Genomic DNA, 101,995 nt, shown 5'->3' with positions numbered 1-101,995 from the left:
AACTTTAATCTACCTGTATTCTTATATCTAAGATTTTTTTTTCTTTTTTGGTGGGGGGAGGTAATTAGGTTTATTTATGTATTTATTTTAATGGAGGTACTGGGGATTGAACCCGGGTCCTCGTGTGTGCCAAGTGCGCACTCTACCACTGAGCTATACCCTCCCCAAGATTTTTTAAAGCAGTAAAGAGTTGCTTTTTAAAACCAATCTAACACTCTTTTTTAATACGGGTATTTAGTCCGCTTATATTTAAAATAGGTACTTAAATATTTGTGTGTCAAAGATATCATAGTATTTGTTTTCTGTTTCTCCCATATGTTCTATGTTCCTTTTCTTTCTCTTTTTTAAAAACCTTTTTTGGATTGTTTTTATTATTCTGTATTCCACTATATTCACTTCTTTTGCATATATAATTAAAACTGTTTCTCCATGATTACCATGGTGATTACAGTATGTATCATTGACTTGTTAAAGTTCAATATAAATTAATTCTTTCACCATTTCCTGAACAATGCAAGCATCTTAAAATATCTTCATTTCTCTGTTCCCACACTGTGTGCCATTTTTGTGGTGTGTTTTAATTCTACATGTTTGAAACTCCACAAGACATTACTGCTTTATACAGTCATTGTCCACTTACTTTTACCCATGTATTTACCCTTTCCATTGTTCTTTATTTCTTCCTGCATATCCATACTTCCTTTTGGGTTTATTTTCATTCTGTTTTAAAAATTCCCTTTAGTATTTCTATTAGTGTGGGCCTGTGGATGAATAATTTTTTTCAGGTTTTGATCAGGTCAGAAAATGTATGTATTTTTCTTTCATTTTTGAAAGATATTTTCATTGGGTATAGAATTTTAGGTTAACTGTTATTTTCTTTCAGCATTTAAAGATGCCTTTCTATCATCTTCTGGATTTTATAATTTATGTTGGTGAGTCAGTTGTTAGTCTTAATGTTGTTCCTTTGGAAGTAATATGGCTTTTTTCTAATTGCTTTTTTCTTTGTTTTTGGTTTTCAGCAGTTTTATGATGAGGTGCTTAGGTGTGGTTTTCTTTGTGTTTATCTTCCTCGGGATTAAGTATATGTCTTTCATCAGTTTCAGAAAATTTTCAACTACTGTCTTCAAATATTGCTTTTTCCCTATCCTCTCTCTTCTGTCTATCTAGGACTCTAATTTCTTGTATTTAGGCTTTTTCACCATGTCCCAGATGTCTATAACTCTCTTACCTATATTTTTCATTCTTTTCTCTCTATGTACTTCAGTATGGATAGTTTATACTGACCTGTCTCCCAACTCTTTAATCCTAGAGTGAGCTGTGTCTAATCTGATGTTAGGTCCATCTATTGTGTTAAATTCATGACTGTATTTTTCAGTCCTAGGACTGCAATTGCATTCCTTTTTTAGAATACCCAAGTTTGGTGATTACCTAACATTCCACCACAGTCCCAATGCAAAATCTGGCTGTTTTACACAGATCACCCCATGCTGTTACAGAAACCAAAAACTTTTCTCATTTTTGTTTAAGCCAGTTTAATTGGGTTTCCAGTTAAATGCAACTGAAAACTCTTATTGTTGAGATAGCTCCCTTGATGATGTCACAATGGTTGCAGCAACTCCAGATGTCAAGTGCAGACATGATTTATAGAGAGTAAGTGGGATATAGACTGTCATGCATCTCTTTCTACTAGGAGAATCCCCAGTCAGAAGGCCAGGTTGTATCTCACGTCCGTGCCTAAGCTAACCCTGACACATGGAATGGGATCAAAATGATTATCCATAACAATCTTTACTCATCCCTGAACTTGATGAGATCTTCTCTGAGCAAAAGACTGCAGTAGGTGAACATCCAAACAAATTTAGGGCTCTCTAAGCAATTAAAAATATGAGAGGACCAAAGTATTGAGTAGACAATCAATGCTGTTTACTTCACTAACAGATATATTTATTTTCTGTAAAAGGATGTCTCTGTGTGTGTGTGTGTGTGTGTGTATGCATAGAAAATATCAGGGAAGGTATGTTTCAATCTGCTAACATGGTTTAAATTTTAAAATGGAACTTTATGGGGTGGAATGAATGGGTATTTTCACTTTTTACTTATTATATTTTTATTAGTTTATGTTACTTTGGTCATTTAAATTTAAAAGGGCTGCTTCAGTCTTAAAATGGACTGCTCAGAAATGGAACTAGGATTAAAAAAGCAGTCAGAGGGGTGGGGCGGTATAGCTCAGTGGTAGAGTGCATGCTTAGCATACAAGAGGTCTTGGGTTCAAACCCCAGTACCTCCATTAAAAGAAAAAAACAGTTAAAAAAAGTCAGAGAAGTACATGTTGGTGGATCCCGCTCCCAGACCTGGCCCCTGCTGCAGGCACTCAGGTGCCAGTGGCAGGTTTCTCCTCACTGGGGATTTGGAGGCATAAGGCTACTAGAGCCTGATGTCATCAAATATTTAAACCATACGACTCCCTTCTCTATTTCACATCCTAAATTGGCTTCCTGTGCACATTTTCCTACAGGGGAAGAATTTGCTAGACAGGGCAACGTGAGCATTCTGGTCCCTTTGGCAGTTCCTTTTCTCATTGTATATTAATACATTGGTTCTTTTGCTCAGATAGCAAGCTAGGAGCTGAGTTAGTACCATCTACTTCCCAACCCTCCAATATATAGGCTCTCTCTTAGTGCTGTTCAAGTCAAGTTTATGAGCATGGACCATGATGAATTCACCAAGGTAAATGTCACCTCTGAGGCCACTTGGCAGCTGGCCAGCCAGCCTGCCCTGATGACACTCTTGTCTCTTCAAGCACATTTCCTCCAGGGTCCTGTGCTTTCTAGCCATATTCATCTCAAAGAGCTGTCTCTTTCTTTATCCTTCATTCTGTCTTTTCCTCTATGACTGTCTAATTCTCTGTCTCTCTCCTCCCACCTCACCACCTAACCTTCCTTTATCTTTTCCTTTCTTCTGTTTTTCACCTTAATTAACCATGGTGTTGAATAATAAAATATATTAGAAATACGTGCCAAGCCCTGTGCTGGGCCATACATATAAATTATATTCTGACCCCACAATAACTCTGAAAGTGTTTTTATCCTTAATTTACAGGGTGGAAGGGTGCGGGAGTAGAGGCTCATAAAGGCTAAGCAGTTGTGTTTGATAATGTAAAGGTTTTGCTTCTTAATTTTCTAAGTCAATAAATTAAATGTTTGATATTTCCTTTATTTTAGAAAATAAAATTTGAACATGATTTTTGCCTGTGAGTCGATTGTCCTAGGAAAAAAAATAACCCTAGGTATGTTTATTTCTTTCTTAAGCTGGAGAATGAAAGACAGAATGGAAGAGGAAAGAGACAAATTGGAGATGTTTCTTAAAGCAGCAGGGCTCCCCACTGCTTTCTGTATCCTTCCTGTCCTTTTCCCTGAGAGCAGGGCTTTGCTCTGATTTCTCTGGCGCAATCTTAGTCTTCTTCATGGAGGTGATGGCTTTCTCTGTGCAGCCAGGACAAACTTACTTTCTGCATCTGTGCAAAAGGAGGAGGTCAAATTTTCAGCCCCTAGATTTGTAGCTTTCAAAAATTGGGGGATGGAAGTTGCAGTAAAGTTGAATCTGCTCCCTGGAAGTCCACTTCTCTTTATTTGGATGTTGGATTAAACTGCTCAGCTCCAACAGGTATTTGTCCATCGTCCTGGAGGTAGTGAGACAGAAGTAGAGAGAAACATTTCTGCCATCATTACTTCATATGGAGTTGGAGAGGAGAAGAGAAAATTGGAATTTCTGGATGGGTTCCAGGCTCCTTCACTCTTACTCCAGGGAGTAAGGCTGCTGTTTGTCTCCTGGAAACTCGAATAGTTGGATCTTGGTTATAGGCTGGAGAGGTGGGCTGAGAGGCCTGAGTGCAGCAGCAGAGAAGTCCCAGGTCCAGTTGAAAATGGAGGGTCTGGAACCTGGTATGTTCAGCAACACAGACAGAGAAGAGTGATAGTGGTATTCCAGCTCAGTTAATTAAGCACCATGGCCAGAATCCCCTGAGCCCCAACCCCTGAGTTTGCTAATCCAGGGAGGGATCTAACCTGGCCTCTGGTTGACTGGCCCCTAGCACTTAAAGTTTGCAATAAACCACGGTGAAGTTTCCATCTAAAGCCCTCCTGAATTTCTTCACTGAGGTGTCTATTCCACTGCCTCTTGGTGAGAGTGGCGTCGACCTTGGAGCAACTCTTATTAAGATCTGAATGATTTGCATATATCCATACACACCGGGGCTTCTCCGCTCTGATTTTATTATAAGTGAATTGTTCAGAGGAAGAAAGAGAAGGCTTATTTCTCTCCTTCTTTTCCTGTTTTTCCCCTCTTTCTGAGGACCTCAATCTGGTGATTGCCCTAAGGTGCCTGCAGGTGTGTGTGGTGGGAGAAGGCGGGAATGAGACTCCTAACAGCCAGGGGTTTGTTGGGGCCTCCTATGTGGTTTTCCCCAGACAATTTCCCGCATCTGTTTGGCTTCTGAACGATCCTTGTGTGGATCATAGGGCGTCTGCGTTTTGTTTTCGCACATAGATCAGAACCTCTGGGCTAAAGTCTCTGGAGCTCAGGCAGGGGCTTTAGAGACTGCAAAGGGGATGGGACTCCGTTTTGAAGAGAGGGATGAAGAGTGGTTGAGTGAGGACTCATTGTGAAATGAAAGGAGTCCTGGGTCTCTAAGCAGCTTCTAAAAATACCATCTCCCAGCGCTGGGGGGAGGGGAAGGGGAAAATCGAGCGTGAGGAGAATACAGATGCGAAGGAGGTGGGGGTGTAAGAGCCCTTCTTCAGGTACGTCTCATTTCAGAGGCCCCGCCTGCATCCACAGGCCGGCAGGATGCCACACCTCCTTCTGCTTCCTCAGAGCTTCCGCCTCCTGCAGTCTCTGAGCCTCAGCCCCTCCTGATGACCTTTCTTTATATGGGCAAAGTAGCCCAGTTCCTCACAGCCACTCTGTCTACTGCTGCTGTCCAGCAAGTGTGTCTGTGAACTAGCAAGTATGCATGTACACATAACACACACACACACACACACACACACACACACACACACACACAGAAATGACACATGAAAGCGCTTGTAAATGGCAGTGTTCATGATGCCAGGAAATTTAATTCTGTTTGGTGCTCACGGAAGTATAGACTATGGCAGGGACAGGGTGATTCACCCAGGTATCCTCAGCACAGGGCATGGCACCCAGTAAGTGCTGGCTGAAAGGGTGTGGTGTACATATACACAAAATGCACAGATATTCCTGCCACGCAGGATTCCCACTCACTCTCAAGGCTTCTCCAGCTACTGTAGCCTCCAAAGGACAGAGGTTGGGTTCCCCAAGAAAAAGCTCTAAAAAGCCATAGGGTGGGTGGAGCTTTCTCCGCTCAAGTTCAGCCCAGATGGTGGCGCTCAATAGCCGCCTCCCTCCTCCTGGAGGGCCCCAGCCCTTCCCACCAACAACGCCTTAAACCCTCAGCAAGCACATAAATGACCTTCACTAGATAGAGGTCGTGTCCCACGTTTCCTTGAGGCTTCTTCAGCGTTGGGTGAACTCTGCGAGGTGCTCCTCCTCTCTCGCTGTCCACTGCGCTCCTCACCAGTCCCCTGGTGTGGGCAGAGAGGGGGGTATTTATAAAGGGAGGAACTCCAGGCTCTGAGCCCGCTGGGGAAAGGGGTGCCTGTAGAGAGCGCTGCCTGTCCTGGTAGCAGGAGCAAGGACCTAAGGAACCAATCATTCATGCAAAATCTATCACCGCCCATCCTGACGTCCACATGATTTCCCAGCCTCAGAAGAGCTGCTAGTAGGTGGGAGTCTGTCTTCCACTTTACTCTTCTTTCTCGAATAGCTCTCGGAGTCGGGCTTGGCCCCTTTCGCCAGCCGCTGTGTGTGTGTGTGTGTGTGTGTGTGTGTGTGTGTGTGTGTGTGTGTGTGTGTGTGAAGAGGGCGGGGAGAAAAGGGGGCGGGATCGAGCCACGAGACACCAGGAGCCGCAGACACAGGGAGAAGCCAAGGCCTGGGAGACAGAGGGGCTCCCTAGAGCTTGGGGTCAGGACACCAGGATTCAAAACCGTCCTGCAAGTCCTGGGAACGAGGGGTCTTCCACGTTATCTCAGAGGCTGCAGGTGTCGCTGCCTCCCCGAGGTTCGCTCCTCCTTAAGCCACGCCCACATTGTCTACTTCTCGGGAACAAGAGGCTAAGGTACAGTGCTCTGGGCCACCAACGCCAACTCATCCCCCTCCCCATGAGCCCCGTCAGCACTCAGCGCTGCCCCACCCCCACGGTTTGGAGATTGGCGGGACCCCTTCCTTCCCCCCTCCAATTCTCTGTTCCGCCTCTGGCCTATGAAACTCCACCCCTGGCAAAGATTGGTGGGCTTCTCGCGGCGGTGCCTAGTGATTGGTCCTCATGGATGATGGTCACCGGCGAGATCCCGCCCCTAGCCGGCGCTGGGGTCTGGGGGCACTGCTCAGCGGTGCTGGGGCTGGCGCGGCTTGAGCCGCCGCCACACTGACAGGTCGGTCTGCGGACCATGGAGACCAGAGCCGGCCCACATCCGCTGCGCCAGTTTGTCTGCCTGATGCCGCTCTGTCTCGCCTTGCTTTTGGGACCAGGGAGGCCCGGGACTGCCGAGGAAGGTGAGACTGGTGGTTGTTCTTGGAGCCTGGGATGCCAAAACATAGGAGGCTGGAGAAGTGGGGTGCTGGGGGAAGGAGTGTATGGAGAGACTAGAATCTATATTGGGGTTTGAAGCAAGCGGGCAGCGAGAAGCAAAGAACTGGAGAGACAGAGAAAAAAGGTGGCTAAGCAGTGAAAAAGAGAGGAACATTGAGGAACTCGGGGACTGGAGACCTGGGATGCTAGGGAAGAAAGAGACCAGAAACCGTGGGAGCCAGAGGCGGCCGTTCAGAGGCTGGTGAGACGGACAGGCTGAGCGATTGGAGGTGGGAGGTGTGGGGGCAGGGAGATGCGGAGGTGAGATCGGAGCATGGGGAGGCAGAATGGAGCCCGAACAGCCGGTGGCTAGGGGATCACTGCGTGGCAAACAGGAGGTAGAGCGCTGGTGGGGCGGCTGGAGGCGGAGGACGGAGGGTGGGTTCTGTGTCCCGGAGCTGCCCGACGTGCTGACCAGGGAGCTGTCCGCAGTGCTGAATTTGAAGCGTAAGACTAACGAGCGCAAACCGCGTTGCCGGGTTTCGGGCTGTCAGCTGTACCAGAGCCCGTGTCTTGCCTCTGACTCTGAATTTGGGGGAGCTGTACACTCAGTTGAATCCAGAGGCGTAATATCCAGGTGCAGATTCCGGAAGAACTGGAATCTGAGGCGTTGGCTGAGGGATTGGTCAGGGCGCTGGATCTCTGATGCTTTCCAATATGCAATTCTGATGTGCTGTCAGTTAAACAGAAATCGGGAAGCTGTCAGCGGTCCTGCCCACTGTCGCTGATGCCTCTTGGGCCAACCCTCTTAAATGTTCTCACCTTGGAGTCCCACCTCCTTTCTTAATCTCCAGATGAGTAATCTTCCGAGATTTGGGGATGGCCTGGACTCTGAGCTGCTGCGGTGCTGTCCAGACCAGTGCTTCTCTGGAACTGATACTAAGAGCAGAATTCAGACTGCTGGTCAGATGCCTCCTGGGGGAAGAAAGTGACTCCAAGCCTCTCTTGTGTAGGAGGGGTCGTGGTTTCACATATTAAAGGAGCCCTGACAGTCTTTCAAAGGCAGTGGAGGTGACAGCGCCTGACCAAGGCGCTGGCTGAGGAGATGAGAGATTTTCACTTCTCTTGCTGCTGGCAGGGTCTCTCCACTTCGTTTTCCCTGGAGGCCCTGAGAGTCAAACTAATAAGGTTCAAGTTTCCTCCATCCCTGGTGACCCAAGACCTCAGAAGAACCCCTAGAGTATAAGTGAATTCAGGGGTGTATATAGGAATCCTTTTTCTCCCTCTTCTTGACATTCAGTTATAATTTATAGACCCTGGGAAGGTGAGGGGATCACTGACATCCCCCTCCCATTTTTAGAACCAGTCTTAGAGTACTTGTCATGGATTCTGAGTCAGGCTGAATAATGGCTCCCCAAATATTTCCACATCCTAATCCCCAGAACCTGTGAATGTTATCATAAATAGCAATAGGCTTTGCAAATGTGGTTAAGGATCTTGAGATGGAGAGATTACCCTAGATTATATGGGTGGGCCCAATTGTAATCACAACTATCCTCATAAGAGGGACACAGGAGGAGTTAGAGATGGAGGAGAAGGCAATGAGATGACAGAAGCAGAGATTGGAATGGTGTGATTTGAAAATGGAGGAAGCAGCCACAAGCCAAGGAATCCAGGTGGCTACTAGAAGCTGAAGAAGGCAAGGAAATGGATTTTCCCCTTTTAGCCTCCAGAAGGGACCAGTCCTGCCAACACCCTGACTTTAGACCAGTGAAACTGATTTTCAACTTCTGGCCTCCAGAATTGTAAGATAATAATTTGTTTTGTTTTGTTTTAAGCCATTAAGTCTGCAGTAATTTGTTAGAGAAGCTACAGGAAACTAATATAGGCTCCCTCTTAATCATTGTGATTACTTGTCTTTAGACTAGAGCGCCTCACACCCTTTGTGAGGAAGTGTGGTGTGGGGAAATGTTGTCCGTGTCCTTCGCCACATTCTTCATTTTCCCTGTTAGCAAATATGAAGTGAACTCACCAAGGATCTCACCCTCTTGAACTTCTAGCTCTCTGGCATTTCTGTTCTCCCCTCTCTCTAGTCATCCTCCTGGATTCCAAAGCCTCCCAGGCTGAGCTGGGCTGGACTGCACTGCCAAGTAATGGGGTAAGTGTAAGCCTTTCCCTCCCTGTCCCTAGGACACTCTGGTGGTCCAGGACTCAGAACCTTTAGCTCCTCGTGGTTACATCAGATCAAAATGCTCCTCGGAGCATGTGGTCTCCACCAGCCCTGGCTTCAGGCCAGAGTGGCCTATTAGAAAACATTGAGTCTTCGGTCAGGAAAAAAAAAAAAAAAAAAAAAGCAAAAAGATAAGTGAGAAGAGAGCTAGCTGTGTCTAGGAACAGAAATATGGCATCTGGATGGAGCCAATGCTGGACAGGGCCTTGAACTCTGTAGATCCTCCAAGCAGTGTTGTTGATGGGTGGATTGACAGAACAAGAAAGACTGGGAATACAAAAAGAGGCTTGGAAACTTGAGGTAGTGGTGGGGAGATGTGATGGTGTAAGAGCAGCTTGGTGTCGAGGAAAGGCACTGCGTGTCAGGAGACCCCATTCCTAGCTCTCCACCTCTACCTCCACTAGCTCTCCAGCTCTGCTACTAACTCGACGTATGTATACACTCAAGTTACCTCTCTCTGGAGCCTCAGTTTCCCCATCAATTGTCGCCAACATTTCTCCCATCTCTGTGTCTTGTAATTTCAGGGGTGGATATGGGGAAGGAGGGGAGAAGAGAATGCAGAATGAAGGGGAAGGGGAGGGGGTTCAGCCCGAGTCACCGCCAGGACTTGACCTCTTGGGGGCGACTTGGCTCTGAGCTGCCTAAATCTTTGTTCTACACCCCAGTGGGAGGAGATTAGCGGCGTGGACGAACACGACCGTCCCATCCGCACATACCAGGTGTGCAACGTGTTGGAGCCCAACCAGGACAACTGGTTGCAGACTGGCTGGATCAGCCGTGGCCGAGGGCAGCGCATATTCGTGGAGCTGCAGTTCACACTGCGCGACTGTAGCAGCATCCCCGGAGCCGCGGGCACCTGCAAGGAGACTTTCAATGTCTACTACCTGGAAACCGAAGCCGATCTGGGCCGCGGGCGTCCCCTCACAGCGGGCAACAGGCCCCGCAAGATTGACACTATCGCGGCAGACGAGAGCTTCACTCAGGGGGACTTGGGCGAACGCAAGATGAAGCTGAACACAGAGGTGCGGGAGATTGGTCCGCTCAGCCGGCGGGGTTTCCACCTGGCCTTCCAGGACGTGGGCGCATGCGTGGCGCTGGTCTCCGTGCGCGTCTACTACAAGCAGTGCCGCGCCACGGTGCGGGGCCTGGCGGCGTTCCCAGCCACCGCAGCCGAGAGCGCCTTCTCCACGCTGGTGGAGGTGACCGGAACGTGCGTGGCGCACTCAGAAGGGGAGCCCGGCAGCCCCCCGCGCATGCACTGCGGCGCCGATGGCGAGTGGCTGGTGCCCGTGGGCCGCTGCAGCTGCAGTGCGGGATTCCAGGAACGTGGTGACATCTGTGAAGGTATCCAGCGCTCTGGGGGGTGTGGTGTGGGAGTGTAGCACTCAGATGGCAGTTGGGAGAGAGTGTGCACTAGATGAAAGAGGCAGGGTGGGGAGTGGGGAAGCCGTAGGCTATGGATCCCAGAGTTGTGACTTTCTGTGGCGCTTCCAGTTACCGCAGCCAGGACCAGTGAGTGAAGTTAAGGGAGGTGCATTGACTCCATATAAGAAGCATCAGGGACCTATATTTCAGGCACCACGACAAGCACCTCACACAGGTCTTCTCACTTATTCAGAGCAATAAAGTCATCATTATCCCTATTTCGCAGATGAGGAAACAAGCTCAGAGAGATTAACCCCTCACCTGCAGTTAGGAAATGGAGAACCAGGATTTGAATCCAAATTTGCCCAACTCTCAAGTTCTTTCCACTACACCATCCTGCCTCCCTTATGCATAAGGAAGAACACTACAGTAGTCCAACTCGTCGAGCAAGGGGCTAGTGGGATTGGGTACATTATAGAGAGTGAGCTCCCTGTCACTGACAACATGCAAGTCAACAACATGAGCTGGAGAGGGCAAGAGATTGGGAGGCTGCACTAGATGACTGCTAAGATCCCACCCACTTCTCTGAACTAGAGTCACTGTGCGCCCTGGGGGGATCCTCCATGTTGCGGTTCTGTTGGGCTCTTTGGTCTGTAGGGGCCCCAGGATCAGACCTCCTCTTCTCTCCCCTATTTGTGGCTTTCAGAATTGAGGGTAAGAATGGGGGATGGATGTGTGCACTTAATGGAGAAAGATCAAGTGATACTTTTTCTAAACCAGGCCCTTTTCTGGGTGCCAGGGCAACAGAAATGAATCAGGCACAATCTCAACTCTTGAGAAACTAACAGCCTAGATGGAAAGATGTAAAAATTTAAAAATCACGACAGGGTGATATACGGTCTAATAGAGGGATTAATACAGTGGTGGGAAGACAGGGCAGGGGGTGGTGACTAAACTTGCTCTCATTTCTTTGTTCAGTTATCCATTCAATATGAATTGAGAACACACCATCTGCATTTATTGAGGGTTTACTATATGTATGTAGATGAATTTCACCATCTCTTCCCTGGGGGAACTTGTGGTTCAGTAAGGGACTTGGAGACATGAACTTTCCTGAGCTCTCCAGGTAAGGTTGCGATCTACCTCTGTGCTCTCCAAACCTCTATTTCTGTTCTCACTCCATGGTATGAGCAGTGACCTACTTATGTGTGTTTCCACCACTGGACTAGGAACTTCTTGAGCTCAGGCAATGGGTTGTATTAGTCTCAGCAGCTCCAATGTCCATAACAGGACATATGGTAGGTGCCCAATGGAAATGTATTGTGTGAATGAGCAGTCATCATATGGTGTGATATGTATCAATAGAAAGCTGAGGGATCCTGGAGACTGGAGAACCCAATTCTAAGGGTGGAGAGAGATGGTGAGAAGCCCTTTCTTCCAGGCAGCTGAGAGCATTCTGGGTTGAGAGATTGTGTGCAGAAGCACAGAGGCAGGAGAGAACGTAGCATGGTTGGGGCTTGGTAAGTCAGCATGGCCGGAGCAGGGGGCATTTGGGGGTGTGAGGGGTGATGGGGCTGGAGAGGGGCAGGGGCAAATCATGAAGGGCTGAGGGGTGATGGGGCTGGAGAGGGGTAGGAGCAAATCATGAAGGGCCTTGAACACTGGGATAAAGAGCTTAGACTTTAGACTTTAGATCATTAGGGAGGATTTGAAGCAGAGAGGTGACATATTCAGATTTCTATTTTCAAAAGATAACTCGAGCTACAATTACAAAGAAAGGATTGGAGAAGGAAAGAATAGAGACCAGAAGACGAGGAAAGAAGATGATCCAATAGTTCAGGAGAAAGAGCACAAGGTCTGAACTAAGGCAGTAGCAGAGATCATTGAGAGATGAGGATGGGTGTGATAACGAGAAAGCATCCACAGCACTTGGTGACCATGTGATCCCAGAGGAGAAAGGAGTCTTTTTGACTTACATGCATCTGGAGGACTGAATGGATAGAGTAATTCACTGGGGTAGAGAATGCAGATCATGGATGGACCTATGAAATTGATGGTTTCCATGGTGCCTTGAAGTAGAGGTAGCTAGAACATGGGTTGGGAGCTCAGCAACAGAGAGAGATGCTACTTGAAGTCGCGGGTGTGGTGGGGACAGACCAGGGAGAATGTATGGGGCCAAGAAGCAAGAGGGCCAATGATGACGTCTCACAGAAGAGTAACACATAAGGGGAAGTGGGAGAAACGGAGCCCATGAAAGACTGCAAGGCAGTGATCAGAGGCTAGAGGAGAGTGTGATTTCATGGTAGTCAAAGGCAATGAGATGTCTAGGGGGGAATGGCCTGCAGGGTTGGTGAGCAGTCAGGTAAGGTGTGGATTGGCCAGTGTCTGCCTGGTGAAAGCAGTCTCAGCTGAATGATGGAGAGAGTGACCTGCTGCAGTGGGTAGGATGAAGGAAGCCAGAACTAGAGCCAGGGAAGGTACACCCTCTCTGGAGTCTCGGTTTGAAAGGGGAGGAGAGGGTGGCATGTCTTGGGGAGGACATTGGGTGGAAAGAGGTTTTCTACTGTAGGTGGGAGCCTTGTTTACATGATGAAGGCAGGAGCCAGTGGGGTACCAAATGGGGCGCCGGGAGCGTGGGAGTGGCTGGCCTCAAGGAGAAGTATTTTATTACCGATGTGGGTCAGAATTGCTGACGCATGCTGCTAACAAAAAGCAGGCCATGTTTTGTCAGTTTTATTGGTTTTGCAGACAGTGCCCTACTGCCCGCACCCTAAATGGACTGCTTTTAAAGCTCCACTCCCTGTACTGTCAGTGGGAAGTGCTGGTAGACAAGAAGCAGGGTAAGAATCAGGAGGTGAGATGCCCGAATGAAGGTAGTCTGGGAGGAGGTGAAGGGTGAGATCCAGAGGGAAGGAGGGGCTGATCTTCAACTGGAGTGGGGCTCACCCCTCTTGCAAATCTGGAAGGAAGGAAGGAGAGGGAAGATGGGTGTGGATGGAGGAGTTTGTGGGTTTGAGAACCAGGCATTGAGAGAATAACCACCTGATGGCCTCCCCTCTCCCTGTGAGGTAGGAGGAAGGCATCTGTACCAGTGGACAGTGGGATGCTGGTCTGTCTTATTCACTGCTGTCACTCCGGAGTCCAGAACAGCAGCTGGCTCATAGTAGACGCTAAAAAAAAATGTGGAATGAATGGATCAGGGGCTGGAGGAAGGGGTTTGGATACACTCTGGGCAACGAGAGAGACAGACACACAGTTAGGAATCCAATCCCACTTCTGACTTAGGCTGAGACCAGACAAAGGCCATTTGTAACGGCATCAACTTTGCCTCTGAGAGGAGGGAACTGGAGAGGATGCCAGGGAAAGCTTCTCAAGGGAGGTATTATTTTGAACTGAGGTTTTGAAAAACATAGGAGTTTGCCAGGAGAGAAGGGAGAAGACCCCGAAGTGCAGAAAGAAGAGTTCAGTGTGACATGGCAGGGTGGGAACAGGGGGTTGGCATTGTGGAGCTGTTGGAGAGTTTTAAAAAGGGAAGTGAAATGGTCAGATTTGTATTTAGAAAGTGAAGGCCTTCCACATGCCTTCTGTGCTAAATACAGAGATCTCTCTAAAGGCAGATGACCCGGACTTTTGTTCCTCCTCTCCCAGCCACTAGAGCAATTACTGAAAGACTTGGGGTTCCCCTTGGTGGGAAATCAGGGTGTATGACCCGTGTCTTCAAATCTCTGTAGGACTGCCCTGGAGCAGAGGGACCCAAGCAGACATACTATGGCTCCACAGGGCACACTGAGACCCTGTCATGGTGGCATGAGGTGGGTGCCACGCAGGGAGGCTGATCTGGGCTCAACAGAACTTTCTAACTGCCAGCAGCAGAGGCAGCCCCAGCAGAAGGTGGCTCCCCATTACCAAGTATCTGAGCAAAGACAGTGGCTACTGCTAGGAAAGCTGCCTGAGGGCCACTGGGAGTTGAACTAGACAAACCCTGCAATTGTGACTCTGACCTTGAGGAAAAGAGGGAGGGGCCAGAAGTCAGGAGTCACTTCCTGAGTCCTCCCCTCAGTACAACCCTCTTCTAAACAGAGTCTCTTAATGTAGAAGTAACCAGTGTCTAATGGGGCTGCCCATCCCTGGGACCCCAGATGCCCACATGCACATGGAGAAAGGGAGCCTCCAGCGTTCTTTCCCCTCTGCTGTGAGACTCGGCAAACAGAGGTGGGCAGGTCATGCTTCACATTTGACTGAGGGTTTCTTGAGGCCAGAGAGATGCTGGAAGTGGTAGAGGTAACACTGGAACCCAGGTCTCTTGAGTTCCAGCATGGGCTACTGTTGCTCGGGAGGCCATGATGTTAGTGAGTTCCACGCTTTGTTCTGAAGGCAGAGATTTCCAAAGGTTCCTGGGCTTCCGAGGCCCTGCCTAAAGCTGCCGTAAGCCCAGGATGCTAGGTGAGATGGACCCTCCCAAGCTTAAGCCTTCCAGATAATGGGAACCCTCAGTTCCCTTGCCCTCTTCTCCTGGACAGCCTGAAAGTTCTTCCCAAGGGCTAATCTACACCCCTTCTGCTGTACTATGTCTTCCTGGGACTGGAGAGCAGCCAGCCTTCCACAACCAGCTACACTAGAGAAGAGGGATAAAGAAGTCCTGGCAGGGGCAGGGAGCAAGGTGAGGACCACCCCAGCTCTGAGACGAGGGCTAGGAGCCATTTGCCTCCGTCCCGGGCCCAGCTGGTGAGAAATTTTTTAAAGTGGGTGTTTAGCTGTTTCCACTTCAGGCCTGAGATGGAGGAATAGTAATTACTCCCATTATTGTGTAAATGTTGTCTGTGCTGTAAGCGGTTTGCCTGTTTTATCTCAATCCCCCAACCACCTTTTGGAGGTAGGTGTTCTCTACAAACCTCAGAGAGGTCGACCAACTTGCCCAAAGCCACACAGCAGATAAGGGGTACAAAACAGCTGCAAACCCAGGTTGTTTAGATACAAAAGCCTGTGCTCTTAACAAATGAGTTTTGGGGGAAGGGAAGTGAGAGTAGTGAAGTAACTGATGATGTGTCAAGGGTAGAACCTAGAACTTTCTCTCTCCACCTGGCTGGCTCTTCTCTCAAATTGGAACCAAATGTGTCAGCTGAGGATTTATGATGCATTAACCCCAAATAGTGGTGGTGGGAGGGTGAGCTCTGACAACAGTGTCTGTGTCAGAGTGTTTGTAACTGGGAGTGGGAGGGTGTCTGTCCTGGGTAACCGGGGAACACCTCTTGGAGGCACCTCTTTTCTGCTCTCACACCAAGACTGGAAAGCTTGGCATTTTTTTTCTTCTGGTGGGCGTCAGGGCAGTATGGTGTGGGCTCTGAAACCAGTTTGCTTGTGTTGGACTCCCACTATTTACTAGCTGTGGGACTTGGGGCAAGTTACTTAACCTCTCTGAGCCTTAGTTTCCTCATTTGAAAAATGAGGCTAATGTACGTACCTCACAGGTGGTTGTGAGCATTTAATGAATTACTAAGAGTGAAATACTCGTGTTCACACATTAGGGGCTTAGTAAGGGTTAGGTGATACTGGGTTGTTCAGTGCTGGAGTAGCTGAGTGGTCCCCCCACTCCATTCCCCATCAGAATTCGAGGATATAAGCCCCCTAATGAGGCAGTCAGGACAGTGGGGGAGCAAGAAGCTGTGGAGGAGCCCCCTCCTCACGCAGTTCCTCCCCGCAGCCTGTCCCCCAGGGTTTTACAAGGTGTCCCCGCGGCGGCCCCTCTGCTCGCCCTGCCCCGAGCACAGCCGGGCCCTGGAAAACGCTTCCACGTTCTGCGTGTGCCAAGACAACTACGCGCGCTCACCCACCGACCCGCCCTCGGCGTCCTGCACCCGTGAGTCCCCCTCCTGAATGCCTTCCAGAGGTGGGGCAGGGAGAGGGCGGTTCAAAAAGGCGTGGTCGAGGCGTCGGTGAGGGCAGGGAGCACCAAGGCGCATGTGGGGCCAGCGACCTGGTTGGTAGGGTGGAGGGAGGGGAGCCTGCTGGGGAGGGATGGGGGCCGGGGCCTAGGGTTGGAAGAACAGGACCACAGAGAGAGGGATGAGGTTAGGCTTCTTGGGGGATCGTAGAGTGGACCTCCCCCACCGTTCCCGCCCTGGCCTCTCCGGACTCTCCAGGCAGGAGGGGGCCTTACAGCCCGCTCGGTCCCCAGATCCTCATCCTCGCCCCCCCACTAACGTCCTCCCACCCTCTCACTGACCGCGCCCCACTCCCACATCCCGCTCCTCACTGGCCCAGTCCCGCCTCGCTGACCCCACGCCCCCCACCCCGCGCCTCCTTCCCGCAGCCGCCTACTGACGGCGGCCGCCCCTGTGTCCCCAGGGCCGCCTTCGGCGCCGCGGGACCTGCAGTACAGCCTGAGCCGCTCGCCGCTGGCGCTGCGGCTGCGCTGGCTGCCGCCGGCGGACTCGGGCGGCCGCTCGGACGTCACCTACTCGCTGCTGTGCCTGCGCTGCGGCCGCGAGGGCCCGGCGGGCGCCTGCGAGCCGTGCGGGCCGCGCGTGGCCTTCTTGCCGCGCCAGGCGGGGCTGCGGGAGCGCGCCGCCACGCTGCTGCACCTGCGGCCCGGCGCCCGCTACACCGTGCGCGTAGCGGCCCTCAACGGCGTGTCGGGCCCGGCGGCCGCCGCGGGAGCCACCTACGCGCAGGTCACCGTCTCCACCGGGCCCGGGGGTAAGGCCGCCCCGCGTGCTTCCCCATCCCGCGCACCGCGAGCATCCCCACAGCCCGCAGCCACTCCAGATAAACCTCGGTCCCGGGTTTCAGATCAGCGCTGGGCACAAAAACCTCCCACCGAGGGGGCCACGGGGGAGGGATTGAGGATGCAGGTGGCTCTGTGCCCCTGGGCCAGAGAGGTTATGAGTGTTCAGCGAGTCTGCGGAGCCAGTGCGTGCTTTTCCTTCTCCTGACCTCGCTGGAAGGCTTTGCCCCACATCCACCGCCGCAGTTGCCTTGCTACTCATTTCCCCAAAAAAGAGGTGGAAAGTCTCTCGATCTTTTGCCCTCCCTTTTCAAAAATTTCAATAGGAAGCAGAATCATTCCTCCTCTCCTGTCTTAGAAAGAGGGACCTGGTGTGTCCCCTTGCCTCTGTCTCTCGGCCTCTGCAAGGGTTTTGCTGCACGAGTCATCTCTTTCCCGGTCCTGGAAAAGGGCGAGGTAGCCGGAAGGGTCAGACTGCAGGGGCGATAGAATTCACTGGTCAATACACGACAGTCATGTTTTGGAGTCTGGAACTGAGATGAATAAATGAAGACCTACAATCTTTTTATACTATGCCTTCCTCATTCTTAACATTTATTTTGATTTGTCTCTCACTCAGCTGGGGTACATCATCAAGTAGTCCTTCAAGTATCCTTTGCAAGAAAGATCAGTGAGTGGTGTGGTTTCTGAGTCTTTTCGTATCTGAGAACATATGATTGGTTTGTGACTCTGCTTCCCTGTCTTCTGGCAGTTGTATTGCAGAGAAGTCTGAGGCCAGGGTCATTTTCTTTCTTTTGTAAGCAACTTGGGTATAAATGTGAGCACGCGTGGGATGTTTGTATAATTCTTTACCATACTGGTGAAAATAAAATTTAACCAATATTGATCTCTTTTTATTGAGTTTGGCTAGAATATAGTAAAACTTTTGATCTACATACCTTTTTTTCTGTTTTCCTGGGAAAAATTTTTTTTTAGTTATTGCTTGGACTAGAACTTCTGAAAGCTCCAATCTCTCTCTTAAGAATCTCTAAGCCTTAGGTTGTACATCCATTTTCTGATTCTTAAATCTTGTCACTTCCTTTGTCATTTTCGGCTCTTAATCCATTTCCTCTGCCTCTGGGGAGAGGTTTTCCAGTTTGTCTGGTTTTCTGGAACAACAGTTTTGTTCTTTGTTTTACTCTCTCTATTGTGATTTAACATTTGCCATTGCGTTTACATTTTACAAAATTCAGTACAGAGAAAGAAAAAGCATCCATAATCCTATTAACCAGAGGTACACAACTAATATCTTGGAGTACATCCTTCCAGATTTTTTTTCTCTCTGTATCCATATCTAGAACTATCTATTATAAAGTCCCTTTTGCATGATACACGTAATACAAGTTTTTATCTGGTACTTTCTATTAACAATCTTGGTATAGATGGATTTATAAGGACATATTCTTTGTTTCTATTTCATTAATAAAAATACTAAGCTGCCACTGATTGAGTGCTGCTCTGTGTTGGGCACTGTGCAATGTGAATTTTTTTTATATTAATTTGCTTAAACAGAATGATAATCATCTTTCAAATGATGAAACTGAGAGGCCAAGTGAATTTTCCAAAGTTAGCCAGCTAGTGGTGGAGACCCATCTTTGAACTCAGGTCTGTCTACCACCAAAGCCCTGTGCTTTTAGCCTCTTGACCGTATATTACTTTCACTTTTTACTAGAACTTAAAAAAAAATCAGCAATGGATGTTAATTTTACAAAATGCTTCTTAAGCATCTTTCAAGATGACCACATGGTTTTTTTCTCCTTTGACCTGTCAGTATGGTGAATTCTATTAACGGGTTTTTCAATGTAAGCTCTTTTTGCATTTCTAGATTATACACTACGATATGAGGGTATTATTCTTTTAACATTTGCTGAATTAATTTGCTTATATTTTGATTTTTTTTCCGTCTACATTTATAAGAGATTAGTGTTTTTTTTTTTTTAATTATTGTGTTCTTTGTCAAGTTTTAACATTTTGGTAATGCTGGCTTTGAAAAAGTCATTGGAAATAATCTCTTCTTTTTCTCTGCTCTGGAACAGTTTAAATAGCATAATTATCATTCTTTGAAGGCATGCAAAACTGCCTGGGAAACGTTCTGGGCCCTGTTCCTTCTTCTGGGCTCTGTTTGATGATATTCTCTATCTTTTCCATAACTTCTTAAAAAAAAAACAAAACAGATTCATCTTGGCTTGGATCATCTGTCCAAACCACAGTCAACTTTTTTTAAATTTATTTTTAAGTTTTTTATTGACGTATAGTTGACTTACAGTGTTGTGTTTTTCAGGTGTAGCAAAGTGATTCAGATATGCATACATATATGTGTGTGTGTGTATATATATATATATATATATATATATATATATATATATATATATTCTTTTTCAGAGTATTTTCATTATAGGATATTATAAGATATTGAATATAGGTCCCTGTGCTATACAGTAGGTCCTTGTTTTTTGTTTGTTTTATATAGAGTAGTTTGTATATGTTAATCCCAAACTCCTAGTTTATCCCTCCCTACTTTTCCCCTTTGGTAGCCACAGTTTGTTTTGTATGGCTGTAAATCTACTTCTGGTTTGTAAATAAGTTTACTTGTATCATTTTTTTAAAGATTCCATATATAAATGATATCACATGATATTTGTCTTTGTTTGACTTTCTTCCCATAATATGATAATCTCTAGGTCCATCCATGTTGCTGCAAATGGCATTATTTCATTCTTTTTTATGGCTGTGTAGTATTATATATATTAATATATATATATTTATATATATATATAATTAATATAATATTTAGTATTATATATATAAAGTATATATATATATCAACTTCTTTACCCATTCCTCTGTTGATGGACATTCAGGTTGCTTCCATGTCTTGTCTGTTGTAAATAGTGCTGCTACGAATGTTGGGGCACATGTATCTTTTTGAATCAGAGTTTTCTCTGGATAAATGCCCAAGAGTGGCATTGCTAGATCATACATTAACTCTACTTTTAGTTTTTTAAGGAACCTCAATACTGTTCTCCATAGTGGCTGCACCAGTTTACATTCCCACCAACAGTGAAGGAGGGGTCCCTTTTCTCTACACCCTCTCCGGCATTTATTATTTATAGACTTTTTAATGATGGCCGTTCTGACTGGTGTGAGGTGTTACTTCATTGTAGTTTTGATTTGCATTTCTCTAATAATTAGCAATATTGAGCATCTTTTCATGTGCCTATTGGCCATCGGTATGTCTTCTTTGGAGAAATGTCTTCTATTTAAGTCTTCTGCCTATTCCTTTTTCTCTTGAGTATTCTTGCCAGAAGTTTATTTTATTGGTTATGACAAATAATCAGCTCTTGAATTTATCAATTTCACTGCTCTATACTTTTGTCACTTATTTTATGGTTTTTATCTTTATTAATACCATCCTCCTGCTTTCCTGAAGTCTTTTTCTAGGTGAGTTCAGTGCTTAGTTTTTATATTATAGTTTTAATATTTTAAGCCTATAAGTTTTCCTCTCAGTGTAGCTTTGGTCACATCCAGTATGTTTTTTTTTTAAATTTTATTTATTTATGTATTTATTATTGTATTACTTTTTTTTATTTTAGGGGGAAAGTAACTAGGTTTATTTTTTCAGAGGAGATACTGGGGATTGAACCCAGGACCTCGTGCATGCTAAGCATGCACTCTACCACTTGAGCTATACCCTCCCCCCTCCAGTATGTTTTTATATATAATATATCACATTGTTAGTACTGTCTTTTTTTGTAGATATAATTCACATACCATAAAATTTCACGTATCTTTTAAAGTGTACAATTCAGTTGTTTTCCCTTTGCAACTATCGCTAACTATCTTGTTCCAGAACATTTTCATCACCCCCCAAAGAAACCCATTAACAGTCACTCTCCATTCCTCCTACCACCCTCCGGCCCCAAAAACCCACTAATCTACTTTCTGCCTCTATGGATTTGCCAATTCTGGGCATTTTATATACATGGAATTATACAATATGTAGACTTCTGTGTCTGGCTTTTTTCACTTAGCATAATGTTTTCAAGGTTTGTCAATGTTTAGCATGTATCAGTATGCCATTCCTTTTTATGGCTAATATTCTAGTGTATGAATATATCACAGTTTTGTTTATTTATTCAGTTTATAGACTTTGGGCAGTTTCTACTTTTTGGCTATTATGAATAATGCTGCTATTTACATTCATGTACAAGTTTTTGTGGAAACATAGGTTTTTCAGTTCTCTTGGCTATATACTTAGGAGTGGAATTGCTAGATCACATGGTGTTATAGACAGACTTGTCTCCCCTAAATTCATATGTTGAAGCCCTAACCCCTGGTGTGATTGTATTTGGAGATAAGGCCATTAAGGAAATAATTAAGGTTAATGAGATCATAAGGGAGGGGCCCTAATCTCAAGGACTGTTGTCCTTACCAGAAGAGGAAGAGACATCAGAGCTCCTTTGCTCTCTCTGTGAAAACACAGAGGAAAGGCCAGGTGAGGACACAGCAAGAAGGTGGCTGTCTGCAAGTCAGGAAGAGAGCCCTCACTAGAATACAAATATAAATCTGCAAGCATCATCTGGTATTTCTAGCCTCTAGAGCTGTGAGGAAATAAATTTTTGTTGTTTAAGCCACCCTATCTGTAGTCTCTTGTTATGGCAGCCTGAGCTGACCAATACATATGGAAACTTTTTATCTTTTTGAGGAGCTGCTTAACTTTTTGAGGAATTGTCAAACTGTCTTCCAAAGCAGCTATACCTTTTTACATTCCCACCAGCAATGTACAAGAGTTCCAGTTTCTCCACATCCTCACCAACACTTGTTATTGTTTGTCTTGCTGATTTCAGCCATTCTAGTGGCTGTGAAGTGGTAGCTCATTGCAGTTTCAATTTGCATTCCCCTAATGACATCTTTTCATGTGCTGGGTTTTCTTTTTGTCATTGAGTTATAAGAGGGTTTTTTCCCCCTAACATATATATTCTGGATACTAGACCTTTCCTAGGAGTGCTGTATAACAAAGCACAAAGAATTGGGTGGCTTAAAACGAAAGAAATTTATTGTCTCACACTCTGGAATCTAGAAATTTGAAATCAAGATGTCAGCAGGGTCGTGCTCTCTCTGACTGCTCTAGGGGAGAATCCTTCCTTCCTTCTAGCTTCTGGTGTTTGCTGGCAGTCCTTGGCCTTTCTTGGCTTGTAGGCACATCACCCCAATCACATGGCCCTCTTTATCCTGTGTGTCTTCACATCATCTTCCTTCTATGAGTGTCTATCTCTCTGTCTAAATTTCTCTCTTCTCATAAGGACACCAGTCTCACTGGATTAGGGCCCACACAAATGACCTCATGTTAACGTGATTACCTCTGTGAAGACCCTATTTCCAAATAAAGTTATATTCTAGAGGTACTAGGACACACAGTTCAACATATAACAACCATTATGATACATGATTTGCAAATATTTTCTCCTACTTTGTGGGTTGTCACTCACTTTTTCTCCAGTTGAGATATAATTACATTTAACATAATATTAATTTCAGATATACAACATAATGATTTGATATTTGTATATGTTGTAAAATGATCACCACAATAAGCCTAGAACATCCATAACCCACATTGTTACAAATTTATTTCCTTGTGATGAGAAATTTAAAGATCTACTTTTAGCAATTTTCAAATATATAGTGTAGTATTGGTAACTCTAGTCACCATGCTGCACATTACATCCCTAGGACTTATTTATTTTATAACAGAAAGTTTGTACCTTTTGACCACCTTCACCCATTCTGCCTGCCCCTCACCCTCCACCTCTGTCAGCCACCCGTCTTTCACTTTCCTGAGTGGTATCCTTTGAAACTCAAAAGTTTTAAATTTTGATTAAGTCCACTTAAATTTTTTCTTTGGTTGCTTGTGCTTTTGGTTTCATATTTAAGAACCCACTGCCTCAGTCAAGGTCATGAAAATGTAGACGTATGTTTTCTTCTAGTATAGTTTTGACTAAGATTATTTTAGAGAATGTGTTTTAATTTCTGGTTGACTTGCTTTCATTTTGTCATCTTTTTGTTTCGCATTTTACTGCTTCATGTTTAGAGAAAAAAGGTTGGTACAATTTTTTGCTTTTTAAAGTAACAATTGAGGTTTTCTTTGTGGGCTAAGATACAGTAAACATTTTACGATTCCATGGCTGCTTTGAAGCGATATGTATTATTTTTGAACTGGGATGTTTTCTTTCTCTTTCTCTCTCCATATATAGCGTGGGGGGGTAGGTAATTGGGTATATATATATATATATATACATATATATATATATGTATATATATATATATATATATATATAGTATGACAGAGGTTTTATATATATATATATACATTTTTTTTAAAATTTTTTTTAATGGAGGCATTGGGATTGAACCGGGACCTGGTGCATGCTAAGCATGCTCTCTTCCACTGAGCTATACCCTATCCCCACCATTTCCTTCTTACTGTCTACTTGATGTTCCAAAGACTAAGCAGTTTAAACTTCCCATTCTGCTTGTGATTTTGTTAAGCTCCTTATACTTATAATGAATTTTCTTTTCAATTTTGCTAATGTGCATTTAGTTTCCCTACAAGCCTTTCTCACCTTCTTCACTTTAATCTCATCCCATTCTGTTTCTTTTTCTTCTCCATCTGTTTTCTCTTCGTGGCCTTCTGTTTCTACTTCAGGAAGCTGTGTTTTCTTTCATCTTCTTGAAGATGCCAGACAGCCTCCTCACTTGTTCTTCTAACTGTCGTACTAAATGACTCTTAAAGATCTGCTCCTCCTGAGTCTTCAGAATAATAATTTTTTTGCTTATTCAGAAATATTTTTTCATATGCCCCATTTTTGGTGTTTCTGTTTACTTGTTCTTGAACATAGAAACAGCTGATGCTTGCAGAAACAAAAAACCAAAAAACCAAGATATATGAATTGTCCTTCGGATTGGTTTGTAAGGCTTTTAGCTGCAAGTAACAATACATCTTAATCCAAATGACATGCAACTGGCATGATCTCATAGCTTACCTAAGAAGAGTAGAATTAGAGCTTTGTTAATTAAGCAGCTCAACAGTGTTCTTGAGGACCCAAGTTCTTTCTGCCTCTACACTCTGTCATCCTTATAACAGGCTGGTTCCCTTAAGGTGGCAGGTTGGATGCAGCAGTTCCAGACATCACATCCTAACCATGCAGGGCAGAAAAAGAACTGTTTCTTCCTTGCAGATGTCTCTTTAAGAGCAAGAAATCTTTCCCAGAATCCTTCCTTCCCTTAGGTGGTTTCTCATTAAGTTGGGCAGAACAGGATTATAAACCCAACCCTAGCCCAATTATTGGTAAAGGGAGTGAGTGCACGCAGGTGTTTTAGAACCATCAGAATTAACCTGAGTCACCTGGGGGTGGGGAGACCCTGAATCAAAAACTGGGCTCAGTCAGCAGGGAAGGGGACATGGCTGTTGAATAGATTTCCAATAGTGTCTTCTGTAGTCTTGGTACCACTTGGGTGCTGGCTGAACCTTCTACCTCTATATCCTAGCCATCTGATAGCTTTCAACAAATGCTTTTAAAAATGACATTTCTAGCTCTTTCCTTTCCCTGCCCTCTATCTGCATGTACAAGGGATTGTGCCACTTCCTAGGATGTTTCATCACTCTTCTCCCTTTGGTACCTACACCTTGTCCGGGATCTGCCATCTCCAAGTGCATTTAGGCTGAAGAGGCTCTCTCTGGGAACAGGGAAGAACACTTTTCCTCCAAGACAACTAAGCGATAGCATGATGCCTGTGAGTTGTCCCGTTGACAAAGACTTAGCTTTTTTTTTTTTTTTTTTTAAAGAGTCAGACAGTGGGAGGAATGATAAAGGATCTTTCAAGTTATTTCTAGGATGGGAGGCCATGTCACTCTGTGGGCAGCATAGCCTGGGGGGTTACTACAGTTGCATTTTTCAGTCTATTTCCATTGGTTTTATCACAGGTGGAAATATGCAACTCTGCTCCCCCTCCCTCCAATCTGGCAATCAGCCATCAAGACTAGTTTATGGTGATGTTCTGTGTTTTCAACTCTTTCTGTATCTTTAGGTATTAGAATTTGGGAGAGACTGGAGGTGAGGGCTGCTAGATGGTTACCATTTAAAACTGGAAGCCGCATTCACGCACTTTTCAAAGAGCAAGCCATAGAAGCCCTTGTCTCCACTTCCTTGGCCCATTGCCACCTGCTGCCGACTTCCCCTCAATCCCCTGAAGTCACCAGGAGCCTCCACATTGTTAAAGCCAGTGGGCACTTTGAACCATCATCTTCCCCTGTCTCTTCTCAGCATATGACACTGCCCGCCAGCAGCTCCCCTTACAGATTAACTTGTATTTGAGTGCTTGCTCTGTGAAGGGTATTGTGCTAAGCTCTTCATACGTATATGAATTTATGTATACGTATATGAATTTACTTCATCAAATTCTCACCGCAAGCCTAATGAGGTCGTTATTGTTTGCAACCTACACACGAGGAAGCTGAGGCTCTTGCTTGAGGACTAGAGGTTAATAATGGAAAGAATCGGGAGAGAACTTTCCTAAATGTTCTCTTCCCTGGGCTTCTGTGGCCTGGTTTGCTCCTGGTTTTCTTCCTACCTCTCTGGCTCCTCCTTTCCAAGCTCCTCTCCCTTTGCCTGCCTCTTAAATTTGGTTGTTTTGGGGGCTGATTTCCTGAAAGCGTTTCCTTCTCTCTTTCTGTGACTTCTCCTGGGCAGTTTCTTCAGGTCACCTTCCACTGGCTCTGGGATCTCCATCTCCCTCCCAGATACCTTCTGTGAGCCTCAGAACCACTTATCCGGCTGCCTTTCCAGCATCTTCTCTTGGGAACCCCTCTGCTCAACACACCTAAATTGAAGCCATGATCTTTCCTCCCAATAACCTGATGGTACCTGCCTTAGTTCCAGCATTATTGCATCTTTTTATGTTTGTTTGTTTGCTACTGTCCTCCCAACATTATCTGGACTAGACTAGTGGTTCTCAAAATAGTCTGCACATTGGAATCACTGAGAAGCTTTTAAAAAAAAAGATACTAATGCCTGAGTCCCACCCCATAGAGATTATGATTTAATTGACTTGGGTTGTGTGATCTGGACATCAATTTTTTTTATTGTGGTAAAAAACATATAACATAAAATTTACCATATTAACCATTTTTATGTGTATAGTGCACTAGTGTTAGCTATAGGCATGTTATTGTGCAAAACACCTCTAGAACTTTTGCATCTTGCAACATTCAAACTCTATGAACATTAAACAATTCCTCTTTCCCCCGCCCCCAGCCCCGGCAGCCAATATTCTACTAAGAGTTTGATGACTTTAGGTATCTAATATAAGTGGAGTCGTGTAGTATCTGTCTTTTTGTGACTGACTTATTTTACTTAGCATAATGTCCTCAAAGTTGATGTTGTAGCATGTGATGAGATTTCCTTTTTTTAGGCTGAATAATTTCCCATTGTATATCGAGACCATGTTTTCTCTCTTTTTTCAGCTTTATTGAGATGTAATTGACATATAACATTGTATAAGTTTAAGTTGTACAAGGTGATGATTGGGTGCATGTGTATATTGTGAAATGATTACCATGGTGAGGGTAGTTAACACATCCATCACGTCATGTAGTTATGTTTCATGCTTGTGTGGTGAGAATGCTGAAGATCTCTCTTAGCAACTTTCAAGTGTACCATACTATACATTAGATCCCCAGAACTTACTCATTTTACAGTTGGAAGTTTGTATTTTGGGCCAACATCTCCCCATTCCCCCATCTCCTAGCTCTTGGCAAAAACCAGTCTACTCTCTGTTTCTATGAGTTTGGCTTTCTTAGTTTCTACATAAAAGTGAGGTCATACAGTATTTGACTTTCCATGTCTTGTTTCACTTAGCATAATGCCCTCAGAGTTCATCTGTATTTTTGCTAATGGCAGGATTTCTTTCTTTTTTTAATGGCTTCATGACATATCATTAAATATATACATATAATAATTTTCTTGTCTTAATCCATTCATCCGTCAACAGACATTTGGTTTGTTTCTACATCTTGGGTATTGTGAATAATGTTGCAGTGAACATGGGAGTGCAGAAATCTCTTCAAAATTGTGATTTCATTTCCTTGAGATACAGACTCAGAAGTGGGATTTTTAGATTACATGGTAGTTGTATTTTCATTTTTTAAAACAACCTTCATAGTGTTTTTCACGGTGGTTGCACTAATTTACATTCCCACCAACAGTCCACAGGGTTCCAATTTCTTCACAGCCTTGCCAACACTTGTTGTTTTCTATTCTGTTTTGTTTTTGATAGTGGCCATCCTAACAGATATGAGGTGCTATCTCCTTGTTTTGATTTGCATTTCTCTAATGGTTAGTGCTATTGAGCATCTTTTCATGTGCTTATTGGCTATTTGCATATCTTTTTTAGAGAACTACCTATTCAAGTCCTCTGCCCATTTTTTGGAGGGGAGGTAATTAGTTTTTTTTTAAATTTATTTATCTTTTAATGGAGGTACTGGGGAATAAACCCAGGACCTTGCGCATGCTAGGCACGCACTCTACCACTGAGCTATACCTTCCCCCAACTCTGCCCATTTTTAAATTGGGTTATTTGATGATGTTGTTGTTGTTGAAATGTAGTTTTTTTTTTTAATATGCATTTCCATGTTTATTGTAGTTTGCAGTAGTCAAGATACAGAAACAACGTAAGTGTTCATCAATGGATGAGCAGATTAAAAAATATATATATATATACACATACACATACATACAATGGAATACTACTCAGTCTTATGAATTGTAGTTCTTTTTATATATTCTGGACATTAACCTCTTATCAGATATGTGGTTAGCAAATATTCCTCCCATTCCATAGGTTGCTTTTTCACTTTGCTGATTGTTTCCTTTACTGTGCAGGGAAGTTTGGTTTGGAGCCATTTTTCTATTTTTGCTTTTGTTGCCTGTGCTTTTGTCATCCTATCTGAGAAATCATTGCTAAATCCAATATCATGAAGTTTTCCTCTCTATTTTATTCTAGGAGTTTTATAGTTTCAGGTCTTACATTTAGGTCTGTAACTCATTTTGGGTAAATTTTTGTGTGTGGTGTAAGGTAAGGGCCCCACTTCATTCTTTTGCATGTGGTCATTCAATTTTTCCAGCGCCATTTATTGAAGAGACTTTCCTTTTCCCATTGTGTGGGCTTGGGCACCTTTGTGGAGAAGCATTTAATCACATATGTAAGGGTTTAGTTCTGGGCTCTCTGTTCCATTCTATTGGTCTATATTTCTGTCTTTATGCCAGTATTATCACACTGTTTTGTTTACCATAGCTTTGTAACATTTTGAAGTTAAAAAATAAGAGACTTCCAGATTTGTTTTTCTTTTTCAAGCTCATTTGGATTATTCACTGTCTTTTTAGAGTCCATATGAATTTTAGAATATTTTTTTCTATTTCTGCAAAAAATGCTACTGCGATTTTGATAGGAATTGCATTGAATTTATAGGTCACTTTGGGTAGTATGGACATTTTAACAATATGAAGTCTAAACTCCATAAACACAGATGTCTTTCAATTTATTCGTGTCTCCTTTCTTTCCAGCAGTGTTTTGTAGTTTTCGTGTGCAAGTCTTTTGCTTTTTTAAATTTATTTTTTGGTTAATTTTTTAATTTTTTATTTTTGATGCTAAATATTTTATTCTTTGTGATGCTATTGTAAATGAGATTGTTTTTCTTAATTTCCATTTCAGACTGTTCATTGCTAGCATGTAGAAAGGCAGCTGATTTTTACATTCAATTTTGTATCCTGCAACTTTGCTCTATTCATTTATTAGTTGTAACAATGTTTTTTCGTGGAATCTTCAGGGCTTTCTACGTGTAAGATTATGTCATCTGTGGACAGAGATCATTTTTACTTCCTCCTTTCCCATCTGGATGCCTTTTATTTCTTTTTCCTGCCTAACTGCTCTGGCTAGGACTTCCAGTACTATGTTGAACAGAAGTGGCAAGAGGAGGCATCCTTGCCTAGTTCCTAATCTTCAAGGGAAAGCTTTCAGTTTTCCACCACTGAGTGTGATGTTAGCGTGGGCTTTTCATATACGGCCTTTATTATGTTGAGGTAGTTTCCTTCTGTTCCTAGTTTGTTGAGCATATTGCCTCTTGACCAGACCGTTGGAGTAGTTAAGTAGCTTGTCTTCCTGCTGCCTGTGCTCTCTAATGTCTCCAAACCACAGAAAGTGTAGAAAGATCCTGGGGGATTAGAACCAGCCACCATGAGGGAAGCTGGAGTGTAGGGGGTGGGCAAGCAGCCCGTGGCCTGGTGCTTTCCTGTTAAGAGCCAGGAAGCAGAGAGCAGTGGGGTGAGAGCAGTCTCCTTTTCCTCTAGTCTCACAGAATTTATCCCTCAGGCCTCGCCCCTCAGGAGCCTCTTGCCCCGCCCACCGCCGCTTGGCCCCGCCCCAATTTGCTCCCACAGCCCCCACCGGTAATCCCCGCCTGTCCCGCCTGTCCCGCCTTTCCGCCCCCTAACCCTGCCGTGCATTCCGATCTGAGTCCAGAACCTGGCATTACTTACTTTCAGCGCCCTGGGAGGAGGATGAGATCCGCAGGGACCGAGTGGAGCCCCAGAGTGTGTCCCTGTCCTGGCGGGAGCCCATCACTGGAGCCCCGGGGGCCAACGGCACGGAGTATGAGATCAGATACTACGAGAAGGTGAGTCCGGGTCTGGGAGGGACCTGGGGCTGCATTCTCGGCTGTGATCCGCCCCCCTCTCCCGCTGGCTTCCAACAGCTCCTCCCAGCCAAAGTTCTTTCTTTCTAAACATCTCTTTGGGCTCCCTAAGTGGCCTCCCCAGCTGGCGTTTCTTCCTGTCCCCTCCACACCATGGACCACACTGCTTGCCCTCTCTCCCCAGGTCTCCATTCATCACTGGCCATCTTCTCCATTTTCACTACTGTTGCCTAGTGTTTCCAGTTGACAAAAAGCCTTCTCTGGGGGCTGACCGAGATGTCGTGTGGTAGAATCATGTACATACAATTTGCAACCTTTTTAAGAAAAAGAATGCAGAAGTGTATTGTTTCAATTTTTACAAAAAAGTACGACTGTGGGAGCAGGCTGCTAGGTCAGGTGGTGCCCTGTGGCTGGCAGTGAGCTGGTGAATGTTTAACGGCCAGCTCTATAGAACAATGAGCGTATGCATTGTTATTATAATTTGACTGATGTGAAGAATGTGTAACCCATCATTTGCAAATAATAACAGAAAATATACAATGTTCCTTATTGTAAACTCCATATCGCCAATTGATTCTTACAGGATAATACTCTGCACTGATTTTTGCTGACCTCTTGTATCTATTGTCAGTCTGTGGTTTGACAGAGGGAGTTACATCCCAGCCCACGATCTCTTTTCCCCATAAGTTTATTGTCTTTGAATTTGATATGCAATCTGCGATTACACTGATTCTTTCCTTGGTGCAAATTGTGTTCATTAAAGCGAAACCTTGCCTTCTACTTAGCAATACATGTGTCAGAACTTCACTCCCTCCTCAGTGACTCTAGGGACGTCTTTGCTGAATCAGATAACGGTTTTTGAATAGGAGAAGTCTGTGAGTTGGGAGCAGGCAAGGTTGAATAGGAAGGAGGAGGGACTTCTGAGTCCCTGTTGGGAGTATGACCCGAGCAACCTGCAGGATGGGGTGGCACTGGCTGAGGTGGAGAACACTGAGCAGGGGGAGCGGGTTTGGGACAAGAGGGTGAACTTGGTTTTGCTCATGGAGTATTCAGGGGGCCAGGGGACATCCAGGTGGACTCACAGGTCTGGTGCTCCAGGGAGAGGCCTGGCCTGGGGAGAGAGAGAGTTGGGAGCTTTCAGCATAGAGATGGGAGCTGAAGCCAGGGGATGGGAAGGGATGACTGTGGGAGGTGGTGATGTGAGTGAGAAAAGTGGTCTGGACAGAGCTCTGGGGATCCCTGATGTCTAGACGAGGCGGGGACAGTCACTGGGAAGGAGCTAGGCATGCAGTGGTTGCTTAGAAAGAGATCAGAGCACAGATACAGTCCCAGCGCTGAGCTGGGTGGATGCTCCCAGGCCCTTCAGGAGTGTGAATTTGCTGGGAACAAAAACCCTTGAAAAGCAGAGCCAGTACAAAAAGGGCTGTGTGTTTGAAAGGCTTCAGAAACATCTCATGGGGCCCAATGACCAGTAGCATTGCTGGAGTCACAAACTCTTCATCCTGACTTCTCTCCACACACGAGCCTCACCTCCGCTGCAGGTTGGCTTGCTCACAGCATCTCACGGCTGCAGCTGCGAGGCTGGCAGCCACGCTCCTTTCCCCTTCCCCGCCACCAGGAGCCTGCCCCATCCCAGAGGTCCTGCATCAGTCTACCTTACTGTCTTCCCCCGATTTGTTCAAATGCCTGGAAGGGAGACTCTGACTGGCCCAGCTGGGGTCAGTCTGCCCTGATTCCTGCATACTGTGACGAGAGAACTGGGGCCACAGGTATATGGGAGGCGCACCTCTGGGGGTTGTGCGTATAGCAAGGCTCTAAAAAGGAGTTGTGGGCAGAGACGAAAGGACGGCAGTCTCTCTAGCACACATGCCGTCATCAGATGTGTTGGGGGCAGCGTGGTGTAGAGCACAAAGCACGGGACCCGAAGGAATTGAGGAGGTGTCACCGCGACCCTTCCCCGATGTGACCCTTACCTATAAAAGGAGATAGAAATGCTGTTGTGAAGGTTGTAGAACTCAGCTCCTATAGGGTCGAGCCCCACAGCTGGCAGTGAGTGGCCCTCAGTGACAGCTGTTGCTGTCCCCACTCTCTGGAGGGGGAGAGGGGCTGGGAAAGAGCCTCTCTACTGGTTTGCACCCGATTCCTTGTCTGTGAATCTGTGCCTTGCAGGACACTGTGAAAGTCAGAGGCCAAGGGGAAGGAAAAGCTCTGGGAACCAACAAGGGCCGGGCAGGTGTCAGGGCTCATTTTCTTATTCTTTCCTCCAAGGGTTCAGATCACCCTCTGGACCACCAGGCCCTGATGTCCTTCATCCTGGCATCCCTGAGAAGGCTAGCACCTTCTCTAAAGTTTCTCTTACTCAGAGGTGGGACTGTTCTCAGCTATAAGTACCACTGGGTATGAGTGGGAACTCGTGGTAGAGAAAGGTGTTGGGGATTCCGTGGAAGAAACCCATAAGATTCTTCTCAAGACAAACGGGATGCCCCCTAAGGGTACTTCTCCCACCTCCCTGCTCCTTTTCCCTCATCATCCTCCCAGGAGCATGGGCCCGGCCCTGGGCCTGGGCCTCACTTCTCGGTTCCTCCCCAGGGTCAGAGTGAGCAGGCTTACTCCACGGTGAAGACAGGGGCACCTGCAGTCACCGTCACCAACCTGAAGCCGGCTACCCGCTACGTCTTTCAGATCCGGGCAGCTTCCCCCGGGCCCTCCTGGGAGACCCAGAGCTTCAACCCCAGCATCGAAGTGCAGACCCCAGGGGAGGGTAAGTGACATGGGCAAGTGGAGAGAAAACCCAGCCCGCGGCTGGAGCATGGAGGCAAATTGAGGGGGATTATCTGTGCAGTTGAGGGAATCTGCAGAAGTTTACTTACAGCATAATTGATGATTGAATTTGGAATCCAGAATGTAGTGCCTATTCAGTAATAGAAGTTAGACTGCGTACCCATCCTGGAGGAACTCACAGGGGAGGGGTCCATGAACAGCTATAACCCAGGTCTCAGCTGGTGTCTCCCTGCCTCTTAGGACCTCCTGTCTCGGCTAAACATCATGTGCCTTTTCCAAGATTCCTGCTCTCTTCCTGGGAGGAGTTTAGTCTCCTGGTCACTTCTTGCTCGTGACCACTAAGTCTTCGTTTCCATTCTGCTACTTTCTCTCTGCCATGATACAGACTCAAACAGGGGACCCTGTCCCTCCTCCCACTAGGCCTTAGAGTGTGAAGTAGAGAGGTCAGGCCCAGCTCACCCTCTGGACTGCCAGGCCCTGAGGTCTGGCACCCTAGCATCCAGCCTTCCCTGAGGGTTGAGGCACCGGAAGGGGAGTTGCAACTGCCGCGATAAAGAAAATCAAACACGGTGAGAACTGCACACTCTCAGCGGGGGAATTGTATGGTATGTGAATAATTTCTCAATCAAGCTGTTATCAAAACAAAAGAAAACAGTTGCTGAACATCAGATATCCCGATTCTAAAGCAGCTCCAGCCTCTCTAGGGCATTGTGCCGCCCTCTCCTCCCTCTTCTGCCCTCCCAGTTCCTCTTCTCCCCACCCGCCCCCACGCCCCTTCCTGATGCCTGCAGAGCACTGAGCGCTCTCTTCTGCTGCTCCCCTGCTGCTAACCCAGCCCTTGGGATCTCACCTCTATCTACCCCGTGCAGCTCGTGAAAGTATTTTCCCGGACAAAGGCAGTTCCCCCTAAGAGGCATCCTGGCACCAGCTGTCAAGATAATCATCCTTTCCAACCTGCTACACGAGTCTAATCCAAGATAGGAAGCGTTCTGAGCCCAAAGGGAGGTGGAGATAAAATGTTGAGGGAGTCTGAGTTCTGGGAAGGAGACAGCACTTCTCGCTCGAATGCCTGTCTCTGCCAGACCTCAGCCAGGTGCAGGCAAGAGGAGATTAGAGCTGGGTCTTGAAGGCTGGGGAACATCTGAGTGTGTGGAGGTGGGCAGGGAAGGCATTTTGGATAGAGGAAGCCATCCGAATGAAGACTCGCGGGTGGGGCTGGAGTGGGTGTGGCGGAGGGCAGGAGCTGGGGGCCATTGGCTAAAGAGGGCTGATGACTTCTGTTAATTTGGTGCTTCTCAGTTGGTAGACACTGCCCAGCTCCCGGCCTCCTTTGCGGTGGCCCCTGGCTATGTGGAGTGGTTCTTCCAATCTGCAGAGCACTTTTTCCATTGAGCTGTGACCCCAAATTCCAATCACAATGAAGAGCCATGCTGTATTAGTTACCTAGTGCTGTGTAGCAAATTTCCCCAAAACTCAGCGACTGAAAACAGACATGTATTATCTCATTGTTTTTGTGGGTCTGGAATATGGATGCAGCTTAGATGGGTACCACCTGCCTCAGGTCTCACACAAGGCTATAATCAAAGTCTCCTCTGGGGCTGCAGTCACCTCCAGGCTTACCTGGGGGAAGCGGGGCATCTGCCTCCCCACTTGGGCTCTTGCTGGCTGTTTGCTGGAGACAGACACATGCCTCCTGGGCTTCTCCAAGGGCTATTCATAGTCCAGCAACTAGATTCTTCCAGAGACTGAGTGAGAGAGAGAGCAAGAGGTTGCCCAAGATAGAAGCCATGATCTCTTGTAACCTAATGTTTGAATGACATCCCATCACTTTTGCCGTGTTCTGTTCATTAGAAGCCAGTGACTATGTGCAGCCCACACCCACGGGGAATGTATACCAGGAGGTGGAGGTTCCAGAAGGGCCATCTCGGAGGCCACCAACCACAACCACTGTTTATCTCCATCCTCCATTTCTGTGTCCATGTGGACACCGCATTTCAAACAGTCCAAAATTCCACCACCTTCTGCCACCAGCCAGACCCTGGACCTTGTTCCCCTCCTCTGGAAACGTGGGCTCTGAAATCCCCTCTTTGACCCTGACCTTGTTGGCCTCTAACTCTCCCTTCCTCTTCTGTCCCTCCTGACTTGCTCTGTGACATCCTCAAAGCAGTTCTTGGGATCTGACCTCATCTCCCAGTCTCTTAGCCATCTGGCCCTACTGCCGTCTCTCCCGTCTCTCCCGGTCTCTCCCGAGCCACCCACCGCAGATTCTCCTGGCAGAACAGAAACACTCCCCGGTTCTGCTGGTCCTCATTCCCCAGACATCATGCTGCACTCGCCCCCCCGCTTGTCCCCAGACTTGGATGTCTTCCTCTGTCCCACTCCCAGGCTGCCGGCAGAGGTGTATTTTCCTAATCTCAGTTTAGTCTTCAGGGGTGTGCAGCATTTCCCCCATTCTTGACAGTTACCCCAAACCTTCCCCTCTCTCAAGCACCTTCCCTCCTTCCCTGCTCCCCACCCAGCAGATACCCTCATTCCTTTCCCCATGGGCAGAAGCCCTGTCCAAAGCTCCTGACTCCCTGCTACCCTCAGGATAAAGCTCACACTCCTGGCCTAGCATTGGTCTAGTGTTCAAGGCCTTTCACGTTCTGTCTCCTCCCCCTGTTCCCTTCATCTTCTCACCCCCTCTTGCTTCATATCTTGCCACTCCCCGCCTCCATACAGTGGAGGTGCTATGGGACTCCTGCAGTGGGGTGAGGACAGGAGTCTGTCCTGGGGCTGACCCAGGAGCCTGGTCCCTTTCCTGCCTCAATGTTGTGGTTTTACTCCCAGCCGCCTCCAGGTCCAGGGACCAGAGCCCTGCAGTCGTCGTCACCGTGGTGACCATCTCAGCCCTCCTCGTCCTGGGCTCTGTGATGAGTGTGCTGGCCATTTGGAGGAGGTAGGTGGCTGGTCCCAGCCTGGCTGACCCCTGGTGGGCCGCATCTCCATGTGCATGAACACGTGCTCACTGGCACCTGTATCTGGACCTGCACGTGCACGCATGCGGATTTGCACACCCCTGTGTCAGTACAGGCATGGCTGGCACACGGCCCCTCCCCCGCCACACTGCTGCTGCGGCAGCCAGCACTGCAGCAAGCTCTGCTGCTTTGGGATGAAGGGGATTTAGCTCCTTAACTCATTAAATGTCAGAAGGCATCGCTGAGGATGGAATCAAGCACCGGCTGCTCTGGTGTGATTACGATCCTCCTGAGGCGCTCAGAGGCCCCCAGCCCCTGCCCCCACGGGATCTGGAGGCCCTTGAACACAGGCAAAGGGAAGAAAGGCAGAAATTGTGTGTGTGTGGATGTGTGTGGGAGAAGGGAGGACATGGAGGGGAACTCATAAGCCAGAAACCCCCAGCCCCCAGTAGAAGGAAGCTTGCAGCAGAGTGGGCAGAGAAAGGGATGGGAAGAGGGGGAAGATGGGGAGCTTGGGTCTGGTTCAGTGTAGATTGCAGCCTTCCGCACCCAGCAGAAACCTCATGGTGTATATATGCCCCTTCTTCCCAGGGCCACGCTGCCACATGCAGAGGCACCCCAGGCAGGTTCCAGGCTAGGGCTGAGGTCAGCAGGCGGGAGAGGTTGGCAAGTCTACAGGCGACGGGCTGGAGTAGGGGGAGCAGAGGAGAGAAATGGGCTGGCTGGGGAGCCACGTGTCAGCATCCTGGGGTTGCCTGTGGGCTGGAGGGACAGAGAGATTTCACTTGGCACAGACGGGACTATTTAATTGGCCTTGAATGACGCATTGCAGTGGCTGAGGAGGAGCGGTCCTTGACCCTCAGGTCTGGGAGCTAGCTCTTTCCCGGGGCCAGGTGATCCAGAAAGGCCGAAGCTCCTTCCTGTCCTGGTGGTGAGCTCAGGGGCTCAGGGAGACAGGAGGAGGACAGGGAAGTGAGGCAGCTTCCCAGGAGTGCCTCAGAGACAGATGCAATAGAGCAGGCAAAGTGAGCCAGCGGTGGATTTCAAAACCTGCTCAAGATCTAACAGCATCAACATGGGGAGAATCAGCACTGGTGGACAGAGAGGAGTAGCTCTCCGGCAGGCGTGGCCCAGCTTTGTAACGTTTTCCTCGCCCATCTCCTCTCTACTCTCTGCAGGACCCTCTGTGCAGTGGCCTCTTCACCTCGCCTTTCCCTCCCCAGTCCATCCTGGCTCACCCTGCTTCTCACTACAGGGTGTCATCCAGTGGAAAGTTCTCGTTTTCTCTGCCGCTCCTCCATCCACTCAACGTTGTCCCCTTCATCCTTCCCCACCTCTCCCAGCTGTTCCCCTGGTTCATGGACATCCTGCCTCCATGCTGGGTGACTTCAGTAGCCATTGGACGACCTGCCCCACCCCTTGGGCTCTGGCTTTTCTGACTTCCTTGTTTTCAAGGGTTTCCTCTCCTGTTCCACCTCAGCCGCCCTCTCCCATCTCCTGACGGGGACCTAGCCATCACCCCAAATGGTGACTCCAGTTCTGCTTTTGCCCTGCAGACCCCCCGTCCTCGCAGCTCCCTTCCTCAGCCACATCTGCCTCTCTGCACCCATCCTCTCCCTCCTTTTGCTCTAAAGGAGGTGCCATCCTCCTTGCCGGGATCAGTCCTTCTACCTGTGACCGAACCCACCCCTTCCCACCATCTCAGGAGCCTGTTACTATTTATAATGTCCCATTCTTCCCCATGTAATAGCTAACATTTACTGAGCGCTTAGTAAGCTCTTTGCACCAGGGCTATCTGTCTTTATCCTGATTTTATTAAAGAGAAAACTGAGCAACCTGGTCCCACAGACAGTGATTGGAGGAGCTGGAAACAGTCTGTGCCATCGAAGTCCACAGTCCACGCGGGTGACCACCAGAGTGACCACTTCATCCTCCGTGACAGCCTCTCCCTTTTCCTACTAGTACCGAAACATGGTCCTCTCTCCAGTCTCCCCTTGTCCCGCCTCCTTGAGCCATCACGTGACCTCTCTCCTCCACTCCACTTTTTCTTTCCTTGGTTCCTGTGACAGCACCACCGGCCAACTTCCCTTCTTTTTCCCTCCAGTGTCTCTTGACGGTTCTTTCACAATCACCTCATGGCTTCCTTCTCCTCTCCCCAATCTCTAAATGGTGGGGGTCCTCAGACTTGTTCCTCGTCCCACTTCTCAGGCTCCTTCCTCTCCCTGGACAACACTCCCAGCTCCAGAACTTGTATCTCCAGAGCAGACCTCTCTTCCAAACTCCAGACACACGCATAGCTGACTCCCTACTCACTGACCATCCCTGCCAACTCAGATGTCTAAACGAGAACTTGTCATGTCTCCGTCTGGGTAAATGGTACCCCACGTACTCCGCTGGGCAAGCCGGAACACCACGAGTTGTTCCTGCCTTCTCCCTTTCCCTTTCTGCCTTCCAGTGATCTCCAAGCCCTGTCACCTAAATGTGGCTCGAGTCCTCTGACTTTTCTCCGTGTCCATAGTCACTCCATAGAGGGAGCCACTGCCATCTCCTGCAGAGACAACAGCAGCAGCTGGGAGGATCTTTCTAAAATGCAAATTGAACCACCTCACTCCCCTGCTCAGAACCCCTCAGGGGCTCCCCCGCCCCTCCCCCCCTCCTCCAGAACAAAAACCAAAGCCTTTATCTGGGCCAGCAAAGCCCTGCCTCAGGGGACCCCAGATGCCAGCCTGTGTGTGACTTTGTTGATTATGATGCAGTCCTTTGGTCCATGGCTGCCTTTGTCTCAGGAAACCATCCTCATGGCCCCGGCCATGCGAGGGCCATCTGTTATGTGTTTCCACCGTGCAATGCCCTTCTCCCCTGCCTGGACCTGTGAATGGCTTTTGGTTCACTTGCTGAGTTTTGTTTTTTCTTGTTTGTTTGCTTTTTCCTTGACTAGACCAGAAGCTGCCCTGGGGTTCAGGATCTGCCTGTTTTGTTCGGCTATAGGCCAGGGGGCAGCTTGGGCATAAAGTCAGGGCATGGATTTGGCTAGCGCTGAAGTTACAAGAATTCATTTTGTCTCAAAGTGAAAATAACTCGGAATGCTGAGGGGGTGAGGGTTTAGGCCCGGGGCCAAGGTTATATGTGTGTTGTGGGGAGAAGCATCAAACCAGCAGGACAGCAAGGTCCCTCCCCAGGGGCACAGACCTCGTCCTTTCAAAGGGACAAAGAGGTGCTGCCCTGAGTACTGGTGAGATGGGAAGGGCTGGGACACCCGCTCCAAGAATGACTATGCACCACTTCCCCCACCCCCAGGCCCTGCAGCTATGGCAAAGGAGGTCGGGACGCCCATGATGAAGAGGAGCTGTATTTCCACTGTGAGTTGTCTGGGCCTGGCTGGGGCAGGGCAGCTACCACCCCGCCTCACTCTGCAATCCTCTTCCTCGCTGTCATTGCATAAACCCCTATCCCTCCAGCCAGGGAGGCCCCTCTCCTCACATGCCTCTCCTCTCTGCCTTCCCAGTCAAAGTGCCGACCCGCCGCACGTTCCTGGACCCCCAGAGCTGTGGGGACCCGCTACAGGCTGTTCACCTGTTTGCCAAGGAGCTGGATGCGAAAAGCGTCACGCTGGAAAAGAGCCTTGGGACAGGCGAGCTGGGCACCACGGAAGCCCTGTCTGTTGGGAAGCCCCGCCTCTGCCCCTTCCCACCCCCTCTAGAAGCCCCTCCTCCACTCCGCCCCACCTCTATCCTGTAAAACCACCTTTACCCCAAGTCCCGCCCCTGTTGCTGGAGGCCCCTCCACCACCCAGTCCCGGCCCTGTCCAGGAAACCCCACCTCCACACCTAGCCAGACCTCTGCCCAGCAGGGTCCCTGGGGAAGGAGGTGGCAGAGGCATCAGTGACCCTGCCTGCTTTCTCTCTGCTGGTCCTCAAGGTCAGAGTTCCCTCCTTTCAGGCACTTTCAGAGGTGGCCTCTGCAGACTGCCACTGGCAAAAGTTTAGTCCCAGGCTTTCTTGGGGCAGTGAGGGGGGCCTTTACAAACTTAGGTACCAAGCATACCTGAGCGCTAGTCCTGGCCAGCTGTGTGACCAGGGGCATGCCTCTCTTCTGCTCCGAGCCTCAGTTTCTCATCCGTTAAATGGGCACACTGTCTGCCTCCTGGCTTCCCTTCTTCCCATCTACAAATCCTCAGTCCCTGTGCTCAGAGAAGGCAGCCACTTTCACCAGGAGCCTGACGCTCTTCCCTGGCACCAGCAGCAGACCCTCTGGGCAGAAGCCAGAAAGGGGCAGTGTGGCAGGACAGATGTCATCGTCACCCTTCCTGAGTCATGCTGGGCTTTCATAGCCTTCCAGGTGCTGGCGTGTGCAACATCTTCCCTTTGAAGCTTTGGAATTTCCTGCTGAGGCAGGCGGGGAGGTCTCCCCATTTCACAGAGAAGAAAACTGAGGTCAAAAGAGCGAAAAAGCAGAAGCCCACTTCCCACAGCAGATACTCAGTTTACTAAGATTTGAACTCAGGTGCCCTGAGTCCTGGGCCAGAAATGGCCCATGATCCAGAAGCTGCTTTCTCCTTGGCTCACTCTGCCCAGGCTGGCCAAGGGGGTGGCCTCTAGGGTGGTGTCTGACGTGTGTTTCCCCTCAGGGCGGTTTGGGGAGCTGTGCTGCGGCTGCCTGCAGCTGCCCGGCCGCCAGGAGCTCCGCGTGGCCGTGCACACGTTGCGGGAGGGCTGCTCCGACTCCCAGAGGCTCAGCTTCCTGGCGGAGGCCCTCACCCTGGGCCAGTTCGACCACAGCCATGTGGTGCGGCTGGAGGGCGTGGTCACCCGAGGTAGGGCCCGGGGCTTCACTGGGGTTGGGGGGAGATGGCAGGGTGGGAGATGGGGTGCCCCCAGGCCCTCCACTCAGCTGTGAGAGGGAGCCCCACCCTGCCCAGCATGGACAGCAGGGCTCAGCTCCCTTTCGCTGCCCTGGGGTGGCCTCTAGACGTGTGGTGATGTTCGGTGAAGGTGGATCTCTTGGACCTTCAGTGATCTTTCTCAGTTAAACTCACTGCAGCTCCTAATCTTGGCCTTTGTCCCCCTCAGACTCTACCTCTTGTTCTTCAGCACAGAGAGTCCTTGGGAGGGTGGCAAGACTGGGAACTTGGCCTTGGTTCTGGCCATCGTGGCCGGGTCTGAGGCCCAGGTTGGGGGAGCATGTGTGTGTGCAGAGGGCAGCAGGCACCTTAGTGTGTGTGCTCCCTGTCCTGGGCACAGGAAGCACCTTGATGATTGTCACCGAGTACATGAGCCACGGGGCCCTGGACGGCTTCCTCAGGGTGAGTGGCCTGGGCCCCGGGGGTGCTGATGATGAGGCTATTCTCAGTCTCTCACTTTTCCTTTTGCTGGGACTTGGAGTTGGTCTTCTTCCCCATTGAGGTGTCCACTGGCCAGGCTGACCTTTCAGGTCATGGGACAGACGGAAGCCCAGAGAGGGCCAGGTGACTTCCCCGGGGTCACACAGCAACAGGGGAAGTGAGAGTGCAGCCCAGCCTCGGCCTCCTCCTCTCTCACAGCGGCATGAGGGCCAGCTCGTGGCCGGGCAGCTGATGGGGCTGCTGCCCGGCCTGGCGTCGGCCATGAAGTATCTGTCGGAAATGGGCTACGTCCACCGGGGCCTGGCAGCCCGCCGCGTGCTGGTCAGCAGTGGCCTCATCTGCAAGATCTCCGGCTTTGGCCGGGGACCTCGGGACCGAGCAGAGGCTGTCTACACCACCATGGTGAGGGATCCCCATCACCGGAGTCCCCAGCTCCCCACTTCCCCCCTCCCTGCCGGGTCAAGGTCACTCCTGCCCCTCCATGCGGTTGTCCATGCCAGTGTGGGTGTGCCTTCCCTAGGTGAGCAGCAGGGAGGACAGCAGGTGGGGCTGGATCTGGGGCTCTGCGGGTGGGGAAACCTGGGTGTGACCCTGTCCCCTCCTGCCCCTGACCTGCCTGCCTGCCCACAGAGTGGCCGGAGCCCGGCGCTATGGGCCGCCCCTGAGACACTTCAGTTTGGCCACTTCAGCTCCGCCAGCGATGTGTGGAGCTTCGGTGTCGTCATGTGGGAGGTGATGGCCTTTGGGGAGCGGCCCTACTGGGACATGTCTGGTCAAGACGTGAGTGGCACCATTGTGGCTCCAGTTCCTCGCTCTCTGATCCTGTTGCCCTCTGACCTCAGACCCCAGCTCCCTGACCTCTGCTCATGGACTCTTGACCTCTTAGCCCCAGGCCCCTCTTCACTGTCTTCTGATTTCCAGTCTTGCCGGGCTACTACTTGAGTCTTTCTTGGAATGGGGCGTGTGTGGGTGTGTGTCTCGGGGGTACCTAAAACCTCCTGTCTGTCCCCACCTCCATGGCCCAGGTGATCAAAGCTGTGGAGGACGGCTTCCGGCTGCCACCCCCCAGGAACTGCCCCAACCCCCTGCACCGACTGATGCTTGACTGCTGGCAGAAGGACCCAGGGGAGCGGCCCAGGTTCTCCCAGATCCACGGCATCCTGAGCAAGATGGTGCAGGACCCAGAACCCCCGAAGTGTGCTGACACCACCTGTCCCAGGTATAGCTGTCACCTCACTTGTCCCAGGTACATTTCCATCTATCCCCACCCATACCAGATACAGCTGAACTCTCATCTGTCCATGAATCGCCTCCCCACCTGTCCTACTCCACCTGTCCAGGTACGACTGCCCACCCAGTTGCCCCATATGATCTAATACTCCCACCTGCCTTAGGCACATAGGACTTTTCACCTTAGTCACTTCTGCGTGTCCTGGGTTTTGCCCCATGTATCCCAGATACAATGACCACATAAATAAATGTGGTAACAGTCCTAACAAATCTGTAGTTCCAATATTATGTAAGTGAAATTAGCATTAGTTGACCCCAATATGAGTCACCTCCCAAACTGTCTTAGGTATAGCCTCCCTCAAGACTGTTTCACATACTCCCAGTACCGTTAGCTGGCTCCTGCGCCACGCACTCTCCGCCTGCCCGAGTACTGTGACTCCTTGCCTGCTCTGAGAGTGCTGGTCCCCATGGGAGCCAGGTCTGCCCTGGGGTTCGGTCATCTTCCCCTTCTCCTGTCCTTTCTCAGATGGCCTCTCCTCAGGGGACTGACAAGGTCTGGGCACCAGGTCCCTGCTGTGGACTGACTGCAGCTGCTCTGCTTCCCAGGCCTCCCACGCCCCTGGCGGACCGTGCCTTCTCCACCTTCCCCTCCTTTGGCTCCGTGGGCGCGTGGCTGGAGGCCCTGGACCTGGGCCGCTACAAGGACAGCTTCGCTGCTGCCGGCTATGGGAGCCTGGAGGCCGTGGCCGCCATGACTGCCCAGTGAGTCTAAGAAACCCGGGGCCCTGCCCCTGCCTGCCTGGGAGGCCCAGCCTGTCCTGATTGCAGGCCCTTCCCTGTCCAGGCTGGGGGAAGGAGGGCAGAAGCGGGGTGGGGCCAGCTGGGTCTGACCCACCCCTCTTTGCAGGGACCTGGTGAGCCTGGGCATCTCGTCTGCGGAACACCGGGAGGATCTCCTCAGCGGGATCAGTGCCCTGCGGGCCCGGGTTCTCCAAATGCAGGGCCAGGGGGTACAGGTGTGAGTGGCCCCGCCCTTCCTGGCCAGGACCCCAGGGGGGCTCTAGCCCCCTAGCCCTGCCAGGGATCCTGGCAAACTGTGCTCCACTTGTGTGTAAGTGAGCGCTCTCTTCCTCCACTTGGGCCCAGAGCTTGTGCGGGGCCATGGTTCCCCCCATTTCACTGCCTTTTCCTCCCATTTGCCCCAGTCTGAACACCTTGGCTGACTCAGTCCCTCTGGCAAAAAGATTCAAAACCTGGGGAGGACCCCTGAAATTATAGTGGGAGGAAATTCAGGGTCTCAGAGACCAAGGTGGGCAGGGGCAGGGAGGAAGACGTAGCTTTAAATCACCCGGTTCATGCCCCTCGGTCTTCCACACCCACTGGGATCTGGGGCCTACCCCAGTGGGTGCCCCATTTTCCCACAGACCATTGGCCAGCAGCCAGCATGGGCCCCTGATGTGCTGAGCTACTGTTAGACCTCACAGTGGCCACAGCTGCCTGGCAGCCCATTATGACGGGCCACGGGTCCTCAGCTCCCTCGGCTCCAGCTGGGACGTCTGGACCCTGGTCCGGAGGCCCAGGCAGGCAAAGCTGGTGCTGGGTCAGGGGCTGGACCCCACAGGCCCTAGACTCAGGAGCTGATTTCTGCTTCCCCTACCCTTGGGCTGACTGTCTGGGGTGAGTGTGAGGGTCCTGGTGCTCCCGAGGCCCCTCTAGGCCTCCCCTTTGCATTCTTTTTATTAACTCATTGGCCAGGGTATCTGGGAAGAGCACGAGGGGAGGTGTTTTCTCCCTGGGGCCCCAAGAGCTTTGCTCCCGAGGCTTGGGGGTTGGTGAGGATATGACTCTCCAAGATAGAGCTTCTCTCTCTTAACAGGCTGGTCTGACACTCACCGTACAGGTGGGAAAACCAAGGGCCAGAGCTGGCGTTGAACCCTTGTTCCCAGCTCCCTATCCAGGGCTGAGGTTGGCTCTGGAGAGTCCTTAGTCCTGCCTTGTAAAACCAATACTCTTTCCCGGGGCAGCCCAGGAAAGGTAACCCAGCTCCGCCCCCTGCACCACCCAGCCTCCCATGGAGTGCCTCCTCCCTCCAACCTCTGCGGAGCTCTGGCAGAACTGACTGCACTGAGCTGACTCCAGAGGTCCTTATCCAAGAGGGCTTCCCAGAGGCAGGTGTAATGATGAGGCCAGGGTTTTCATAGGACAGCAGAAAGGCAACTAGTTCTGGATAGGGTCACCCCTGACATATGCCTGCTCTGGATTTGGCTGCGTGCGATAGGGGTTGGAAGGAGACCAAAGCTGCAGGAAGGGGTGAATGAGACACAGCCAGTCCTTGGAGGGCTCAGGCAAAGCAGAGAGATGAGTTCAGGTTCCTAGAAGTACTATACGTCCCCCACAGGAGACCTTGGGGCCTGTAGGCTGGTGGGTGGGAGGGGCAGATGGATGCTCTTGATGTGTGTCTATGGAGGGCTGGAAAGGTTCCCTGGCTGGGAGTCTGACGCATACATTGAACAGGGCCTTGGAGGTGGTTGGGGGAGGGCTCTTTCCTGAGGGTCGGTGGAGTTTTCCACAGGCCAAGATGGAGAGCCTAGGATACGAGGAGTCCAAGCAGAGGCACCAGCATGAGAAGGAGCCTGAGGCTGGAAGATGCAGCACATCTTTGGGGAGCACCCAGTTGTGGGGGGATGGTGCCTCCCAGCAGTGCCTTTGGCCTCGCTCTGCCAGCAGGGCAGGAGTCCCTCCACCACGTCCCCCATCTCCTGAGCACCTGCCCCAGCTCAGTGTCCTTGGGGGCACTAGGGGAGGCCGAGATACTGCTTCCACCTTTGACAGGGCTGGAGGGCCCCACGCCAGTGCTCTCCAGGCTCTGCCCCCACTGCCCCCAGGGAAGCCTGGGAAGGACACACCAGCATCCTATCTCAGTGGAGGGAGCCTCATCCCTGTCTCCAGCTACATCATACATCAGTCATGCTCTGAAGGTCAAAGTGCCCTCCCCACGCTGTTCCAGAGTGCCCTGGCTATGTTGGCAGGACTTCGGTGTCCAGGGTAGACCTCCCTTTCACTGAGTGAGGTCCCAGAATCCTGAAGGGTCCCAGGTCTCAGCCCTGCACAGGTGCCGGCGTGATGCGGGCTGATGGCTCCCTGGGAGCCCTCTACAGATCTATTTTTATATGGAACTTATTCACTGGATAGAGAGAGGTGGCCTGCAAGCCCCCAGCACCCCTATCTGAGCCCATCCAGGGAGGGAAGGGGCTGGTTGGGGGGTGGGGGAAGTGGTTCCATTAACTAATTCTGGAGATGTTTTTATATTTCTTGAGTTCTATATGCAGGACAAAGTAATAAAAACTTGTCTGTGATATGGTGCCTCTGTCAGTGACAACTGCGTAACCATTAAGTAATATGTGTGGGAGTGTTTCTGCCCCCCACCCCGTGGGGAGGGGTCTCCAAAGTTTGTGTCTGATATCTCTTTGCATAGAGACAAATTGGACCGTCCCTGCCATGAAAGATCCCTCAGTCTAGCAAGGGACGCATTTAGGAAACATGACAGGACAGTGTGATCAGGGCAACAATAGGAGTGAGCACTGGGTGGCCAGGGAGTGTGGAGAAGGATGCTGCCTCCTCTCAGGAGCAGTAAACCAAGGAAGGCTTCTTGGGGGAGGCAACATTCGGTGGCAGTGCCATTCCCTGAGATGATAGACCACATAAGGAGAGGAGGGGGCAGGCTGAGCAGGATGTGAGGGAAGGTGGGAAATGACAAGTTCGATTTTGGACCGAGATGAAATGTATGCCCCATCTTCAGATATTAGAGAGATTCTGCCTGAAGTAAAGGTTTTCAAATCTTCTGAGGAAAGTAGCTGTTCAAAGACCACCCACCCACCCTTCTCCAACAGCTTCAGCTCCACAACTGTCTAGTCTGAGCAGCACAGCGTGGAGGTGACAGGCAGGCTGAATATCAATTAAAAGCAAACCCACAATTTATTGAAAACAGGTACCTTTCAGTAGCTCTGATTAGAATAAATCTGCTTACAGATAGCATTACTCAAACAATATGTACAAAAGTCTCAGGAAAGAGAGAATAAAACAACTTGGAAAGAACACGACTTGAACAGGACTGGATTACTAGAATGGTTATGTAGCAGAATACAACAGAATACAACAAAGAGCCACACACGGAACACGGCGCTCTCAAGCTTGGGGTGGGAACTCAGCTCCCACATTCTTGGACCACGTGCCATGGTTCTTTGGGGCACAGGTGCTGGCTGGAATGCAGCGAGCTTGTTGCCCACATAACAGCCCGCGCCAGGGCAGAGGCCCCTAGGTGAGCTACACCCGCTCCCGTGGTGGACCTAAGAGAGAAGCGCTCTCTGCGAAGTCTACAAACCTGAAGGGACCACTGGACCACGGAGAGCTTAGAGCCCCTCTGCGGCCAGTCATGTAAAAACCCCAGGCTAGTCTAAGCCCTGGATTCCTTTATCCAGATTCCCACTAACTGGAGAGGTAGAGGAGCAAGACAGGGAAACTGCCTCCAAACCAATTTTTGGTCTTTGTTAAACAGGGAAAATAAAAAATACTATTCCACAAGTCAGCCTGAAACAAAACTACTGGTCATGGCGGGTGGAAGAGTCCAGGGCCCCGTCAGTACCCAGCACAGGAGGAAGGAAGGGCTGGGCGAGGGAGGGGGGAGGTGTCCTGCAGGGGTCACTGCTGTGACAGGTCCTGGCCCCATGTGCAGAGTCCCTCCCAGCTTCCTGGCGCCGCCCTCTCATGGAGCTCACCTCTCTGAGCCTAAAGTTCCCAGCCTCAAGCAAACAGAGCGGAAACACCAGCTGCAGAGGACTCTCTGATGAGGGTGAGCAGGCAGTCTTCCAGAGGACGCGAGGCTCCTCCACGCGGCCCCCACCGGAGCTAGGGTAGGGCAAAGAGGACGTGGAGTTCTAGGAGGCAGGGGGGCAGCTCCGAGAGCAGGAAGGAGAATCCAGCCGGGAGGATGGCAGGAAGTTTGGGCTGCAGGGACGCAGAGGCAGTGTCTTTGTCACCTGGGTTGGGAGGTGTCAGTAGCAAAGTTGTATCTAACTGAGCAAGAACAGTGTCTCCCTGCTTCCTGAATTCTCCAAGAGGAACACTTGTGCTCTGGAACTTCACACTCAAACAATAAGCCCAAAGAGAACAGGTCCCTTGAGGGTCCCAGAAGTGCCCAGTGAAGATCTGTCCTGTCAATTTTGGCTTCTTGGAATGGCAGCCTCATTTGTGAGTCCGAATGCTGCTGCAGATTTGAGCAAGACGGCTCTGAAAGAAAAAGGAGAGAGGTCATTTACAGGAGACGGTGCCAGGCACACTGGCCCAGGGAGCCACTCAGTCTGCTCAGGTAGCACTGGATTTGGGGTCAGGCAGGTCTGAGTGAATCTCAGCCCTCTGTTCTCTATTTGTAACACAAACCAATTAACCTTTCTGAATCTCCACTTCTCACCTGAACAAAGGTGCAAAATAACATCTCAAATGAGCCAGTGAAGGTAGAATTTGAAAACAGTATGCTGTCAGTCCAGTTAATGATGGGTGTCAGCAGGTTTGTGGCTGTGTGTGTGTGATCTCTGCACTGGTCCTGCATTCTGTAGGACAAGTCTGGGAAAGCAGCTCCACCCTTGCCCCCTTCCTGGGATGTACCTTTCACCTCCCCCGCCCCCCTGCAGAGGATGCCACAGCTGTCAAATTTGCACCAAGCGCTCCTGTCCGCCACCGGAGACCATGCCGACGGGACCAGCGAGCCCTGTCTGACCAAAGCCAAGCCGCTTCAACACTTCTTAAGAATTTGAATGAGGACAGTCCACGTTGAACAACAGAGCCAGAGTGGCAAGTGTAGCTACCTAAAGCCACACGCAGAACCAAATTAAGGGAGAGAGAAGCAAGAGCCTTGTGGAGAAGGTTACCTGCTGAGAGGGGGGTGAGGGGCAGGAGAAGTCCCTGCTTGGGCCCTAGAGACGAGCTCTGAGGGAGCGGGCGCACCAGCGCAGGGCCTCACAAACCCGCAGCGCTGGCGGTCCCCCCACTCAGAGGGCCTGGCTGGTCAGCACTTTCTCTGATTCTGTGGGATTCCTTGTAACAAGCCCCTTGCCCTGTTCCTAAACTTCTGTGAAGAAGTTTCAGTTCCTGGGGGTCAATGGCGCCCTAACATACAGGCACTGACTGCCTGAATGAGGCAGAACTTAGGCAGAATTTTGATCCTGTTGTGGAACTTCTATGGCAGGCACTCCGGGATGGATCAAAACACAACATCAGTTTAGGGACAGAACTGCTGCCAGGCAAGCAGGTTAACAGTCAAAATCCCTTGGCGGAAAGAAGACCACACAGTTGTAAATGTAAAGCACTAGCCCAGACCCAAAAGGCAATCCTAAGAACAGCTAAACCCAGAAGGTGACTGGAGGCATCCTAGTGCGGAGATGAACACAAGACTTACGGAGAGCTTCTTAATGTTTCCCAGCGCCTCTGGATCCAGCTGCGCGATATCAATCCTCTGCAAGTCACTGGCCAATAACCGCATGCTCTGTGTGGAGGGGAAAGGGTTAAACTGGCACGTGTCCCAGGGCAGGAATCTCCACCCAGCAGCCCAGTGTGTCCTGGGGGTCCACCTGATGTCCTGCCCTTGTGGTGGGGGGTGACCAAGCAGACAAGAGGGGGATTAGCCCTAAGGAGACAGTGACTTAGAATTGAGCCAGTGGCTGGATCTGCCAGACATCAGCTTAGAAATGCCCTGCAGACCTCATCTGAGATAAACCATCCCTCCCCCACAAGAGGTGAGGTCAGCAACTTGCTCTGCTCAGCCTGCTTCAGACCCCCTCGAAGGTATACAAGATGGAAGACACAGCTCACACTCCCCTTTCTAGGCTAAACACACACCTCATAGTGCCTTCCTCTGCCCTGCCTTTAGTATCTCCATTACTGCACTCATCTCATGATGTTATGGTTAATTGGGAGCCTATCTTGACTGCTGAACTGCTTCTCAAAGGCAGGAATGTCTTCTATACTTCTTAAAACTGCTACCAGACAGGTGGGCAAATGTGCATGATGAACAAATGGAACCCAGAGCTGGGCAAGGATCTTCCCAGTCTGGAGCTCTAACCTGGGAGGGGAAACTGGGTTCTGAGTCCTACAGAACTGTGGAGATCAGGATCCATGCAACCAGAAGGACTCTGGGTTCTGGAGGAGAAGTGGGTGATGGACAAGAAAGAAAAATGCTGAGTAAGCAGCACACTGTGGCCTGACTTCCCTCTGGAACACTTACCTCTCCGCCTCCCACCGGCACGGTGAGGAAAATCTCTTTGCTGTCGGCAAGAGGGCTGCCATTCAGGGAAATATTGTAAATCCGCTCTCTGGCTGCTGGAGTACGTAGGCCTGGGGTCTTGAAGACCCTAGAAAGTGGGAAAATCTCTGTAAGGATGGCTTGGCAGATTGAATGACACCAGGCGCTATGAGCCCTTCCAAACCCCATCTGGCCTCAAGCAGCAATTTTCAAATCACATTTCTAAGAAGGCGAGTTCTAAATTTAGGGTTAAAAAGCAGTAATGACTACACACAGCTGGAGAGAGGAGGTTGTAATTATCAAACATACATCTAGTGAAGTCAGTTCTTATCCATGTAAATTTTAGGTCCAAAGCTCCATATGGATGCCAGTCATCCATCCATCCATCCATCCATCCATCCATCCACAAGGCCAGAAATAAACTGTGGTTAATGTATGTCCAAGAGCGGATAAGTGCTTCCATCAAGAGGAATTTGCCAGGGTCAAAGGAGGATGATTCAGAGATTACATCATTATATTAATTCCCAAACTGACTTTCTCAAGACCTTTAAAATGTTGCCATCTGTTTTCCCCTAAATGTCCTTTGCTATATGCTCATGGGGAAAAACAAACAGTTAAGGGAGAGTGAGAATTAGAAGTAGAAGGTAAGTCTTTCTCACTCTCCCCACCCCAGATAAGCACTCTCAGCTCCTTATGCATCCTTCTAGACACTTCTGTCAAAAGGGACCATCCAGGACACGCTGTTCTGCCACCTGTTCGGAGATGCTCCTGCTCATGAAGCTCTTTCCCATCAGCACATGCAGATCCACCTACTTTTTAATGGCCATCAGCACTTCCTGTCTAGGTGACTAGCCCTATGGAAGGGATTAATTTACAATACAAGAACATCCTTGTTTATATTAGTCTCCCAAAAGGTGGTGTTAGTTTTCACTCCTATCAAGGGTATGGGAGAGTATCTGCCCATTAAAAAAGAGCTTGATCAGAATCAGAAAAGACCAAAATAGTTATTATCAGCCTCCTATCATCAGAGACAGGCTGGTCTCCTCCCTCATCAGATGAAAAAATCATTTTGTCACTGAAAACAGGTAACCTCCCACTCAGGGGAGAGGCGAACACTGGGAGGCGCAGGTGGCTCCCCTCCTCTGAGAGGGCCTCCTAGTATTTTCTTAAACACCCTTCTTTTGGATGGATGTCGAATGTTGGGCTCCCATCAAAATCCAAGTGAAGTGCTGCTCGCAGTACTCACCTTGAGTCAAACCTGGGTGTCAGGCCCGGAGTTGGTTTCACCATAGACAACTCCAGTCGGCCCACAGCTGGCGTAACAGTGGTACAATGGCTTGACCTACAGGTGAGAAACAGCTATCAGAGGTGAGCCAACTCTCAGGTCCAGTGACAGCAGCTGCAGAGGCAGGTACCGCTTGGAGAGCTCGGACCTGGAGGGACTGTCCTGGGCACCTAACACACATCAACTTGTGCAGCCCTTCCAGCTGCCCTGTGAGAAGCACCACTATCATCCTCATGTCCAGATGCAGAAACCCAGGCAGACTGAGTTAAGTAATTTGCCCCAGATTACACAGCCAATGAGGGCAGAGCCAGAACTCTGAACCCAGGCAGTCAGCCTCCAGAATCTGACTTCTCAATCAAGCTAACAGAACACGAGGGAAGAGACAGCCCCTCAGCAACCTACAGGCCTGTGGCTGGAGCTCTCGTCCTCTGGCCAGGCAGCTACCACAGCCCGGGGAGAAATGGGAGGGGCTCACTCCTTCCCATGCACGCCCCAGTGACTACTTTCCTGAGCTGGCTGAGATGCAGATCCCCTCCCCAACTTCCAGCATAAGCAAGCCAAGTCCATGGCGATTCATGACTTAGCAGGACCAGGAGGATCCTTTCAAGAAACTAACTACATGGAGGTGATAGCCACTTTGTGCCCGACCATGCGGTAGCTCTGTATGTGGACTGTCGGTCAACTGACTAGGCAGTGCTTACTGTGTTTCTGACTCAATCCCCCTGTTTGCATTAAAAAAAAAAAAAAAAGTTGGGGAGGACAGAGAATGTGGGCAGGAAGAACTGGAGGTGGTGTTGGGTAAGCTCATGTCTACAGGCTCCTTCAGCTTGGATCCTCAAGGATCCAACGATGTTAAGCTCTGCTTAAATACGAGTCACAAAAGCCCTTTCATCGCCTGTTTCTACCATGATGAACGTGGCTCTCCAATAAAACCAAAAACATATCTAAATTTGGAAAACCTGTTACCTTTTATTTTTGCTTTTTCCTTGTATGGACTGGGTTCTCTTCTTGGATGGAGGACACCTTTTAACCTGAAGTCACAATCAAATGAAACTGAGGTTACAAAAACCCCTGCAAGGAAAGGTAAGGCAGAGGGGTACCAGCTCTGGGAAAGAAATCTAATACTGAACATCAGAAGGTCTATCTCAGAGAATCCCGTGACTTAAATAATTCAGAACATAACTGAGCAATTGAGAATTTATACTGGCTGAGACTTCAAAATAGAGGATTTCGACCAAGATTAAAAACTTTGACCAAGATTAAAAGTAACACTCTTTTGAACTGAGTGCAGCCTGGTTGGTCCCCCCACCCTGCCCCACCCCCTCATAAAGTGCTGCCGTGAAGGTCACTAAGGGCATTGGGGTGCCCAGTCCAAGGAACCCTCAGCAAGTCCTCACCCTTGCTGAGTCCTCGGAGCTGCCTGCCAAGAATCACTCCTTACCTTCGGACAGTCCTCCCTTGTCTTCCAAGATCAACCCGCCTCCCCCACTTCCCTGGCTGGCCCTCTGCAGTCTGCCTCTCGAGCTGCTCTTTCTCCCTTCCCTCCCAGTGTCCATTCTCAGCCTCCCCCTCCACACTCTCCCTGCACAACCTTGACTCCCACACTGGTACAACCACCTAAAGATCTGGGAGTCGGTGTCTCTCAATCTCTTGCTTCTCCCCGAGCGCCAGGCTGAGACTTCTGTCTGGGCTGGACACCCTGGGGAAGTAGTAAACACTCAGCATATCAAATGACTGACACATGAACTGCTCCCCTTTGCCCTAACCCTCCTGTACCCCCACATCCCATCAGATGGCAGTTGCCTGAGCTAGAAGCTACTCAGTTGCCTCTGGTCCCTCCTTTCCTCCAGCAATCTTGCCCACTCTTCCTTGTAAACTTATTCCGAAGCCATTCCTTTTCTTTCTATACAGTTAGTGTCTCAGTTCAAGAATTCAAGCAGCCTCACAACTGGTTTCCTTGTCTCTAGCTTTTCCCCCTCCTGTTTATCCTGAATACCGTTCTGAAATACCAATCTGGTCATGTCACTTACCATGACCTACTTCATGAAATTGCAACTTCCAAGCTGGGTGCACAAGGCTATTCATTATCTGGCCCCTGCTCTCCCCAGATTACCCTCATAGCTTATGTCCCAGCCATACTGAACTGCTTCCTGTTCCTTAAACGGGCACGTTCATACCTCTTCCTGGAATGCCCTTCCCTTTCTTCTCCAGCTGGTGAAATCTCTCTCACTGTGTCCTACGGGGGGTTGGTAGGATTTAATCGCTTCCTTTTCTACATTCCCTGCACTTTGTACACGCTTCTGTTACTGCTTTTGCTGTCAGCCATTTAAGTGGGATCTTCTCTACTAAACTGTGAGTTCGTGGGGCAGGGGGCAGGGGAGAGCACACAACAACACTGTGTTTTAAGTGTTTCCTCTTCTCCTGACAGCCTCCAGCCCTGAAGCTGAGTGCCTACTTACTCGTGCAGTTTGAGGATTCTTATTTTTACTTTCTTCCTCCTCTTCTTCCATTATCATGTCATCCACTTGCATTACCTTTCGTGCTATAAGAAAGTTTTAACAGAGTGATTTTCTCATGAGAACAAACTTGTATGCATTCAACATTTCTTATAGGAAATAAAACTTAGGCAATCTTAGGCTCTAATCAAGAAATAGATGTAATATAAAGCTGACCTCAAAAAAGAGGGTTTAGACAAAGGAAACTAACAAGAGTGGTTAAGAAGCCCCGTGTAATGCCTTGTATGGGCAGCCCAGTATTCTGGTTAAGAGCACAGACCCTGGAGTCAGACGGCCTTGAGCCTGAGGCCTGGCACTGCCACTCACTAGGTCACATGGCTTTCGTGGTGATGCCTCACTTTACCTCATTTATAAAAGGGAAGAGTCACTTTATAGGGATATTATGAGACCTAGAATGTATGCTCCATAAAAACAGGGTCTTTGTTATTTATTCCTGTATCCCCAAACCTAGAATTGTGCTTACAAGTGTTTATTAAGTATTTATAGGATGGATGAATGTTAAGTCCTTTGGATGGTACTTGAACACACATTATAATAAGTATTACTACTTATTACAACTGTCATCTTAGGAGGAAGAGGAATTTGAGGGATGTTTAAGATGGATAATTCCAGAGGAGATAATACCAATTTTTAATATTTAAGGGGTTGTCATAGAGAAGACAGCTCTATGGGACCCCAAAGGGCAGGACCATATTAATATGGAGAAAGCACAAGGAACTTTTGATTCAAAATTAGAACAAATGTTCTAACCACCACAGTGATAAAAGGTGGAGTGTCTCATTGCAAAATATGTACAACCATGGGCTAGAAAATCCCAAGCAGGGATTCAACAGAGAAATTCCATAGAGAAATTTAACTGTGAGAGGAGAGATTAGACTAAATGACTTTTAAGCTTTTTTTCCCCCTAAACTGACACAAGTAAGAATATAAGTGTGTGTGTGTATATATATATATTATATATATTTTTTTTTTGATAGCTTACAATGTAACTGAAGTCCAGTGGTCAAGACAGCACAAAACCCATTTCTATTGTTGTTTGGCATGGGTCCTAGTGTGTTCAGGTCCCATTGGCGAAATCAGAACCCCCACCCCAGCCTGCGTCCACCAAGTCAGAAAAAAAAACTGGAAATCAGAAAGCAAGCTGGAATAAGACCTGGATGGTGTTTCTGGCCCTGCCTGGTGGAGAAGGTGCCTGGTGGGCCAGCCCTGGAATTGAGGCCTCGGGTCAGGTCCATTCTCACAAAAGTTGGAATGCATTGAGCTACCAGAGCTTGATGACAGCGACATCAGGTCCATAAGAGAGCCCATCCTGGCCTGAGCCTACGCTCACTAATTACAGCCTGGCTTCCCCAAAACTTTCCTTGTAGGACAGTGTTTCTCAGAGTGTGGGGCGTGTACGTGGGAGAATTTTACATGGATGGATCACTGAACTGAGTAACATGGAACTATGTGCTGAGAAAGCTGGTCCTTTCACAGCTGTCTCAGGGAGAGTCTCAGCTGGTCCTACCACGTCTTGTAACACCTCTCTAAAGCTTGCTCATCTCTCTAACTCAGGGAAGCAGGCAGGCAACAATGTTTGGTTTCCAGCAGTTTCCCATCCCCCAGTTTCACTTTAGCTCACACACTGGTCTGCAGAGTTTCATTAGTTATCAGTCCCGCATACAATTAACTGAATACAGAGGCCAAAATAAAATTTCTGGATTTACAAGACTGAGGAGCAGACACTAGAAGGAAGAGTCTCCTCCAATGAGGCCTCCCTAAGCAGCTGGCCAACAACCCTGGCCTCAGCTCTCTCAGTTCAACAAGTGGTTTTGAAAAGTACTCACTTCTAGCAGATTTCAGGGGTGTCTGAATAGCTTCTGCTGTTAGTTTGTTTATTTCTGTGATATCCAGGTCAGCCTGTGACAAACACAGCCACAAAACATTAGTTATATGCCATCAAATACAAGGAACAATATTTTAAGATTAAAAACAATTCTTTGATACATATAAAAGATTATTACATGTTCGTTGTAACACAATATAATGAACTCTCATAAGCCTACCAGTCAACCCAAGGCCTAAAACATTGCCAATAACGTGCCTCTAGCTATGTTTTTTTCCCTGTTCTTATTTCTTTTCTCTCCCCATAAGGTAACCAGTCTCCTAACTCTGTCATTCTCCAGAGATAACCACTACCATTCCATTTTCTTAAAACAAGGTTGAGTATATGTGTGTGTGTATGTATTTCTCCAAAAATGTTTATGTGCTTAGACAGTATTTAACTTGATTTTGTTCTTGACCATTCTTTGTGGTTGCAGTTAATTTGTTTTCACTGCTATATAAAGTCTCACTCTGTGACTCTATCACAATGGATTTGCCCAATCTCCTGTTTACAGTCTTTTGCTATTACAAACGCTACTACTTTAGCGAGAGGAGGGTGTAGCTCAGTGGTAGAGTGCATGCTTAGCATGCACCAGGTCCTAGGTTCAGTCCCCAGTACTACCTCGAAAAATAAATAAATAAACCTAATTACTACCCCCCCCAAAAAGAAACAATGCTGTACTTGATTTAATATAAGATGGAACAGACACTGGCTACCAAACATCTGGCCAGTGTGTCTGAGGAACTGCATATTTTATTTTATTAATTTAAATAGCTACATGTGGCTGGTGGCTATTGTAACAGGCAGTACAGATCTACCAACTCTTTATTCTGCCTCCCCATCCTACAGCCTTCAGTCCTGGTACTCATACTGGGAGGAAGGAGGCGCGATGGGATGGGGAATCCAGAGAGTCCCAAGCAAGAGGAGAGCTTCTACAGTATGAAAGGATAAAGCAACAGGCCCTTTGTTATGTAGCAGGCCAGATCACCTGTCATGACCTAGAGACTTAAAGGAACCTGGACTTTGTACTTTCCCTGAAGAAGTCAGGGCAAATTGCTGCAAGAAACCTGCCAAAAGCAGAACTGCCTCCCTTTTTAGGGCTCAAAACTATTTGTCCTTCCTGTACTCAATATTTGACAACTGTAATTTTTTCATTTGACATAGATGATGTCCCCCATGGAACATCTTCCACAGTTTGCACCCACTGATTAAATTTTGTGGCCAGACTGAACTTAAAAACTAATCCACAGTTTAAAAATAGGACAAGTCACTTACTGTTGCTGCCTCTTCCAGGGCCCGCTTGTTTCCTCCGAGGGCTTTGAAAAGAATATTTTGTTTAGTTACTATCAGATTTTAATAATAAACCAATCTTCCCTAATACAATCAGTTATCACTCTAAAACTGGACCAGATTACGCCCTTGGCTCAACATTCAAGAAATTTTACAATCTACTCAAATCTTTCTCCAACCTCGACCCATTCCTCTCATGCCCTCTTCTAGGTTCCACCACACCAAAGTTCCTGTTATTTCCAAAGTGTGTCACTGTCTCTCATGACTCAGTGCCCTGGTACTTATTTCCTCTGCACAAAATACTCCTCTGCACCCAATGCATTTCTAATTAATCCTTCAAAACTCAGCTCGAACCCCAAACTCTGCTTATTTTTCTCTCACACAGATTGCTGCAATGTGCTGAACGGGTTGCTCACTCTCATCACACCCAACAAATGATTCAAAGCTGTTGAAGTGCCCACCCAGACATTGAACTGAATTGCTTGGTGACAGAGATAATATCCATAGCTTCTGGCCAAAATATGTCATACAGCAGGTATGTAGTAAATGTGTGTTGAATGATGAGATATTTGTAAGATTTAAACGTAGAATAAAAACTTAGGTTAGATCCTCCTGCTGGAAATACTAATAGTATCCTGTATAACAGTTAAGAACTCAGGCTCTGGAACCAGAATGCCTGGGTTCAAGTAGATTCTGACACTAATGAACTTATGAGACCTTGATAATCTTGTCATCTATAAAACAGGAATAATATTAATAATTAACACGGTTCTTATGATAAAATTAGTTAATATATGTAAAACACTTGGTACAACGCTTGTCTGGCAGAGGAAGCACTATATAAACGTGCTTACTGACCACTACTCTATTCTCTTTCGTAGTACTTATAGTTTTAATTATACAATCACGTCCAAATACTTCACATGATCCTTCTCTACTAAATTCTAAGTTCCTGGGGCAAGGACAATGTCTGTTTTATTTCCCAGTGCATCTTTAGCACCTAGCATTGTGATTAACATAGGTTCAATGAACATTTGCAGAAATGCACAAATAAATTAATAAGTAAAAGGGAAAGTCAAAAGGGTCATTAAATGTCTACTATGTGAGTAGAACATGCATTTTCTATTCAGGAAGGAGACTACACACTGAGTAATTAGCAATAAGGCAAATAGTCACAGAAAAGGTAACGCAGCAGAAAGGACAGTCTCTTGCATTTCCTTGGACATTTATCAAAGGAGTGGGGAAAAGGCTGGGATTTTCCTCTTGCCAGGAAGATTCCTGAGTCCTTGCACTTTGCAATTTCATTTGTCCATTTTTAAATTGGCAATTCCCATAAGCTGCAGAAAGAGCTTCTTGAGGTTATCCTTCTGTCTGAGCTCTGGTAATAAACCAAGTTATTCATTCATTCTTTTTTTTTAACGGTTGGATAAAAAAATTAAAGAAAAAAAGTACTTCCTGACACAAGAAATCAATGTGAAATTCACATTTCAGTGTGCACATAAGTAAATTTTTTTTGGAATACAGCCACGCCCATTTATTACAGCTGTTTTAGAACTGTACACAGCAAAGCTGAGTAGTTGCAACAGAGAACCCTCTGGCCCACAAAGCCTACAATATTTACTATCTGGTCCTTTAGAGAAAACAGTTGCCTACTGCAGAGGCGGATAAAGGTAAGAGCTATGGAAAAAAATAAAGCAGGGAGGTGAGACAGAGAGCGGAGGTAAGGGGGAGGGCTACAATTTCCTATAGCGACCATGGAGAACCAACTAAGAAGATGAAGGCTGTCATGGTAACCACAGAGGGGCTCCGGGCCCAGGCCTGGGGAAGCTCTAGCAGCTCTTACCAAAGTAGTCGAGCCAGTTCATCTCGCGCAGCGCCTTGGGGAGTCGCAGGATCTCGATGTTGTACAGGTTATCCATCTCCTTGAGGAGGTTCTGCCTGTCTGACTGAATTTGCTTGGATCGTATTTGCACTGAGAGAGGGCAGAGCGGACAGGACACAGGTCACCCGGCAGCAAATGGGGCCTAGAATCCGTGCTGCCTGAGCCCCAACTCGCCGCCAGCACTCAGTGATTGTCCCAGATGCCCGCGACGAGGCGGGCTCCGCCCCTTACCTTCACGATCGAAGTCCTTAAGAAAGGAGGCGAGCTTTCGGCTCCGTAGCGAGTTGGTCTTGGCTCCCCGACTGCCGCCCTTCCTAGCCGGAGCCATGGCGCTTCGATGAAGGCTGCGGGGAGCGGGGTGCCGAGCCACCAGACGTCAGTGGCAGAGATGGGGAGGGATAAGGGTCCGCGAAGGGGCGGGAGAGGGCGGAGGGCACCCAAGGGGGTTTAGAGGGGGACCCCTGCCCTTCAGGGCCTGGGCTTAAAGGATTCGCGAGGCACCCACCTGTGTGTCCCGAAACAGGGGCTGAGAAACACCAGGCGGCTTCAGGGGAGAGGGAGCGGCTCTGGGACTAACCGGACGTGCGACCGCCTCCACCAAATTCAAACTGCCACAGGCTGACCAGTGAGAAGCCGCCGTCTTAGGAGAGTCCCACGATAACCAATCACAGGGAAGCTCCGCGATCCGGCCGCCAGTCCTCACGTAGACTACAGCACCCAGAAGGCATTGCGGTTTGACGACATATTTTCGCGACTTAGTAGCAACGTTGGGGCATGCGCAGATAGGTGGCGGGGGGCATGTTGGCGGCTCTGGAAGGGCCTGAAGCATTGATTGCTTTAGCTTTAAGTTTTCCCTCTGGTTTAGGGAAAGTGACCCGCAGCCTCAAGGAGAGAAGAGAAGATTCTAGCTTCGGAAGCACGGGTCGGCCTGGGGAAGCTGCAGTTTAAAACAGGAGACCGCTCTAGCCCGGACGAACCTCCGAGGGATACTTAGGAAACCCTTCCCGAGGTGGGAAGCAGGGGCCCTGCCTTCCAGAAGCCCTTCTAAAGGTAAGACAACGCCTCGCGCTAGGAACTCCTGTCGGGAGGGATAGACGGCCCTACCCGGAGAAACCCTGGTTTAGCTGCACCTCACCTGAGAACAGAAATAACTCCCACCCTTGACCCGGTACTTCCCCTGCCTACTTGGGACCCTAATGCTGGATTTTTGTTTTTTCTTTCTGGTTTTGTTTTGTTTTCCTAACAGAAGATGACTCAAGACGGGCCCTTGTTTGCTGTGCAGGAGGCCCTGAGGAAGTGCTTTCCCGTGGTGGAGGAGCAGCAGGGCCTGTGGCAGAGCACTCTTAGGGATTGCCCACCCCTCCTGACCTCCCTCAGCAACTTGGCAGAGCAGCTGCAGGCAGCACAGAATCTGCGATTTGAGGATGTGCCGTCACTGCGGGCTTTCCCAGACTTAAAGGAGCGGCTGAAACGCAAGCAGCTGGCGGCTGGTGACATTGTCCTGGACAAGTTATGGGAGAGGCTGTAAGAGGCTCAGTGACGCTCGTTCTTGGTGGAAAGATTCTTTTTTTTCTTTTTAGTATAGATAGATTTATTTGGAGAGACACGTACTCCGTAGAGTGCAAGCTGTTTCAGAAGGCAAGAGAAAGGCCACGAGGTGTGGGGGTTGGGTGCTCAGGTTAAATTAAAATTAGATACACACTCCATAGACAGAGGTAGGCCATATTTCTCAGAAGGGAGAGTTCTTGGAGGAAAGATTTTTTTAAACGGTGTTTAGTAAGCTCGGATCAGTCAGAAGGGTGTTTTTCTCCTTACTTGAGAGTATGGTACTTGGGAGTCTGAGCCATAACTCCTTTCCACTTATTGCAATGGGACCTCTGTCAAAAAGCCATTTTCTGGCATTTCCCTTGTTAGGCCAGGCATGGCAGTCGTGGACTTGGTAAAAGTTACCAAAGCAGAATGGAAGAGCAATGGAGAAAACTTATTAACCCTCGTTTACAGTTTTTCTTTCATAAAAAGCAGCATGAAGCTATAGGTGCCAGAGCTAAGGGTTTTACACATATTATCTCATAAAATATTTTCAACACCTCTGTGACTTAACCTCACTTAATCCCATTCTTCAGGTGAGGAAACTAAGGCTCAAGCAGATTGCCTATGGTCACACAGTTAATAAATAGGAAAGCTGGGATTCTAACGCAAATGTGTCTGACACCAAGGCCAGAGCTCTTAACCACCACTTTGTTCCGCTGTACATTGGTGTCTTTGTGCCAGGAGCAGCACCTCTCTGGGGTCTTATCATGCCTACTGTTAGGCTCTCTAGCTTAGAGTTATAGGTATTTGAGGATAGAAAAGAGACAGGGCATATATAGTCTCTCCTTGACCAGGATAAAAGAAGGTCCTAGTGTATAGAGTCTGTTTCATAGACTAATAGAAAACTGTCAAAGATGAGGGCCTTCTTTGTATTCATTTGTACAAAAAACACTCATTAAACATCTATGGGATGCCAAGCACGGGTGCTGGGAATACTACAGTGAACCAGACTTAGTTCCTTAGTTGAGTAGAAGAGATTGTCAATTAAATTATGTCATGGAATGTTCTAAGATAGTGAACTTTTGTTGCAGTTGATTAGCCACTTGTGTGTGGGTATTGGGCTGTCATTTTCAGTCTGTTTTTAAATTGTGAGTCACAGTCATTTTTGAAAGGTGCAATTCTATGCTTGGGAATGCCTTGCCCTTTGGGACATTGTAGCCTTCATCTTGGTGGCTGGGCCCCTTCGAGTTACCAGTGGAATAATAACAATTTCCCATAGCCAGGCACTTCCCTAAGCACTTAATATGCATTACTGCATTTAATCATCACAAAGTCCTGTTCATTCATTCATTCATTCATTCATCAGACAAGTGTTTGTTGTCCTGTGCCAGTCTCGATGTTCCAGGTACTCAGGATGCACAGTGAATAAAATTTAGAGACCATTTTTATCTGTGATTGAGGATGAGTAACTTCTGTAAAATCCACAGTAGTCTTTGTGCATCAAGAGCCCAAACTTTACCCATTCAAGAATTCACTTAGATGAGGCGAAGTGGCATGTGAAGAGTACTGTTCTGATGCATCAGTTGCCTCTTGCTAATTCCCTTTCACGTACATGGCAAGGGACTGTGTGAGCATCTTCTCTTCTTGTATGGCTTTATGGCAGCCCCAGAAATGCCGCTTGGTCTTTACTTTCTTTGGCAGCTGGGCTCATCACACAGCTTTGAGAGCCATTTATTTCAGCCTTCCCCTCTTTAAGTCAGTTCTTAATTCTTGAGCCACCCCTACCTCCAAGGCACCACCACCAATATCCCTAGAGCAGTGGGTCTCATTTGGAAGCAGTTTTCTCCATTGGGACGTCTGGCCACTTCTGTAGACATTACTGATTGTCACTACTTGGGAGAAGGGTGGGGACATGTCATCAAGTGGGTAGAGACCAGGGATGCTGCTGGACATCTTACAACCCAGAAGGCAGCCCTCCACCACAGAGAATCTGGTCCAAAATGTCCATAGTGCTGAGGGTGAGGGACCCCGCCTTAGGTCTTTCTCATGATATTGCCTAAATCCGACTCTTTACTGCAGAGACGCCCTCCTCAAGGTGCGTGATGTGGTCAGCAGCCACGTGGAACGCGTGCTTCAGATCTACGAGCAGCATGCAGACGCCCTCGGCGTGGACGCTGTCCTGCAGGCTTCAGCCACGAGCCCCTCCGTGGCTGAAATGTTGGAGTGGTTGCAAGATATCGAGAGACATTATCGAAATTCGTATCCTTTGCAAACATTTCAGGTCGTCCCAGAGCTATTCCAGGAAGTCTTTTTAATTTCAGTTTTCACAAAATATATAGTATGGGTCATTTCTCTTTGGTTCCTGAACTTGGATTCTTCCTGCATTCCTTTGTACAGTCATTCCTCAACTCATTTATTGAGTAGCTGCTATTTGCCAGGCATTGTTCTAGGTGCTAGGAGATGGGCGTTAGAAAAAGGAAGATGTATAGAATATCAGGTGATGATTAATGCCATGCAGGAAAACAAAGCGTGGAGTGGGGAAAGTAAGAGGTGAAGGGTGCGCTTGTGATTTTAAATAGGGTGGGCAGGGCAGGCCTTGGTGAGAAAGTGGTATTTGAGAAAAGACCTGAAAAGGGTGAGGGAGAGAACCGTGTGTTTATTTGAGGGAAGATTGTCCCAGGCAGAAGAAACACCAAGGGCAAAGGCCCTGATGTGAGAGTGAGCCCTGTATGTTCAGGAAATAGCAGGGCGGGGAGTGGGGTGTCTAACAGGAGATGCGGTCAGACAGACGGGGCTAGACCTGGTAGGGCCTCTGAGGTCTTTGAAAGGATTTTAGCTTTTACTCTGAGTGAGATGGAAAGCTATAGGAGGTTCCGAGTAGAGGAGTAACCTGGACAGACCTGTTTTCCGTAGAATCGCCCAGCTGTGTTCTGAGGGAAGATTTGCGTGGATGCAGAAAGGCCCGTTAGTTGGAGTCCTCTCACCTTCTTCTATGTTTCTTGCCTGATACCCACATCCTTCCTCTGGCTGAGGTTTCTGCCTTCGTTTGAATCACTCCCAAACCCAGCCTTTACTCTTGCCCCTCTTCTTGATTTTCCGTTTACTGCAGGTGCCGCCAACTGGAACCTCACAGAATTGCAAGCGCAGATGGAGAACTGAACTCTGTCCAACCCTTGCCTTCAGCTCCCTTTTCCTTCACTTGTAGAGTCAACCCCGTTTAATCACTTAGCCTGGAAATTGAAGCAGCAGCTTCCCCATTTCCCACTCTGTTTTCTTTTTAAATTGCAACAGTGGCAGCAGCAGCAGTGGTGGCAACAGCAGTGTTGGCAGTGGGAGCAGTTGCTGTGGCCAGCATCACTGGGCGCTTGTCACATGCAGGTGGGTGCTTGTCACGTGCCAGGTGCTGTTCTGAGAACGTTTGCAAGGTCATCTGTCATGTCCTTCCATTCTGTCTCCCTGATGCTTCTTGAATTTTCCTTCTCTGTCCCCACTGCTTCGCCCATGGTTTCTTACCTCTCACTTGGATCCTTTATCACATGTTTTTCGGTCTCTGGCTTCTTTCCCTCTAAGCCACCCCTAGTTAGTGGCCACACTCCAGAGATCTCTTCAGGAAGTGTCGTTCTGATCCTGTTGCTTGTACAGGAGTTTTCAGTAGCTTCTGTTGCTCCAAGGGTGAAAAGTGCAGGACCCCACCTTGGTCTTTGTGTTCCTGTCCCAGCTGCCCTCCCAGCTGCCTTTCCTATTACTCCACGTCATTCCATGCCAGTCACGCTGGAAGATGTACTGTCCCTGAATCCCTGAATCCATTCATGCTTCCCCACTTCTGGGCCTTGGCTTCAGCTCGTCCTACCAGCTGGAATCTCTGCTGTCCTCTAAAGGGGATGAATTCATCCTCAGCTTCACTGAGCTTTATCTTTCCTGTCATTTAGAATCTTGCTTTTCAGTTTCTGGGTTTTTCCTCACTACGGTGAGATCCCAGATGGCAGTGGCAGTGTTTCCGCCCTTTACCCCGCAGCCTGGGGCCACGTGTGTAAAGAGGGGCTCAGTAAAGATCTGTAGCGCAGGCGAGTCCTGCCCACCCGGTGAGTGTAGTGCGAGCTGCTCTTTCATGTTTCTAGCTCCCCAGAGCTCTCTCCAGAGTGTTTTCCACCTTCAGTGTATTTCACTTTCTTTTTGAAGACCTTCCTTAACTCCCAGGAAGGTACCTGAAGAGGAAGTACCTCCTGTCCTCGATCGAGTGGGGAGACTTGGGAAACATCCGAGCTTTGCCCACAGCCTGGGACCGAATTTCAGAAGACGAACACCCAGACCTTGTACGAGGTACTGGTTTGTACTCAGTCCTTCGTGTCTCCTCCCCTCCTTTCTTTCTGTGCCTCGCCTCTCTGGAAGCGGATAGAGACGCCCTCACAGTGCCTCTGTATCTTCTGTAACTCTGATGGTTCGTGCTTTCTGGTGAGGTGGTGTGCCACGTGTTTTTTCTCTTCATGTTCCAGATATCCTATTGAATGTTTCCTTCTTCCTGGAAGAGTGAAGAAGCTGTGTGTTTCTCTGGAGACCAGGGGACACAGTTGAAGACCGACATTGCTGTACTCTGGTATTTCTAAAGATGTGTTAGCATCGCAACCTGACTCACTGGAAGTATCAGTGCCTCGAGCCGGAGGACGCGCTTTTGGGAGGATTGTGCTAGATGTTTCTGATGTTGGGGCTTCTTCATACAGCTCATGGCTGAGGGTGCATGGTCTCCCCTTGCCCTTTCCTAAGGCTCAGGGGAGTGTACAGAGGCAAAGAGGCTGCAGGAAAGGTGGTGCGGTAGAACTCTGAGGGCAGAAGCAACAGCCACAGAAGGGTAAGGAAGGAAAGGACAGGGTGGGGGTGGAGAGTGGCCCTGCCCTCGGCACCATCCAGAGCTCTGCGCCTCTTTGACACCAGGTCCTGGTTTCGTGTATTTGTGTTGACACCTGACTGTTTGACAAAAGAGAAAGTGGCTTTGATGATTCAAGGAAGTAGAGGTGATGTTGATGGAAAACAGTAATTGTCCTCCAACTGAAACGTTCCTTATCAAGACAATTCCAGTTTCCAGAGCCTGCCACCAGGGGGAGGTGGTGCTGCATGAATTACTCTGAATGCTTTGTCTTTGGAGGGGTTCCCCTATTGCTCTTGCTACCTAGGAGTAAGTAACTACGGATAGTGGGACTCCTAAAATAACAGGGGTTCTTTTTATTTTAACCAAAGCTAGCAACTGACTTGCCACAGTCCTCTGATCTGGTAGTAGCTGCATGGGCCAGAGAAGGAACACCAGCCCAGAGTCGCATGATCAGGGTTGTGTTTCTGAGGCCCAGTGCCTTTACGTGTGAGGTGGTCATGCACAGGCCAGACCTGCCAACTTCCTAGACCGATGTAAAAATATGGATCATTGGATGTGAAGGGGCTTAAAAGAATATAGATATTTTCAAAATGAAAATGACTTATTTTTATTACAAAAATGATATGTGCTTTTTAAGAAAATTGTAGAAAACATTTAAAATGTAGAAAAGTATAAAACAAGGTCCACCAGAGATATTTTGATATGTATCTTTTCAACGTCCATATTCACAATTTTTTTAACAAAAAAATAAGGTATCATTGTCTATTATTTAAGTTGTCTTTTTTAAAAAAACCCTTAATATAGTTGGCCAGTTTTTCATATTTGTGAATATAGCTCAATGCCATTATGTACCATTTTATATATTATATACCATTATATGCATGTATTATGTCTTATATTTTACATGTATTTTCCCAAAACTTCATGTTTTTCTACCTTAAGGATAATACATTCTGACTGTGAAAAATTGAACTATTACAGAAAGTGAAAATGCACATTATCCACCTACTGGATAGCTGTTTTTAATAATGTGTATATTCTTCCAGGAATTTTTTTTTATCAATTCTATCACATACATAAGAGTTGTAAATAGAACTTAACTTAAGACATTTGGGGATGGGGAGGAAAATAGCTCAGTGGTAGAGTGCATGCTTAGCATGGACTAAAAAAAAGTAAGAACTTTAAAAAAAGACATTTCAGTATCAGGTCTTATGATGTGTTCTGGGGAGAGAGGTGGAGTGCCCTAGAAAGCCTTATAGTCCAACCAGTGTTTCTCAAACTTGAATGTGCATATAAATCACTGGTATCTTGTTAAAATTTAGATTCTGATTCTGTAGGTCTGGGGTGTGGCCCTGGACTCTGCATTTCTGATGAGGTCCCAGCTGATGGTGATGATCCAAGGACCAGACTTTAAGTTGAACAGATGTAATACAATAATAGAAGTATTTGAAATAACAGAATTCCGTGGGAGTATAGAGGTGACAACTGCTTGTGGGACTACTTCATGGTGACATTGACATGTGAGTCAGGCCTCAAGACTGATTTTTCTTGGACTCCGGGAGGAGTGCAGGGCGCTGAATGCACAGAGACAGTCTAAGCAAAGGCAGTGTTCGGCAAGGAATGGAAAGCTTGTACCCCTAGAACTGGGACAGACTGAGTAGTAATAGTTCAGTCTAGCAGGTCGCCAGAGCTCATAGGCGGACAGAAGTGTGGCAGGAATTGGGTCTGTGCGGGTGGACTGGAATGAATTTGTGAAGAGCCCTGAATGCCTGGCTCAGGAGTATGTATTTTGTTCTGTAAATGGGAGTTGCTTGTTGGTGTGTGCATCTGTGTGAGTATGATAAAGAGCTTTTTAAACTTCCCTCATTGAAACAAGTAATCATACTGTAAATTGATTTAAGTGTGTTTATGGTGCTAAGTAATAACTATGTATTATTGAAGTATAATTGTTCCTTCTTAGCTTCTCTTCTATTAAATTGCTATCCTTCTAATTGTTCTGTTTAAATTTAAAATTAGTTTGGTTTATTTTTTGAAGAAGTGGTACATTCACACTATACCAGATTCAAAGGGCACAAGTGTATATTCAGTGAAAAGTTCACCCCTACCATGTTACTCAGTTCCCCTCCTTGGAGGCAGCTAGTGTTAAATGTTTCCAGTGTGTCCTTCTAAAAATGTTCTTTGCCTGTATAAGTCCTGGGGTGGGTGTCCTCTGTGATAGCCCCAGTGATGCCAGCGATCCACACCCTTGTATACTCCCCTGCCCTTCAGGGTGGGCTGGCCTTACTGAGTTTCTTCTAATGAGGAGAAGATGGTAGAAGTGGTTAAACTAGGCTGTGGAAAAAGACTGTGGCTTCTGTCTTGAGTGCTGTCGCTCACTCTCTTGGGGGAATTCAGCTTCAAGGCTGTGAGGCAGCCCTGTGGAGAGCTCATGTGACAGACAGATGCCAGCCAGCAACCACAAGTGAGGTTGGAAGCAGACCCTCTCCCCGAGCTGAGCCTTCAGATGAGACCACAGCCCCAGCTAACTGCTTAGCTGGGACCTCATAGGGACCTAAGCCAAAAACAACCAGTTCAGCTGTTCCTGGATTTCCGACCCAAGGAAACTGGTAATAATCGTTTGTTCTAAGTCATTAAGTTTTGGGGTAATTTGTTCTACAGTAATAGATGAAAAATACAAGCAAGTATGTTTTTGTATTTTCTCCATAACTTTACACAGATAGTAGCATGCTACAGACCCAGTTTTGTACCTCTTTTTTCCCACTTTATCTTAGAGACCATTCTGTGTGAATACATAGAGCTTCAATTTTTTCTAAAACAGTTGCATAGTTTTCTGTTGTGTGGGTAACTGTTTATTTAACCAGCCCTTTACTGATGGCCATTTGGGTTCTTTCTAAAGTGAGTATCTGTTAGGTTTCAGCAACCCTCCCTTGAACTCCCACCCCTGCTCATTATGCTTTTCCTCCCCTGGAATTTTCAATTAGCTAATCCCACCCCACCCACTCACCCCCAATAAAAGAATTCTCTTGGTAGTTTTACTGGAATTGTACTAAGTTTATAAACTAATTTAGGGAGAATCGTGGTGGGACTATGTCTAGCTCTCTTCCTTTAAGCATTGCCACTGGCCTGTGGATTGAGATATCAAATGTGAGTCATTTTCTCTGTTTCCTTCAGTTGGGGAAATAGACCCTTGGTAGTCAGAACCTTCTTCCCTGTTAGGGAGACAATCTGTTGGGAGAAATGAATTTATGCTTCTTTCCTGTCTCTACCCTATCTGCATTTAGAATTGACCTCAAGATTCTTCTCTCAGGTAGGGTAGGGGGTTTTCAAAGCCTGTGGGATCCTAGGCTCTGAAGAGAAGGACTTGTCCCTGCCCAGGGAGGGTCCAGGCTGTATGGTCTGTCTGACTGTAGTCAGGATGATGGGAGCTGGGTACCATCACCAACCTTTTTGAGCACTGGGTTATTTGTAATTCCTTCTCCCTGTGAGAAGGTAGGGAGAGTGCACATCTGGAGGAGCAGATTCAGGGATGAGGGGAAGGAGCTAGTGTGTTGATAACCAGCTCTGGGGAAACCCTGCAGAATTGCTAGTGACCCACACCTGGGTCCAAATCTCAGGTCAGTCTCTTACTAGCCAGGTGATTTTGGGCAAGTTGTTTCTTCTGAGTTTCAGTTTCTTTGTTCAATGAGATGATGATATCAATCCTTACAGAGTTGTAAGGCTCAAGTGGGAGGAAGTATGTGAGGGTTTTTGGTAAATTTATGAACATTTAAGGGCCTGAAATTCACTTAAGGTTTATTAGTCACCTTCCAAGTGTGTAGCTCTGGGCTACGCTCTTCAACATCTTCCTCAGCCCTTCACAAGCAATGAAACAAAAATGCTCTGAGAAACATGGTGATTTTCTCAGTGCCCATAGCTGGTAAGTGACATTGCCTGGATTCGTCCCAGGGTTTTCCAGGTTCTGGTATAAAGGGTCTTTCTTTTATATCACCATTTCCTCTCTGCCACAGAGGCAAAAGCATCCCTAATACCTCCTCAGCTGTGGCAAGAGTTGGTTTCCTTAATACCCAGCCACGTGTGGGACCTGAGTCCTCCAAACACAGCACTGAGTACAGCGCTGCCCCATCTGGCTTGGCAGGGGCACCCAAGGCTCAGGGCGCTGCAACCTTGCCAGTTACCCTCCCTTCGGATCCCATAGCCAGGAGGGCTGGAGTGAGTCCTGAGGCTGTCTGCCAGAGTCTTACACTTTTGCTGTTTATGCCAGGGGCTGGAAGGAGAAAGCCAGTCCTTCCAGGCACTCTCCCTCCTCCCCAGCATTCCTGGAAGGCACCTTCTTGGTTTCTATCGAGTGCAAAGGAGAGTCATTTTTTCTGAGACTGGTACCTGGTCCAGCACATGAGGGCTCCAGCCCCAGAGACTCTGATCCAGTACATGCGGGCAGGGGCGAGGTAGCTGTATCCTTATCAGGTACCCCCTCATTCTCTTGCAGAGTCATTATTTAAGAAATAGCCTTAATCCAGAGAAAAAACAACAGCATAGAGAGAGAGTAGAATAACCACAAAGGTCGTGCTTCCCTGGGGAAGCAACCAGCCTGAATAACTCCCTCATTGCACCTCTTCCGTTTTTGTTGCTTCCCAGCTCCTCGCTGGTTCTCAATTCCAGCAGGCATCTCAGGTCTGTTCTCCCAACCCCTCTATGCTGTTTGGAGTCGGGTAGCAGTAACTGATGTACATGGCTCCTTGCAGTCTGCCTCATCCAGATACATTCACTTAGAGACCTCCGTGTGTGCCCAGCACAGAACTAATTGCCGGTGATAGAACGATGCTTAAGGGCGAAGTGCACAGTTAGTAGGCCCGAGCAGATACATAAGCCCCTTGTGAGACCTGCTGTCATAAAAGATGTGCCAGTAATGCAGTGGCCAGAGAGCGATGGAGCCTTTCCATGGGTTTTTGTGGGAGGCAAGAAGAGAGAACCTAAGAGTAGACTTCCAGCGTCTTAAACTCAGTAAGAATCTTCCCTCTGGTCTCAAATGAAGTAAGTGACGGGGGAGGTGGTCAGCCTGGCCCGTTTGCCATCATGTGAGCAGGGAGCAGCATCTTCCCAATTCAGACATGCGGAGTAGTTCTTAATTTGCACAGAGAGCCCAGACTAATAAATCCACCACTCAATTGCAATCCCCACAGCGTGTTTATAGGCAGCAGCTGACTTTTATCAGCTCGTTTGTTCTTTTCATATAAGCAGAGTTTTATGAGGGTCTCCTGAGCTGGCTCGTAACGCGATGAAACGTCTGCAAAACTCAACCATAAATCCCCGGCACCTGCCAAGCAGAGGATGCTGTTTTCCAGGCACATTTTGTCCAGCTGGCGGCTCTGTCCCCTTGCCCAGTTTGCATTTTTGCACTTGTCTCTTTAAACTTGGATTTGTTTTTCAGTTCTCTGCGGCCTCTTTAAAGGCAACTGAAAAATGAGGGGTAGGAAAAAGGAACTAGAAAGTTACGTCTGTGCTAAAAATTATGTCTGGCTTATGTTGCCCTGAAAGCTGGTTTTGATCCCACTGCTGAAACAGAGATCAGGCTTCCCAGCCCCACGAACCCCAGGGCCGGGGACAGGAGGATGGTGCCAACCAAGCCCGTTATTAATACTGCGATTCTTTTCTGGGCCATCACCCTTTGTATTTGCCAAAGGCTACTATCCTCGGTTGTTAGTTCTGTAAATTAAAGGAACATCTCCAGAGGCCTTTTCCCCGGATGGTCTCCAAGCATGACATCTTTTCCCAGCATTTCGAGCTCCCCCAACACAGGAAATTTAAATGCCCTCCCTCCTCCAAATAAGGCAAGACCTGGAGTCTCTGAGGATGCTGGTTGGAGGAGGTGGACTGGTTACTTGGGAAAGCCACAAACACCTTAGTGAAGCAGGCTGTTTGTCTAGGAAATGCTGTGTGGCCCAGGCTTTGCGTTCAGATTATTCACCTCTCTGTTTACAGGGTCTCTTGGTTTGGGTCAGGGCCCGTAGAAGATCCCTGGGGCTACCCATCATGGCCTCATCTTTTGCTCACTCTCCCTAGACCCCACTTCAGGGCAGCTTCCTGGGTGTGTGACCCGTGCTTACAAGGGTCCCCCAGCTTGCCCTAATACTCTGCTGTTGCCCTCTTGAAATTCTTAATAGTTTTTGAACAAAGGCCAAGTTCTCATTTTGCACGGGGCCCTGCAAATTATGTCACTGGCCCTGCCCCACTTCCCTCTGGCCCTACTGCAAGGAGCTGCCCCAGAGCTGTGGTCAGACCCTCTGTCACCTACCAAGTCCAAGTCGGTGGAGAGCAGGTTCCTTACCTGTCAACGAGGAATCTGGCCTTGCCTCACTCCCCACGGCTCCCATTACCTTGTCTTCTGGTTATAGCCACTCCCTATCACGTGACAGCATCTCTAAAGGCCCTGAAATGGCCTCTTCCAACCTGACTCATTAAGTGTCGTCACCTGCTCCTGGCCATGCATCACCTTCCAGAAAAGACTTGAAGTTAATGCCCTCTGCTAGGAGGAAGTGGCCTGCTCTGGTGGAGGGGCTGAGGCCTCTGCTAGAAAAAACAGCTGCTAACCCCCACCTCCACCCCGAAGGCAAGACACAGTTCCTTGCCCTGGGAAAGGGGACCCACCTTATTTCTCCAAGCCTAACTAGGACACCATCTACTCTATAATGTCTTCTCTCTTTCCCCTACTCGGAGTAAGCCTTCCTTTCTCAGCACATTTGTTGGATCTCTTATCACTTCATGTTTTATATCCATCCTTACAAACCTACCGGCCCAGGCAGGGACTCAGCACCTCTGGGGACTGAACCGAGCAGCAGAAATGCTGCAGAGGCCTTTGCAGCTGCCTGGCCCAGGGAAGGTACATCTGCCCCACCTGGTGGGCTGGTGCAAGGGGTGGGGGTGGATTCCTGTGAAGCCATGGTGTCCTGGAAAGATGACGAGCTTTGGCAGAATCCCAGCTCTACCACCTAGGACTGGGGCCTTGGCTTTAACTCTCTTCCTGTGAAGTGAGGATAATAACCCCTGACTCACTGGGCTCTTGTGAAAATTAAGTGTGCTAATTCATTCAAAGCACAGAGGAGCGGGCCCAGCACACAGCAAGTTCTTAATAATTCTTGGTTTTATTCTCCCTCCACCCTCTGGAGGACTGGAGGCTGAGGCCTTTTCTCCTCTGTTGGGTACCCTCTGGGCTGAGGTCTGGGCCCTGGCTCTCTGTGCCTGGGAGCAGGGCCAGGTGACGGAAGTGAAACAGGGCAGGAGTGGACCACTACTCCAATGACAAGAGCCACTGGCCAGGCGAGGCAGAACATCCTCCCTTCGCCAGCCCTGCCTGGCTGGGCTTCCCAGATCCACCCGGCATTACCTCACTGGCGGAAGTGGTGGTTGCTGTCCCAGCCAAACCCCAGGACTGTGGCGACAGCCCCAACTGGGCCCAGCCGCCACATCAAGGACACAGCTCCACCCTCTTTTCTGCACCCTGTCCCGCTTCGGGCTTCCCCGCTCCTCTCCTTCCCAGAGAATCCAGGGCGGAACCTCTCCTGGGGGCCGGGGTCAGCCACAGACCTCTGTGGCCACTGCTGCAGTGCACAGTGGAGAAGCTTCTGGACAGGGAGTTGGGACACCTGCCGCTCACCTCTGCAGGACCTCAGCCAGCGACCTGACCTCTCTGGACCCCAGTGTCTTCACCAAAAAAGCAAAAAGAGAGCAGGGTGGTAGACAAAGGTTTCAACTTCACAGGGCTGCTGCAGGGATTCAGTGGGCTAATAGATGTAAAAGAACTTCAAACCATATACAAATACAGGCCATGCTCCTCCGAGAAGCAGCAGACTGTGATGGAAAGAAGAGGGGTTTGGGAGCCCAAGAAGAATTACACGTGAATCACTGTTGAGCAGTTTCCCTGCTTCAGGCTAATGTTTAGGGCTTTGATATCCATCACAATCACCCTGTGAGTTAGATATATTTCCTTAGTTTTACAGATGAGACTAATTGAGGAGGAGCAGGTGACTCGACTGAAGGTTACATAGCTGACTCGGGATTTGAATCCTTGAGGAACTCCAGTGCTTCAATCCACTACCTAGCCATCTAAGACAGACCTGGCCAGTGCCCTTAGGCCAGGCAGTGAGACCTCTCTGGGCCTCAGCTTCCTCCCCTGTGCAATGGAGACCTTTATCTGCTTCTGACAACTGCTGGGAGGAAGCGAACCCAGGAGTGGAGCGGAGCTGGCAAAGTGCAGGATGCATGGGGATGGTGGCTGACACCTCACCTCCCCCTACCCGCCCACCCCTCCCCATCTCCCAGGAGTGGTTCGCAGCGAGGCCTGCGACTCCCTGATGCAGGCAGGAGTTCTAGGGACTGCTCAGTGAGGGAAGCCTGACTCAGGTAGGAGTAGGTGTGTCATTTCCTGGCTATGCCTGGCTACACTTCAGAGGCAAAGCCGGTGGATGTGAGCCATCTCGCTGCTCAGGGCTATCTGGGACCTGTCTCATGTCTACCTCTATCTACTGAAGTCACCATCATGCTCCACGAGTTGCCCAAGTACCAGAATTTCACACCACTGCATGGCGGAAAGCGCACAGTGCAGCACACCCCGAGACCTGCTTAGGAGACTAACCAGCACCACTGGTGCAAGCTGTCTACCCCAGCGAGCACATTGACCCAAGGCCCCGGCTGTGAGTAGTCACTTAACTTCCAGTGGAGGACCCCAGACTCAGCTTCTCCCATCCCCGCCCCTCAGCCTGGCTGCCTGGCCCAGCAGGAGAAGGCAAGGGATGGAGTGGGCATCATTTAGACCCTGTGCAGCTCCCACCAAGCAAGGAATAAACAGTCGTTCCCTCAGTGAGGACTGAAGAATTAAGGCCAGTGGTTCTTATTCTTGGCTGCAACTGGAATCACTGGGGGAGATTTGTAAAGCACTGATGCCTGTGTCCACCCCAAGATTTTGATTTAATTGGCTGGGGTGCAGGAATTTTAAAAGCATCCCCTCCCCGTGACCTTAATACACAGCAAAGGCAGAGAACAACTGATTTTATACAACTCGTTCATTTAAGAATCTTGTTTCTGAGTGTCACCATGAGTCAGGCACTGTGCTGGGCTCCGAGGTGAACAGGGGTCTGGGCCTCTACCCTTAGGAGCCTTGGATTCTACTGGGGAGACAGAGTAAGCAGGCAGGAAAGTGGGGAATTGCAGGTGGCGGTAAGCGCTGTAAGGGACACGGAGCAGTAATGCAGTGAAGGAGGCAGATGGGTGTGAGTTCTCAAAGTCGTCCGGGGACTCCGAGACCCTTGCAGGGGATCTGCAGGGTAGAAATGTTTTATAACCCAGCTGTCTCTTGGTATCCATGGGGGGTTGGTTCTGGGACCCCCTCCAGGATACCAAAATCCGCAGGTATTCAAGTCCTTTATTTAAAATGTACTATTTACATATAACCTATGCACATCCTCATGTATACTTTAAATCATCTCCCTTAAATCATCTCTAAATTACTTATAATACCTAATACAGTGTAAATGCTATGTAAATAGTTGCCGGTGTGGTCAATTCAAATTTTGCTTTTTAGAACTTTCTGGAATTTTTCCCCCCGATTTTTTCCAATCCTTGGTTGGTTGAATTTGCAGATGCAGAACTGTGGATACAGAGGGCTGGCCGTGCTAAGATGCTATTTGCCTTTTCCACTCTTACTCTCTCACGAGCGTACCAGGGAGTTTTCAGATGCCCTGTGGCATTTAGTGACATCATCACTCTGACAGCTAACGAGGCATGTGATTGTGTGTTCTGGTGTTTTAAAACATTCTCAGATTTAATGTCTATTTTGGCAAATGTTGATAGATACAACCCACATGAACACAAACAGAAGCTCTTTGATGTCCCCGATTTTAAAGAATGTCACGGAGTCATAAGACCAAAAAGTTTGAAAACTGCTAATCTGGTGGAAAAGGCTTCCATAGGGTCCTGAGATGGAAACGAGCTCGGCGTGTTCAGGAAAGAGCAGGAAGGCAAGGGGTCTAGAGTGAAAAGAGAAAGGAGTTGGTGGTAGATGAGGTGGGAGGGGAAGGCAGAGGCCAGACAAGCAGGGATTTGGAGGGAGGACTACTTCAGGCAGAGGAGGACTGGGAGGCTGTCCAGGTGTGAGATAAAAGATCGAACAAGATGACAGCAGCGGAGATGGAGAGAAGTCGATTCCAGAGACATCTGGAAGATGGAGTCAACAGGACCTGGTGATAAATCAAATGCAGGGAGCAGGGGAGGATGGCGCCAGCTTGCTGGCCATTCACCAGGGCAGGGGACACAGGAGCTGGGTGAGTTTTAGGGTGGGTGGTGGAGGACAGAATATGAGCATTGTCAGGGGTGGGAGGTGTCCACCTGGCTTCTGGATAGATGGGTTTGGACATCACTAGAGGAGTCAAGGCTACAGTGATAAAGCTTTGGGAGCATGTGTGCAGAAAGGAGAAAAGCCATCCAAGGAAATTGGCTGGGGAATCCCAAGCTGCAGGACATTGCCCAAGTTGCTGTCAGAGAGGCTCAGAGGAGAGCTAGCAAGTCCTGGGGGTCAGGGGCCAAGAAAGAAGACCATTTCAAGAAGGAAGGAAGGTCTGGGCTGGGAAGAGTGCAGAGGCGTCACGCAGGATGAGGATGGCTGTGACCTCTGTAAGTTGGGTTTCTTGGGTTGGGTTCAACACTGGTTTGAAGTAGGTTGAGGGGTGAAAAAAGATGAAGACATGGAAGGGACGTGTGCAGAAAGACTTTCAGGAGGAAAATAACTTGAAGGAGATGCAGAGGGGGTCTTTTAGGATGGAGGAGACGAAATTTTGTGTAGGCTGAGAGGGGATGGTTAATGGCATCCTAGAGAGGCTGGCTCAGGACCTGGAGAGAGAAGGACAGAAATAGTTACAGTGAGTTTGGGGAGAGGGTAGGAAGTGGAAGGAGTGTCATCTGGATGGCAGGTAGCAGGCAAGGTGGTTTGCAGAAAGGGAGATCAGGCAGGCGGAGACTTGAAGAGGGAGGGGAACGTTTGGACGGCCACTAAGGATGCTGAGTAAGGAAGCTGCTGGGCTCAGCGGCAAGGCTGGGCTTGAAATTTCTCTGCCCCTCACCCAGAGTGGTTCCAGAGGGCTCAGAAAACACCAAATAGACTGACGTTACCCAGTGATTCCCCACAAAGTGCTCCTGATACCTTCCCCCAAATGTTTCTCAGTTATCTTCACCATATTGAGAGGAAATGGATGGAAAAAGGGGTGGGAATTAACATTCTGACTTGATGTGGGGAAATAGAAGAGAAGCCCTCAAAACACTTCTGCAGGCAGCCAGGATTATAACACGGAAATCCTAGTTCCCTGAACCAGACCACTGGGCAGTGATGCCTTGAGGGTCCTCCTCCTCCTTCCCCCATGGCTCCCTTCCTCCCACCCTCATCAGCCTTGACTCCTCCCTCTTTTCTGCCTTCTGGTCCCATTGCCCCTGCCCCGGCTCCCACATATCAGTCCCCAAGGTGGTGGCATTGTCCACACCTTTCACAAATCTGTCCTTTCTCCTCCTTTCTCACTACCAGGACTATTGCTGGCCTCTGCTTCCAGTCTCTCTCCTTTCAGTCCCCCCTCTATCACGAGGATCACTCTAGAACATACGTAAATCTAACCATGTATCCACTTACTCCTGAAATCTTTCAAAGATTCCCAGAGTATCTAGGTAGAGACTCAAACTCTTCAGCCTGGTATTCAAGGACCCTCCTTAGCCCACCAAGCCCGCTTCATCTCCCAGCATTCCTCAGATCACCTCTGCCACCGTGCCTTTGTTCACAGGGGTTCTCCTGCCAAGGATGCCCTGCTCTCCTCGTCCACCTGGAGGGTGATTCTTTTCACCTTTCAGGGCTCAATTGAAACATCATCTCCTTCGTAAAGTCAACCTTGACCACCCAGGCTGAGTCACCTCCCTCATCTAAGTCCCCATAGTACCCTGTCTTCCAGTAGAACAGCCCATGCCACTTTGTGGTAACTGGCTATTTATTTTCTTATTTTTATTTTTTTATTGAAGTATAGTTAATTTACAATGTTGTGTTGGTTTCTGGTTACAGCTTGGTGATTCAGGCATACATCTATATTCTTTTTCATTATAGGCTGTTACAAGTTATTGAATGTATTTCCCCATGCTGTAGAGTAGATCCTTGTTGCTTATCTATTATGTACCTAGTTTGTATCTGCTAATCCCAAACTCCCAATTTATCCCTACCTCTGCCCTTTCCCCTTTGGTAACCATAAGTTTGTTTTCTATGTCTGTGAGTCTCTTTCTGTTTTGTAAGTAAGTTCACTTGCATCATTTTTTAGATTCCACATATAAGTGATATCATGATATTTTTCTTTCTCTGTCTGACCTCATTTAATGATAATCTCTAGGTCCATCCATGTTGCTGCAAGTGGCATTATTTTATTCTTTTTTATGGCCGAGTAATGTTCCATTGTATAAAGATACCACATCTTCTTTATCTAATCATCTGTCAATGGACATTTAGGTTGCTTCCATGACTTGGCTATTGTAAATAGTGCTGCTTTGAACACTGGGGTGCATGTATCTTTCCAATTTGGAGTTTCCCCAGATATATGCCCAGGAGTGGAATTGCTGTATCATAGGGTAAATCTATTTTTAGTTTTTTAAGGAATCTCCATACTGTTTCCATAGTGGCTGCACCAAACTACATTTTCACCAGTAGTGTGGGAGGGTTCCTTTTTCTCCACACCCTCTCCAGCATTTATTCTTTGTGGACTTTTTAATGGCGGCCATTCTGACCTACCCAGCTATTTATATATCCATCTCCTTTCCTTGGACTGTAAGCTCCTCTAGGACAGGGCCAGGTCTGATCCCAGTGAGGAACAGAGTTTGGAGACTCATGGGCGCCGAAATGAATGAATGAGTCAATATTCTTCTGGGTCTTGTGTCATCAGTGTGGGAACCACTGCTATAGCTGTCTTTTTTTTTTTTTTTAATGTGTTACCATTTTTTCACAACCCCAAAATGCATAGGGATTCAAAGACCCAGGGTGGTGGGCTTTACAGAGCACATGGAAGAGGACTTTGGCCCTCGGGAGCCTGCACAGAGGACCACTGGCGCCTTGCTTCCCAGTGCCTCTGCAGAAGCTCTCCATTAGCCAGGACCCCTGGGAGCCCTACCCCGCCAGCTGGACCTCTGGACAACCCAGGACTGAGAAGCACTGATGGCTGGGAAGCCCTAAAGAGGTAGCAATCACTCATCAGCTCACACTGGTAAACGTCTACCCTGCCCGGAGGCAGGGGGCTGCATGAAATGAATCTGCTCTTAGAGGCCCTGGCTCCCCGGGCCTGCGTGACAGCCCGGACAGTTAAAATGGTTGTGCATAGTCACATCTGCAGGTAATTTTTGCATCCATCTGCATTGGAACAGATCTCATTCAATTAATTAGAACAACACCCTCTGTCCCAGCACCATCTCTCAAGCAGGAGGGGCCCCAGTGTCCCCCGGACAGCACGTTGCTCAGGCTCTGTGTCGGAACCCACTGTCTCCTAGCGGGCTCTAATTGCATTAGGAGTAACCATGAGGTCAGTGGGGATGCTTGTTACGAGCGGCCTGGCCTCCAGCCGCCTGGGTGCGTGCGCAAGGAGCTCTGAGGCCGTGCTGCCTGACATTTGCAATCGTTTAATGGCAATAAGTTCCATCTTTGAGCTCTGCTCAGCCTTTCATACAGCAGCCAAACTGTCCACCCTGGACAGGACATAAATCCTGTTGGCAAGTCCCTGGGCCAGCTCTCCTCCTGGAGTTGTTTCCTCCCCACGGCTTGCCAGGGGCAGCTGTTTGCACCCCAGTTCAGGAAAGGCCCCAGGGAACCGATGGGGTGCAGGGGAGACAGAGCACCCTATTGGGGGCCAAATTCCTGAGGAGGAGTCCAGGTTAGGTAAGTTAACTAACTCCCTGAGCTTTGGTTTTCTCGTTTGTCAAAAGGGGATGATGATACCTATGTTTCTTAATTATCCTAAGAGTGAAAAGACCCACCTATGCCTGATACCCTGTAGCGAGCGACACAGAAAGTGCTTCTTTCCACCTATGTCCTAGCTGTGTGACCTTGGGTAAGATCCGTAACCTCTCTGTGTTTCAACTTCCTGATGTGTAAAATGTGTGAAAAAAAAGAGACCATGAAACAGCCCACCTCATGTGACAATTATGAGGACTAAATGAGGTAAAACATGTAAGGTGATTAGAACGGTGCCAGGCACATGGTAAGCACTCAGTACACATTGGCTGTCATCGTTTTTACTCCCTTGTAGGACACAGTAGTAGGAGAAAGTCCTGGTAAAAACACGACTTGGGATGCTTTGGAGGTTAATTATCTCCTTGGTGGGGTTCTAAGCTGAGACAAGTTGCAGTTTTAGAGGAGAAACAGGACGGGTAGGAGGGCTGAGTTCCAGACCGACCAAATGTGTTGTCCATTTAACAAATGTTTATTGAGGTCCTACTGTGTGCCAAGCACTGGGCTAAAAATATAGTGTTGATAGGAACATCCAGCCAGTTACTATTATTTGTGTGGTCCGGTGATTTTATTTTTCCCTTCACTAGGCTATCCATTTAAAAAAAAATCACCAGTGAAAGGAAAGAGGCTCCTTGACACCACCCCAGCTGAGCTTCTGGGTCAATCTCCAAGGGACTCAGGCCCTGGGTGACATCTTTCCAGGATCTTCTCTGTTTACTGCCTTCCCTCTTTTTCTATTCTTAGCTAAGAAACTCTTCCTCCAGGAAGTCTTCCTCAGTTCCCTTCTAGACTGGGTCAGGTGGCCTGTCCTTAGCTCCTCATTCTTTGTCTGTCACTAACAATGCAAATCTTGAAGTTGCAGGGTTCCTTATCCATGACCTAGGATGGGCAGGCACTGTGTCTCTTGTTTTCTGCTCTCCTCCAGAACCTAGTGGATGCCTGGTACCAAGCAGATGTTCAACAAATACTTGTCAAAGGGGTGAGGCACAGACTTTGGGCCTGTGGTCAGGTGTAGGGCTGGGGCCTCTAAGAGGTGACCTACCTCCACCCTGGACAGTCCCTCAGACCCTCCTTCATGCCCAGCCCCCATGGAATGTCTCCAGGGCCAATGATTTCACCATCTTCCTCTAGCTCCCATTCCAATTTAGAAGCCCCTGTGGTCAGGAAGTTCTTCCTGATGTCTGCCTAAATCTCCAGGAATAACTTAAGCCGGTTGTCCCAGAGCCAGGCAGCGTGGAAGCAGATGGGTGTCCTCCCTGATGCCTCTCCTCGCTCCCCTCAGGACAAGGTTGCACGAGGGACCAGAACAGGAAAGCACGTGGGGGCAGGGGGCGGGTTGGGAATGAAACTGACAAATGTCAAGCACATGTTCCCCAGGAAGTAGAATGTAGTTGTGGTGATCCAGGGCTTGGCGAAGCGGGCCTGCATCTGACTGGAATCTTAAGAGCTTTCCTGGTGGAGAGGCACTGGCAACGAATCGGGGTGAGCTCTCACCAGCTGGGTGCACGATGTGGGGCGTTGAGAATTCTGGAATACCTCCCTGGCAGGGATGGGGTGGGAATCTCTAGAACCTTTGCCTTCCTGGACTGGGCTGGGGTTGAAAGGAGGAACTCAGCCTGGTGTGGACAGAGGACCCTAGAACCTGGGCCAGGACAGCTTGCCACCCGGCAGGCCAGCGAGAAGGGGCAGTTCTGCAGGGAGGGAGGGCCCATCTTCAGTCCGGGTCAGCTCCAAAGGCAGAGGCCTCCCAGCTGGACCGCAGACGAGCCACTGCATCCTCACTGCCTTCACCCCAGTGATCACTGTCACCTCTGCTGTGTATGCCTCGTGTGACCCAGAGGGACAAAGCAAAAACCTCACAAGGGCCCAGGGAACACCAACCTGCACACTCCTTCCTGCCTCCTCGCTCCCTAAAGAGCCATTCTCAGTCTGTCTCTGTTTCCGGAAGTCACGCTGGTTACTCCAGCAGCAGGTAGAGGGATAGCACCGGGCCAGGAGGCAGGGGGCTTGCAGTCAAGTTCCAGCTTTGTGTGGCCTCGGGCAAGCCTCTTCTCTCTGAGCCCTGAGTTATTCACCACACAGAGTGGGCAAGGGCAGGGATAGTTAAATGCTTCTTGTTTTTTCCAGTAATGGACACTTTAGTATTTTAGCAAGAAATCTGAGTTGGAATGTTGATGCATAAAACAAATCAAAGTGGCGCTGCTCTGGTTGGAGTGGGAGCGGGTCTGGGGTCCCACCTGCTCAGCCTCCCCCAAACCCATGGCTGAAAGCCACAGGACCTCATGACCTCTAAGGGACTTGTTGCCCTCAAGTTCAATGGGGCTCCCAAGCGGGTTAGGATTGGGAAGTCCAAGGGCAGTTTTATCTGCTGGAAAGGTGTTGACATCTAATTCAACAGCAGGGACCGGAGAGGCTAGGCCCATGGTGCCTTGCTCACAAAGAAGATATTTCTCAAATAGAACTAGCTTCCTGTGGGTGGTCCCGGCTCTACCTGAAGGAGCAGTAAAAAACTACCTTCCTCCTGAAGCTGCCCAGGAAGGGAGATGGCTCCCTGGGCTTTCCTCAGGAGGTCTTGGGGACACATTGCCTAGAGGCAGATAGATGTAATGGCCTCCCGAGGGCCGGCACCTTGGGTGGGGATGGCAAGGGGCAGGTGCAGAGGGACAGCTCAGAGCACGAATGCCCCTGCCAAGAAGCGACTTGAGTCCTCAGGCCAGCCTTGCCCTCCCCAGGGGGAGCTGACTTTGAGAGCACCCGACCAGACCCTGCCTCCTGCCTCTGCTCCGGAAACCCCCTCATTCCGTGTTGTCTGCTTAATCCCTGTTCACAGCAGGCTGACCTCCCGCCTCCATGGCCTCACACTGAGCCTGCCCCAGCTCCTTGCAGGCCCCTTCGAAAAATAAATAAATACTTTCTCTATTATCCCATTAGCAGCTTCACAGGTTTTCTGCTATTAATTCCCAACTCCGGTGAAAGTGGAAACACGTGCGTGTCCTGAAAAGCCTCACTTGCCCATCAGCTGCTATGGGGCTGGTGCTAAACTCCAGGTGGGAGCTGTGCCCATCCACCTGCAGCTGCCTGCTGGGAAGAGAGGGGGTCAGAACCAGCTCAGCTTGCCCCTAAGTTCATCCAACTTTGGCATCTACCAGGGCCCCCCGCTCCACCCTGGACAAGGAGCTGGAGACACAGCTTTTGCATGCTGCTCCTCACAGGCTGTGCATCTTCAGGCAAAGATCTTTACCTCTCTGGGCCTCGGGTTCTTTTTTAAAATGGAGTTTATAATCCTTGTCTTGAATGATTGGAGGAACCAAAATAATCTGAGAGAACAAGGAAAGGTCTTAAACAGCACAGAGTGCTTTGCCAATGGGGTAAGGTATTTGGGAAATATTTTACTTTTCCGATCTCTGCTCCTACAGACTTAGAAAAGGAAGCAGACAGGCCTCCCCTCACCACATCATCCTACAGCTGAAGAGGGGCCTTTGGCCGCTCGGACTCTGGCATTGGCTCATCTGCCTCCCCTTCTGCACCCACTGCACTCTGCTTCCCATGGCCACAGCTCTCTGAAAAGATTCTAGGATGCCAGGTAGTCAGTTCCTCAAGGTAGGGCAGGGAGCTCCCCCAGTAGCCTCATCTAACACCCCCACAATGCCCAGGGCAGGCCCTGGCGCAGAGCAGAGTCAGGCTGGGAGCTGGGGATGCGTCTATCTCCCCGTTTCATCTCTTGGCCCCTTTTTCCCTTCCTCTGCCCATGGCCCCAGGCAAGGGGGCCCAGGAAAGGCAAGGTCAGCCCTTCAGCCCAGGTGTGCAGGAGTGTGGGCTCTTTCTGGCTGTCCATGGGCACCAGACAGCTCTGCTAATCTGGGCAGAGCCTGTCTGCAGCCGGCATCTGTCAGCAGTGCCTGTGAGGTCACTGCTCTGCCTTCCTATTTCTAACGAAGTAGGACTAAGTCCCAGCTCCAGCCATCTCTGGAATGCTCTGTCCCTTGGCTCCCACCCTAGTGCCCCTCCCAGCCCCTCCCAGCACCCCAGCCCCACTTTCCTTCTTCTCTTGTCTGTGAGCTCCTTGAGACAAGAAGGATGTCTCGTTATCCCTGGGCAAGCAGTCCTGCCTGGGCCTTGGCATCAGCTGGGCTCCATTCAGTTCCGTTCAATGCTGGGTTTGGATTGTATCTCTCTTCTTGATTGGCTATGTAACCTTAGACAAGGAACCCAATTTCTCTCTGTACCTCCAATTTTCTCACCTTTAAAGTGCAGACAGCATGTTGTGCTGCTATGAGGATCTAGTGAGGTAACGCACTAACGCAGTACATGGCACTTTGCAAGCTCTCCGGAGTAAGCTGTCATTGTTACTTTCCCTCGGTCCCCGGAACTCAGCCCTGGGCCTGGTGGAGTGTCCCAAGCTCCAGCTCCCCAGCCTCTCCTTCCAGTTCCTGGCCAGGTGAGAGATGCTGTCAGCTCTGCCAGAGTGTGGCTTCCCAGCTTGGAAAGGCTGTCCAGACACCTGGGAACTGCAGATTAACTATGCCTGGGAAGCCTCAAGGCCCACAGCCTCCCTGGGCAGACAGGACCCTGGAGCGCATTGCTGGGTGGGGAGCTGGATGTGCCCATCTGCACCACTGGACTTGGCCTCAACGTTCTGTCTGATGAGTTGGCCTCATCTTATCAGCATGCTGCTCCTCACTGTGGGGCCATGTCAGTTGTGTGAGGAGATTGGACCAGGGCATTCCTCCACCTGCTATGCTCCTTTCCAAGTCACCCTTGGAGGTTGAGCTGAGGCTGGGGACTGGCAGAGGAACACCTGGAACCGGTTCTCTCTGGCTCGGCCGATGCTGGTCCTCAAGGGAGCAGGGGGAGGGCTGAGCCTTCACTGTCCCGGGATCCTGGGCTCTCCATCCAGGAGCTAGGGGCCTTTGGGGAGGTTCTCAGGACCAGCTGAATGCTTAGGCATCAGTGCAGGCCAGGATGGGGGTGGGCAAGCCCAGTCCCTTCTTGCCAGACATTAGCAGGGGGTGGAGGGGCTGGGCATGGCTTTGTGCGGGACTGGCCTGGACACGGCAGAAGGCAGGGGGCCGGACTGCCTGACCTCCTGTGAGGCCAGAGGCTACAATTCCTGAGTGATTCTCCCCTCTGAGCAGCTCTCCTGGGAAAGCTGGCAGGTCTGGGTCAAGGGGAGGGAGTCTGGTATGGACCATATTCAGGGGCGGATTAGCTGGGGGAACGGCTCCCACCAGCAGGGAGGGGAGAGATAAAGCCTGTGAGCTGGAGAAGGGGGGCCCAGCACGGAGACATTCCCTCCCCTGACCCCAGGCCCGTGCAGAGCCGTTTCTGTGATGGGGGAGGGGGCTGCCCCCTTTCCCAGGGTACTGGCCGGCCGTGGAGCCCAGCACTTTCTCAGGCCCTTTATTAAATTTCTCAGGAGCAAGAGGGGAGGTTATCCCTCCCCCTCTTCCCCAGGCTCCCCTCCTTTTGTCTCCCTCCCCAGGAGGGTTGGAAAGGAGCTTTTCTCATTATTGTGGTTATTAAAAAATAAATGAGCCAGGGACAGAGACACACACACACCCAGAGACAGAGACAAGCAAAGAGAGACAAAGAAAAGACAGACTGATCGAAGAGGGAGGTGGGAAGACAGAGATAGAAGGAGGTTGGCATAGAGACTGAGAGCCCAAGAGACATAGATGGAGAAATTCGGGGCAGCTTGGTATAGGTGGGGGAAAGGAAGCATTGGAACTTTCGGCTGTGTTTCAAGTCACACCTGGTGCACAGCAGCATGGCCTTGAGCAAGCTCCCTCATCTCCTTGAGCCTCACTTTCCTCATCTGCAAAATGGAAATAATAGTTCTTATTTTGTGGCATCACCTTGAAGTGTAGAAATAATGTCTGTGCAATCCTGAGTGCAAAGTCTGGAGCTTCATAGATGCTCAGAACATGGCCTTATATATATATATTACATGTTGTGTGTGTATATGTGGGCGGGGGACAGTGGCAGTGAGAACTCAGTGGTGCCTGGTAAAGTGCCCACGGCCCATGGGGCAGAACTGGGAGTGTCACGTCGCCTTCCCCAGGGAATGACTGTTATAGGGTCCAGGCCCCCTTCTTGTTCCTCACCTCACTTCTCTGAGCCAGTTCTTGGCTCCTAAGCAGGGAGGAAACTGGGGTCAGAGATTGTCCATCTCAGGTTGTTTTTTGGTTTTTTCTTTTCTCTCCCAAATGAAAGGGTTTGGAAGCAAACAAACTTGGCGTTGAATTCCAGAAATTTACTACAAATTTTTTTTAAGGGTAAAGGGCTAAGAATGTTTATCTCATAGGTTTTTTTTAAAGAGCTTTCTTGAGTTATAAAATTCTCTAGTAAAACCCAGCTGCTTTAAGTGTACAATTTGAGGATCTTTAGTAAATGTACAGAGTTGTGCAACTATCACCACAGTCCAATTTCAGAATATTTCTATCACTGCCCCCACAATATCCCTCATGTGCATGTAGCCACTCTGAATCTCAGGCACCTACTAATCTATTTTCTATCTTTATGGATTTGCCTTTTCTGGACACCGCCTATAAATGGAACCATATAGTACGTGGTCTTCGGTCTCAGGTTTCTCTCACTTAGCATCATGTTTTGAGATGCATCCGTATTGTAGCAGGTAGCAGGCCATCACCCCTCTAACTACTGAGTAGGCTTCTGTTTATGGGTGCACCCCATATGCTCCATCCATTCACCAGTTGATGGACACTTGGGTTGACCACAGGGTATTTTAAGGGTTAAATAAGATACTGTGTATAGTGATTAGATCAGTCTTGATCAGATAACTTTAAATAGATTAAGGAGAGAGAAACAAATTTCTTTGCAGGCTTACCAAGCACCAGTCAGAGCTGGGAGCCCTTACAGGAATTTACTTCTCACATCACCAGGCTGGGGTAGGTAGTACTATTATCCTCTCTGCTTTAGGGAGAAGAAAAGCACAGCTTGGAGAAGGAACTGTCTTGTCTGCGGTCACACCTGGTAAGTGTGGAGCTGGATCTGAGCCCAGGTAGTTGGCCCCTGCCCTGCGGCAGCCACTCCGCTGTCCAGGACCTGCCCACAGCCCCCGAGGAAGCATCAGAGGCAGAGCTGGAATTCCTGCAGGCCCGGGGCTCTCAGCACCCAGCCATTGCCTCCCCCCACCCACGGAGCCTGCTGCTGCACTAGCTAAAAGTTCCCCCAGGTTTTCTCTGTCCTCTCCATCCCTGCGGAGTCTCCAGGCATGGAGAACCTACTGTGTCAGGCACTGCTTCCCAGGTGTTGCATTCACGATCTACTTTATAATCTTTGGCACCCCTTGAGCGTTGCTGTGAAGGCTCAGAAAGGTTCAGATACTTGCCCAAGATCACACAGTTTGTGTGCAAGTAAGTAGTGGAGCCCAAATTCCAGTGTTTACATCTGTTTGATTCCAAAGGCCCTTCTCTCTTTCCCTCCCGCTGCTCCCCTCCCTAGCAGAGGCTGGAGCTCCACATCTGGCTCCCAAATGACCCCTCAGGAGGGAAAGTGAAGGCCTGGGGACCCTGTTGCAGGGGAAAGAGGAGAGAGGAGGGGGCTGGAGAGGGTGGGCAGAGGGACGGATGGGCCTTCTCTCCTCTGGCTCCAAGGCCCTCCCTCGGGTGGCGGGGCGCTGAGCCACCCTCTCTCAGCTTCTGCTGGGAGGGAATGTGCGTCTCATTAGGCTGGCGTTGGGTTTTGCAAACCGCGCAAATTGCGAAGGTTTGGGGGTGTGAGTGAGTGCGCGTGTCGTGTGAGAAGAGCAGTCAGGCCTCTCCCACCTCCCGGGGTGACTCCCAGCACACTGGACAGTTGCTGTGCCCCCAGCCCTCCCTGAGTGCCGGCCCAGGGGGACAGGGAACGGGCTTCCTGAGGGAAGTCCTTTAGAGCAGGAGCTGGTAGAGCTTCATCTGCATCTGTCTGGAGGATGGAAGAGTCATCCAGCCCTGGGCTCATCTAGTTAACTCCCCTCAGATTAGGGCTCCCCAGGGCAGGTCTGGGCCCCTCAGGACAGTCTTCCAGGACCAGGTCTCCATCCTCAGCCTTTCCCCACACCCAGCAGGAGGACAGCATGGGGGCTGCAGAGCCAGTGAGGGTAGGGGGCAGGCTGAACCCCGCCCTGTTCCACAATGCCAGGTTCACAGTGGAGAAGCTGTGTAATGAGCGTGTAACTGAGTTAGGGCCACGGGAGCCTCCGAAGGCTCTGGTTTCCTCCCCACCCAGCGGGTCTGTCTGGGTGACTGCGAGGGGGCCCGGATGCTGCCTTCTCAAAGGTTCTGAAATCCTCTCTGTGAGTCTGAGCCAGGCACCCCCTGGGGACAGGGCAGGGTGTGACTGTTAAGCCGCTGGTGTTCCCATCACATCCCACAGCATATACACGTCTGTCACAGCTGCATAAGCACCCAGAGACCTAAGTGCGACCCTCACTCCCAGTTACTGACTCGCGCATGCGCACACCAGCATCAGCGTCCCCCGCGCCCCACAGCCCCGCAGACACACAGATGTCTGTACTTCCAGTCCACCCACACAGAATGCCGTGTACTAATACACAGGGACACACACCGCAGCCACTCTATGTAGTCACTTAGAGTCACTGACACACGCTTCTGGGGCACACGCTCAGGTACGCACGTGTCAATAGGCACATGCATAGATACACACACCGACGCCCGTAGCAGACACACTCAGGTGTGTCCTCATTCTCAGGGCAGGGTTACAAGCAAAAAACCCTAGGGTTCCAGCACTGGAAGGGACTTTGAAAATGCGCTTGTCCAGCCCCTGCCTGGCGGGCCCTCCCCAACTCTCCCCAGCGGCTGCAACCCACAGAGATACGCAGCTCTCGGTCTCAGCTCCAAGGTCAAGGAGTTCTCACGACATCTGACTTTTGTCAGATGGACCTTGCTGCTCTGGTCCTTTGGGAACTGCCTTCGGTTACTCAACCTGAGGTGCTGGGGCCTGGGGCTGGCTCTCAAAAGAAAGGATCTGTGAGGGTCGGTGGGCGGGTAGGAGGATTCTCAGAGGCCCTTGCCAAAGAGAAGCATTGGTTTGGATCAGGGAGGATACCTTGTCTCATCCAAGCTGAGAACGTTCGGCTTATTTGCTCCGACAAAAGCGGGAGGAGCAAGAGGCCCTGGCACCTGTCCCCATGATGCCCTCAGCAGAGAGGGAAGAGGTGGGGTGGGGACCAAGGCAGGCACAGGTCAGCATACCTGAGCAGGGTGGCTGATCTGGTCCCCCTAGTCTGGGCAGGAGAACTTAGAAGGGAAAGGCGGGGGCCTGGGTTTTGAGAGGGCAGGGAGGGAAGGCACCGGGATTGTGTAAAGGGAGAGGCCCCGCCTGTAAGAGCATCCGAGGCCAGAGGGACCAGAAGGATCACCCTGAAAGTGATCTAGAACAAGACTTCCCTCTATTGGGGCCCGAGGCCTGAGCTCCAGGTCACTTGGGCTCTGTTAATTACTCCCCTCGTTCATTCCTGGGGTAGAGCCTTCCACAGCTCCTGGACTGCAACTTATCTCTCTGTATTGTAACCAATTATCTGCCTCCTTCACTAGATGGTGACCTTATTTTATGTCATTCATTTGTTCACTCATTCATTCATTCAGTCATTTGTTACTACCTGCATAAGCTGGGGCCATTAATTCTCTTCTCTAAAAGATGGATAATAATAGTACCCTCCTCAGGACTGTTAAGATTAAATGAGTTATTGTATGTGTAAATCTCATAGAACATCACCTGGCACATGGTAAATGCGTGGAAATGCTAGCTTAAAAGAATGTACAGTCGCATACCAGACCCTGAAGGCTGGGGACATGGCAGTGAGTAGGGGTGACACAGAGCTCAAATCCTTAGGGGCCAGGGGGTGGGATGGGGTGTCATCCTTGATTAAGTAGTCACAGTAACATATGATGCTTGTTTGTAGTGGGTGAAGGCAGGACTTTAGGGGAGCACAAGTCATGGAGTCCTAACCTGGGCAGAGGATTGGAGAGGGGCCCCCTGAGAAAGGGGCATTCAAGGTGAGACTGAAGGGTGAGGAGGAGTAGTCAGGTAAAGAGCTGGAAGAAGGGTGTTCCAGGCAGAGGGAAGAGCATGTGCCAAGGCCTGGAGGGTAGGATGTCTAGATCACTGTTATAAACTCCAGGATTTAGCCCAGAGCCTGGCCCAGGGTAAGCCCTCAGTTGTTATTTGCTGGATGGAATATTGATCTTTCTCTAGTTCCTTCAGTGGACACTCACACTTCATTCTGTGGAATTTGTAGCAACCTTGCGAGATGGGAGCTAATGTACCCCATTTCACAGAGAGACACTGGGGCCAGCAGCTTGCAGAGGTGGCCAAGGTTACACAGCTGGTGGAGACTCAGGATGCTCTGGCTTTGGAGGGTCACGGGAAGTTTTCTTTTCTACTACCACAGAGGACCCCCGAACAGAGACCCAGGCATGAACTGGCAGGCTGGGGACAGGCCCTCAGGGCCCTCCCTTTGAGATGCAACCCCTGTGATCTGAGATCAAAATGCCTGGGGCCCAAATTTCTGGGCCACCCTTGTCCATCCTGAGCCTGTGGTCTGACCTTCTTCCATATCCAGCCTCTTGCTTGCCTTGCCTAAAGACCCTATTGCTTGGGGCCCACCTCTTCACATCTCTCTTTCCCTGGAATTCCTGGACACTGCATCTGGCTCCTGTCAGAACAAGGCCTCCAGGTCTCCATTCTCTGGGCAGCGCTCAGGAACGTGTGTCTGCAGCTGCAGCAGATGTGGGCCTGGGCCGAAGCCATCATGAGGGGTGAGGGCGAGGCCTGCCAGGACACCCCATGTCCAATACCCCTCTCCAAGCCCCTGCCTGCACATCACCCCGCTACTCAGCCCTGCTATAATTTTATCAGACCCTTCAAATGGACATATCTGGGGACAGGAAAGGCAGTGTGCCTTCCTTTAGAAAGCTAAAATCCAGGAGGAGAACTTGTGTGCATTGAGTGCAGAGGCCAGGCCCAAGGAGCGCAGGGCCAGGGGCCAGGGTTCCTATGTGTCTGAGGGTTTCTCAGGCCTGGCTTAGGCCCTCAGGCCCATGTCTAACCAACTGTCAGCCTGTTTCCAAATTAAAAATGTCTCTACCTTAGGGTGCCAGGTCTCCCTCCCCAGAATGAACACCAAGCCCGTGACACAAATAGGAAAACTGAGGCCTGTGGATGCTAGGAGGCGCTGGGTGCAGGTCTGTCTTCCCATCCTTCCCTGGCAGGGGAGGGGAGACTGGTGTGTCTCTCTTTCCACCCACCCATCCTCGGGCCACTCTCAACCCCCAGCCCCTCTCAGTGCTCCCCAGAGCCCATCTCCAGCGACCCCCTTTCTGGGAATGTGATGAAAGCTCTATTTATTATGCTTCAGCTCGGACAGTTGTTTCAGATGTTTCCAATTCGTTAGCCTGCTCAGACATCTGTTCCTGGTTGAAGTTAGAGAAGAGAAAGAAAAAAGGAAAACTCCATGCGTTTCGCACACCCTCACTCAAAAGCACGTGGACTGGGCCCCCCCACCCCCAGACCCTCGCAGTCCTCCCTGCATCCTTGACACACTCACACCCCACTCACTTTCACTGCACACGCCCTGCTTCTCAGCTTCCACAGATGTGCTCAAACCCAACACACCCAGTCAACACCGCCCCCCCAGAGTGCACGGCTCTGCACCTGTCCTCTTGTGGACCCGCCACCCAGGTCCTCCACTGTCTCAATACCTTACAGGTCACAGGTGAGCTTCACAGCTCCAGAGGTAGGGGGTGGGGGCAGATCAAGTCCTGGCTTCCAGTCTGGATGCTGACCCTCTGAGTCCAGTGACTGTGCTGAGTCCTCTGAGCTTCAGTTCCCTTGTTTATAGAAGGATGTCCTCTCCTTCTTTACTTCATGGGGCTATCGTGCTGGTTCACATCTCATGGGTGAGCACCTGGCCTGGTGCCTGGCAGTGAGCGGGTGCTCCTGGACCAGAACACGGGTCATTGTCACTGCTGCTACTTCCGCCTTCCCCTGCACACACGCACACCCACACGTGTTTGGTCCTATGCTAAGTACTCGGGCACAGAGTGGGACTGAAAGATCTCTAGGTTCCCTGGGGACCTTGAAGTCCTGCGAGTCTTGATTCCCCCCTCCCCCTCCCCACAGATGCATGCAGCTGGACGTGCATGCCTGCTCAGCAGCCCAGCCCAACACACACACACACACACATGCGCGCGCGCGCGCACACACGAGCAGGCATAAACGAAGGCACGTGTGCTCAGGAGCAAAACCTCCCCCAAATACAATCCTTAACATACGCACATTTCCCTACACACTCCACCCGCACAGCGCACAGCGGCACTCTCCTCCCAGCTCATCACACATTCATACACAGCCCCACACACTGGACCGCCCAGGAAAGGGCTGGGGATTAGCTAGGTAGGGAAAGGTCTGGGTTCACAGGGACCAGGGCTAGAATGCTGGGGTGGGGTCTGAGGGAGGAAGTCCTCCTCTCTCCAGCTTCTGAGCAGGCTGGCTGCACTATTGTGGGGTTGGGGTAGGGGGGACAGCCCCACCCAACTCGGGACCTGGGGTAAGCAGGGCAGAGAGATGATAAACACCTCTCTTAATGCCTGGCCATGCTCACCCCGGTCACCCCACCTCTGGAGGAATCCTCAAGCAGCTCCAGGTGAAAGGGAGGCTCTTGGGGAAGGGGGTGAATCAGTAGGATGAAAGGTCAGGGTGATGACTCCTCTGCCTGGATGGTCCATTGGTTGGCACCTCCTGTTCACCAGCCCAAGTCCCCAGATCTGGGCCATGAACTTGGAAACAAGAGCCCCTCTGTCTCTGCCCTCCCACCTACCCCAGTCCCCACCAACCACAGGTGGATTCTATCATGGCCCAGCCAGACCAACCCAGGGCCGCCCCTGCTTGGGGTGCACAGGCAGGCTCAGTCGACCCTCCACCAGGCCCCCGGAACCCCAAGTAGGGTGTGCATAGCGGTGGACTGCTGTGGGGCAGAGAAGCTCCGACACCCAGAGAGCGAGGAGGGGAGTCTCCAAGGCCACTCTGCCCCCGCTGAGTCCCCCAGGCCAGCCCTCCTTCTGTCCGCGAGCCACGGCCCCTGCTGCCCGCACCCAGACTCCAAAGCAGGTGGGAAAGGGGTTTTCCTTGCTGGACCTCGATGAGCCCAGAGCAGCCAGTCTGGCATATGTGTGTGTGTGGTGCGGTCTGAGGCCCAGCCCCGCTGCCAGAGGCCCCCAGCTCCTTTCCCTTCCCCGTCCAAGCTCTGGGCTCTTAGGCAAACTGAGGACTCCTTCTCTCCTCTGTTCTTGGAGTCAGAACAGACCCAAGTTCAGATCCTCTCAGCTGCTAACTTGCTCTGTAATTGGGGGCAAAGCTCTTCACCTCCCTGAGCAAGCTTTGGTTTGCTCCCTGCAAAACAGGCAGGACATAGGCTTTGTGGTGAGGACCCACTGAGAGCATGCCACCAAAGGGCCTGGCCCTCAGTAGGAGCTGAGTGAGAGCTTGCTGACTCCATCCTGCAGCCAGGAGACCTATCCCCGCTCCGCACCCTGGGGAATTTCTTCCTTCAGCAGACATTCCCACCTGGGCCTCTATCCCAGTAGGAGGGGTTCTGCCTAGATGAGGAAGGGCAGCACCTCCCACCGAAAACCTCCCCGGGCTCTCCCAGTCTTCCTTCGTCAATCCCCTGAGTCCAAAGGACCATGGGCTCCTGGGGAGGAAGGGATGCCGCTAGGCAGCAGGCGGTGCTGGTGACGCTTGGAGCTGCCCAGTGCCCTCTGATGGGGATCTCTCCTCCCAGCCACAGGAGGCCATCAGGACATGAGCCCTGCTTCCCCTCCCCATTCCAAGGCACATGTTACTGCTCTGCTTTTAACTATTGCACATCTGTAGGGGTTGCAGCCATGCATCCACTCTGTTCCTTTCCTCAAAGAAGCTTTTACAGGTATTTGAGCTGAAGTCAAGAACTGTGGAGGAAAGTGAGCAGGCCAGGAGAGGGGAATAACCCAAGAAATAACATGTGGGAGGAGAGGGTAAGACAAGGCCATACTATGTGCCAGGCCTTGTCTCAAGGCAATGTACATGTTAGTCTGTACGTACCAGAATTTAACTCCATGAGGGCAGAGATTTTTCTCAGCTTTGTTCAGTGTTGTAACCCCAGTGCCCAGTCCAGCACTCTCAATATATAGCAAACAAATGCATTTATACCTTTTATTCTCTCATAACTCTATGAGGCAGGTGCAATCATTAGCTGCATGTTATAGTATCTTCATCTGAGGCTCAGAGAGGTTAAGTGACTTGCTCGAGGTCACACAGCCTAGTAAACAGAAAAACTAGGTCTGTCTGGATCCTGAAAAATGATTTATTAGAAACCTGCTTTGTGCTCAGGGCCCTGACAAGGATCTGAGAGATCTGGGAAATATCTGAGGTCCGGTCACTGCCTACTTTTGGGGTCTCATGGTCTAACCAGGAGAATGGATGTATACCCAGGAGCCCCATGGGGCAAAATAATGTAATCTGAGGTAAGGGGCAAACAACAGTCTGGGGGAATAGTTGCAGTAAATATGACCAGTAAATAATGAATAGTCTCACCATCTAAGGATCTTATTCAAATTAAGGGGAAGACCCTCACAAAAACCTCAGTAGATTAATGGACAAATGATATGGATACAAAATTCTCAGGAGAGAGTATTACTATATATCAACTACACCTCAAAATTTTTTTTAATTCACAGGAGAGAAATTATAAATGTTTAGTAGGAGACATGTGTAAAATATATTCCATCTTTTAAATTATCAAAGAAAGGCAAATTAAAGTAGTGATAACATTCCTGCCTATCAAATTAGCAAAGTTTTTTTTCCTTTAAAGAGAATACACAGTGTAGGTAAAATCATCATGAAAAGGACAACCTCAAACACGGCCACCTTGAATGTAATTTGGTGCAGCCACTATGAAAACAGTACAGAGATTCCTTAAAAAACTTAAAATAGAGTTATCATATGATCCAGCAATTGCATTCCTGGGCGTCTGTCCAGAGAAAACGCTAATGTGAAAAGATACATGCACCCCAGTGTTCACAGCCGCACTATTTGCAATAGTCAAGACATGGAAGCAACCGACATGTCCACTGACAGATGACTGGATAAAGAAGATGTGGTATATTTATACAATAGAACATTACTCAGCCATAAAAAAGAATGAAATAATGCCATTTGCAGCAACATGGATGGACCTAGAGATTATCATACTAAGTGAAGTAAGTCAGATAGAGAAAGACAAATACTGTATGATATCACTTGTATGTGGAATCTAAAAAATGATACAAATGAACTTTTTAACAAAACAGAAAGAGACTCACAGATATAGAAACAAACTTACGATTACCAGGGTGTCGGGGGAAGAGATGGGGAGGGATAAAATGAGAGTTTGGGACTGGCAGATACACACCACTATAGAGAAAATAGATAAACAACAAGTTTATACTGTATAGCACAGGGAACTATATTCAATATCTTGTAGTACCATATGGTGAAAAAGAATATACATGTAGAACTGAATCACTATGCTGTATGCCAGAAACTAACAAAACATTATAAATCAACTATACTTCAATTTTTTAAAGAAAGGCTATTGTAGAGAGTAATGGAGAACTGTTGAGAAATTTCAGGTTTCTTAAAGCCAGGGATCACTTCCTGGCACATTGCTGGCACCTCGTCAATCAATCAATCATTGAGAAATCATGTATATGCCTGCTTTACAAGCAACCTATCAGTTCTCTTAACAACCCTGTAAGGGGGGAAATATAATTACCGCCAATCATAAGGAAACTGAAGTTGTCAAGTTCAGGAGACTTGTCAAAGTCACAAAACTAACAGGCGGAGCTGAGATTTGAGCCCTGGTTGAGTCTGGCTGCAAAGCACTGGGTTTAGCCACTTGGTCCCGCCATGCCGTGGGAGAACATACTCACTAACTCTCGGGTGCTGGAGACAAGAGGTGGGGAGGTGACTAACCAGGTGGGGAGAGGTCAGGAAGGTGCGGACTTCTTCCAGAGCCCTGAGATGGGTGATGGGAGGTGTGGAGATTTGGAGCTGGGCTGCCTAGAAGAGGTCAGCTGGGTCAGAGACAGAACTAGAGAGATGGGCCCGTTTCTGGGGGAAGAGTAATCTGACTTTTTCTAGGTTGAATTGAAGAGATGGCAGGCAGCTTGAAGTATTGACTGATATGAAGATCAGAGAACCAAGCTGGAGGTGCATCAATGAGGGAGCCAGAGGACTAGGGGCTAGGAGGATGGAAGGGCAGCTGGAAAAGGAAGAGTGTTTGTTGAGGACGTGGTATGTGCCAGAGTGTCCTAAGTGCTCTGTTTTATGGCAGACATGTTTTGGGATGCCTGCCCAGTCACACTCCTTTCTTTGGAATTGCCCTCTATCCACAGTCCCTCCTGAAGGCTTGTGCCCAGGCAGCCACACATGCCCCATGACATCATCCCACCCACAGGTGATGGCACCAGGGGTCAACAATGGACTCATTGCGGGGGCCATTGGACACTTTCTCCCTGGAATGGCCTGAGACCCAGGGAGACAGAAGTAGAGACCAGGTTGCCATGCTGTAAATCACAGGAGTTAAAGCAGAAGAAGCTGGTCTTCAGAGAGAAAACACAGCTGCACAGACAGAAGTGGTGATCAGGGGCCACGTGGCCCCACAGAGGGAGAGATGGAGAGTAATAACTGTCACCTTCCTGGTTCCCAGAAAGCAGCCCATCTCTCCTGCATTTTGATTCCTCTCCTTCATACTCACCAGTTTATCAGTCATAGCATTCTGATGAACCTCCTTTCCCGTGAGCTGGCTTGAGAGGGTTTCTGTTCTTTGCCACCAAATGACCTTGAATTAACGCATGAACATTCTATTATAAGCCTAAAGTGCCTGGTGTAATGCTTGGCTCATTATTGGCAACAAAAAATGGCAGCTATTATTATCTCATTTAGTCCTCCAAGTAATTTGATAAGACAGAAGGTATTACTATTATGCCCACTGGAAAAATGAGGAAACTGAGGCTCACTGATGCATTCAACAAATACTAGTTGAGTTTCAGTGCCGGGAATACCAGAGAGACAAGATCCTAGCTTTGGGGAGAGTGTAGCTCAGTGGTAGAGCGCATACTTAGCATGCACGAGGTCCTGGGTTAAATCCCCAGTACCTTCATAAAAAAATAAATAAATAAATAACCTAATTACCTCCCTCAAAAAATAAAAGGTTTTTAAAATTTTATTTAAAAAAAAAAAGATCCTAGCTTTGAAGATGCCTGTATCCCCATGGGGGAGACAGACAACAAACAAATAAATAATAAACAAGAAAACATCAGACAGAAATAAAGTGCTATGAAGGAAATAATATCAAATGGTCTGTTAGAGCTACTTGAGGCAGGAGAAAGCCTCTCCGAGGAGGTAACTTTTGAGCCGAGACATAAATCAGAAGAAGGGCAGGCCATGTGCGGACCTGGAAGAAGGCCACTCGAGGCAGAAGGAAAAGCAAGAGAGAGACTCTCTGGCAGGACTGGGTTTGGGGCTCTCAGGGGACAGCAAGAGGCCACCATGGACAGTGCTGGTGAGCAGAGGTGGGCCACTGAGGGTTCTGCGAATCAGGAGAAATGCTTGGCCTTAATTCTAAGTGCAGTGGGAAGACTTAAGAGTGCCGTGCTAGGCAGCCCCCCAAAGATGCCTACGTGCTAATCCCCAAAACCTATGAATATGTTACTTGATTTGGCAAACAGGATTTTGCAGATATGATTAAGTTAAGGACCTCAGTGGAGAGCTTATCTTGAATCATCCAGGTGGGCTTGAAATCATCACGAGGTTCCTCATAAAATGGAGGCAGGAGGCTCAGAGTCAGAGAACAGAAGTGATGACAGTGGCAGAGGTCAAAGTGGTGCAAGGAAGGGGCCCTGAGCCAAGGAATGTGGGTGGCCTCTAGAAGATGGAAAAGGCAAGGAAACAGGTTCTTCCCTGGTGTCTCCAGGAGGAATGCAGTCCTAACAACCCATATTAGGCTTCTGACCTCTAGAACTGTAAGATAGTAAATTGGTGCTGTGTTAAGCTAGTGAGTTTGTGGCGATTCCTCACAGCAGCAATAGGAAACTCATGCTAGTGCTATAATCTGACTTATATTTTTAAAAAATCACTCCAGCTGCTGTGGATTTGGGAGCAAATGGGAAGCTGGGAGACCAGCATCACCAGGCAGGTGATGACGGTGCCTGGACCAGGGTGATGGGAGAGAAGACGGAGCCTTATGCATGGATCCAGACACCCTCTGGAGGTAGAAATGCAATGGCTTGCTGATGGAGCAGATGTGGGGAGTAAGGAAAGATGGCACCCAGGACGCCTCTGGGTTTTACCTCCAGCAGTTGGGTGGCTGGAGGAGCTGTTGATTGAGATGGAAAAGACTGTGGGAGAAGCAGGTTTAGAAATGTCAAGGGACATGGATAAGGTCACCCAGCCAGCAAGTGGCAAACCCAGGACTAGCACCTGGGTGTCCTGACGCTCAGGCCCAACATGTTTGGGTCTGTGAGGATGATCTCACTAAGGAGAAGATTTTGGGAGATTTTTAGTTAACATTTAGTTTACATTTAGTTAACACTTACTGTATGCATTAGTAGAGTTCTCCAGAGAAGCAGAACCAATAGTGGGTGTGTGTTTGTGTGTGTGTGTGTGTGTTTTAAGGAGCTGGCTCACACAATTGTGGGGGCTTGGCAAGATTAAAATCTTCAGGGTAGGCTGAAGGCTGGAGACCCAGGAAAGAGTTGGTGTTGCAGTCCAAGTCCAAAGGCCACCTGCTGGCAGAATTCCTTCTTGCTCAGTGGAGGTTAGTTTTTATTCTACTAAGGCCTTCAGCTGATTGGATGAGACCCACTCACATTATGGCGGTTACCTGCTTTCCTCAAAGTCTTAAATGGTAATCTCATCTTAAAAAATACCTTCACAAAAACATCTAGAATAACGTTTGCACCATGGCCTAGCCAAGTTGATACATAAAATTAACCATCACACTTACTTCTCTTACTATCGAACATTGTGTTTTTTTATCTGTATTAATTCCTGGTCAAACAGAAGGGTAGAGGGCCAGGTATAACTTTTAAGGGCTGGGAGGAGAGGTAGGCAGGACAAACAACAGGAACCAGGAGGGCAGGGAGAAGCATTCCAAGAAGGATAGGCTATAAAGAGCTGCAGAGAGATTGAGAAGGAAGACAAAGGAGTTACAGAACGCGACCATTAGGAGGTTGTTGGAGACCTTAGCGACGAACCTCTCAGGGAGAGTGAGGACTATGAAAGGAAGAAGGGCTCTTTCACGTGCAAGCAATGGGAACTCAAGTCCAATAGGGAAGCAAGCTAGTAAATGATGACAAAATACAATGTCCAGTGAAATAGAAAGGAAGCTGTGAGAGGGGATTATGGAGAAGCTACTTGGATGGAGAAGACAGGAAAAGCCCTTTGAACAAAATGATGTTTAAGCTGAGATTGGAAGGAAGAAAAGAAGCTGCCCACTTGAAGGGCTATGGGAAGGGTGAGCCAGCAGAGGGCCTGTGCAAAGGCCCTGAGACAAGGAAGAGTCTGTCCCCAGTGATCAACGAGTTGAAAGAAGCTCAGTAAGACTGAAGCCAAGAGAGGCGCTAGATGAAGCCAGAGGGATGTGGCCTTATAAGGGATGGTGTTTGGATTTGATTCTAAGTGCGATGGAAAATCACTGGAAGGTTTAAGCAGGGGAGCAAGTGATGGGATCTGCTTTATCATTTTAAAAGTTTACTCCGGTTACTGTGTGGAGCCTGTGTGGGGGCGGGGTACAGACAGAGGGAGAAGGAGGGTATGGTGGGGATCTGGAGGTCTATGATCTCAGGGATGGAGTGGTCTGGGTGAGACCAGAGGGAGTGGCCACGTAAGCAGGAGGTTCAAGTGAAGTAGACTATTGACACTGTCTGGGACGTCCAGGAGGTGTTGGAAGTGGCACTGACATGGAGCATGAGGTCCCCGAGATGATGCTTGCACCTGTGATGGAGAAGAGGACCTTGAAGCAGACATCAAAGTCCTGCATGACCAAAGAAGGCACTGGAAGTCACATGGCAGGTAACCCAGGTGAGGAGAGGAGGGAGGCAGAACAGTGGGGATGGAAAAGAGCAGAAGGGTTCGGAGAATGGTGCAGGGAGGGCCATGAAGGCAGGCAAGGGGATGAAGGCCGATGGCTCATGTGCCTCGTGGGCAAGAATGAATAGGTTTTCCAGATCCTGTGGGGTGAGGGCTGTGGCATCCCAGGGGTGAGTTAGAGGAGCCCAAGCTTGGTTACAACAAGGTAGAGGAACTGGGAGGGTGGGTTTATGGTGGTCACCAGCTTGCAGAGGACACCCTGGCCCTCTGGAAGGGATGGTGAAAGAGAAAAGAGGAAGAGTAGAGCCGTGGTCTTTGGAATATCCCCCCTTACCCTCTCTCACTGTGGCCCCTCACCCCTCCAGAAACTCTCCTTCAAAGCCAGCCTTCCAGGAGCTGCCAGGCACTCTTTCGAAAGCACAGTTCCATCCTGCCTCTCATCCACCTCAGAAACCCCACTGCCCTCAAGGTAAATCCTTGCTCTTTGGCCTGGTACATGAGACCCTCGTGGAAGGATCTCATCTGCTGCCCTCCATCCCACCTCTCTCATCCTAAATCCCCACAAAGCAGAACTATTTATGGCCCTAAGGGAATCATGATACATCAGGCCTCTGGGCCTTTGCACATGCCAACCCCTCTGCCTGGAATGCCTTTTTCATCTCCTGGGCCTAGAAAATGCCAAGTCTTTCAAGAGAGAATCAACTCCTTGGAGAAGCTTTTCTGACTCTGTCAAGAAGTCACGACCGCCCCTTTCTTTGTTCCATCAGTCTTCTTCATCTACCTTATCTTATAAACCTGTCTCCCCCACTAGAGCAGGAGCTCCTTAGGAAGATAGTGTGATAGTCATTTCTCTAACCTCCATTCCCAGCCCAGGGCCTGGGATAGAACAGCAGTTAATAGTTATGAATAACAGGACAAAATTATAGCTAATGATAAGAGCCAGCATGTACTAATTACCCACTGTGACTCCTAGCACTGCGGTAAGCTATTGAAATGCATTACCTTATGTTATGCCCCTAAGAACTGTGGTGGGTCAGATAATATTACTATACCCATTTTACAGATGAAAACACTGAGGCTCAGGGAGGTGAAGTGACTGGCCCAAGGACATTGAGCTAGCTGGTGGTAGAGATGGACTTTAAACTCAAACAAGGCTAATTCCAATGTCCGTGGAGTGGACTTAACCACTCTCCTGCATTGCCTCCATGAAAGGGAGGATGACAAGATCTCAGCAAACAATGGGGTCATGGAAACTAAGGTTTGTGGGGTGGGGGAATCTGCAATAAATTGACAAAAACAAAGCTATCTCTTCTTTGAATAACAGTGTGATTATCAGCACCGTTGGTTGCCTACACAAAAGCCCATTTCCCCTTCTTCAGTGTTGTCAAAATTCTGCTTTTGTCTGTGAACACCCTTCCCCACATAATTCAGGAAAATCTGGACTGGTTTAAGCTAATTTTAGTAGCATCATCCCTCTTATCTGTGATTTGTTCAGTGATGGGCTTATGATCCAGTTAGCTCCTTAAAAATTTTTAGAATTGTGACAAAATATACATAACTCAAATGCTATCATTGTAACCATTTTAAAGTGCCACTTAACTAACTCTTTAAAAAGAGACAGCTTTACTGATTGCTGGACTTGGTTGAAGATGTAGTGTCTGGAGCTGTGGCAGCCATCTTGTGATCATGAGGACAGTGGCCAGCATACTGATGATGGTAGAATGAGGCTGTAGGAAAGAAGCTAATATGGTTCCTCAGCTGCTGGATCATTCCTACCTCAGCTTTTCCTGATACATGAGATAATAAACCACCCTGCTGTCTAAGCCATTTTGAGTTGGTCTTCCATTACTTGTAGCTGAAAGTTTATTGATACTGACTCTGCAAGTGGTAGAATAGTTCTTGCCTGACATAGAAGATGACATAAAGCATAAGGAACTTCACTAATTTCTGGAAGCTACTGCCCTGGCTTGGGTCCACTGATCTTTGGTCTTCTAATGAGAATGATGATGTTGGTCTGGGTGAGTAGTAATAGTGACCTGGGACATGATCTGAAGAAGCCTGCAGGATCTACAAAAGATAAAATCCTAGCCGTCTAGGGTTTCAATTTACCAAACATCAGTAAATATGTCCGTGGGATTATAAGGCTGACTCAGACACAGTCTTTGCCCTTAAGAGGCTCACACTGCAGTAGGAGAGATGATTGCAGGCGAGTGATGAGTGATGTGAAGGTCTACACGAGGTCCAGAAGCTGACATTCAAGGTGTGATAAGAGAAGGATCAGAGAAAAAGGCATTTCTAGGCAGAATAACCAGCACATGCAAACTCAGGGCATGAACATAACTCTTTCAGGGAAATTACAAGTCATTTAGCATACTGGGAACCGAGCTGGCTATTTAAGGGTCGTGTATCTCTGAGCAAATTCCTTGATGTCTCTGAAGCTCAGAATTCACATTTATAGGAAAAAGAAAAAAAAGTAAAATGGTTGCAAAATTAGGTAACAGAATTTACATGCAAAGCATAGTACTTGGCATATATTAGGTGCACAAGAAAAGCTCTTTATTATTCATCCATTTTTGTCACCTGGTTCTAATTCATTATCTTCTCTGACCCAGGTGGCTTTCTTCCCTTTCTCACTCATTCCTGAGCCTAGTAGCGAGGCCCCCCAACTCCCACAGACTTTTCCTCAGGCAGGAAATCCGACCCACTGCCTGGCCTGGGACAGCTTCTAGGGCTGGGTGGTTTGTGTTATTCATTCTCTTCTCTCTCTCTCTCTTTTTCCCCTAAATGCAACAAAATAAAACCAAACAAAAAGCCCAACGCCTGGCGTGGCTTGTCAGGGAGTTATGCAAGTGTGTAAAAAAATAAAATAAAATAAACATTGAGTTTTCAGCATTTGGGGCTGTTTGATTAGGCAGAGAGCAGAGCCAAGGGCCGGTGAGATGGAGGGAAAACTCAGGGCAGAGGGGAGAGGGGAGGGGTGGGGTGGGGGGAGGAATGAAGGAGGCCCAGGACCAACTCAGCAATGGCTGTTTGCCCCCTTCAAACTTGGCAAGGATCTGGCTGCATGAGCCCAGACACTGGCATTTGGGACTCAACTGCTTCATTTCCTCTGTCCGTCCACCACCTCTGCTCCTTGGCCATCAGGACACACCAGGGGTCATTCCATCCATTCCCTGTCACTGTAAAAGACTCTGTGCCCTTGTCTCAATATTCAGGGCTCCCCCTTCCTCTCCTGAGGAGATTCCACAGCCTGTCTTGATTA

At 49.0% G+C, this 101,995-nt stretch overlaps 3 protein-coding genes across 4 annotated transcripts; 2 read left to right on the top strand and 1 right to left on the bottom strand.

Moving 5' to 3' along the window:
- Positions 1-5,976: 5,976 nt before the first annotated feature.
- On the top strand, positions 5,977-45,393 carry EPHA10 (EPH receptor A10). Its single transcript, XM_032495995.1, has 17 exons — positions 5,977-6,639; positions 8,749-8,813; positions 9,551-10,229; positions 15,952-16,107; positions 16,596-16,946; positions 29,613-29,743; positions 32,351-32,522; positions 35,372-35,480; positions 38,797-38,858; positions 39,005-39,130; positions 40,127-40,312; positions 40,740-40,801; positions 41,039-41,242; positions 41,471-41,620; positions 41,866-42,059; positions 42,677-42,832; positions 42,978-45,393. Exons 1-17 carry the CDS (start codon positions 6,534-6,536, stop codon positions 43,090-43,092), a joined length of 3,024 nt encoding a protein of 1,007 aa, XP_032351886.1. The 5' UTR covers positions 5,977-6,533; the 3' UTR covers positions 43,093-45,393.
- A 637-nt stretch (positions 45,394-46,030) lies between these two features.
- On the bottom strand, positions 46,031-58,833 carry CDCA8 (cell division cycle associated 8). Its single transcript, XM_006186338.3, has 11 exons — positions 58,707-58,833; positions 58,433-58,545; positions 58,163-58,291; positions 56,305-56,345; positions 54,992-55,064; positions 53,109-53,191; positions 51,616-51,680; positions 50,611-50,706; positions 49,347-49,473; positions 48,522-48,608; positions 46,031-47,356 (listed from the first exon to the last, which is right to left on the bottom strand). Exons 2-11 carry the CDS (start codon positions 58,527-58,529, stop codon positions 47,312-47,314), a joined length of 843 nt encoding a protein of 280 aa, XP_006186400.1. The 5' UTR covers positions 58,530-58,545; positions 58,707-58,833; the 3' UTR covers positions 46,031-47,311.
- Positions 58,834-58,962: 129 nt separating this feature from the next.
- C13H1orf109 (chromosome 13 C1orf109 homolog) lies at positions 58,963-66,607 on the top strand. Of its 2 annotated transcripts, XM_006186337.3 has the most exons (5): positions 58,963-59,251; positions 59,448-59,725; positions 61,811-61,990; positions 63,933-64,051; positions 64,225-66,607. In XM_006186337.3, exons 2-5 carry the CDS (start codon positions 59,451-59,453, stop codon positions 64,260-64,262), a joined length of 612 nt encoding a protein of 203 aa, XP_006186399.1. In that variant the 5' UTR covers positions 58,963-59,251; positions 59,448-59,450; the 3' UTR covers positions 64,263-66,607. The 2 variants fall into 2 exon arrangements, with proteins under 2 accessions (XP_006186399.1, XP_032351891.1); XM_032496000.1 differs by lacking the exon at positions 58,963-59,251 and having other exon boundaries at positions 63,929-64,051.
- Positions 66,608-101,995: the final 35,388 nt, after the last annotated feature.

This window comes from Camelus ferus, chromosome 13 (assembly GCF_009834535.1).
Source record: "Camelus ferus isolate YT-003-E chromosome 13, BCGSAC_Cfer_1.0, whole genome shotgun sequence".
NCBI classification, from domain to species: Eukaryota; Metazoa; Chordata; class Mammalia; order Artiodactyla; family Camelidae; genus Camelus; species Camelus ferus.
The sequence above is the reverse complement of the archived record's forward strand: the minus strand, read 5'-3'. Positions and strand labels throughout refer to the sequence as shown.

Excerpts from the sequence above, each read along its gene's own strand:
- EPHA10 (XM_032495995.1), top strand. The coding sequence starts at position 6,534 with ATGGAGACCAGAGCCGGCCCACATCCGCTGCGCCAGTTTGTCTGCCTG. Across the intron at positions 8,814-9,550 it reads CTGCACTGCCAAGTAATGGG|TGGGAGGAGATTAGCGGCGT; the intron begins GTAAGTGTAAGC and ends TCTACACCCCAG. Across the intron at positions 41,621-41,865 it reads GGGACATGTCTGGTCAAGAC|GTGATCAAAGCTGTGGAGGA; the intron begins GTGAGTGGCACC and ends TCCATGGCCCAG.
- CDCA8 (XM_006186338.3), bottom strand. The coding sequence starts at position 58,529 with ATGGCTCCGGCTAGGAAGGGCGGCAGTCGGGGAGCCAAGACCAACTCG. Across the intron at positions 51,681-53,108 it reads AGAATCCTCAAACTGCACGA|GTTAAAAGGTGTCCTCCATC; the intron begins GTAAGTAGGCAC and ends TTGTGACTTCAG. Across the intron at positions 50,707-51,615 it reads GGAAAAAGCAAAAATAAAAG|GTCAAGCCATTGTACCACTG; the intron begins GTAACAGGTTTT and ends TCTCACCTGTAG.
- C13H1orf109 (XM_032496000.1), top strand. The coding sequence starts at position 59,451 with ATGACTCAAGACGGGCCCTTGTTTGCTGTGCAGGAGGCCCTGAGGAAG. Across the intron at positions 61,991-63,928 it reads GAGAGACATTATCGAAATTC|GAAGGTACCTGAAGAGGAAG; the intron begins GTATCCTTTGCA and ends CTTAACTCCCAG. Across the intron at positions 64,052-64,224 it reads ACACCCAGACCTTGTACGAG|ATATCCTATTGAATGTTTCC; the intron begins GTACTGGTTTGT and ends TTCATGTTCCAG.